Raw genomic sequence first — 121,896 nt, forward strand, 5'->3', positions numbered from 1 at the left:
TGTAAGTTTTGGTTATTGGAAAGGGTTAGGTGTAAGTTTGGATTTAGGGTAAGGGTTAGGGTATGTGTTAGTGTTACGGTAAGGGCAAGGGTTAGGGAAAGGGATAGGGTTAAAGATTTAGTCTTACAGTAAGTGTCAAAGAAGGATTTAGGTAGCTTCAGAGGGTTAGGTGAAGATTGGCTTTAGTAATAGGGTTATGTTTAGATTTTTGATTAGTGTTAGGGTAAAGTTTTGGCTTAGGATTTGGGTAAGGATTAGGGTTGGGGTTAGCTTTAGGGTTAGTGTTAAGGTATAGTTTTAGGGTTAGAGTAAGATTTAGGGTTAGGTTTAATGTTAAGTTTAAATAATTAGTTTTACAGTAAGTGTTAGGGTATGTTTTAGGTTATTGGATAGGGTTAGGTGTATGATTGGATTTAGGTTAAGGGTTAGGGTTTGTGTTAGCTTTAGAATTAGTGTTAGGTTAGAGTAAGGGTTCAGGTTAAAGATTTAGTCTTACAGTAAGTGTTAGGGAAGGATTTAGGTTATTTCATAGGGTTAGGTGAAGATTGGCTTTAGTAATAACATTATGATTAGATTTTGAAATAGTCTTAAGGTAAGGTTTTGGCTAAGGTTTAAGGTTAGGGTTAGTCTTACAGTCAGTTTTAAGGTTTAGTTTACGGTTATGATTAGGTTTAGGTTTAGGGTTACGGAGAGGGTTAGGGTTTAGGTGAGGGGGAGGGCTAATTTTGAGTTCGGTTTGGGTTTGGGATAGGGTTAGGGTTAGGGATTGGGTCACTGTTAGGTTTAGGGTAGGGATAGGGTTGGGGTATGGGTTAGATTTAGGGTTAAATATAGGGTTTGGTTTTGTGTTAGAGTTAAAAAAAGGTTTGTTATGTTTAGGTTTAGGTTTGGTAAAAATGTTTAGGTTTGTTAAGTTAAGACTCTTTGAAAGGTTAAGACTCTCAGGTTTAAGGTTTGGTTTAGGGGTCCAGTTAGGGTAAGGGTTACGGATAGTGTTAAGGTTTATTTTAGGGTTAGTGTAGGGTTAGGATTAGGTACAGGTTTAGGGTCACGGTTAGGGTAAGTGTTAGGCTTAGGCTTAGGTTTAGGTTTAGGTTTAGGTTATGGGTTGGGGTTGGGGTTTAGGTTGGGTTTGGGTTGGGTCTGGGGTTGGGTTTAGGTTTAGGGCTAGGGTTATGGCCTGGGTTAGGGTTAGGCTTTAGGTTTACGGTTCGGGTTAGGATTAGGTTTAGGGTTAGGGTTGGGATTAGGGTTGGGGGTGGGATTTGGGTTGGGGGTGGGGTTAGGGTTAGTATTAGGGTTAGCGTTAGGTTTTAGATGTTACTGTTTGGGTTCGGGTTGTTGGTGGTGTTAGGGATAGGGTTGGGGCTGGTGTTCGGGGTTGGGGTTGGAGTTGGGATAGTTGTTGGGATTAGGTTAGGGTTAGGGCTTAGGGTCAGGGTTAGGGTTTGGGTTAGTGTTAGGTTTAGGGTTAGTGTTAGGTTCAGGGTTAATGTTAGGGTTAGGTTTAGGGTTAGGTGTAGGCTTAGATTTAGGTTTAGGTTTAGGGTTAGTGTTCGTGTTAGGGTAAGGTTAGTTTTAGGGTTAGAGTTAATGTTAGGGTTAGGGTAAAGTTATGGTTAGGGTTCAGGTTAGGATTAGAGTTAAGTTTGGAGTTAGGGTTGGGGTTGGGATTGGGATTAGGGTTGTTCGGATTAGGGTTAGGGTTAGAGTTAGGGTTAGTATAAGGTTAGGGTTATGGCTTGGGTTAGGGTTAGGCTTAGGCTTAGGCTTAGGCTTAGGTTTAGGTTTACGGTTAGGGTTAGGATAAGGGTTGGGGTTGGGTTTGGGTTGGGTCTGGGGTTGGAGTTAGGTTTAGGGCTAGGGTTATGGATTGGGTTAGGGTTAGGCTTTAGGTTTAGGATTCCATTTAGTATTAGGTTTAGGGTTAGGTTTGGGGTTGGGATTTGGGTTGGGGTTTTGTTTGGGGGTGGGGTTAGGCTTAGTATTAGGGATAGCGTTAGGTTTTAGATGTTATTGTTTGGGTTGGGGTTGTTGTTGGTATTAGAGATAGGGTTGGGGCTGGTGTTGGGGGTTGGGGTTGGAGTTGGGATAGTTGTTGGGATTGGGTTAGGGTTAGGGTTTAGGGTTAGGATTAGGGTTATGGCTAGAGTAGGTTAGGGTTAGAGTAGATTAGGGTTGGGGTTAGCCTTAGGGTTAGGGTTTGATTTTGGGTTAGGGTTAGTGTTTGGATTAGGGTTTTATTTAGGTTGAGCATTAGTGTTTGGGTCTGGGTAAGGATCACGGTTAGGGTTAGGGTTAGTGTTTGTGTTAGGTTCAGGGTTAAAGTTAGTGTTAGGTGTATGGTTAGGGTGTTGGGTTTATGGTTGGTTTTATGTTTAAGGTTAGGTGTAGGGTTAGGGTTTGGTATAGGGTTAGGGTAGGAATAGGGGTAGGTTTAGGGTTAGGGGTTAGGTGTGGTTGGTGTTGGGTTTGGGGATGGGGTTGCAGTTGGAGTTGGGTTAGCTTTAGGGTAGTGTTTGGGTTTGGGTTACTTTTTGAATTAGGGTCAGGGTATGGGTTTAGTTAAGGGTTAGGTTTAGGGCTATGGGTTAGCTTTAGGGTTAGGGTTAGGGTAAGTGTAAGGCTTAGGGTTTAGGGTTAGGGTGCAGACTACTGTTGGGGTTAGCGTTAGTGTTAAGGTTAAGGTATAGGGTTAGGGTTAGGCTAAGATTTAGGATTAGAGTAAGGGTGAGGATTAGGTTTTGGTTTAAGTTTATGTTTAAATATTTAGTTTTACAGTAAGTGTTAGGGTATGTTTTAGGTTATTGGATAGATTTAGGTGTATGATTGGATTTAGGGTTTGGTTTAGGGTTTGTGTTAGCTTTAGAATTAGTGTTAGGCTAGAGTAAGGGTTCAGGTTAAAGATTTAGTCTTGCAGTAAGTGTTAGGGAAGGATTTAGTTAATTTCAGTGGGTTTTGTGAAGACTGGATTTGAGTAAGTATTGTAAGTGTTAATGAATGTAATGTAATGTAATGAATGTAATGTAATGTAAGTATTAATGAATGTTTTAGGTTATTGGATAGTGTTAGTTGTATGATTGGATTTATGGTTTGGTTTAGGGTTTGTGTTAGATTTAGGATTAGTGTTAGGGTTAGAGTAAGTGTTAGGTTAAAGTTTTAGTCTTACAGTAAGTGTTAGGGAAGGATTTAGATTACTTCATAGGGTTAGGTGAAGATCGGCTATAGTAATAAGGTTATGTTTAGATTTTGGAATAGTCTTAGGTGAAGGTTTTGGCTTAGGTTTAAGGTTTGGATTAGCGTTACGGTTAGTGTTAAGGTTTATTTTAGGGTTAGGGTAGTGTTAGTTTAGGTTTAGTGTAAGTTTAGGTTTAGAATCACGGTTAGGGTTGGGTTTTATGTTTGGTTTAGTGCTTGAGTTAGGCTTAGTGCTTGAGTTATGGTTAGAATTAGGGTGAAGATTAAGTTTTGGGCTCGGTTTGGTTTTGGGATAGGGTTAGGTTTAGGGTTTTGGTTTACTGTTAGGGTTAGGGTAGTGTTAAGGTTAGGGTTACGTTTAGGGTTAAGGTTAGCGTTAGTGTTATTTTTAGCGTTAAGGTTAGTTTAGGGTTAGGGTTAAGGTTAGGTTTAGAGTTAGGGTAAGGTTTAGTGTTAGGTTTCTAGATTAAGATTTATAGCAATAGTTAGGTTTAGGTTAGGGATTGAGTTATGGTTAGGGTTAGTGTGGGGTAAATAACTCCCAAGGATGGTACTTCACAAAGAAATAGTATAGATGATGGTATATTTTGAGTTGTTCTATATAGATAGCATACAAATAATACGAAAGAGAAGATGGCTCACCATCAGGATGATAAGGCTCGCAGGGGACTCCACGTGGGAGGGATCTCTGAGAAGAGATATTTTGGGTTAGGATAGGGATAGGGTAGGGCTAGGGTTAGGTTAGGGGTTAGGATTAGTGTTAGGATTCTGTTAGGGTTAGTGTTAGTTTTACAGATTTAGTTTTAAAGTAAGTTTTATGTTATTGTATAGGGTTGGGTGTACAATTGGATTTAGTGTTAAGATAGGGTAAGTGTTAGCGTTAGGGTTAGGGTAAGTGTTAGGGTTAAAGAATTAGTCTTAGAGTAAGTGTTAGGGAAGGATTTAGGTAATTTTAGCAGCTTCGGTGAAGATTGGCTTTAGTAATATTTTTATGTTCAGAATTTGGATTTGTGTTGGGGTAACATTTTGGCTTAGGGTTAGGGTTAGGGTAAGGATTAGGGTTGGGGTTAGCGTTAGGGTTAGGGTTAAAGTATAGGGTTAGGGTTAGTGTTGGCTTAGGATTAGGGTTTGGTTTTGGGTTAGGGTTAGTGTTTGGATTATGGTTTGGTTTAGGTTTAGCGTTAGTCTTTGGGTCAGGGTTAGGGTTTGGGTTAGTGTTAGATTTAGGGTTAGTGTTAGGTTCAGGGTTAATGTTAGGCTTAGGTTTAGGGTTCAATGTAGGGGTTAGGGTTAGGGTTAGCATTAGGTTTGCGCTTAGGGTTAGGTTAAGTTACAGATAGGTAAAGAGTTAGTGCTAGGTTTCAAGAATAGAGGTAGTGTTAAATTTCTTGTGTAGTGTAGGGTAATTTTGAGCGTTATTGTGAAAGAAGTGTTAAGTCCTGGATTTGTTTTGTGATTGGTTATGGTTCAAAAATAGGAATAGGAATAGTGTTCTGTACAAGTTTATTGCTTCTATTTGGCATAGGGAGAGACTTTGAGTTTAGTTGGTTTATAGTCCTAGAGTAAGGGATAGGGGTATGATCTGCTATCCATCTCGGTTTAGAGTTTTGGTTTGTTGTAGTGTTTGGGTTAGGGTGTTAGTTTTGTGGTTAAAGCTAAGGTTACGTTTACGGTAAGGGTTAGTGTTTGGGATGGATTTTATATTAGGGTTAAGATTTGATTTTATATTTGCGTAAGGGACAGGGTTTCTTTGCATTTTATGAATAGATTTTGGATTGGGATTAGTTGGAATGTTATTGTTATTGTTAAAAAAAAAATTGGGTGTGGGCAAATACTGAGCTTCAAATCGGCATATTATAGAACATGACATTTTCTTCCACTTGAAATAAAGCTCTGCATAAGTGTTCATTACACACACAAGAAATCTGTGGCTGTACTCATTTCTCTTGTTTTAAAAATCGCACACGATCAGTCAAAAAATGCAGCTATTATGGGATGTAAAAGATCCTGACAATTAATTTTAAACATATTTCAACTTTAGACTACATTACAAAGAAGTATTGAAAAACTTTAAAACGTTCAAAATTAAATAAAAATGCTATTCCAAAAAGTTTATAAATGTTTTTTGAATGGTATAAAAACTTATCTAATTTCTTCTGCTAAGCATGTCAGAATCGGCTACAGTGCACGGCATCCGGCTGAGTCGCGTCTTACTTCTGCGGCTCTAGAAGCAAAAAACGCAATTGATGCGTTTCAAGCGGAATCTGCTGTTACGAGCGATTCGAGTGTGACGTTCGTTGCCCATTCGGCAGAGTTTTGAACGAGCTCCGGGGATGAAGTTTGTTGGAAAATATTCGTTCCGGTGGGAGAGAAACCAGAATCTGCGAGAGGAGCCAGCTTCACTCAAATTTCGCATCTACATTGATCAGTACGTCTACATATGATCAGTAGAGCATACAATTTTGGGAAAGGAATCAGTAACGTCCTTGTGTGCGGAAAGGAAACGGGATTGACGAAGTTTCACGAAGAAAAAGACATCAAAATGTTTCTGAAATAAAGTATGAAAACGTGGACGGAAAGGATCGTCTGATGCAGACATACATTGAACACGGTAGCAGAGAAGAATGGGAACAGAATCTTTCCCCCACACTAACATCGGGGTCCTCCCCATCGCTATCGACAACGCCAGGAACGGATTCCGTCATAACGGTAATCGCTGTAATGTTGGAGTCAGAACGCAGCAGGCTGCGGCTTAAAGCCGCTTTTCAGTGCACGGCAGCAGGCTGATGCGCGTCTTTCTTCAGCCGTTTATGCAGCAGAAACCGCGGGTGATGCATTTCAAGCGGAATCCGCGGTGAAGAGAGTTTCGAGTGTGACGTTCGTTGCCGTTTCGGAAAAGTTTCGTACGGGCTCATCTGAGACACTCCGGTGATGAAGTTTGTTGGAAAATATTAGATCCGGTGGGACATACATCAAATCTGCGAGAGGAGCCAGCTTCAATCAAATTTCGCATCTACATTGCTAAGATCAGAAGAGCATACAATTTTGGGGAAGGAATCAGGAACGTCCTAGTGTGCGGAATTGAAACGGGATTGACGAAGTTTAACGAAGAAAGAGACATCAAAAAATTTCAGAAATGAGGTATGAAAACGTGGACGGAAAGGATCGTCTGATGCAGACATACATTGTCGACGGTAGCAGATCAGAAAGGGAGCAGAATCTTTCCCCCACACTAATATCGGGGTACTCCCCATCTCTACTGACAACGCCAGGAACGGATTCTGTCATCAGGGTAATCGCTGTAATGTTGGAGTCAGAACGCAGCAGGTTGCTGCTTAAAGCCGCTCTTCAGTGCACGGCAGCAGGCTGAGTCGCATCTTACTTCTGCGGCTCAAGCAGCAGAAACCGCGATTGATGCGTTTCAAGCGGAATCCGCGGTTAAGAGAGATTCGAGTGTGACGTTCGTTGCCGATACGGCTCAGTTTCGTACGGGCTCATCTGAGACTCTCAGATGATGAAGTTTGTTGGAAAAGATTCGATCCGGTTCAAACATCAGAATCTGCGAGATGAGACGGTTTCACTCAAATTTCGCATCTACATTGCTAAGATCAGAAGAGCATACAATTTTGGGAAAGGAGTCAGTAATGTTCGAGTGACTGAAAAATATACGGGGAGACACGATGATTCAGTGTTGAAAGAAAAAGACATCAAGAAACTTCAGAAAAAAATGTATAAATACGTGGACGGAAAGGATCTTCTGATGCAGACATACATTGCCGATGGTAGCAGAGCAGAAAGGGAACAGAATCTTTCCCCCACACTAACATCACGGTCCTTCCCATCTCTATTGACAACGCCAGGAACGGATTCCGTCATAACGGTAATCGCTGTAATGTTGGAGTCAGACCGCAGCAGGCTGCTGCTTAAAGCCGCTCTTCAGAGCCTGAAGCCGAATTCTGCGCGTCTTTCTTCAGCGGCTCAAGCAGAAGAAACCGTGATTGATGCGTTTCAAGAGGAATCCGCGGTTAAGAGAGATTCGAGTGTGACGTTCGTTGCCGATATGGCTCAGTTTCGTACGGGCTCATCTGAGACTCTCCGATGATGAAGTTTGTTGGAAAAGATTCGATCCGGTTCGACAGACATCAGAATCTGCGAGAGGAGGAAGTTTCACTCAAATTTCGCATCTACATTGCTAAGATCAGAAGAGCATACAATTTTGGGAAAGGAGTCAGTAATGTTCGAGTGACTGAAAAATATACGGGGAGACACGATGATTCAGTGTTGAAAGAAAAAGACATCAAGAAACTTCAGAAAAAAATCTATAAATACGTGGACGGAAAGGAACGTTTAATGCAGACATACATTGCCGACGGTAGCAGAGCAGAATGGGAACAGAATCTTTCCCCCACACTAATATCGGGGTCCTCCCCATCTCTATCGACCACGCTAGTAACGGATTCTGTCATAAGGGTAATCGCTGTTATGTCAGACCTAATGCCAGAATCTGACCTGGAGTCAGACCGTAGCAGGCTGCTGCTTAAAGCTGATTTTCAGTGCACGGCAGCAGGCTGATGCGCGTCTTTCTTCAGTTTGAGGTTCGTTGCCGACTCGGCTTAGTGCTCATCTTCTATGCTCCTGTATCCTGAAAGTTCGATGCTCCTGTATCCTGTAAGTTTGTTGGGGAAATTTTCGAACCGCTGTCGCAGACTGCAGAATCTGCGAGAGGGGCCAGCTTCACTCACAATTCGCCTTTACTAACCTCAGAGCAGCATACAATTTTGGGGAAGGAATCAGTAATGTCCGTGTGTATGAAAAGGAAAAATTGAGAGAAACTGTGTTTCTGAAGGATCTAGAAGGTCATCATGAAATGTTAAAGAAAAACTGTGAGAATGTGTACTGAAATAAAGTTCTGATGCTATCATTCTTTTCAAATGCTTGCTGAGCCGGCTGAGAACAGAAAATTCCCCCTCACTAACAAAGGGGGGCAGCCCATCTTTTCTAAAAACACCATGAACGGAGTCTGTAAACTGCGTAATGTTGGAATCAGACCTCATTTGGCAGTGGAGATAAGCCACATTACAGCGCAAGGCAGTCGGCTGATTAGCATCCTGCCTTCGGAACTGTAGAAGACGCAAATATTTTCAAGCTTAATCCACGGTTATGAGTGATTACAGGCCTCCGTTCAGACCTGATTATTTGAAAAGATTTGAAAGGTTTTATAACCAGTATAAAAATTTCTAGAAATTTCTAGGTCATGGTTAGGGTTATAGTTCAGGGTAATAGTTTAGGGTTAGGGTGAAGGTTAGTGTTAGGGTTAGTATTAAGTTTAGGGTTAGGGTTCGGTTTAGGCTTACCTTGAGGGTTTAGGGTTAGGGTAGGGTTTAGGGGTATGGTTAGGGTTCGGTTTAGTGTTAGGATTAGGGTTAGGGTTAGGGTTAGGGTTAGTGCTTGTGGTTGCTTTTAGGGTAGGGTTAGGGGTAGGTTAAAATTTAGGGATAGGATTTGTGTTAGTGCTTGTGGCTGGTTTTGGGGTAGGGGTAGGGTTAGCTTTCGGGTTAGGGGTTACATGTATGGGTTTGGGTTGGGGTTTGGGTTGGGATTGGTGTTAGTGTTAACGATAGGGTTAGGTTTAGTGTTAGGGTTAGGATTTGGGTTAGAGTTTGGTTTTGGGTCAGGACTAGGTTTTGGGATAGGATTAGGGTTAACGTAAGGATTAGAAGGATTAGAAGGATTGAGTTAGGGTTAGGATTAGGGTTCATTTAGGGTTAAATTAACATTTTAGGGTTAGATTTAGGGTTAGGGTTAGGCTTAGTTGTAGGGGTTAGGAGATAGGTTTGGGGTTAGGTTTGGGGTTGGGATTAGGTTTGGGTTTGGTGTTGGGGTTAGTTTTAGGGTTACGGTAAGGTTTAGGGTAAGAATGTATGGTTATTGTTAGGTTTATGGTTAGGGCTTTTGGTTAGTGTTGAGGTTGGGGTTAGGGTTAGGATTAGTTTTTGTTTTATGGTTATGGTTATGGTTATGGTTAGGGTTAGGGTTGTGGTTAGGGTTTGTATTAGGATTAGTGTTAGGTTTAAAGATTTAGTTTTACAGTAAGATTTAGTGTAAGTTTTGGTTATTGGAAAGGGTTAGGTGTAAGTTTGGATTTAGGGTAAGGGTTAGGGTATGTGTTAGTGTTACGGTAAGGGCAAGGGTTAGGGAAAGGGATAGGGTTAAAGATTTAGTCTTACAGTAAGTGTCAAAGAAGGATTTAGGTAGCTTCAGAGGGTTAGGTGAAGATTGGCTTTAGTAATAGGGTTATGTTTAGATTTTTGATTAGTGTTAGGGTAAAGTTTTGGCTTAGGATTTGGGTAAGGATTAGGGTTGGGGTTAGCTTTAGGGTTAGTGTTAAGGTATAGTTTTAGGGTTAGAGTAAGATTTAGGGTTAGGTTTAATGTTAAGTTTAAATAATTAGTTTTACAGTAAGTGTTAGGGTATGTTTTAGGTTATTGGATAGGGTTAGGTGTATGATTGGATTTAGGTTAAGGGTTAGGGTTTGTGTTAGCTTTAGAATTAGTGTTAGGTTAGAGTAAGGGTTCAGGTTAAAGATTTAGTCTTACAGTAAGTGTTAGGGAAGGATTTAGGTTATTTCATAGGGTTAGGTGAAGATTGGCTTTAGTAATAACATTATGATTAGATTTTGAAATAGTCTTAAGGTAAGGTTTTGGCTAAGGTTTAAGGTTAGGGTTAGTCTTACAGTCAGTTTTAAGGTTTAGTTTACGGTTATGATTAGGTTTAGGTTTAGGGTTACGGAGAGGGTTAGGGTTTAGGTGAGGGGGAGGGCTAATTTTTAGTTCGGTTTGGGTTTGGGATAGGGTTAGGGTTAGGGATTGGGTCACTGTTAGGTTTAGGGTAGGGATAGGGTTGGGGTATGGGTTAGATTTAGGGTTAAATATAGGGTTTGGTTTTGTGTTAGAGTTAAAAAAAGGTTTGTTATGTTTAGGTTTAGGTTTGGTAAAAATGTTTAGGTTTGTTAAGTTAAGACTCTTTGAAAGGTTAAGACTCTCAGGTTTAAGGTTTGGTTTAGGGGTCCAGTTAGGGTAAGGGTTACGGATAGTGTTAAGGTTTATTTTAGGGTTAGTGTAGGGTTAGGATTAGGTACAGGTTTAGGGTCACGGTTAGGGTAAGTGTTAGGCTTAGGCTTAGGTTTAGGTTTAGGTTTAGGTTATGGGTTGGGGTTGGGGTTTAGGTTGGGTTTGGGTTGGGTCTGGGGTTGGGTTTAGGTTTAGGGCTAGGGTTATGGCCTGGGTTAGGGTTAGGCTTTAGGTTTACGGTTTGGGTTAGGATTAGGTTTAGGGTTAGGGTTAGGGTTGGGATAAGGGTTGGGGTTGGGATTCGGGTTGGGGGGTGGGGTTAGGGTTAGTATTAGGGTTAGTGTTAGGTTTTAGATGTTACTGTTTGGGTTCGGGTTGTTGGTGGTGTTAGGGATAGGGGTTGGAGTTGGGATAGTTGTTGGGATTAGGTTAGGGTTAGGGCTTAGGGTCAGGGTTAGGGTTTGGGTTAGTGTTAGGTTTAGGGTTAGTGTTAGGTTCAGGGTTAATGTTAGGGTTAGGTTTAGGGTTAGGTGTAGGCTTAGATTTAGCGTTGGGTTTGGGGTTTGTGTTGAAGTTTGGTTTAGGATTAGGGTTAGGGCTTGTGGTTGTGTTTTGTTGTGAGTAGGGGGAGTGGTGGGAGTACGGTTACTTTCGGTTTAGGGTTAGGATTAGGGTTCGAGTTAGGGTTAAAGTAACATTTTAGAGTTAGATTTAGGGTTAGGGTTAGGCTTAGTTGTAGGGGTTAGGAGATAGGTTTGGGGTTGGGATTAGGTTTGGGTTTGGTGTTGGGGTTAGTTTTAGGGTTACGGTAAGGTTTAGGGTTAGAATGTTACTGTTTGGTTTATGGTTAGGGCTTTTGGTTAGTGTTAAGGTTGGGGTTAGTGTTAGGATTAGTTTTTGTTTTAAGGTTATGGTTATGGTTATGGTTAGGGTTAGGGTTGTGGTTTGGGTTAGTATTAGGATTAGTGTTTGGACTGATTTGTTGTATTGCCATATCTAGTGGGGGCCGTTGTACCACCAGACTTTTCTTTCTCTTGTATAGTAAAGCTTTTAGCATCTCTTTTTTTTTTTTTTTTTTTCAGGGGCTATCATCTTGTATTTCCTTTAGGATCAATAAGGCCGCTAAATTATTTTTCCTTATTTGATCCAATATGTACTACTGTGATTTTCTCTGGTTCTTTTATTGCCCTTAGTTTGTCTTATTAAGGACTCATGAATTAACCCTTTCCCGTGTGAGTTTACTGATCCTCTTTCCTCCCATATTTTCCAAAGGTATGGACTACCCCATACACACATATGCAATCTGTATAGATGGTTCCAATTTTCCTTTTAACGTCTGTAGGGCTTTTAGGACTGCATATAATTCACAGGCCTGAGCTGACCACAAAATCCTTAGTTCAGTGAAGGCCTTTTATCCCTCATTTCTCAGATGTTTTTTCTTTTTCTCTTTGTGTGACATGTCTGGCCCAAGAGATAAGCCAGCAGCGGATGTCGCCTTCATTGCCATGCAGGAGCATTGTCTTTGTGGTGGTCAGCTTCTTCCAAGCCGTACCCCTACGGAAAAGACTATTTGCACCTATTTCTGCTTATCTTTACAACCATAAGCAGAGACAATGGCACCATTACACTCATCCAGATAACCGGCAGTTATCAGTCAGAGTCTTGTCACCAGAAAAGGCCTTACGAAGCAAACTTTGAGACAAAGGAAAACAGTTTCTGTCTTTTACACTTACTACTATAATTCTCGATCCGCTGTCGACAATATCCTAGCAACCCTAAGATCTGTCTCACCTGCCTCTTACTTCTTGGGGCCTTGAAAAATAAATCCCATTTACTCGCTCTGGATCTAATTTCTTATTTCCCTTGCTTAACCAATGTCCCAGATATCTCACTTCCTCTTCTGTAAATTGTAACTTTGCCTTTGAAACTTTCAACCCTTTTGAACCTAAGAAATTTAATAGTTTAATGCTCTCCTGTCTAACCACCTCCTCATCTGTTCCAGCTAATAGTAAGTCATCTACGTATTGTGCTAAGGTCACCTGTGGGTTTGATCCGTAAGTTTTTAACACCTGCTCAAGGGCTTGCCCAAACAAGTTAGGGGCTTCTCTGAATCCCTGTGGAAGCACTGTCCATCTAAGTTGTTGTTTTCTATGGGTGTTTGGATCTTCCCACTCAAAGGCGAAGTAATCTCTACATTCTACCTTCAGGGGGCAGGTCCAAAAAGCATCTTTTAAATCAATCACACTATACCATTTAAATTCTGGTTTTAATTGACTAAGCAGGGTATAGGGGTTTGCCACTACTGGGAAACGGGTTATTGTTCTCTTGTTAATTTCTCTTAAATCATGGACCAATCTGTATGTGCCATCAGGTTTCTTTACAGGGAGTATAGGAGTATTATAGGAAGACATACAGGGTTCTAATAGCCCTTTAGATATTAATCTCTCAATTTCAGGTTGTAGCCCTAATTTACCTTCCTGTGAAATGGGGTATTGTTTTATCCTATCCGGGATCTCTTGTTCCTTTATAGTCACTTCAGACGGTTCTATGTCTAATTTCCCTACTGATTCTGGAGTATACCAAACTTCTGGGTTAATTCGAGCCTCATCTTCTATCGTTAGAGTACATAGATTAACAATTAATTCTCTATCTTTTACTTCCAAATTTTTTCTTAACTCCACAATTAAATCTCTCCCTAGCAAATTATACGCTGCTTCAGGTACCAATAAAAAGACCCAATTCCATAGGTGCTAGGTAATTCTATTTCTACCTGCTTTATAACAGGTACCATAAAAGGTTCCCTTTTGCTCCGATTACTAGTAGCTTTTCTGAGGATACAGAACATTCTCGAGGTAAATATTGAACAGTCGATCTTTCTGTGCCAGGGTCTGACAAAAATTCCACTTCCTGACTCTGAGGACCCAATTTCAATTTCGTCACGGGCTCTTTTCTTTCCCGGGTCCCCAGCACATAAAACCCCTTACCCCCTCAGTACTTCTTAAACATTCTCTCATCCTGAATTCTCTTTCTACAGTCTTTCTTCACGTGTCCCTTTTTCTGACAGTAGAAGCATTCTACTGTCCTTATATCTCTGGGTCTCATCTGGTTAGGTTTAAGCGCGTTCTCTGCCCAAGGAATATTCCCTCTTTTCCTGTTACCACGGCTATCAGAATTTTTTTGCTTGCTTCTTCTGAGTCTCCTCCTCTCTCCGTACATATACTTTCTGAGCCTCTCTTAGTAATTCATCTAATCCTCTCTCCTGCCAATCTCCCAATTTCTCTAGTTTCCTTTGAATATTCAGGACCTAGCTACAAACAGCGTTTTCAGGAGAGCTTGCCCCAGGGGGGTAGTAGGATCTAATCCTGAATATAACTAACTTTTTGCGTAGTCTCTCTAACCACTCAGTAGGAGTTTCATCTTTTTTTTTACTCGCTAGAAGCCTTATCAACATTCTGCCACCGAAGGACAGATTCTCTATTCTCTTGAATAATAATAACTCGAAAATCTGCCATGTGAGTGATGTTCCTGGTTCTGTCTATCCCAATTGGGCCTCTGTAAAGGCCACTTTATATCTGCTCCTGGACCAGCCTGGTGTCGTTAATCCCAAATTCACATACCTGCCTTCCTGATCATATTCCTCTTCTGCAGTAAATAGTATGCCCAAAATTCCTTTATTTCATCTCAGGTATAAAGAGTGGGACCTAAAAATTGATCTAGCCTCTCGGAGACCCCTAAAGGATCCTTTATCAAATTCCCCATGTCCTTCTACAGGTATTTCTCTTAAAGGGAGAAGGTTTCTTCCTTGACCCCTCTCCTGCCTAGTTTGCCTTCTAGTGATCCTTTTCCTAGGGAGGTCTAGGGGTTTGGGTTCATCTCCCGAGTCAGATTCAGCTTGCTCCGGAGGAGTCGCTGGATTCTCTTCAGGGGGAGCATAAGGGGTGGGGGGTGGGGGGGGGAGATAGTGTATAATTAACGTAAGTATTTAGAGCCTGGTAGATTCGATCCTCAAAGGACCCAAATACTGGTCAGAATAGCTGATCTACCCAAATCTGCTTTCCTCCCCATATCCTTATACAATAATATACCATTTTACCTTACTCTTTCCTCGTCTAGAGGGAGAATCGCCCCAGTGTTTTAACATAAACCTAGGGGACTTTCTAGTGGTATGCCTGGTAGCTTCACCTGCAAGCCACCCATGGGTTCAGAGGGCTTACTCTGCCTCTGTCCCATCTTCCAGAGCACTCACACACACACACTTGCGCCCCTCGGTCGTGACCCACGCCTTCGTGGGCAATGGGAACTGCACTACTAGGGGGTCCACACTCGCTTCGCCCCTACGGGACGTCTCAGTCGGGCATTCTCCGGGATACCCACCCCAACTGAATGGCTTCACGCAAATACTTACTCAATCCTGAGTCTTCGTTCGGGTCTTTGTGCACAAAAATTATGGGGTACTGCAGTTTCTTTTGCACTCTTACCGAATTTAGAGTTCGGAGCTACAGGTATCTGCACAGGAATTACCAAGACCAGGGGCTGTCCGAAGACGTGGCACCCCCCCGGGAGTGGGAATTCCACAGCAGAGTCGCCTTAGTGTTAGGGTTAAAGTTAGGGTTAGGTTTGGAGTTAGTGTTAGGGTTAGTGTTTGGTTTAAAGATTTAATTTTACAGTATGTTTTAGGGTAATTTTTAGGTTGGGTTGGGGTTTTGTTTGGGGATCGGGTTAGGGTTAGTATTAGGGTTAGCGTTAGGTTTTAGATGTTATTGTTTGGGTTCGGGTTGTTGTTGGTATTAGAGATAGGGTTGGGGATGGTGTTGGGGGTTGGGGTTGGAGTTGGGATAGTTGTTGGGATTAGGTTAGGGTTAGGGCTTAGGGTAGTGTTTGGGTTTGGGTTACTTTTTGAATTAGGGTCAGGGTATGGGTTTAGTTAAGGGTTAGGTTTAGGGCTATGGGTTAGCTTTAGGGTTAGGGTTAGGGTAAGTGTAAGGCTTAGGGTTTAGGGTTAGGGTGCAGACTACTGTTGGGGTTAGCGTTAGTGTTAAGGTTAAGGTATAGGGTTAGGGTTAGGCTAAGATTTAGGATTAGAGTAAGGGTGAGGATTAGGTTTTGGTTTAAGTTTATGTTTAAATATTTAGTTTTACAGTAAGTGTTAGGGTATGTTTTAGGTTATTGGATAGATTTAGGTGTATGATTGGATTTAGGGTTTGGTTTAGGGTTGAATACTAGCTTTAGAAATAGTGTTAGGGTTAGAATAAAGGATAGGGTTAGTGTAAGGGTGAGGAATAGGGTTATGGTATAGGTTACTTAGTCTTAGGGTTAGGGTGAGGGTTAGTGTGGGGTAAATAACTCCCCAGGATGGGTCTTCACAAAGAAATAGTATAGATGATGGTATATTTTGAGTTGTTTTATATAGATAGGATACAAATAATACAGAAGATTAGATGGCTCACATTCAGGATGATAAGGTTCGCAGGGGACACCACGTTGGAGGGATCTCTGAGGGGAGATCCTTTCCTGGCGGTGGTCAGCCCTTACATGGGGTTTGGGAGATGTGGAGTCAAGGCTCCACAGGTATATCACCTCCACCTGTGCCACTATGGCTGACTCGGTGCTCAGCTCAGTTGACAAATCAGTGGTTCAGGCCGTGATTCAGCATTTCCCATACAGTTAGGATAGGGTTAGCTTTAGGGTGATTGTTAGGTTTAGGGTTAGTGTTATGTTCAGGGTTAGGTTTGGATTTAGGGTTTATGTTTGGGGTTACTGTTAGGGTTATGTTAGGTTTAAGGTTAGGGTCAGTGTAGGGTTGTTTTTGGGGTTAGGGTTAGTGTTAGGATTAGTGTTAGGGTTAGTGTTAAAGATTTAGGATTTACAGTAAGTTTTAGGGTAAGTTTTAGGTTATTGGATAGGGTTAGGTGTAAGTTTGGATTTAGGGTTAGGGTTAGGCTAAGTGTTAGTGCTAACCTCAGATGAACAATCAGTGGTTCTGGCCGTGATTCAGCATTTCCCATTCAGTTAGGGTATGGTTACGTTTATTGTTAGGGTTATTTTTAAGGTTAGGTTTAGGTTTAGTTTTAGGTTTAGTGGTAGGGTTAGGGTTAGGGTTAGAGTTAGCAATAGGTTTTGGTTTCGGGTTAGGGTTAGAGTTAGGCTTGGGTTCGGATTATGGTTGGGGTTAGGGTTAGTTTTGGGTTAGGATTAGGATTAGGTTTTGGTATAGGGTTAGGGTTAGGATTATGGTAGGTATACAGTTAGGTTTAGGGTTAGGTTTAGAGTTAGGGTTAGGGTTGGGGTTTGGATTAGGTTTTGGGTTATGGTTAGGGTTTAATTTGGGGTTGGGTTATGTTTAGGGTTACGGTTAGGGTTAGCATTTGTTTTAGTTTTCGGGTTGGGGTTTAGGAGTTAGGGATTAGTTTGGGTTTAGGGTTAGAGTTTGGGGTTAGAGATCAGGTAAGTTTTATTGTTAAGTTTAGGGTTAGTGTTAGTCTTAGTATAGCGGTTTGGTGTAGGGTAGGTTTAGGGAAGTTTTAGGTTCAGGGTTAGAGTAAGCGTTAGGGTAAGGGTTAGGCTTAGTGTTTAGAAGTTTGGGTTGGGGTTAGGGTAAGTGTATGAGGTTAGGGTTTAGGGCATTGGTTTAGGGTTAAAATTTGGGTTAGGGTTAGGGTTGGTTTTGGGGTTTGGGTTTGGGTTGGGTTTGCATTTTTTGTGTGGTAAGGTTTAGGGTTAGGGTTAGGGTGTAGTGTTACGTTTTCTGTTAGGGTTAGGTTTTGAGTAAGGGCTAGGGTTTGTTGTTAGGGGTTTGGTTTGGGGTTGGGTTTGGTGTTTAGGTTGTTAGGTTAGTGTTAGTGTTAGGGTTAGGGTCAGGGTTAGGGTTTGGGTTAGTGTTAGTTTTTGGGTTAGGGTTAGGGTTGGGTTTAGTGTTATGGTTGGGGTTAGGGGAAGGGGTAGGAGTCAGATTATTTTTGGTTTAGGGTTAGGGTTAGGTTTAGGTTTAGTGTTGGGGTTAGGGTTAGGGTTAGGAGTTAGGTTATTTTTGGTTTAGGGTTGGAGTTTAGGTTTAGGGTTAAGGTTTGGGATAGGTTTAGTTTTAGGGTTAGGGTTAGGGCTTGGTTGGGTTTGGAGTAGGGGTAGGGGTAGGGTTTGGATTAGGGTTAGGGTTAAGGTTAGTGTTCGGGTTAGGGTTATGGTGTAGGATTACGGTTTAGGGTAATGTTGAAAGTTAGAATTTGGGTTGGGTTAGTGTTAGGTTTATGGGTTTGGATTGGGGTTGGGGATGGTTTGGGGGTTGGGGTTTGTGTTAGTGTTTCAGGATTAGGTCAGGATTAGGGTTAGGGCTAGGCTTTGGTTTAGGTTTAGGGTTCAGGTTTAGGGTTTAGGGATATACTTAGGGTTGACAAGATGGCCTTAGGGTAAGGTTTAAGTTAGTGTTAGGGTTGTGGTTAGGTTTATGGTTAGGGTTAGGGTGAGGGTAAGGTATTGGGTTTGGTTTGAGTTTGGGATTGGGTTAGGTTTAGGGTTTGGTTGCTGTTAGGGTTAGAGTAGGGATAGGGTAGTGGTTAGGGTTAGGTTTAGGGTTATTTTTAGAGTAAGGGTTTGTGTTAGCGTTAAGGTTATGATGGGGTTAGGGTTAAGGTTAGGTTTAGAGTTAGTGTTAGGTTTCGTGTTCGGTCTAGTGCAAGGTTTAGTGTTGAAGATTTAATATAACTATGTGTTAACGAAGTATTTATGTAATTTCAGCAGGTTTGGTGAAGATTGGCTTTAGTAATAGGGTTATGCTTAGATTTTGGTTTAGTGTTAGGGTAAGGTTTTGGCTTACTGTTAGGATTAGGCTTGGGGTTAGCGTTAGAGTTAAGTTTTAGGGTTAGTGTTAGGCTAAGATTTATAATTAGGGTGAGGATTAGGTTTAATGTTAAGTTTAAAGATTACTTTTAGTAATCTTTAAGTGTTAGGGTATGTTTTATGTTATTGGATAGGGTTAGGTATATGATTGGATTTAGGGTTTGGTTTAGGGATTGTGTTAGCTTTAGAATTAGTGTTAAGTTTAGAGTAAGTGTTATGGTTAAAGATTTAGTCTTACAGTAAGTGTTAGGGAAGGATTTAGGTTATTTCATAGGGTTAGGTGAAGATTGGCTTTAGTAATAATGTTATGTTTTGATTTTGGATTAGTCCTAGTGTTAGGTTTTGGCTTAGGTTTAAGGTAAGTGTTAGGGTTGTGGTTAGGCTTAGCGTTAGGGTTGGGGTTAAGGTTAGTTTTAAGGTTAGGAAAACCTATAATCGGACGCAGCCACTGCAAATCTCCAAATAACTTCTGAACATCATTTAAAGTCCTCAGCTGTACCCGCACTGATAGCTTTTGCGGTCTTATTGTCCCTTCAGTAATTTGCCAACCAAGGTATTTCCAAGGAGACTCTTGTTGAATTTTCTCCTTGGCAATTTGTAAACCATGGTTGCTAAGAATGTTCTGCAAAAGCTGTTCCTGCTCCTGAGTAAACTGATCAGGTTGAGCTATCAAAATATCATCCATGTAATTATATATAATCGCATGCGCCCAGCGTCGCCGAATAGGCTCCAAGGCTGCACCGACAAACAGCTGGCAAATTGTAGGACTGTTCTTCATGCCCTGGGGCAACACTGTCCACTGATAACGAGCCGCAGGCATGGATTTATTGATACTAGGAACTATGAATGCAAAGCGTTCTGCATCATCAGGATGTAGTTTAATTGTAAAGAAACAGTCCTTTAAATCAATGATCAGGATATGCTATGCTTCAGGAATCATAGCAGGATTTGGGAGACCGGGCTGAAGTTCTCCCATTGCTTGCATCTGATCGTTTACTGCGCGTAAATCATGCAGCAATCGATATTTCCCTGATTTTTTCTTTATCACAAATATCGGAGTATTCCAGGGACTCACCGAAGGTTGAAGATGACCTGCCTGCAATTGCTCCTGTACCAGTTGCATAGCTTGATCCAGGCTTTCACGTTTCAACGGCCACTGCTCGATCCAGACGGGGGTATCTGTCATCCAGTTCAAACGGATCGGGAAAGCCCATGCAGTAGCCGTTACTAGAAAAGCTTCTGATGAGAGTCGTTAGTAAGAACAAGACCCATTTGGTCCATAACATCGCGACCAATCAATGCTTGTACGCCTGTTGGCAGAGGCATAACTATCACTTTACAGTTTGCAGTTTGATCGTCGATGCCGATTTGCACCATATTTACACTCCGCTGCACCATAACAACGCCACCTACTCCCTCTACGCCCTTGCCAGCCCTTTCAGTTGGCCAATCCTTAGGCCATACAGCTGATGAAATGATAGTAACATCAGCCCCTGTGTCCAGGAGGGCTTTGATATGTTCCCTTTGGTCTCCGTGTATCAGGAGAACTGGCGTGACGGGGGCGACTGGTGAGGGGCATTGTCAACAACGCTAACGCTCCAGTTGATCCAAATCCACCTTGTCCCCTGGGGGTTTCTTGCCGAGCTTTCATAGCCGCAGACAGGTGGGGCAGTGGTATAAGCTGTGCTATTAACGATTGCGCGGGAATGTGAACAGGCGGAAAGTTGGTATAAGCAACAATATATATCACACCAGTATAGTCCTTATCAATGAGCCCAGGTATAATCATAAGACCCCTTAATGCCAGCAGAAGAGCGGCCAATCAGTAACGCACCATGAGGTTGATCGTTAATCATTAACGGTGCTATAGCAGTTGATGGAATTTTCTGTGGCCGTTTATCAATCAATGTTACATCTACTGATGTTGCCAAGTCGAGGCCGAGGCTGCCTGGTGTGGCTGGGGAGAGGGAGAATTGCTCGCTACTGTTATCGTTGCGCGGCGGCTCGCACTCCGCTTGGCGTTTCCCGAACGACATACAACCGTAGCATGAGTATTTGACCGACAGTTATTACACCATACATTGGTTGACTTACAGTCTTTGCGAAAATGGCCATTTCGTCCGCACTTAAAGCAACGTTGAGGACGCGGGGTTGTAGACGCCGCTTTACTCTCAGGTTGCTGCAACAGTGGTCCAAAGGCAGCAAACACCCGATCCTGGACTCCAGCCAGCTTTTCACCTATATCTTGAACAACAGAGCTTAACATTGCTTGAGTGGGGATAGGCACTCGGCTCATACGTTCTAACATTTCCTCGACAGTGGCATTTAAAGGGAGAGTGGCAAGAACTGCTTTTGTTGCTTGATTACTATTTTCTAACAGACACTGGCGTAACAAAGACTGTTTCATCCAGTCAGGTACATCTGCATGTGACAACGCTTCAGTTATCAACAAAGTTAGCAAAAGATTCTTCTCGACCTTGTTTAATTGACAAATAGGATGGAGTAGGTTTCGAAGATCGAACCATATTATATGCATCTCGCGCTAGATTCATACTTTCCATACAGACTTCTGGCCCCATTTGAACCTGCATCTCTGGTCTAGAGAACATATTACTACCCGTCAATTGGTCAGCTGTCACTTGGTACAATGGATCATGCATATCCCGTGGCGCGTTAGCACTCAATTCACATAAGCGGCGCCAATGGGATTGCCACATCATTTGTTCTGACGGCTTCATAATCATTCTCATAATTGTTTTTATATCCTCTGGAACAAGCACACTGCTAGACCATATATAAGTTAATAATTGACGAGCCGGTTCACTATGTAACCCATGTTCTGACACTGTAGAACGCTATTGAAATAGCATTTTCCAACCAAGAGGAACATGAACCCCTTGAGCTCCACCATCTGCTGTGGGCTCGTACCGAATGGGAAAAGCCTGACCAATTATTTCATCCACGTCAGAGTGTCCTTGCTCCACAGCTTGCCGAGCAATTTCCGCCCAGTGAGGTCGCGCAAGGGAACCTGCAGTGGGTCCACTTTTACGCGCTCTGCCGCCCGAAAGCGACGGTGGAGGAGGTAATGGCGGTGGTGGTGGCGGTGGGAGATCCCCGTTTCCCTCCTCTGGGGGAAACAGATCAGGTTCTGCCTCCGGGGCCTCAGCTGTTGGTGCAGTAGGCAGCACCGCTGATACCCGTACAGGGACAGGGATCCCTAGGGACGGCTGAGGGGGATCTTCAGTTCGACCAGTCTCAGCGGCAGCTCCGCCATGCAACTGAGCAACTGCTTGCCCTGCTACCTCCTGCTCAATCTTATGCCGCTTTATACAATTAATAATCTCCCGCCAAGGCTTCATCAGCTTTTTCGCCTCCTTTCTGTCATCAATAACATGATCCCACAGCACGTCACCTAAGGTACGCCACTGATCGATATTAAACAATGTCCTTGCATGCAAGAAAACTCCAACTGTCCGCCCATAATCCAAAATATTTGGCACTGCTTTAAGGGTGCCAGCACTAATTCCCCACTTTTCTAAAAAGCATGATAAAAGATTTTGGGCTACCTCTCGCTCCATCCGTTCTGTTCCGCAGGAACAAAGGCACTCTGAGGAGGAGAAATTGCGCTGCGCAGTCGCTTAGCCCCGGGATCCCGCGCCGGTCTCGCTATGCGGTCAACCAAAGCTACGCTGCTTTTCCGCTTTTCGCAGTTGTGCCGGTACCGCTGTGCGGTCAACCGGTCCTAACGTAGCTTCTCTGCTGCAAAGCAGCAGAGGCTTTGGTCCAAAACCTACGCACTCAGGGTCCCTGTTCGGGCGCCAGATGTTGCAAACTAGGTTTGCAGCAGTTGTCCCAGGGTTAACCCAGAGTGTCGTGGGGAAGCTTATTCACGTATGCTTCCCCACGACACTCTGGGTTAACCCTGGGACAACTGCTGCAAACCTAGTTTGCAACAAGGTGAGGGTGGGATTAGGTTTAAGTATAGTTTAATGTTTAGTTTAGGGTTTGAGTTAGGGTTTAGGTTAGGGTTAGGACTTGAGTTAGTTGAGATAGGGTGAGGGTTAGGGTTAGGGTGAGGGTTACATTTTGCATTCGGTTTGGGTTTGGTTTAGGGTCTGGGTTACTTGTTAGAGTTATATTAGGGATAGGGTTTGGGTTAGGGTTAAGTTTAGGGTTAGGGTTTGTGTTAGCGTTAAGTTTAGGTTATGGTTAGGATTAAGGTTGGGTTTAGAGTTAGGGTTAGTGTTAGGTTTATAGATTTAGATTTACAGTAATAGTTAGGGTTAGGTTTAGGGCTTGAGTTATGTTTAGGGTTAGTGTGGGGTAAATATCTCCCAAGGATTGTTCTTCACTAAGAAATAGTACAGATGATGGTATATTTTGAGTTGTTCTATATAAATAGAATACAAATAATACAAAAGAAAAGATGGCTCACCTTCAGGATGATAAGGCTCGCAGGGGACTCCACGTGGGAGGGATCCCCAAGAAGAGATCCTTTCCTGGCAGTGGTCAGCCCTTGTATGAGGTTTGGGAGGGGTGGAGCCAGGCTCCACCGCTTCCAATCACACAGGTATATCACGTCCACCTTTGCCCCCATGGTTGACTCGATGCTCACCTCAGGTGACCAATCAGTGGTTCAGGCCATGGATTCAGCAGTTCCCATACAGTTATGGTTTAGGGTTAGGTTTAGGGTGATTGTTAGGGCTATGTTTAGGGTTAGGTTTGGATTTAGGGTTAGGGTTGGGGTTACTGTAAGGGTTATGTTAGGGTTAAGTTTTGGGTTTGGGTAGGGTTAGGGTTCGGTCTGCTGTTAGGGTTAGTGTTAGTTTTACAGATTTAGTTTTTAGAGTAAGTTTTATGTTATTGTATAGGGTTGGGTGTATGATTGGATTTAGGTTAAGGGTTAGGGTAAGTGTTAAAGAATTAGACTTACAGTAAATGTTAGGGAAGGATATAGATAATTTCAGCGGGTTACGTGAAGATTTGCTTTAGTAATAGGGTTATGTTTACATTTTGGATTAGTCAGTGTAAGGTTTTGGATTAGGTGTAAGGTTAGGGTTAAGGTTTGCGGTTTGGGTTAGGGTTACTGTTTGTGTTAATTTTTAGGTTAGGATTAGGGTAAGGTTAGGATTAGGATTATGTTTAGTGTTACGGTTTGGGTTAGGGCTTGAGTTGGGGTTATGGTTAGGTTTAGGGGTACATTTTTGGTTCAGTTTGGGTGTGGGATAGTGTTATGGTTAGGGTTTTGGTTACTGTTAGGGTTCAGGAACAGTTAAATTTAGGGTTAGGGAAGGATTAAGTTTAGGGTTAGGGTTTGTGCTAGCGTTAAGGTTAGGTTTTTTTTAGGGTTAAGGTTAGGTTTAGAGTTAGGGTTTGTGTTATTGTTAGGTTTTTAGATTTAGATTTACAATAATTGTTAGGGTTAGGGTTAGGTCTTGAGTTGGGGTTAGTGTTAGTGTGGGGTAAATAACTCCAAAGGATGGTACTTCATAAAGAAAGAGTATAGATGATGGTATATTTTGAGTTGTTCCATATAAATAGTTGTCACCGGTTTGAGAGACAGTTCGACCCAGTACTGTGACATTTGAGGCAGGAGACCCACGGGCCCACACCCTGGGGAAGGGGAAGGGGAAAAGGGAAAAAAAGGAGAAGGGAGATGGGCCTAGGAACAAAACAGCCGCAACGATCTGAGGAGGAAAGCTAATTTAGTAAATAAGATATCAGAAAGAAAAATAACACAATATAATATAATATAATTGGAATTGAGGCAAATGAATCAAATAAAATTAACAAGAGAGAGAATGTCTGATAAATCGAAGGCCTTACGCTAACGCTGAAGGCGGATGGCTGCAACAAACACCCACTGCTGAGCTCGGTCCTGAAGGGAAGAGAGAGTCCCGTGACCACAGACAATTTTTATCTTTCCCTCTGGGCAGAAATATGTAAAAATGCAAAGCATTGCGAAGTCCTCTGGGGAATGTAGTTCTTCTGTTCTGAAACAGGTACACCCAGAACTATCGACGATCCACAGAGCTGGAGCATTAACTCCTTAACTCCCAATACACCACACGATGTCGTGATGTGGAATATCAGTAATACAACAAAAATAATAAAACCATAACATTCCACACCTTATTCAACATCATTACATCATGCTTAATACATATATATATATACATAAAGAAACAATGATTCACAAGCATTAAATACAAACACATACAACATACGTATATACATATATACATGCTAATAGAATTACTGAGGGCACTCTCCCCACATCAAATTCCCTTGTGGTAAAAACACTGAACATCCCCATTCTTCTGTTTCACCCACCAAGTAGACCCAGGTCCCTGAGCAAAAACAGTCCCACGGAGAGGTTTGCCCTCTCCAGAAGCTGGAAGAACCCAAACCGCTTTTCCCGACAAGTTCTTCACATGTACTACAGGGACCTTATCTCCCTCTACAGTAGGTAGAGAGCTGGATTGGGCAGGACCATCGCGACTGATGGATCCTCTGGTGTTGACCAACCAGGTGGCTTCTGACAAATTCTTCTCCCAGTGCTTAAATGTCCCGCCACCCATTGCTTTCAACATTGTTTTTAACAACCCATTGTACCTTTCAATTTTACCAGAAGCTGGTGCATGATAGGGCATATGATAAATCCACTCTATGCGGGACAGTTTGACCAAGTACCGTGACAATTGAGGCAGGGGACCCACGGGCCCACACACCCTGGGAAAGGGGAAGGTAAAAAGGGAAAAAAAGGAGAAGGGAGATGGGCCTAGGAACAAAACAGCGGCACATATCTGAGGAGGAAAGCTAATTTAGTAAATAAGATATCAGAAAGAGAAAAACCACAATATAATATAATTGTTAACTTTTGGGTTAGGTTTAGGGTTAAGGTTACAGTTAGAGTTATGTTTTGGTTTTAGGTGTTGTTGTTGGACTTGGGGTTGGTGTTGGGTTTGGTGCTGGGGTTGGGGTAGTTTTAGTGTTACTGTTAGGATTTGTTATAGATTTACAGTTAGTGTTAGGGCTAGAGTCATGTTTAAGGCTTTGTGTTAGGGTTAGGTTTAGGGTCAGGGCTTGGTTTAGGGTTAGGTTAGGGTTAGGGCAGGAATAGGTGTAGGTTTAGTTAGGGTATAGGTGAGAATTTTAGGGTGTGGGTTAGGGTTATGGTTAGAGGTTAGGTGTTGATGGTATTGGGTTTGGGGATGGGATTTCAGTTGTGGTTAGGTTAGGTTTAGTGTAGTGTTTGGGTTACTTTTTGAATTAGGGTTAAAAAAGATCATCAGGGTCATCAGGGTATGGGTTTGGGTTAAAGTTAGGGTTAGAGTTAAGGTTAGGGTTAGGGTTAGGATTAGGGTTGGGGTTAGGGTTAGGTTATAGATAGGGTTATATTTAGGGTTAGGGTTAAGGTTACAGTTAGCGTTAAGGTTTAGGTGTTCTTGGACTTGGGGTTGGGGTTGGACTTGGGGTTGGGGTTGGGTTAGGATTACTGTTAGGGATAGTGTTAGTGTTAGAATTTGGATTAGATTTAAGGTTAGTGTTAGGGTTAGGGTTATGTTTAAAGGTTAGTGTTAGGGTTAGGTTTAAGGTTGGGTTAGGGTTGGGCTTAGGTTTAGGTTAAGTTATTGGGTAATGTTAGGTATGTGGTTAGTGCTAGGTTTAAAGAAAAGAGGTAGGGTTAAATTTATTGTGTAGTGTAGGGTAAGGATGAGCGTTAGGGTGAAAGAAGCGTTATGCCCTGGATTTGTTTTGTGATTGGGTAAGGTTCAAAAATAGGAATAGGAATAGTGTTTTGAACACGTTTAGTGATTGTATTTGGCATAGGGATAGAATTTGAGTTTAGTTGGTTTATAGTCCTAGAGTAAGGGATAGGGGTATGTGCTATAGTGCAAGGTTTAGAGTTTTGGTTTGTTGTAGTGTTTGGGTTAGGCTAAAGGTTAAAGCTAAGGTTACGTTTAGGGTAAGAGTTAGGGTTTGGGATGGATTTTATGCTAGGGTTCGGATTTGATCTAATAATTGCGTAAGGGACAGGGTTTGTTTGCATTTTATGAATAGATTTAGGATTAGGATTAGTTGGAATGTTATTGTTATTGTTAAAAACAATTTTGGGTGTGGGCAAATACTGAGCTGCAAATCGGCATATGACATTTTGTTTTTACACTTGAGAAAAAGCTTTGCATAAGTGTTGTTCATTACACACACAAGAAATCTGTGGCTGTACTCATTTCTCTTGTTTTAAAAATCACGCACGATCAGTCAAAGAAAAGAGACGTTTTTTGAGTGATATAAATACTTATCTAATTTCTTCAGCTAAGGAGGTCAGAATCGACTACAGTGCACACTGTGGTCCCTTTAAGAGAAAGAAATCAGTAATGTCCATGTGCATGATAAATAAACAGGGAGAGAAGATGTACCAGGGAGAAGAGTAACAGACTTCCAAATCCAGAAATAAAGTATGAAAACATGGTCGGAGGTGAACGTCTGATGCAGACAAACATTGAACATGGTAGCAGAGAAAAAAGCGAACAGAATCTCTCAGACACTAAGTCCGGGAAAGGAATGACTTATGTCCTTGTAGTCGAAAAATAAACGCGGAGAGACGATGTTGCCCGTAGGAAAGAAATAAACATCAGAAACAGTCAGAAAAATGTATGCACACGTGGACGGAAAGGAACGTCTGATGCAGACATACATTGAACACGGTAGCAGAGCAGAAACCGAACAGAATCTTTCGCGCACACAAACATTGCTTTTCTTACGGGTTATCATTGCTATGTTGGTATCAGACCGCAGCAGGCTGCGGCTTAAAGCCGCTCTTCAGTGCACGGCATCCGGCTGATTCGCGTCTTTCTTCAGCGTCTCAAGCAGCAGAAACCGCGATTGAAGCGATTCAAGCGGAATCCGCAGTCAAGAGCGATTCGGGTTTGACGTTCCTTGCGGATTCGGCTCACTTTCGAACGGGCTCATCTTCTATGCCCGGTGATGAAGGTTGTTTGGGTAATATTCGAACCGGTTCTGCACACAGCAGAATCTGAGTGAGGGGCAAGCTTCACTCACAATTCCGTTCTATACTGATATACTCTCAAGACCATTCAATTTCGGAAAAGGAATGAGTAATGTCCGTGAGTACGAGAAATAAACGGGGAGAGACGATGTTCCAGGGAGAAAAATAACAGAAATCCAAATTGGTCCAAAAAAAATATGTAAACGTCGACGGAGGTGAACGCCTCATGCAGACATACGATGCAGACGGTAGCAGAGCAGAAAGGGAGAAGAATCTTTCCCCCACACTAACATCTATGTCCTCCCCATCTCTATCGACAATGGCAGGAAAGGAATCTGCCATAAGAGTATTCACTGCTATGTTGGAATCAGACCGCAGCAGGCTGCGATTTAAAGTCGCTCTTCAGCGCACGGTAGCCGTCTGATTCGCGTCTTTCTTCAGCGTCTCAAGCAGCAGAATCCGCGATTGAAGCGATTCAAGCGGAATGCGCAGTCAAGAGCGATTCGAGTTTGACGTTCGTTGCCGATTCGGCTCAGTTTCGTCCGGACTCATCTTCGATGCTCCGGTGATGAAGTTTATTGGGAAATATTCGAACCAGTGGGATAGACACGTGAATCTGCGAGAGGGGCCAGCTTCACTTACAATTTGCATCTACATTTCTAAGATAAGAAGAGCATTTAATTATGGGAAAGGAATCAATAATGTCCGTGTGAATGAAAAAAACAAGGGGAGAGACTGTGATTCAGTGTTGAAAGAAAAACACATCATAAACGGTCAGAGAGAAAGTATGAAAACATGGATGGAGGGAACGTCTATGCAGACATACAGTGCACACGGTAGCAGAGCAGAATGTGTGCAGAATCTTTCCCCCACGCTAACATCGGAGAAGGAATGAATTATGTCCTTGTAGTCGAAAAATAAACGCGGAGAGACGATGTTGCCCGTAGGAAAGAAATAAACATCAGAAACAGTCAGAAAAATGTATGCACACGTGGACGGAAAGGAACGTCTGATGCAGACATACATTGAACACGGTAGCAGAGCAGAAACCGAACAGAATCTTTCGCGCACACAAACATTGCCTTTCTTACGGGTTATCATTGCTATGTTGGTATCAGACCGCAGCAGGCTGCGGCTTAAAGCGGCTCATTAGTGCACGGCAGCCGGCTGATTCGCGTCTTTCTTCAGCGGCTCGAGCAGCAGAAACCGCGATTGAAGCGATTCAAGCGGAAAAACACCGCTTGAAACGCTTTAGGCGGTATCCGCGATTAAGAGCGATTCGAGTTTGACGTTCGTTGCGGATTCGGCTCACTTTCGAACGGGCTCATCTTCTATGCCCGGTGATGAAGGTTGTTTGGGTAATATTCGAACCGGTTCTGCAGACAGCAGAATCTGAGTGAGGGGCAAGCTTCACTCACAATTCCGTTCTATACTGATATACTCTCAAGAACATTCAATTTCGGAAAAGGAATGAGTAATGTCCGTGAGTACGAAAAATAAACGGGGAGAGACGATGTTCCAGGGAGAAAAACAACAGAAATACAAATTGGTCCAAAAAAAATATGTAAACGTTGACGGAGGTGAACGCCTCATGCAGACATACGATGCAGACGGTAGCAGAGCAGAAAGGGAGAAGAATCTTTCCCCCACACTAACATCTATGTCCTCCCCATCTCTATCGACAATGGCAGGAAAGGAATCTGCCATGAGTATTCACTGCTATGTTGGAATCAGACCGCAGCAGGCTGCGATTTAAAGTCGCTCTTCAGCGCACGGTAGCCGTCTGATTCGCGTCTTTCTTCAGCGTCTCAAGCAGCAGAATCCGCGATTGAAGCGATTCAAGCGGAATCCGCAGTCAAGAGCGATTCGAGTTTGACTTTCGTTGCCGATTCGGCTCAGTTTCGTCCGGACTCATCTTCGATGCTCCGGTGATGAAGTTTATTGGGAAATATTCGAACCAGTGGGATAGACACGTGAATCTGCGAGAGGGGCCAGCTTCACTTACAATTTTCATCTACATTTCTAAGATAAGAAGAGCATTTAATTATGGGAAAGGAATCAGTAATGTCCGTGTGAATGAAAAAAACAAGGGGAGAGACTATGATTCAGTGTTGAAAGAAAAAGACATCATAAACGGTCAGAGAGAAAGTATGAAAACATGGATGGAGGGAACGTCTATGCAGACATACAGTGCACACGGTAGCAGAGCAGAATGTGTGCAGAATCTTTCCCCCACGCTAACATCGGAGAAGGAATGACTTATGTCCTTGTAGTCGAAAAATAAACGCGGAGAGACGATGTTGCCCGTAGGAAAGAAATAAACATCAGAAACAGTCAGAAAAATGTATGCACACGTGGACGGAAAGGAACGTCTGATGCAGACATACATTGAACACGGTAGCAGAGCAGAAACCGAACAGAATCTTTCGCGCACACAAACATTGCCTTTCTTACGGGTTGTCATTGCTATGTTGGTATCAGACCGCAGCAGGCTGCGGCTTAAAGCCGCTCTTCAGTGCACGGCAGCCGGCTGATTCGCGTCTTTCTTCAGCGGCTCGAGCAGCAGAAACCGCGATTGAAGCGATTCAAGCGGAAAAACACCGCTTGAAACGCTTTAGGCGGTATCCGCGATTAAGAGCGATTCGAGTTTGACGTTCGTTGCGGATTCGGCTCACTTTCGAACGGGCTCATCTTCGATGCCCGGTGATGAAGGTTGTTTGGGTAATATTCGAACCGGTTCTGCAGACAGCAGAATCTGAGTGAGGGGCAAGCTTCACTCACAATTCCGTTCTATACTGATATACTCTCAAGAACATTCAATTTCGGAAAAGGAATCAGTAATGTCAGTGAGTACGAGAAATAAACGGGGAGAGACGATGTTCCAGGGAGAAAAGTATGGACATCTAAAACTGTCAGAAAAATAGTATGAAAACGTGGACGGAAAGGAACGTCTGATGCAGACATACATTGCAGACGGTAGCAGAGGTGAAAAGTAGAAGAATCTTTCTCCCACAGTAACATCCCGGTCCTCCTCATCTCTATCGACAATGGCAGGAACGGATTCTGCCATAAGAGTATTCACTGCTATGTTGGAATCAGACCGCAGCAGGCTGCGATTTGAAGCCGCGCTTAAGTGCTCGACAGCCGGCTGATTCGCGTCTTTCTTCAGCGGCTCGAGCAGCAGAAACACCGATTGAAACGCTTTAGGCGGTATCCGCGATTAAGAGCGATTCGAGTTTGACGTTCCTTGCGGATTCGGCTCACTTTCGAACGGGCTCATCTTCGATGCCCGGTGATGAAGGTTGTTTGGGAAATATTCGAACCGGTTCTGCACACAGCAGAATCTGAGTGAGGGGCAAGCTTCACTCACAATTCCGTTCTATACTGATATACTCTCAAGACCATTTAATTATGGGAAAGGAATCAGTAATGTCCGTGAGTACGAGAAATAAACGGGGAGAGACGATGTTCCAGGGAGAAAAATAACAGAAATCCAAATTGGTCCAAAAAAAATATGTAAACGTCGACGGAGGTGAACGCCTCATGCAGACATACGATGCAGACGGTAGCAGAGCAGAAAGGAAGAAGAATCTTTCCCCCGCACTAACATCTATGTCCTCCCCATCTCTATCGACAATGGCAGGAAAGGAATCTGCCATAAGAGTATTCACTGCTATGTTGGTATCAGACCGCAGCAGGCTGCGGCTTAAAGCGGCTCATCAGTGCACGGCAGCCGGCTGATTCGCGTCTTTCTTCAGCGGCTCGAGCAGCAGAAACACCGATTGAAGCGATTCAAGCGGAAAAACACCGCTTGAAACGCTTTAGGCGGTATCCGCGATTAAGAGCGATTCGAGTTTGACGTTCGTTGCGGATTCGGCTCACTTTCGAACGGGCTCATCTTCTATGCCCGGTGATGAAGGTTGTTTGGGTAATATTCGAACCGGTTCTGCACACAGCAGAATCTGAGTGAGGGGCAAGCTTCACTCACAATTCCGTTCTATACTGGTATACTCTCAAGAACATTCAATTTCGGAAAAGGATTGAGTAATGTCCGTGAGTACGAAAAATAAACGGGGAGAGACGATGTTCCAGGGAGAAAAATAACAGAAATCCAAATTGGTCCAAAAAAAATATGTAAACGTTGACGGAGGTGAACGCCTCATGCAGACATACGATGCAGACGGTAGCAGAGCAGAAAGGGAGAAGAATCTTTCCCCCACACTAACATCTATGTCCTCCCCATCTCTATCGACAATGGCAGGAAAGGAATCTGCCATAAGAGTATTCACTGCTATGTTGGAATCAGACCGCAGCAGGCTGCGATTTAAAGTCGCTCTTCAGCGCACGGTAGCCGTCTGATTCGCGTCTTTCTTCAGCGTCTCAAGCAGCAGAATCCGCGATTGAAGCGATTCAAGCGGAATCCGCAGTCAAGAGCGATTCGAGTTTGACTTTCGTTGCCGATTCGGCTCAGTTTCGTCCGGACTCATCTTCGATGCTCCGGTGATGAAGTTTATTGGGAAATATTCGAACCAGTGGGATAGACACGTGAATCTGCGAGAGGGGCCAGCTTCACTTACAATTTGCATCTACATTTCTAAGATAAGAAGAGCATTTAATTATGGGAAAGGAATCAGTAATGTCCGTGTGAATGAAAAAAACAAGGGGAGAGACTATGATTCAGTGTTGAAAGAAAAAGACATCATAAACGGTCAGAGAGAAAGTATGAAAACATGGATGGAGGGAACGTCTATGCAGACATACAGTGCACACGGTAGCAGAGCAGAATGTGTGCAGAATCTTTCCCCCACGCTAACATCGGAGAAGGAATGACTTATGTCCTTGTAGTCGAAAAATAAACGCGGAGAGACGATGTTGCCCGTAGGAAAGAAATAAACATCAGAAACAGTCAGAAAAATGTATGCACACGTGGACGGAAAGGAACGTCTGATGCAGACATACATTGAACACGGTAGCAGAGCAGAAACCGAACAGAATCTTTCGCGCACACAAACATTGCCTTTCTTACGGGTTGTCATTGCTATGTTGGTATCAGACCGCAGCAGGCTGCGGCTTAAAGCCGCTCTTCAGTGCACGGCAGCCGGCTGATTCGCGTCTTTCTTCAGCGGCTCGAGCAGCAGAAACCGCGATTGAAGCGATTCAAGCGGAAAAACACCGCTTGAAACGCTTTAGGCGGTATCCGCGATTAAGAGCGATTCGAGTTTGACGTTCGTTGCGGATTCGGCTCACTTTCGAACGGGCTCATCTTCGATGCCCGGTGATGAAGGTTGTTTGGGTAATATTCGAACCGGTTCTGCAGACAGCAGAATCTGAGTGAGGGGCAAGCTTCACTCACAATTCCGTTCTATACTGATATACTCTCAAGAACATTCAATTTCGGAAAAGGAATCAGTAATGTCAGTGAGTACGAGAAATAAACGGGGAGAGACGATGTTCCAGGGAGAAAAGTATGGACATCTAAAACTGTCAGAAAAATAGTATGAAAACGTGGACGGAAAGGAACGTCTGATGCAGACATACATTGCAGACGGTAGCAGAGGTGAAAAGTAGAAGAATCTTTCTCCCACAGTAACATCCCGGTCCTCCTCATCTCTATCGACAATGGCAGGAACGGATTCTGCCATAAGAGTATTCACTGCTATGTTGGAATCAGACCGCAGCAGGCTGCGATTTGAAGCCGCGCTTAAGTGCTCGACAGCCGGCTGATTCGCGTCTTTCTTCAGCGGCTCGAGCAGCAGAAACACCGATTGAAACGCTTTAGGCGGTATCCGCGATTAAGAGCGATTCGAGTTTGACGTTCGTTGCGGATTCGGCTCACTTTCGAACGGGCTCATCTTCGATGCCCGGTGATGAAGGTTGTTTGGGAAATATTCGAACCGGTTCTGCACACAGCAGAATCTGAGTGAGGGGCAAGCTTCACTCACAATTCCGTTCTATACTGATATACTCTCAAGACCATTTAATAATGGGAAAGGAATCAGTAATGTCCGTGAGTACGAGAAATAAACGGGGAGAGACGATGTTCCAGGGAGAAAAATAACAGAAATCCAAATTGGTCCAAAAAAAATATGTAAACGTAGACGGAGGTGAACGCCTCATGCAGACATACGATGCAGACGGTAGCAGAGCAGAAAGGAAGAAGAATCTTTCCCCCGCACTAACATCTATGTCCTCCCCATCTCTATCGACAATGGCAGGAAAGGAATCTGCCATAAGAGTATTCACTGCTATGTTGGTATCAGACCGCAGCAGGCTGCGGCTTAAAGCGGCTCATCAGTGCACGGCAGCCGGCTGATTCGCGTCTTTCTTCAGCGGCTCGAGCAGCAGAAACACCGATTGAAGCGATTCAAGCGGAAAAACACCGCTTGAAACGCTTTAGGCGGTATCCGCGATTAAGAGCGATTCGAGTTTGACGTTCGTTGCGGATTCGGCTCACTTTCGAACGGGCTCATCTTCTATGCCCGGTGATGAAGGTTGTTTGGGTAATATTCGAACCGGTTCTGCACACAGCAGAATCTGAGTGAGGGGCAAGCTTCACTCACAATTCCGTTCTATACTGATATACTCTCAAGACCATTTAATTATGGGAAAGGAATCAGTAATGTCCGTGAGTACGAGAAATAAACGGGGAGAGACGATGTTCCAGGGAGAAAAATAACAGAAATCCAAATTGGTCCAAAAAAAATATGTAAACGTTGACGGAGGTGAACGCCTCATGCAGACATACGATGCAGACGGTAGCAGAGCAGAAAGGGAGAAGAATCTTTCCCCCACACTAACATCTATGTCCTCCCCATCTCTATCGACAATGGCAGGAAAGGAATCTGCCATAAGAGTATTCACTGCTATGTTGGAATCAGACCGCAGCAGGCTGCGATTTAAAGTCGCTCTTCAGCGCACGGTAGCCGTCTGATTCGCGTCTTTCTTCAGCGTCTCAAGCAGCAGAATCCGCGATTGAAGCGATTCAAGCGGAATCCGCAGTCAAGAGCGATTCGAGTTTGACGTTCGTTGCCGATTCGGCTCAGTTTCGTCCGGACTCATCTTCGATGCTCCGGTGATGAAGTTTATTGGGAAATATTCGAACCAGTGGGATAGACACGTGAATCTGCGAGAGGGGCCAGCTTCACTTACAATTTGCATCTACATTTCTAAGATAAGAAGAGCATTTAATTATGGGAAAGGAATCAGTAATGTCCGTGTGAATGAAAAAAACAAGGGGAGAGACTATGATTCAGTGTTGAAAGAAAAACACATCATAAACGGTCAGAGAGAAAGTATGAAAACATGGATGGAGGGGAACGTCTATGCAGACATACAGTGCACACGGTAGCAGAGCAGAATGTGTGCAGAATCTGTCCCCCACGCTAACATCGGAGAAGGAATGAATTATGTCCTTGTAGTCGAAAAATAAACGCGGAGAGACGATGTTGCCCGTAGGAAAGAAATAAACATCAGAAACAGTCAGAAAAATGTATGCACACGTGGACGGAAAGGAACGTCTGATGCAGACATACATTGAACACGGTAGCAGAGCAGAAACCGAACAGAATCTTTCGCGCACACAAACATTGCTTTTCTTACGGGTTATCTTGCTCTTCTTACGGCTATGTTGGTATCAGACCGCAGCAGGCTGCGGCTTAAAGCCGCTCTTCAGTGCACGGCAGCCGGCTGATTCGCGTCTTTCTTCAGCGGCTCGAGCAGCAGAAACCGCGATTGAAGCGATTCAAGCGGAAAAACACCGATTGAAACGCTTTAGGCGGTATCCGCGATTAAGAGCGATTCGAGTTTGACGTTCGTTGCGGATTCGGCTCACTTTCGAACGGGCTCATCTTCTATGCCCGGTGATGAAGGTTGTTTGGGTAATATTCGAACCGGTTCTGCAGACAGCAGAATCTGAGTGAGGGGCAAGCTTCACTCACAATTCCGTTCTATACTGATATACTCTCAAGAGCATTTAATTATGGGAAAGGAATCAGTAATGTCCGTGAGTACGAGAAATAAACGGGGAGAGACGATGTTCCAGGGAGAAAAGTATGGACATCTAAAACTGTCAGAAAAATAGTATGAAAACGTGGACGGAAAGGAACGTCTGATGCAGACATACATTGCAGACGGTAGCAGAGGTGAAAAGTAGAAGAATCTTTCTCCCACAGTAACATCCCGGTCCTCCTCATCTCTATCGACAATGGCAGGAACGGATTCTGCCATAAGAGTATTCACTGCTATGTTGGAATCAGATCGCAGCAGGCTGCGATTTGAAGCCGCGCTTAAGTGCTCGACAGCCGGCTGATTCGCGTCTTTCTTCAGCGGCTCGAGCAGCAGAAACACCGATTGAAACGCTTTAGGCGGTATCCGCGATTAAGAGCGATTCGAGTTTGACGTTCGTTGCGGATTCGGCTCACTTTCGAACGGGCTCATCTTCGATGCCCGGTGATGAAGGTTGTTTGGGAAATATTCGAACCGGTTCTGCACACAGCAGAATCTGAGTGAGGGGCAAGCTTCACTCACAATTCCGTTCTATACTGATATACTCTCAAGACCATTTAATTATGGGAAAGGAATCAGTAATGTCCGTGAGTACGAGAAATAAACGGGGAGAGACGATGTTCCAGGGAGAAAAATAACAGAAATCCAAATTGGTCCAAAAAAAATATGTAAACGTTGACGGAGGTGAACGCCTCATGCAGACATACGATGCAGACGGTAGCAGAGCAGAAAGGGAGAAGAATCTTTCCCCCACACTAACATCTATGTCCTCCCCATCTCTATCGACAATGGCAGGAAAGGAATCTGCCATGAGTATTCACTGCTATTTTGGAATCAGACCGCAGCAGGCTGCGATTTAAAGTCGCTCTTCAGCGCACGGTAGCCGTCTGATTCGCGTCTTTCTTCAGCGTCTCAAGCAGCAGAATCCGCGATTGAAGCGATTCAAGCGGAATCCGCAGTCAAGAGCGATTCGAGTTTGACGTTCGTTGCCGATTCGGCTCAGTTTCGTCCGGACTCATCTTCGATGCTCCGGTGATGAAGTTTATTGGGAAATATTCGAACCAGTGGGATAGACACGTGAATCTGCGAGAGGGGCCAGCTTCACTTACAATTTGCATCTACATTTCTAAGATAAGAAGAGCATTTAATTATGGGAAAGGAATCAGTAATGTCCGTGTGAATGAAAAAAACAAGGGGAGAGACTATGATTCAGTGTTGAAAGAAAAACACATCATAAACGGTCAGAGAGAAAGTATGAAAACATGGATGGAGGGGAACGTCTATGCAGACATACAGTGCACACGGTAGCAGAGCAGAATGTGTGCAGAATCTGTCCCCCACGCTAACATCGGAGAAGGAATGAATTATGTCCTTGTAGTCGAAAAATAAACGCGGAGAGACGATGTTGCCCGTAGGAAAGAAATAAACATCAGAAACAGTCAGAAAAATGTATGCACACGTGGACGGAAAGGAACGTCTGATGCAGACATACATTGAACACGGTAGCAGAGCAGAAACCGAACAGAATCTTTCGCGCACACAAACATTGCTTTTCTTACGGGTTATCTTGCTCTTCTTACGGCTATGTTGGTATCAGACCGCAGCAGGCTGCGGCTTAAAGCCGCTCTTCAGTGCACGGCAGCCGGTTGATTCGCGTCTTTCTTCAGCGGCTCGAGCAGCAGAAACCGCGATTGAAGCGATTCAAGCGGAAAAACACCGATTGAAACGCTTTAGGCGGTATCCGCGATTAAGAGCGATTCGAGTTTGACGTTCGTTGCGGATTCGGCTCACTTTCGAACGGGCTCATCTTCGATGCCCGGTGATGAAGGTTGTTTGGGTAATATTCGAACCGGTTCTGCAGACAGCAGAATCTGAGTGAGGGGCAAGCTTCACTCACAATTCCGTTCTATACTGATATACTCTCAAGAGCATTTAATTATGGGAAAGGAATCAGTAATGTCCGTGAGTACGAGAAATAAACGGGGAGAGACGATGTTCCAGGGAGAAAAGTATGGACATCTAAAACTGTCAGAAAAATAGTATGAAAACGTGGACGGAAAGGAACGTCTGATGCAGACATACATTGCAGACGGTAGCAGAGGTGAAAAGTAGAAGAATCTTTCTCCCACAGTAACATCCCGGTCCTCCTCATCTCTATCGACAATGGCAGGAACGGATTCTGCCATAAGAGTATTCACTGCTATGTTGGAATCAGATCGCAGCAGGCTGCGATTTGAAGCCGCGCTTAAGTGCTCGACAGCCGGCTGATTCGCGTCTTTCTTCAGCGGCTCGAGCAGCAGAAACACCGATTGAAACGCTTTAGGCGGTATCCGCGATTAAGAGCGATTCGAGTTTGACGTTCGTTGCGGATTCGGCTCACTTTCGAACGGGCTCATCTTCGATGCCCGGTGATGAAGGTTGTTTGGGAAATATTCGAACCGGTTCTGCACACAGCAGAATCTGAGTGAGGGGCAAGCTTCACTCACAATTCCGTTCTATACTGATATACTCTCAAGACCATTTAATTATGGGAAAGGAATCAGTAATGTCCGTGAGTACGAGAAATAAACGGGGAGAGACGATGTTCCAGGGAGAAAAATAACAGAAATCCAAATTGGTCCAAAAAAAATATGTAAACGTTGACGGAGGTGAACGCCTCATGCAGACATACGATGCAGACGGTAGCAGAGCAGAAAGGGAGAAGAATCTTTCCCCCACACTAACATCTATGTCCTCCCCATCTCTATCGACAATGGCAGGAAAGGAATCTGCCATAAGAGTATTCACTGCTATGTTGGAATCAGACCGCAGCAGGCTGCGATTTAAAGTCGCTCTTCAGCGCACGGTAGCCGTCTGATTCGCGTCTTTCTTCAGCGTCTCAAGCAGCAGAATCTGCGATTGAAGCGATTCAAGCGGAATCCGCAGTCAAGAGCGATTCGAGTTTGACGTTCGTTGCCGATTCGGCTCAGTTTCGTCCGGACTCATCTTCGATGCTCCGGTGATGAAGTTTATTGGGAAATATTCGAACCAGTGGGATAGACACGTGAATCTGCGAGAGGGGCCAGCTTCACTTACAATTTGCATCTACATTTCTAAGATAAGAAGAGCATTTAATTATGGGAAAGGAATCAGTAATGTCCGTGTGAATGAAAAAAACAAGGGGAGAGACTATGATTCAGTGTTGAAAGAAAAACACATCATAAACGGTCAGAGAGAAAGTATGAAAACATGGATGGAGGGAACGTCTATGCAGACATACAGTGCACACGGTAGCAGAGCAGAATGTGTGCAGAATCTTTCCCCCACGCTAACATCGGAGAAGGAATGAATTATGTCCTTGTAGTCGAAAAATAAACGCGGAGAGACGATGTTGCCCGTAGGAAAGAAATAAACATCAGAAACAGTCAGAAAAATGTATGCACACGTGGACGGAAAGGAACGTCTGATGCAGACATACATTGAACACGGTAGCAGAGCAGAAACCGAACAGAATCTTTCGCGCACACAAACATTGCTTTTCTTACGGGTTATCTTGCTCTTCTTACGGCTATGTTGGTATCAGACCGCAGCAGGCTGCGGCTTAAAGCCGCTCTTCAGTGCACGGCAGCCGGCTGATTCGCGTCTTTCTTCAGCGGCTCGAGCAGCAGAAACCGCGATTGAAGCGATTCAAGCGGAAAAACACCGCTTGAAACGCTTTAGGCGGTATCCGCGATTAAGAGCGATTCGAGTTTGACGTTCGTTGCGGATTCGGCTCACTTTCGAACGGGCTCATCTTCTATGCCCGGTGATGAAGGTTGTTTGGGTAATATTCGAACCGGTTCTGCAGACAGCAGAATCTGAGTGAGGGGCAAGCTTCACTCACAATTCCGTTCTATACTGATATACTCTCAAGAACATTCAATTTCGGAAAAGGAATGAGTAATGTCCGTGAGTACGAAAAATAAACGGGGAGAGACTATGTTCCAGGGAGAAAAATAACAGAAATCCAAATTGGTCCAAAAAAAATATGTAAACGTTGACGGAGGTGAACGCCTCATGCAGACATACGATGCAGACGGTAGCAGAGCAGAAAGGGAGAAGAATCTTTCCCCCACACTAACATCTATGTCCTCCCCATCTCTATCGACAATGGCAGGAAAGGAATCTGCCATAAGAGTATTCACTGCTATGTTGGAATCAGACCGCAGCAGGCTGCGATTTAAAGTCGCTCTTCAGCGCACGGTAGCCGTCTGATTCGCGTCTTTCTTCAGCGTCTCAAGCAGCAGAATCCGCGATTGAAGCGATTCAAGCGGAATCCGCAGTCAAGAGCGATTCGAGTTTGACGTTCGTTGCCGATTCGGCTCAGTTTCGTCCGGACTCATCTTCGATGCTCCGGTGATGAAGTTTATTGGGAAATATTCGAACCAGTGGGATAGACACGTGAATCTGCGAGAGGGGCCAGCTTCACTTACAATTTGCATCTACATTTCTAAGATAAGAAGAGCATTTAATTATGGGAAAGGAATCAGTAATGTCCGTGTGAATGAAAAAAACAAGGGGAGAGACTATGATTCAGTGTTGAAAGAAAAAGACATCATAAACGGTCAGAGAGAAAGTATGAAAACATGGATGGAGGGGAACGTCTATGCAGACATACAGTGCACACGGTAGCAGAGCAGAATGTGTGCAGAATCTTTCCCCCACGCTAACATCGGAGAAGGAATGAATTATGTCCTTGTAGTCGAAAAATAAACGCGGAGAGACGATGTTGCCCGTAGGAAAGAAATAAACATCAGAAACAGTCAGAAAAATGTATGCACACGTGGACGGAAAGGAACGTCTGATGCAGACATACATTGAACACGGTAGCAGAGCAGAAACCGAACAGAATCTTTCGCGCACACAAACATTGCTTTTCTTACGGGTTATCATTGCTATGTTGGTATCAGACCGCAGCAGGCTGCGGCTTAAAGCCGCTCTTCAGTGCACGGCAGCCGGCTGATTCGCGTCTTTCTTCAGCGGCTCGAGCAGCAGAAACCGCGATTGAAGCGATTCAAGCGGAATCCGCAGTCAAGAGCGATTCGGGTTTGACGTTCCTTGCGGATTCGGCTCACTTTCGAACGGGCTCATCTTCGATGCCCGGTGATGAAGGTTGTTTGGGTAATATTCGAACCGGTTCTGCACACAGCAGAATCTGAGTGAGGGGCAAGCTTCACTCACAATTCCGTTCTATACTGATATACTCTCAAGAACATTCAATTTCGGAAAAGGAATGAGTAATGTCCGTGAGTACGAGAAATAAACGGGGAGAGACGATGTTCCAGGGAGAAAAACAACAGAAATCCAAATTGGTCCAAAAAAAATATGTAAACGTTGACGGAGGTGAACGCCTCATGCAGACATACGATGCAGACGGTAGCAGAGCAGAAAGGGAGAAGAATCTTTCCCCCACACTAACATCTATGTCCTCCCCATCTCTATCGACAATGGCAGGAAAGGAATCTGCCATAAGAGTATTCACTGCTATGTTGGAATCAGACCGCAGCAGGCTGCGATTTGAAGTCGCTCTTCAGCGCACGGTAGCCGTCTGATTCGCGTCTTTCTTCAGCGTCTCAAGCAGCAGAATCCGCGATTGAAGCGATTCAAGCGGAATCCGCAGTCAAGAGCGATTCGAGTTTGACGTTCGTTGCCGATTCGGCTCAGTTTCGTCCGGACTCATCTTCGATGCTCCGGTGATGAAGTTTATTGGGAAATATTCGAACCAGTGGGATAGACACGTGAATCTGCGAGAGGGGCCAGCTTCACTTACAATTTGCATCTACATTTCTAAGATAAGAAGAGCATTTAATTATGGGAAAGGAATCAGTAATGTCCGTGTGAATGAAAAAAACAAGGGGAGAGACTATGATTCAGTGTTGAAAGAAAAAGACATCATAAACGGTCAGAGAGAAAGTATGAAAACATGGATGGAGGGGAACGTCTATGCAGACATACAGTGCACACGGTAGCAGAGCAGAATGTGTGCAGAATCTTTCCCCCACGATAACATCGGAGAAGGAATGACTTATGTCCTTGTAGTCGAAAAATAAACGCGGAGAGACGATGTTGCCCGTAGGAAAGAAATAAACATCAGAAACAGTCAGAAAAATGTATGCACACGTGGACGGAAAGGAACGTCTGATGCAGACATACATTGAACACGGTAGCAGAGCAGAAACCGAACAGAATCTTTCGCGCACACAAACATTGCTTTTCTTACGGGTTGTCATTGCTATGTTGGTATCAGACCGCAGCAGGCTGCGGCTTAAAGCCGCTCTTCAGTGCACGGCAGCCGGTTGATTCGCGTCTTTCTTCAGCGGCTCGAGCAGCAGAATCCGCGATTGAAACGCTTTAGGCGGTATCCGCGATAAGAGCGATTCGAGTTTGACGTTCGTTGCGGATTCGGCTCACTTTCAAACGGGCTCATCTTCGATGCCCGGTGATGAAGGTTGTTTGGGAAATATTCGAACTGGTTCTGCACACAGCAGAATCTGAGTGAGGGGCAAGCTTCACTCACAATTCCGTTCTATACTGATATACTCTTAAGAGCATTTAATTATGGGAAAGGAATGAGTAATGTCCCGGTGTATGAAAAATAAAGGGGGGAGACGATGTTCCAGGGAGAAAAGTATGGACATCTAAAACTGTCAGAAAAATAGTATGAAAACGTGGACGGAAAGGAACGTCTGATGCAGACATACATTGCAGACGGTAGCAGAGGTGAAAAGTAGAAGAATCTTTCTCCCACAGTAACATCCCGGTCCTCCCCATCTCTATCGAGAACGCCAGGAACGGAATCTGTCATACGGGTAATCACTTTTAGGTTGGAATCAGACCGCAGCAGGCTGTAGCTTAAAGTCGCTCTTCAGTGCACGGCAGCCGTCTGATTCGCGTCTTTCTTCAGCGTCTCAAGCAGCAGAATCGGCGATTGAAGCGATTCAAGCGGAATCCGCAGTTAAGAGCGATTCGAGTTTGACGTTCGTTGCCGATTCGGCTCAGTTTCGTCCGGACTCATCTTCGATTCTCCGGCGATGAGGTTTTGGGGAAATATTTGATCTGATGCGGTAGACACCAGAATCTGTGAGTGGAGCCAGCTTCACTCACATTTTGCCTTTACTAACCTCAGAGGACAATATACTTTAGGGGAAGGTATCAGTAATGTCCATGTGTATGGGTAAGAAAAATTGACTGAAGTTGTGTTTCTGAGAAATCAAAAATTAAATCATGATATATTATACAGAAACCGTGAAAATGTGTACTGAAATGAAGGTCTGATGCTATCAGTCTTTGCAAATGCTACCATAGCCGACAGAGAACAGAAAATTCCCCCTCACTTATATTGATGAGCAGCCCATTTTTTCATAAAACACCATTACCGGAGACTGTTCAATGAGTAAACTGAGTAAACTGTTCAAAGTGTGAATCAGACCATGTGGAGATAAGACGTATTTCAGTGCAAGTCAGCCGTCTGATTATCGTTCTGCTTTCGGAACTGTAGAAGATACAAATTCTTTTCAAGCTTAGTCCATGCTTATGAGCAATTATAGCCAGCCCTTAGCCCTCCATTCGGACCTGCTTTCTTGAAAGGATTTGAAAGATTTCAGTATAAAAATTTCTAGAAAGTTCTAGGATTAGGGTAGGGTCAGGGTTTGGGTTATAGTTCAGTGTTATAGATTAGAGTTAGGATGAAGGTTAGTGTTAGAGTTAGTATTAAGTTTAGGGATAGGGTTAGGTTAAGGTTTAGTTTTAAATTTAGAGTTAAGTTAGAGGTAGTTTAGAGGTAGGAATAGAGTTAGAGTTAAGGTTTGGTTTAAGTTTAGAATTTGGGGTTAGGGTTTGGGTTAGGGTTAAGATTTCTGTTTAGGGTTAGGGTTAGGGTTAGGGTTAGGTATAGAATGTAGTATTAGGGTTTTGGAGTTAGTGTTGGGGTTGGAGTTCGGGTTAGGATTAGGGTATAGTTTTAGGGTTTAGGGTAAAGGTTTATGTTTAAGGTTAGCTTTTAGGGTAAGGGTTTAGGTTTAGAATTAGGTATATGGTTAGGTTTATGATAGGGGATTGTGTTCCTTTGGGGTTGGGGTTGGGTTACGATTATTGTTAGAGTAAGGGTTAGTTTAGGTTTAGGGCTTGTTTTAGGATTAGGATTAGTGTTAGGGTTAGGGTTATGTTTAGGGTTTGGTTTAGGTTTAGGTTTAGGGTTAGGTTTTGGTTAGGTTATTTTTAGAATGTAGTGTTAGTGTCAGGATTTAGGTTTTGGGGTTAGGGTTGGGTTTGGTTTAGGGTTAGGGTTTGGTTTATGTTTAGGGTTAGGTAATAGGGGTTAGTTTGGGGTTGTGGTTGGTGTTAGGGTTAGGGTAAGGGTTTAGGTTAGTTTTATGTTAGGGTTAGGGCTAGTGTTAGGGTTTGTGTTAGGTTTCGGTTTAGTGTTTAGGGGTTCGTTTGGGATTGAGATTTGTGGGAATACAAAATCTAATTCAGAACTAGCTACTTTTCTTAAATGGATAAGCAAAAATGTCCCTGAATTTCCGAAAACTGGGTTCTCTCTTGATGGAGAACTCTGGGACAAAATTGGCACAAAACTCTGGGAGGCTTCTATTACTAAAGACAGAACGGCTGCCAAACTTCTACCTGCTTGGCACCAAATAATGGAAAGACTTAAACAAATTCGACAAGGAAGAAGTCCTTCTGGCCTCTATCGCCCTCCTTCCCACCTCGCCTCGGATTCAGGAAGTAGCCGCTGCCCGGACCCGATCCGCGGCTCCGACCACCCCTTCGACCGGGGAGAAGAAAAATCGCTGCGACCCCCCCCGGCGCTTCCGCCCTCCGTTCCGCCCCCGATGGTCGCCGCTCCTCTGCCGCCTTCCGCTCCGGTTACGTCGCTTACTGCTGCTGCTCCGCAGCCTGCCTGTAACTTGGTAAAAAATGAGGACGAACCGGAACCAGAGGATCTTTCAGATCCTGGTTCAGTAGATCCGGTCGAACATTTTCCCTCCTGATGATAACTTGAAGGGAGCAGGAAATAAATTTTTTTCTACAGCATACTTTAGAGCAGTGCAGAAAAGAAGCAATATTACGGGGTGATGCTGATACGTTGCAAGCCTTCCCTGTGTTGTATCATGCAAATCAGCGCCCCCGGTGGGAATCCCTGCCTTACGAGGCAGTGAAGGAACTAAGGAAGTCAGTGAGAGATTATGGAATTCAGTCTCCCTTTACATATCATCTTTTGGCTGCAATTGGTGACAGTTATATTATGACCCCTCACGATTGGAAAATGTTGTTACGAACAATTCTGTCTCCCATGCAATTCACCGTGTTTATGACAGAGTATCGGGAACTGGCTACCATCCAGGCTATGAATAATCTGAATAACCTCAATCACATTGGCATAGTGGAACTCATGGGGGAGGGGGTCCGGGCAATACCTCAGGTTCAGGCACAGATGGAACAAGTTAAGACTTTAGTGTTGTGTGCTATCTGTCAGATAGCACGACACTAATTTATCTAACACGTCATTTACATCGATTAGGCAGGAGGCTGCCAAGTCCTACATTAAATTTCTTGACCATTTACAAAATACGCTAGAGAGACAGGTAGAAAATCAAGCTGCCTGGGAGGCTTTGCTTAAGCAATTAGCAATAGAAAATGCAAATGCAGACTGTAGAATGGTCCTACAATCCTTAAAAAATGCAGATCCATCCATTACTGACATGATTAAAGCCTGTCAAGATGTAGGGACAGAAAGCCATAAAATGGCCTCGCTAGCAGACACCCTGGCAGTCCGACTTGGTGCAGGGACAGCTCAAAAAATAAAGTGCTACAACTGTGGGGAACCTGATCATGTACAAAGGGACTGTAAAGAGCCTAAAAAAGCAGATAAAAATGCTTCTGCTCTTCCTACTCGACCCTGTCCCCGGTGCGGGAAGGGGTTACACTGGGCGAGAGACTACCGATCTAAACTCCCTGTTCCTGCACGGCCCTACGATCTGCCGGGAAATGGGAAGAAGAGCGTGAGACAGCGCGCTATGACAGTCCCGAATCGGCCGGCTGCTGCCTGGCCAGCGCACTCAGACCAGCCACTGTGCAGGAGTGGATTTGGCCACCGCCCAGTCAGTGACACTGTCTGATACTGACATAACTCTTATTCCAACAGGAGTAATGGGCCCCCTTGGGGACGGGCGCAGTGCCCTCCTTATAGGACTTTCTTCTGTTACACGGATGGGACTTTTTGTTTTACCAGGAGTTATATATGCTGACCACACTGGGGAAATTAAGATAATGGCATGGACACCCTCACCCCCAAAGGCCAAAAAATAGCAAAATTGCTTTATCCCCAAAGGCCAAAAAATAGCACAATTAATCTTTTCATTCTATGACTAAACCTGGTATTGGGGATCGAATTGGGGGATTTGGAAGCACGGACAAGCCTGCCGTGCTATGGACTACACAAGTATCAGAAGACAAACCATTATTATAATGTCTAGTAAATGGCAGGCAGTTATTAGGCCTAGAGGACATCGGAGCTAATATTACCATCATTAAGTCAAGTGACTGGCCCTCTGAATGGCCACTAAAATACCCTAGTTCTGCTATTGTAGGAGTTGGGGGCTTACAGCAGCCCAAACAAAGTGCCCAAATTTTATCTTTAGAAGGGCCTGATGGTCACATTGCTCACACTGCTCCTTACATCTTGCCAGTTCCCTATACTCTGTGGGGTCATGATCTTTTAAGTCAGTGGGGTATGATTTTGCGAACAAATTTTCAATAAGGGCCATTGATTGGCAGCAACCTATGCCCCTAGTTTGGAAAACAGAACAACCAATCTGGGTAGATCAATGGCCCTTAACAAAGGAAAAGTTGCTGCATTTACATGAGCTAGCTAGTTCAAGAACAACTGGCTGCTGGTCACATAGTGCCTACCACCAGCCTTTGGAATACTCCAGTGTTTGTTATTCTCAAGAAGAGTGGAAAATGGAGGCTTCCACAGGACCTGCGTGCTATCAATGACTGCAATTCAAAAATCAGTTATTGCAGCCTGGTCTCCTTTCGCCTTCAATGTTACCATCGAATTGGCCTATAGCAGTCATTGATTTAAAAGACTGGTTTTTTTTTACCATTTCTCTTCATCCAAAAGAAGCACCACGATTTGCTTTCTCAGTGCCCTCCATCAACCAACAAAGCCCTGCTCAGCGTTATCACTGGACTGTGTTACCACAAGGAATGCTTAATAGTCCAATGATATGTCAACTGACTGTACCAAATGCATTACAACCAGTACGAAAAGCTAGACCCCATGTCCTTATTTATCATTACATGGAAGATATATTAATAGCAGCAGAAGGAGAAGAGAGTCTAAAGGACACTTTAATGCTTGTAAGGCAGGAAGTTCAATCTGTTGGTTTACAAATAGCAGAAGAAAAGGTGCACCTTAGTTCTCCATGGAAATATTTAGGATGGAAAATTACATCTCACACTATTCAGCCTCAAATCCTCAAAATAATACCTCACGTACAGACATTGAATGATCTGCAAAAATTGTTAGGAACCATCAACCGGTTATGACCGCTTTTGGGTATTACTACTCAAGAGTTGCATCCTCTGTTCCAGCTACTCAGAGACCCAGATTTAACCTCTAAAAGATAGTTAACACCGCAAGAGTTACAATGCTTAGACTCTGTAATAGCATCACTGCAACATCAATATTGCCATTGTGTTTATTTATCACTACCAGTATCTCTTGTAATAATATCAAATACCTATCAGCCATATAGCTTGTTATGTCAGTGGGATACCTCAAGAAAAGATCCTCTCATTATCCTGGAATGGATATTCTTACCACACACCTTTTCAAAAACCATTACATCACGAGCGGAGATGTTTGCAATACTAATACAGTGAGGTCATCATCATTTACAAATTTTACGAGCTCTTGACCCTGATTGCATCTACATACCTGCTACTAAAAAAGATTTAGATTGGTTGCTTGCACAGACACTCACTTTACAAACTGCTATGGCAGGCTATACAGGACAGATCTCCACCCACCCCCCCCCAAACATCAGTTACTGCATAATTTGAGTGATCTGTCCCTTTCACTTAACATTTTACTTTCACATGTTCCAGTACCTAATGTTGTTACTGTATTTACAGATGGCTCCGGCAAGACACATCGAGCAGTGGGTCTCTGGCGCGCGACTGCTACACAATGGCAGTCAGATGTACATGTTGCGGATGGATCACCTCAAGTTGTAGAACTCGCTGCTCGTAGCCCGAGCTTTTCAATTTTTTTCAAATCGAAAGCTTAATATAATAACTGATTCTTTGTATGTTACAGGTATCATTCAGCGGATTGAAGGATCTTTTCTTAAGGAAGTTAACAACCCTGCTTTGTTTGCGCAGCTCAAGCGAGTTTTACATTATGTCTCTCACCGTACGCTCCCTTATTTTATTATGCATATTCAATCACACACTACATTGCCTGGTCCTTTAGCTGAGGGCAACCGTTAGGCTGATCAAGCCACTGTCGCCTTTGCTACACCTCAATTGTTCCAGCAAGCTCAACTCTCCCATCATTTTTTAAATCAGAATAAGAGAGCTTTACAAAAACAATTTCAACTGACAGCGGATCAGGCCCGTAACATTATTCTAACATGCCCAGACTGCCAGGCAATTGCCCCTTTGCCTCAAATTGGGACAAATCCCCGTGGCACAGCGCCTCTTCAACTGTGGCAAACAGATGTCACTCATGTTCCTGAATTTGGTCGTCTAAAATTTGTCCATGTAACAATAGATACTCATTCTTCATGCATATTTGCCACAGCACATACAGGTGAACGCAGTCGCAACGCCCGTAAACACTGGTTATCTGCTTATGCTGCTATGGGGATCCCACATACTATAAAAACAGATAATGGGCCTGCGTACAACTTCTAAGGCCACTTGAACTTTCCTCCAAGAATGGGGAGTTAAACATATTACAGGCATTCCTCATTCTCCCACTGGACAAGCTATCATTGAGCGTGCTCATCAAACACTGAAATCCATTCTTAATAAACAAAAAAGGGGGAATACGAGAGATACACCACAAGAAAGATTATGTAAAGCTTTGCTTGTGCTGAATTTTTTGAATCGTGATCATACAGATACAACTCGTGTGGCCTGTCATTTTGGGGCCCCCCCAATGCTCAAGGAATGGCCAATGGTTAACGTTCGGAATATGGCCACAGGGCATTGTGAAGGTCCCTTACCACTGATAACTTGGGGTCATGGATATGCTTGTGTTTCCACAGGGACTGGTCCTACATGGGTTCCAGCACGATATGTTCAGCCTCATCTCAAGGCAGAAAATAGCATCCAGCCTTTATGATTACTGGGATTGTGTGCTTCTTCTGTTTTAGTGGTAGATTGAGTATGAAGAATTATTAGGCATTATCTAGGTTGTTGTGAGCTTCTTCTGTTTCAATAATAGATCAAGTGTGAATTAGACAGGATTTGATGTTACCAACGGTGGAGTTTATGGAAATAGTACTTTTAATGTCTTAGGAACGTGAGGTTATGATATTAGCCCATCAATTAGCCTTTTTTCTAATTTGCAAAGACAAAAACCTGGAAAAGAATCCAATGCAAAGGGATGATTTTGTGTTTTAGAATGATCAACTCTCTTTCAATTCGCTAATCAAAATAGTTTTTTATAACCATGCATTATTTGAGACAAAGGCATATGCTAAGAGAGCTAACCTTGATAGTTTATTCTGTTTTGCAAGCAGGTGTTCCACTTGGGCTCCGCATCATGCACTGGCCACGCGGATTCGGTGTACAAATGGAAAAAACTCTGCAGACCCTGAGAAGAGTAGGAGCAGGAGGGAGTCTGTGGTGGATGGGAGAGGAAAAGTGCACCTTGAAGCAGGGGACGCCCTTCTGGCACTGCCTATCGCGTCCACCACTGGCATGTTCCTTTTCTCTCTTCTTTCTGGTGGTTTGCCATTTCTCAAGGGTCAATAGCTAATAATGTGTTTGCTTAGGGAGTTTCTGCTTCTCGCTTACACTTATCTAAAATGGATGTCTGCATGTGTGTGTGTGTATGTTGGCTAAAACCCTAACCCTCTGTGTTGCTCTGAATGCACAATTTGCTTGCTTCTGCTCTTGAGATGTCTTGTCTCTCAGATCCAGGATACCCTGAAACAGCACCGCTCAAGCTTCGGCCACAATCACCAAGTTAGGATGTTAGCTGGCAAAGGAAAGCAATACCCCTAGTGATACTCTAGCAGGCCTAGCCACTGATGTTGATTCCATTTGACATGCAACTTTATATCTTCTAATCAGTTACTGGTACACAAAGAATGGGACCCTCAGGGATTCTTTTCCAGGTTGCAGGAACCTAAAGCCATGGGTGAAAGGTATGTTTGTTCACTTCTTATTAAGTTTAAGAATATTTCTTGCCCTTACTATATGATTACCTTACATTCAGTGTCTTATCAATTGAAGCCTTGATTAAATTGTGATAGCCTAAATGCATTCAGAAATACTGTTACAGAGAGTTATTAATTTATAGTATGTTAATAGTTTGCTAATAAATAAAAAAGGGGGAATTGTGGGAATACAAAAAGTACATTTAGAGCTGCAGCTGTGGAACAGGATAGACAGCATGAGAAAGGAAGGCTGAGAACCAAGGACACTTCCAGAAGAAGAGGAAAAGAAGTTCAAGTAAGCTGTGTGATGGCAGGCCCTAATTGGAGGAAGAGTGCATGGCTTGGGAAGATTCACAGCCCTGATTGGATAATTGCCTGTGTGCACAGTTAAGAACTGTTTTGGGAAGTTATATTGTTGATATGTAAAGGTGGGTGGGAAAGTTACAAGAGAGAAATTGTGAAAGTATATAAGGGATGTTAAAACCTGTAATAAACGATTTGGATTGTTCACATCTGAGTCCGTGCCCAAGACACTGCACTTAGGGTTAGGTTTAGGCTTCAGATTTAGGGTTTAGGGTTAAAGTTTAGTGTTAGGGTGATAGTTAGTGTTAGAATTAGGGTTAGGGTTAGGGTTAGTGGTTTGGGGTTTGTGTTGCTGTTGGGGTTGGGGTTAGGGTTAGGGTTAGGTTTAGGGTAAGGGTTAGGTTAGGGTTTTGTTTAGGCTTATGTTTAGGTTTAGGGTTCAGGGTTAGGGTTATATTTAGGTTTAGGTCTTAAGCTTAGTGTTAGGGATAGGTTTTGATTTAGGGGTATGTGTAAGGGTTGTGGTTGGGGTTGGTGTTGGGGTTCTGGTTGGGTTTGGGTTTGGGGTTGGGTTAGGTTTAGGGTTAGGGTTAGGGTTAGGTTTAGAATGTAGGATTAGGGATAGAGTTAGGTTTAGGGGTTAGGGTTAGGGTAAAGAAAAGGGTTAGGGTTAGGTTCTGGTTAAGGGTTAGGTTTAGGTTAGGGTTAGGGTCAGGGTTACATTTAAATTTAGGGTTAGATTTAAGGTTAAGTTTTGGGGTTAGTGTTAGGTTTACGTTTTGGGTTTGGTTTAGCATTCGTTTTAGTGTTAGGGTAGGGTTTGGGTAGGGTTTTGGTTGGGGTTTGGGTTAGGGTTAAGGATTAGAATTAGAGTTAGGGTTAAGATTAGGTTTAGAGTTACGGTTAGGGTTTAGGTGTTGTCTCAGGTTTGGATTTTGTGTTGGAATTGGGGTTGGGGTTGGAGTTGGGGTAGGGTTAGTGTTAGGTTTAGGGTTAAGGGTTAGGTTTAGGATTTGGGTTAGATTTAAGGTTAGTGTAAGGGTTAGGGTTTGGTTTAAAGTTAGGGTTAGTGTTAGGGTTAGTTTTAGCGTCAGGGTTAAGTTAAGGGTTTAGTTTAGGGTTAGGGTAAGGGGTTGGGTTTGGTATTTTGTTTGGGGTTTGGCTTGGGGTTGGGGTTGGGGTTAGTGTTAGGGTTAGAGTTAGGTTTAGTGTTAGGATTTGGTTTAGTGTTAGGATTTGGTTTAGGTTTAGGGTTAGTTTTAGGTTTAGGGTTACGGTAGGGTTAGGGTTAAGGGTTAGGTTTTGGGGTTGGTGTTGGGGTATGGGTAAGGGTTAGGGTTAGGTTATGGTTAGCGTTAGGGTTAGTGTTTAGGGTTAGGGTTAGCATTTGATTTAGGGTTAGAGTTAGGGTTAGGTTTAGGCTTCAGGTTTAGGATTTAGGTTTATAGATTAGTGTTAGGGTGATGGTTAGCGTTAAAATTAGGGTTAGGGTTAGGGTTAGGGTTTAGGGTTAGGGTTAGCTTTATGTTTAGGGTTAGGGTTAAGATTAGGTTTAGGGTCATGTTTAAAGCTAGGGTTAGGGGTTAGGTGTTAGGGTTAGGTTGGGGTTGTGGTTAGGGTTAGTGTTAGGGTTAGGGTTATGTTTAGGGATAGGGGTAAGAGATTACTTCAGTGTTGGGGATGGGTTTTGGTTTAGGGTTAGGGGTTAGAGGTTAGGGTTGGTGTTTGGGTTGGGGATGGGTTTGGGTTATGATAAGTGTCAGGGTTAGGGTTAAGGTTAGGGGTAATGTTAGGGTTAGTGGTTTGTGGTTAGTGTTGGGTTGGGGTTAGAGTTAGGGTTAGGTTTAGGGTTTGTTTTAGTGTTAGATTTAGGGTTAGGGTTAGGGTTAGGTTTGGGTTTAGGGGTTTGGGTTGGGGTTTGGGTTGGTGTTAGGTTTAGGGTTTGGTTTAGTGTTTGGTTTAGGGTTAGGGTTAGGTTAGAGTGTTGGTTAGGGTTAGGGTAAGGGTAAGGGTTAGGGTTAGTGTTAGGGTTAGGTTTGGGTTTAGGGTTTTGGGTTGTCGTTTGGGTTGGTGTCAGGTTTAGGGTTTGGTTTACTGTTTGGTTTAGGGTTAGGGTTAGGTTAGAGTGTTGGTTAGTGTTAGGGTAAGGGTAAGGGTTAGGGTTAGGGTTAGGTTTGGGTTTAGGGTTTAGGGTTTTGGGTTGTCGTTTGGGTTGGTTTTAGGTTTAGGGTTTGGGTTATGGTTAGGATTAGTGTTAATTTTAGGCTTCTGGTTTAGAGTTTCGGGTTATAGTTTATTGTTGGGGTTAGGGTTTGGGTTAGTTTTGGGTTTAGGCGTTTGGATTGTGTTTGTGTTGGTGTTAGGTTTAGGGTTTGGTTAGTTATAGGGTTAGTGTTAGGGTTAGGGTTGGGTTAGAGTTTTGGTTAGGGTTAGTGTTAGGGTTGGGGTTAGGGTTCGGGTTAGTGGCTTGGGATTTGTATTGAGGTTCGCATTGGGGTTAGTGTTAGGGTTAGGTTTAGGGTAAGGGTTAGGGTTAGGCTTAGAGTTACGTTTAACGTTTAGGGTTAGGGTTAGGATTAAGTTAAAAGTTCGGGTTAGGTTTAGGTTTAGGTTTAGGGTTATTTGATATTGGGTTAGTGTTGGAGTTAGGGCTAGGGTTAGGTTTTGGTTTAGGGTTAGAAGTAGGCTTAGGGTTATGGTTAAGTTTAGGCTTAGGTTTAGGTTTAGGCTTAGGGTTAGGTTTAGGGTTAGTGTTCAGGTTAGGGTTAGGTTTAGAGTTTCGGGTTATAGTTTATTTTTAGGGTTAGGGTTAGGGTTAGTTTTAGGTTTAGGGGTTTGGGTTGTGTTTTTGTTGGTGTTAGGTTTAGGGTTTGGTTTAGTGTTCGGTTTAGGGTTAGGGTTAGGGTAATGGTTAGGGTTCAGGTTAGGGTTAGGGTTAGGGTAGGGTGTTGGTTAGGGTTAGTGTTAGGGTAAGGGTAAGGGTTAGAGTCAGGTTTAGGCTTCAGGTTTAGGGTTTTGGTTTATAGTTTAGTGTTATGGTGATGTTTAGTGTTAGAATTAGGGTTAGGGTTAGGGTTAGGGTTCGGGTTAGTGGTTTGGGATTTGTATTGCGGTTCGGGTTGGGGCTAGGGTTAGGGTTAGGCTTAGGGTTATGTTTAGGGTTTAGGGTTAGGTTTAGGGTTAGGGTTAGGGTTATGGTTAGGCTTAGGGATAGTGTTATTTTTAGTTTTAGGGTTAGGGTTACGGTAGGGTGAGGGTTAGTTTTAGGGTTAGTGTAATGGTTAGGCTTAGGGTTATGTTTAGGCTTCTGGTTTAGGGTTTAGGGTTATAGTTTTGAGTTGGGGTTCGGGTTAGTGTTAGGTTTAGGTTTAGTGTTATGTTTGGGGTTAGGGGTTTGGGTTGGGGTTTGGTTTGGTGTTAGGATTAGATTTAGGGTTAGGGTTAGGGTTAGCATTAGGGTTAGGGTTAGGTTTGGGTTAGGGTTAGGGTTAGGGTTAGGTTTAGTGTTAGGGTTAGGGTAAGGGTTAGGGTTAGGTTTAGTGTTAGGTATAGGGTTAGGGCTAGGTTTAGTGTTAGGGTTAGGTTTAGGCTTCAGGTTTAGGGTTTATGTTTACAGTTTAGTGTTAGGGTGACGGTTTAATGTTAGCATTAGTGTTAGGGTTAGGGTTCGGATTAGTGGTTTGGGATTTTTATTGCGGTTGGGGTTGGGTTAGGATTATGTTTAGTGTAAGAGTTAGGGTTAGGGTTAGGTTTAGTTTTAGGCTTAGGGTTATGTTTAGGGTTAGGGTTAGTTTTAATTTTAGGCTTAGTGTTAGCATTAGGTTTAGGGTTAGGTTTTGGGTTAGGGTTAGCGTTAAGATTAGGTTTTGGTTTAGTGTCTTGTTAAGGTTTAGGGTTAGGAGTTAGGTTGGGGTTGTGGTTAGTGTTAGGTTTAGGGTTAGGATTATGTTTAGGGATAGGGGTAAGGGATTAGTTCGGGGTTGGAGTTGGGTTTAGGTTAATGTTAGGCTTAGCAATATGGTTATTGTTAGGGTTAGGTTTTAAGGTTACGGTTTAGGTTTTGATTTAGGGTTAGTGTTAGTGTTAGTTGTAGGTGTAAGGGGTTAAGGTGGGGGTTGTGGATTGTGTTTGGGTTGGAGTTGGGTTTGGGTTTGGTTTAGGGTTAAGATTAGGCTTAGGGTTCGGGTTAGCTTTAGTCTTACGGTTAGGTTTAGGGTTTAGGGTTAGGGTTGAGAATAGGGTTAGGGTTAGGGTCTGGTTTAGGTTTAGGGTTAGGTTTAGTGTTAGTGGTTTGGGTTTAGAGTTGCGTTTGGTGTTGGGGTTAGGTTTAGAGTTAGGTTTAGGGTTTGGGTTAGTGTTATGTTTTAGATTAGGGTTAGTTTTAGTATCATTTTTAGGGTTAGGATTAGGGGTTATGTGTTAGTGTTGGGGTTGTGGTTGTGGATAGTGTTAGGGTTAGGGTTAGGGCTATGTTTAGGGATAGGGGTAAGGTATTCTGTGTTGCAGTTGGGTTTAGGTTAAGGGTTAGGGTTAGTTTTAGGGTTAGGGTTTAAGGTAACGGTTTAGGGTTGGATTTAGGGTTAGTGTCAGTGTTAGTGGTCTTGGCTACGGCTTAGGGTTGGGGTTGGGGTTAAGGGTTAGTGTTAAGATTAGGGTTAGGTTTTGGCTTCAGGTTTAGGGTTTAGAGTTATAGTTTATTGTTTGGGTGAGGGTTAGTGTTAGAATTAGGGTAATGAATTTGGGTTTGGTTTTGGGTTTGGTGTTTGGTTAGGTTTAGGGTTAGTGTTAGGGTATGGTTAGGTTTAGGTTTAAGGTTAGGGTAAGGGTTAGGGTTAGGGTTAGTGTTAGGGTTAGAGTTAGAGTTAGGGTAGGTTGAATGTAAGGGTTAGGGCTAGGTTTAGGCTTCAGGTTTATGGTTTAGGGTTAGGGTTAGGGTTAGGTCTAAGGTTAGGGTTAGGGTTTAGGGTTAAGGTTAGGGTTAGGGTTAAGATTAGGGATAAGGTTAGGGTCTGGTTTAGGATTAGGGTTAGGGTTAGTGGTTTGGAGTTAGTTTTGCGGTTGGGGTTGGGGTTAGGTTTAGTGTTAGGTTTAGGTTTAGGGTTAGGGTTATTGTTAGGTTAAGTCTTAGGGTTAGGTTTAGTGCTTAGGGTTAGTGTTCGGATAAGTTTAGGGTTAGGATTAGGGTTAGGGTTAGGGTTAGGGTTAAGATTAGGGTTAGGTTTAGTGTCTAGTTTAGTGTTAGGGTGAGGGGTTAGGTGTTAGGGTTTGGGTTGGGATAGTGGTTAGGGTTACGGTTAGTGTTAGTGTTAGGGTTAGGTTTAGGTTTAGGGTTAGGGTTATAGTACAGTTAGGATTAGGTTTAGGTTTAGGTTTAGGTTTAGGGTTAGGTTTAGGGCTAGGGTTAGGGTTAGGGTTAGGGTAAAGTTTAGGGTTAGGGTTAGGGTTAGGTTTAGGGCTAGGGTTAGGGTTATGGTACAGTTAGGGTTAGGATTAGGTTTAGGTTTAGGGTTAGGGTTAGGTTTAGGGTTAGGGTTAGGGTATAGGTGTAGGTTTTAATGTTAGTGTTTAGGGTTTGATTTATGTTAGGGTATGGTTAGGGTTAGGTTTTGCGTTAGGGTTAGTGTTAGGATATAGTGTTACAGTCTAGGGTAAGTGTTTAAGTTTAGGGTTTGGTTTAAGATTAGGCTTAGGGTTAGGGTTAGGGGTTATCATTTTGGGTTTGTGTTGTTTTAAGTTTAGGGTTAGGTTTTGGGTTAGGGTTAGGTTTAGGGTTAGGGTTAAGATTAGGTTTAGTTTTAGTGTCTTGTTTAGTGTTAGGGTTAGTGGTTAGGTGTTAGGGTTTGGGTTGGGATAGTGGCTAGGGTTAGGGTTAAGTTTAGGGCTAGGGTTAGGGTTAGCGTTAGGCTTAGGGTTAAGGTTAGTGTTAGGTTTAGGGTTAGGGTTAGGTTTAGGTTTAGGTTTAGGGTTAGGGTTAGTGTTTTTGTTAAGGTTAGATTTAGGGTTAGAGTAAGGATTAGGATTAGGGTTAGGGTTAGGTCTAGTGTTAGGGCTTGTGTTTGGTTTTTGGGTATGTGTAGGTGTAGTGTTAGGTTTAAGGTTAGGGTTAGGTTAAGGGTTAGTGTTAAGTTTAGGATTAGAGTTAGGGTTCGGGTTAGGCTTAGGTTTAGGGTTAGGGTTAGATTTAGGTTTAGGGTTAGAGTTAGTGTTCGGATATAGGGTTATTGTTTAGCGTAAATGTTTAAGGTTAGGTTTATTTTTGGGGATAGTGTTAGGGTTAGCGATTTTGGGTTTAGATTTGGTTTGGGGTTGGGTTTGGGGTTGAGGATAGTGTTATTGTTAGGGTTAGGGTTATCGTTAGTGTTTGTTTTATGGTTAAGTTTAGGTTTAGGGTTAGGTTTAGGGTCCAGTTAGGGTTAGGGTTATTGTTAGGGTTATGGTTAGGTTTAGGTTTATGGTTAGTGTTAGTGTTAGTGTTAGGGTTAGGGTTAGGGTTAGGGTTAGTGTTAGGGTTAGGTTTAGGGTTAGGGTTAGGGTTAGGTGTAGGGGTAGTGTTTGGATTAGGGTTAGGGTTAAGTTTAGCGTTAGGGTTAGGTTTAGGATTAGGGTTAGAATTAGGGTATGGGTTTTGTGTTTAGATTTAGTGTTAATGTTAGGTTTAGGTTAGTGTTAGGGGTGCTGTTAGGGTTAGGATTAGGTCTAAGTTTAGGTTTAGGGATAGGGGTTGATATAGGTGTAGTGGTTAGGTTTGCGGTTGGGGTTGGTTTTGGGGTTCTGGTTGTGTTTGTGTTTGGTGTTGCGATTGCGTAAGGTTTAGGGTTAGGGTTAGGTTTAAGGATCTGGGTTTAGTTTTGCGTTTGGGGTTGGAAGTATGGTTAGGGTTACGTTTGGGTGACGCTGGTGACGCAGAGTGATGCTGTTTGATAGTTGTCATTGTTATGCTGTGGGATGGTTGCTATGGTGACAAGTTGTGATGGTTGCTCTGGTAACGCTGTGTGATATTTTCGATGGTGTCGCTGTGGGATTGTTGCCATGTTGATGCTGTGTGATATTTGCCATGGTGACACAGTGTGATTGTTGCCATGGTGATGCTGTATGATGGTTGCCATGATGATACTGTGTGGTGCTTTCCATGGTAACACTGTGTGATGGTTGCCATGGTGATGCTGTGTTATGTTTGCCATGGTGATGGTGTTCCTGGTTGCCATGGTGATGCTGTGTGATGGTTGTCATGGTGATGCTGAGTGATGGTTGTCGTGGTGACACGGTTTGATGGTGTTGTGGTTTTGTGGTTCTGATGCTCGTATTCCACATCAGAACATCATGCAGGCAGTTAAGGAGTTAATGTTGTTGGGGAGCAGCAGAGGGGCACCGGAAGCCAGGCCTGTTCTCTCTCTGGGCGTGCTCTCTCTGCTGCCATGGAGTTTCAGCGCATGTGCTTCCCCTGCATTTCCTCCCTAACATAAGCTCCCAGCTTTTGGCTTGGAAACTGTCTCTCCATCAATTGTTCAATTTTATTCGATTTAGTACAGTTTCTGTTCTTTCTCAAATCGTGCCATTGTTTTTTTGTAGACCTATCTATTCCCTCTTTTTCCCCCTCCCTCCCCGGAGCCCACTCCTCTGCTTGGGCGGCCTCATGGCCACTGACTGTGCAGGGTTTTTTTTTCTTTCCTTTTTCTCTCCCTTTTCAGTATCCATTGGGTCACTGTCACGGATAACACCGTGACAAATTATTGGTGGAGAATGTGGGCAATGTTGTATTTGTACTCCATTGTAAAACTGGTGCTAAGTGGACTAAGGGTTTTCATGTATCTTAGAGCATGCTGGCGTCTTTTTAAGCGCCTCATGTTCGGTACCAGAGTCATATCTGCATACAGCTACTTTAGTGCGCTGATGGGGTTACATGCCTCCTGTCTAAACACCCTGGCTAATGTGACAGATTATATGGCATTTGGATTGGTTTCCAGGTACTCTTTTTAGGTCTTTACCTATGTTCAGGATACAAGCCTTGCAACTGTGTTATTCGTTTTCCTGTATGTATTCCTTACAATAGGATTTTATATCATGTGGAGGAAGCCTTCCTCAAAACCAGGGAGTGTTGAATGGCAGGGAAGGTGGGAAAAATTAGAAAATAAATTAGAAGCATGGGGACCCCCCCTGTTATGCGATTTTGATCTTGAGCACCTGTGGGATCTTGAGAAATTCTGTGAGTGTTGTAAGGAGTCATGTGACTCAGGAAGATCTGAGAAGGAACGGATTGCTTGGGGTTTGGCTTGTGTTTATCGAGCTATAATTGATATTCTGGAGAGAAATGGTTTCGAAACCAAGGTCCAAAGCAAAAATGGAAACCTTGAAGCTAGACCTGACCAATCACAGGAAGCACCGGTATCAGTGTCGGTTGCCCCTGTGGAAAGCCAGAAATGGACACGGGTGTCCTCATGCCTAGAACGGAAAGAAGAAGAAGCAGAGAAAGAAGAGGAAGATCCAGGTGAGGGGACCTCCTCAGCACCACCACAACCTAGAAAGGCCACTAAGAAAAGTGAGAGACATGGAGAGGACAGTGATGATGATGAAGTCACTGTTACCACTATTCTTCAACCCCTAAAGATGACTGAAATACAAGGTTCCAGAAAGGAGTTTGTACAGTGCTCGGATGAACCTGTTGTCACCTGGTTGCTGCGGTGCTGGGACAATGGTGCCAGCAGCATGTCCCTAGATGGCAACGAAGCCCACCAACTGGGAAGCATTGCTCGACACCCAGCTATTGACAGAAGGATTAGTAGATATCTGAGTGAAGTTGCTACCCTCTGGGAATGAGTACTAGTGGCTGTAAAGGAGAGACATCCTTACAAAGACAATCTGGAGCCTAAGGTGGAAAGATGGAATACTGTGGAGAAAGGCATCCAATTTTTGAGAGAAACGGCTGTAGTAGAGATGCTGTATGATCCCAATTTCGTCCCTAACAATTCACACCAGGACTGTGATCCTGAGAAAGTAAGGTGTATATTGGAAACTCTCAAAAGCAGCATCAGAAAGGTACACAAGTGCACTGGTAGCAACGTTCCATAGATATGAGGACTGAGACAGAAGACTCCCTGTTTATGAATTGATTATTACACTTCAAAACTTTGAACAACAGCTTCCGTCATCACATGTTTCCATTGCAGCTGTGTCAGCGGTAGCAGAAGAAGTAGGTGAAATGAAGAAGACACAGAAAATTATACTGGTGGAATTGTCCTTACTGATTAATAGGGATGAACATGTGTCAGCATCAGAAACACCTGATGAAGATGAGTATGACCCAAATAATCTGATCAAGCAATTGATAAAACTGATGAAAGTCTCAGCCATCAAAGGCAACCGCCTCTCTACTTAAGCAAATGACAGCAGTAGCACCATGTCACGTGTGGCCATGTGAAGCTTCTTATGAAAAAACAGAGAGGACATGAAGAAGTGGCATAAAAAACCCTTAGAGAGAAAAAACCTGAGAGAATTACAGCAGAGATCATCCACCAATGAAATTGCTCCGGTCACTGCAGGTAACCAATAGAGTACCAATAGAGTTGCCATGGTGACGCTGCAGGATGGTTTCCATGGTGATGCCGTGTGATGGTTGCCATGGTGACACTCTTACTAGTTGCCATGAGGCTGTGTGATCGTTGGAATGGTGATGCTGTGTGATGTTTGCCATGCTGATGCTGTCCGGGATGCCATGGTGGCGTTGTTTGAGAGTTGCCATGGTGACCTTGTGGGATGGATGCCATGCTGAAAGGGTGTGATGGCTGCCATGGTGATGCTGCGTGATGGTTGCCATGTTTACGCTGTGCGATGGTTGCCATGGTGACACAGTAGGATGGTAGCCATGGTGATCCTTTGTGATGGTTGCCATGGTGACATTTTGTGATGTTTGCCTTGGTGATGCCCTGTGATGGTAACACTGCATGATGCATGTCACGGTGATGCTGTGCGATGGTTGTTATGGTGACATGGTGTGATGGTTGCCACAGTGATGCTTTTGGTGTTTGCTATGGTGATGCTGTGTGATGGTTACCATGTGTGATGGTATCCCTAAACTTAACCCTAAACCTAACCTGTACCCTAAACCTAACCCTAAAGGTAACCCTCACATTTACAGTAAACCCATCACAAATCCTAAACCTAACCTGAGCACTAACGCTAATGCTAACCCAAACCCAAACCTGAACCTTACCCTAAACCAAACCCTAACCATAAGCCTAACCCTAATTCTAACCCAAATCCTCATACTAACCCATTCCCCGACCCTAAACCTAACCCTAAACTTAACACTAACCTTAACCCTAAACTTAAACCTAAACCAAACCATAACCCTAACACTAACCCTAAACCTAAACCTAATCATAACACTAACTCTAGCGCAAATCATAAACCATAACCTTAACCTTAACCTAACCTTAACCCTTACCCTACCCTTTACGTAACCCTAACACTTCCCCAACTGTATCCCTAACACTAAAACTAACCCTACTCTAAACCTAACACTAACCCTGTCATGGTTTTGTGTTTTTTGTTGTGTTGTTGATATTCAACATCAGGGCATCGTGTGCTGTATTGGGAATTGAAGAGTTAATGCTCTTGGTCTAGTGGTTAGGAGCCAGCGCTCTCACCGCCACAGCCCGGGTTCTATTCCTGATCAGGTATACCCAGCACACCCAGCATGCAGCTGGAGCATTAACTCTTCAACTCCCAGTACACCACCAAACATAAACCTAACCCTAAACTTAACCTTAACCCTAACCCTAAACTTAAACCTAGCCAAAAACCCTAAGCCTAACACTAAACCTAACCCTAACCCAAATGCTAATACTAAACCTAACCCTAACCCTCACACTACCCAAATCCTAACCCTAACCCTAAATATAACCCTAACCCTAACCCGAAACCTAACCCTTAACCTAACCTTAACCCTACCCCTAACCCAAACAATAACACTAGATTTAACCCTAACCCTACCCAAACTCTAAGCATAACCCTAACCCTTACCCTAAACCTATCCCTAACCTTAACCCTAACCTTAACTCTAACCTTAAACCTAACATTAACCTTAACTCAAACTCTAACCCAAAACCTAACCCTAAGCGAAACCGTAACCCTAACTCTAACCCTAACCCAAGACCTAAACCTAAACTTAACCCTACCCCTACCTCTAACATTAACCCTAACCCTAATACTAACCCTAACCTCAACCCTAACCCCAATCCTAACGCTAACCCTAACCTTAACCGAAAACCTAACCCTAACCCTAACCCTAACCCAAACCCTAACCTTAATCCAAACCCTAACCCTAACCCAAACCCTAACTCTAACCCTACCCAAACCCTAACCATAACCCTAAGCATAACCCTAAACCTTAACCTAACCCTAACCCTAAGATTAAACTTAACCTTAACCCTAACACTAACCCTAACTCAAACCCTAACCCAAAACCTAACCCTAACCAAAACCCTAACCCTAACCCTAACACTAACCCAAGCCCTAACCCTAAACTTAACCCTACCCCTACCCCTACCCCTACCCCTACCCCTACCCCTACCCCTACCCCTACCCCTACCCCTACCCCTACCCCTACCCCTACCCCTACCCCTACCCCTACCCCTACCCCTACCCCTAACCCTAACCCTAACCCTAACCCTAAGCCCAACCCTAACCATAACCCTAACCTTAACCCAAACCATAACCCTAACCTTTTTCTAATTACTCTATCCTTTAGGGTGAACAAAAAGGTCCAAGTATCAGATTCTACCCATAATTTGGCATACTCGCCCTCGTCTAGATTAAAAGGCTGTTTTTCATTCACATAAGCATTTAAAGCCTGGCAGATCCAATTCACAAAGGACCTGAATATTGGCCAGAACAGCTGATCTGCCCTTATCTGCTTTCCTCCCCACACCTCCATACAATAATGCACCATTTTCACCTTACTCTTTCCTCATCTAGAGGGAAAATCGCCCCAGTGTTTTAACATTAAACCTAGGGGGCTATCTGGTGGTATGTCTGGTAACTTTATCTGCAAGCCTCCCATGGGGTCAGGGGGCTTACTCTGCCTCTGTCCCATCTTCTGGAGCACTCACACACACACACACTCGCACCCCTCGGTCGTGACCCACACCCTCGCGTTCAATGGGAACTGCACTACTAGGGGGTCCGCACTCACTTCACCCCTACCAGACGTCTCAGTCAGGCGTGCTCCAGGATACCCACCCCGACTGAACAGTTTCACTCAAATACTCAATCCTGAGTCTCCGTTCGATCTTTGTGCACAAAAATTATGAGGTACTGAGGTTTCTTTTGCTCATTTACCGAATTTAGAGTTCGGAGCTACAGGTCTCTGCACAGGAATTACCCAGCCCATCTGAAGATAGGGCACCCCCCTGGGGTGGGAATTCCACAGCAGAGTCATCTGGATCCGAGTCACAGCACCAAATTGTGAAGAGATGCACCAAAAGTGTGAAGAGAACGATACACACCGATTGTTGCCAATAGATAGGAATTTATTGAGCAAGTAATAAACGAGTGAAACAGCACCGGGTGGCCGGGAGTCTCCGCTCCACCAAAGGTGTGCAACGGGGTCCTCCCATGCCCTCTTTTTATTGTCTCCTCCTTCTGCATTCATGTCTTATCTTTTTTTCTTTCTGCAGCTGAGCCAGCTGTTACTAAGGGGTCGTTCTCTGCCTCCTGGTGGTCGAGGTGATGAAGGCCATAGTTTTCCTCAGCTCTGATCATGCGCACTTAAGAGGAGATTTTCACTTATTTTTTACAGTTTCTTAGAAGGTCACTGTTATCTGTTGCCCATTGTCCAGGATGTTAGAACTAAGTGCTGTGGCCCCAACTTGCACAAACTACGAAGTTTTTAGACAAACATCTATCTATTTTGAGTCTTCTACAAACTGCATAGTTCTCAGGAAAGAACACTGACACATCTATCTCCAGTTGGTTTGATTAACAAGTACAGAACTTATTTTTACCACAGTAAGATAGTGTGTGCTTTTGTCTCAAGTGATGCATAGTCATATTTTAAAATTCTAAGTAGTGGATGAAAGAGAGTGAATCATTGTATAGTACAGGGTCATCCCTTTGCCTGGGACTCCTTTCCAGGTTTTGTCTTGACAAACCAAATAAAGGCTAATTGATAGGCTAACAACATCATAGTGAGAAGACAAAGTTACACTAAAAGAGCTATTTCCATGGATTCCAGCAGTGGAAACATCAAATCCTGTTCATTTTATATTTAATCTACCACTAAAAATAGAAAAAAACAGTCCACAACAACCTAAATAGTACCTAATAATTCTAATTCTTAAGGCAACATTGGTAACACAGAAAAACTGCCCATTTTTGTCATACCATGCCCAGTGTTGTTACTGAGATACCATCCAGTGGGTAATCCAGCTGTTTCTCATCACTCATTTGGCATGCATAAATGATTTAAAATACAACGCTTTATGAAACAGTAAGTAAGAAACACACAATCCCAGTTACTATGAGGGCTGGATGCTATTTTCTGCCTTGAGATGAGGCTGAATGTATCACGCTCGAATCCCTATAGGGCTAGTGTCTGAGGAAACACATGGATATTCACGACCCTGAATTATCAGTGATAAGAGACATTCCCAATGCCCTGTGGCCATATTCTGAATGTTAACCATTGGCTGTTCCTTGAGCATTGGGGAGGCCCCAGAATGACAGTCTACTTGAGGTGTATCTGTATGAACAGGATTCAAAAAATTCAGCACAAGCAAAGTCTTACATAACCTTCCTTGTGGTGTGTCTCCTGTATTCCCTCTCCCCCCACCACCCCCTTTTTTTTTTTTTTGTTAGTTATATGCAGGTCCATTATCATGCACATATTTGAGACAGCCAAATTCATGAACATGAATGACATCTGTTTGCCAGAGTTGAAGAGGTGCTGTGCCACGGGAGTTTGCTCCTATCTGAGGCAATGGGGCAACTGCCTGGCAGTCTGGGCAAGTTAGGATAATATTACAGGCTTGGTCCACTGTCGGCTGGAATTGTTCTGTAAGGCTTTCCTATTCTGATGGACAAACGGATGGGAGAGTTGTGCCTGTTGAAATAATTGAGGGGTAGCAAAGGTGACAGTGGCTTGATCAGCCTTATGGTTGCCCTCAGTTAATGGACCAGGCAATGTAGCATGTGATCGAATATGCATAATAAAATAAGGAAGAGTGCGGTGAGAGACATAATGCAAAACTTGTTGAGTGGTGCAAACGAAACAGAGTGTCAACTTCCTTGAGAGAAGATCCTTCAATTCGCAATACAACATACATAGAGTTAGTTATTACATTAATCATCTGATCTGCAAAAATTTGGAAGGCTCAAGCCATTGCAGCAAGCTCTACAACTTGAGGTGACCCATCATATGCACGTCTGACTGCCATTGTGTAGCAGTTGTACATCAGAGAACTTGATGCTTGGTGCATCATACTAGGGCCATCTGTAAATACAGTAATGTTAGGTATTGGAACATGTGAAAGTAAAACATTTCTAGTAAGGGACAGGTCACTCAAATTATGCAGTAACTGATGTTTGGGGGGATGAATGGAGGTTTGTCCGGTATAATCAGTCATAGCCGTTTGCAAAGCAAGTGAATTAGCAAGCATCCAAGCTAGATCTGTTTTAGTAGTGGATATGTAGATGAAATCTGGATCAGAAGATCAACCTGCCACACCTCCCCATATTTATACTTTTGCCATCGCCCTTCCTCCCAAAGAGGTTTCATCCTCTTGGCTTGTTTAATTACAGCATGTGTCACAGTCATCAATAACCTGTGCAATAGCATCCATAGTTTAAGTCCATCCCTCAGTCTCTAGCCCATTTATATGTAGCATCCCTTCCTTGATGGCTCGAGGTCTCATGGGCAGACAGGGGCTCAGGGGCCCGAGGTCTCATGGGCAGACAGGGGCTCAGGGGCCCGAGGTCTCATGGGCCTTTGTTCTGCTTTTGTTCTGCTTCTTTCTCCAAGTCTATTTGAGCCACCTCAATTTTGGCACCTTGATCTATTTGATGGTTATTTTTCTGTTCTTCAGTAGCTTGACTCTTGGGCACATGAGCATCTATGTGACGCACACTTTACAACCATTTTTTTTGTTTGGGTAGCAATGTCTTTCCACAGTTCAGCAGCCCAAATAGGTTTTACCCTTCCATTGCCAGCCATTTTGTTCCCACTGCTGTAACCACCCCCAAAAAGCATTTGCCACCATCCATGAGTCAGTATAAAGGTCTTGAAAGTCTCCAGAGGAGACTCTACCACCAATGTGTGCAGCCTGTGCCAGTGCTCCGTCACTGCACTGTGAAGAAGTTCCCATGCACATTTGTGCATAACTTCCCATGCTTCAGTTTGTGGCCATTTCCCCTCGTCCTATTGCCACACACTGCTGAGAAGAGTTCCGCCTCATCCATGTCAATGGTGGCATACCATTTGGCTGCTTTCAACTCCAGTTCATACTGCAATTCTAACATATCCAGCACAGCAGCACTCAGTGGGGGTGTGACTTCATTCAGGCCACGGTAATCCACCGTCAGCCTCCATTCTCCTCTGGCTTTACGCACCGGCCATATGGGGCTGTTAAACAGAGTATGGGTTTTGCTGATCACTCCCTGGCTCTCTAGCTGACGAATCAGCTTATGAATGGGGAGCAAGGAATCCGTTAGCACGGTACTGCCATCGGTGTACCATCTTTGTAGCAATAGGTACCTGCTGCTCTTTTACTTTTAGTACCCCCACAGCAGACGAATCTTCTGACAGGCCAGGTAAAAGAAACAGCTGCTGAATATTGTCTGCATCTACAGCAGCTATTCCAGTCGGTATCCCTTGGGATCCTTGAAATGTATCCCTACTGAGATAATCTATTCTGAGTATGCATGGAGCCCCCTGTCCAGTCACTATGGGATGCTTCTGCCAGGTTTTACCGGTGAGGCTTATTCCTGCCTCCAACACAGACAATTCCTGAGAGCCCCCAGTCACTCCAGAGATATAAATCAATTCTGTCCCTTTATAACTCAAGAGCATTAGAGTGCACGTTGTAGCAATGTCCACCAGTGCCTTATATTTTTGTGGCTCTGATGTGCCAGGCCATCTAATCCACACAGTCCAGTACACTCTATTATCCCTTTCCCCCACCTGGCTGGGGACAGGACCTCTCTATTTGTTACCTGCAGTGACTGGAGCAATTACATTGGTGGCGATCTGAGTTGTAGTTCTCTCACCCGTGCTTGCAGTGCAGGAGTGGGTTTTTTATGCCATTTCTTCATATCCTCTCCATTTGCACTTAAGCTCCAGAGGGCCGCATGCGACATGAAGTTACTGCTGTCATTTGCTCGAGCAGGGAGGCAGTTGCCTTTGGTAGCTGAATATAGAATTTGATAGAATTTCAACAGTTTTATCAGCTCCTTCATCAGATTCTCGTCATCAGATCCTTCATCAGATTCTGATTCATCAGATCATCCTGGTCTTTGTGAGAAAGTAATCTTTTTGTTCGCGGTAAGAGGGAATGAACCTGTAAATAAGTAACTGTAGTTTGTGATTTAGCATGTAACGTAGATGAACATTCCGCTTAAGCAATCAAAAAGGCCACAAAGGATAGACACTACTATAAGGAAGCTTAGCTTGCGAAAACACTTGCCACAAAGGATAGACACTACTATAAGTAAGCTTAGCTTGCGAAAACACAATACTTGCGCAAAACCGGGAGCTAGCCTAAACACACTCAAGGACTAGCGATTATGCAATTAACCAATGAGATTTGTTCATATGAATAACATACCATAAAAGGAAAAACCACCAGAAAGGGTCAAGAGGAAGATATGGAGGAAGACTACTTACTTCAACCCATACGACCACTGGGAGGCAGAAGAAGACCCCCTAGCAACAACTGGATCATGCGCAGAGTACACCACAATGAGGAGGTAAAAAGGACACGTATACGAAAGATGGACTGTATAAAAGGATCGAGTATCGGTTCAACTGTTGCGACAGTTGGTGGAACGCAGAGTCCCCTGTCGCCCAGCGCTGCATTGCCTCTTTGCTCTTTGCTCAATTTGATTAATAAAATTCAATAGTTGAATTTTTGATTCCTAGTCCATTGAATCTATTTATAACAGTCTTCATCAGGTGTTTCTGATACCGCCACAAGTTCATCCCTATTAATCACTAGGGACAATTCCTCCAGTATGCCTTCCTGTATCTTCTCCACTTTACCTATTCTTTCTACTACCTTTTATATGACTGAAATGGAAGCATGCTGTTGTACAGCACGATGCACATCAAGAATCATCTCCTGACTCACAGGTTCAGAATTGCTTCTTAAGACCTAATCAGTGAAGCAACTCAAGGCTTTTGGTATTTTAAATTGGTTTTCTATCACTAAGAATGTGCTTTCTCATTCAGTCTTTCCTCCTGCATCCAGATCATAGTCTGATTTCAACTACTCCCACCTATTAAAAGGAACAATAGATGTAATACCCTTGCTTCTTACCTGCTTTTGTCATTTTTAGCTTATTCCTAATGTGTTTCTCCAACTTTCATATAAAAGCCGTGTTTAATGCAGCTCTCCCCTTAGCTACTTCTACTTCTCTGTCGTCGAAGAAAACGGCCAGAGTCATGACATACACCAGTATGGTTAAACCATGCCCTGTTTATTACCTGGACAGCTTTATTCTTATAGTGTTTAAGACAGGGGCGTACAGAGAATAGCACACAATCATTGGCTGAGAGCCTCAGAGAAAGACAACTTTAAGCAGTTCCCAACAATTAACAGCAGTGAGAAACCCTTCTGAGGGAGGTAACTCTTGATATCATCCTAATCCTAAAAAAACCCAAGCAGGAATGCATCGGCGGTGGATGTGAAAGCAGTGCTGGCAGGGCATCCCCTGTGCAAAGTGCACTTTTCCTCTCCCACTCGCCAAAGACCATCTCCTGCTTCTACTTTTCTCAAGGTTCACACAGTGTACTTTCCCTTGAGCACCATATCAGCATGGCCAGTGCATAACACAGAGCCCAAAGGGAAGAACACCTGCTAGCTAAAGACTAGACTACCAAGGACAGCTTATTCTAAAAATACCTAAAGTTACAATTATCAGCAGTCCTGTGAAGCCTTCTTTGCTGAAGGCAGGCTGAACAACATAATCACAGAAGTTTCCCATAGACATTGTGGCAGCTAGGATTGCTCAGCTGAAGCAGCTGATGTCCGCCTTGTTGTTGCAGGAATTCTCCAACACTTCTCCATGATTTTCACAGTTAACAAGACCTTCAAGCAAGTGGATGTTAGTTAGCAGAAGGTGTTCCTGCAGACCTATGCCAACAGTCTGCAGAAATAATCACAGCATGACAGAAGAACAGCAAGAAAGATGTTGGCAGAAGTATGTAAGTCACAAAGGAGATGGCTTGTTGCTTGCTCCATGCAAAGACTGGGAGCTGTCATGGAGAATCATATTCAAGACACAAACAACATTTTTTGAAGCTGTAGGTCTGGAAGATGTTAATTAATGCCAGTAAAATGGGAGCAAATAATTTAAGACAAAAATAGAAATAAAATGTGTCAACTATCCACACTCTAAAGTGCTTTAGGGTCTTCATCTTTTTTCTATTTTTTCTTAAAAGGCAATTGTTTCTGAGAAGATTTAATGTCTTTTTTTCCTCCATTTTTTTTTCCTTTTACAAAAAGGACAAAATGTTTTCCAGAACAGTTTCCCTGATGCATACATGATCTTCCTCACCCTCCAGGTGTTTCCAGCTCTCCTGACTGTGGTTAGGGGTATCATTTCAGCAGACAATCTCAATGTGTGCCCTTCCCACTGCCCTCCACATTTTCCTTTCCCTTTGCTCTTTGTTCATTCATATACTTCCCAACTATTTGGCTGCTGTATGAGAGTTAGAAACTTGTCCCATTTCTCATGTCTAATTAATTGCATTTATATCTACCTCTTCCCATCTCCATCTAAGACTTTCTTCTACAAATATTCCCTGTGGAAGGTAGACCTCCTTAGATGCAGCTGGGATGCAGCATGCAGTTGAGGAGAGTGTTTTGCTGTTCATTCAGTTGTGTCATCTACTTCTGTTTACTGACAATAAGGAAAATCTTCTGTGCCCATGTTCTCTGAGGAAAGAAAGTGGGAGTTGGTGCAAAGAAGCTGTAACATCAAGCAGCAGACTTCAGAGGAAAAGATTGATGAGCAATAGTGACAGAAGACCCACAGAGCCGATGCAAGTGATAATGGGACTGGGGAGGTGAGGAGGAAGTTAGTCCACACGATGACAGAGCAAAGCTCATTAGAGGACACCCTGGATCGCAAAAGACTGATCGCAAAGGTCTCCTCAGATACTTGTTAAAATTGGAGAATAAATAAACAGAATTAATAAATGACCATTGGATTCTTCCTCTCTAGGCTCACTCCCAGTACCTCTCCAGTTAGCTACAAAAGCCCTGAAGACTTCAAGAAAATGTGTCAGTGGTTTATGGGCCGGTTCAGCCTGGTTCTGCAATTAATGGGGTGGGGGAACCTACAGACCCATGCCTCAGAGAAAGGGGAAGGGGGAAAAAAGGAGAGGGTAGGGAGATGGGCATACAAAAGCAAAACAGCAGCAATGATCTGAGGAAGAAAGCTATTTACTAAATAAGTTACCAGAATACAAAATAATATAATACAATATAATTGGAATTGAAGATAATAAATCAAACAAAATGAGAGAGTGTCCAAAACCAAAGGGCTTACTCTAAAGCTGAAGGCAAGATGGCTAGCAAGCTCCCACTGCAGATGAGCAGCAAAAAAAGGGGCAGACCTGGGACTTTGTGCAGTTTTATCTTTCCCTCTGGGTAGAAAACAGGAACACAAAGTCCACTGGGGTATGGAGTTCTTATTCTCTTCTGAGATCCAGGTACCTGGAAATTCAGCAGTCCATGGAACTGGAGTATTAACTCTTTAACTCCCAGTGCCTTATGACATGGAATAGCAACAACAAAAATCATTAACACCATGACAAAATGACAGGAAGTTGATAACTGTAATAAAGGGGAAATATACAGCTTCTGCAGCATTTGCGTTATGTAGCCACATGTGCAAATTTTATTCCTTCAGTAATGAACAGTCACCCAGATTTGTCCCCAGGGTATAGGAACTAGGTAGTCAAGGATGTAGGCACACCCTGTAAGTCACAAATGAGGGAACTGATCCATGACAAGTTTTTAGGTAACAAAAGATAGAGACTGATTATTTGCAGAAGGTTCCTCCCTACATCACCACGACACCGCTCAAAAGATGGGAACCAGAGTTTGGTTCTGTTTTCAGCAAAGCATCTCACAACAGAAACTTTAAAAAGACAACATGATTCAACTGAAAGAAACACCAAAGGCTCCCGAGGGTCCCAGGACCACCACCACATAAAGGTCCAGTACATGCAAGGAAAAGGAACTCTACGTCAGTGATTTCGGGGAAAGTACACATACGACACAACACGTATCAGCTGACACTCTTTTGTGCACAATTGGGTGGAATGATTCCCCATCCATCAGCGCCAAAATAAAAAAAGAATGCCCGCTTCTAAAAGCCACATTGGTTCCAAGGGTTTCATTCGGACAGGAGCTTGTGCAGTATCAATACTAGGTACATGTACCTCACTACCACCGTAAGCCACATCTGTTCCTTCAACCAGTGCGATGAAAGCCAACACAGTGCTCAGAAGCGGAACGCATAGTGTTTTAAATCCCAGATTTGACATCTTTTATTTAACACCTAAAACTCTTTCTTGCTCGCACTCCCAGCCCGGAGAACCCCGCCAAGGGAAGGTGCAGGTACCGGTAGTAACGCTCCGCGTCCCGCAGCCCCTCCAGCGCGCGGGCCAACGACAGGCAGCGCGACCCGTACCCCAACACCTCGGCTAGGCCCGGCTCCACCGCTCGCCCTTTGTACGGCCGCAATGCAGCAACCCCTCCCCGTCCGCCATCATTGCCACGACTCCCGCCGGCAGGAAGCAACCGCTGCGCAGTGCGTCATCACACCGCGCCGGGTTCCGACCGGCGGCGCTCGGCTGTGATTGGCTGCACCGCCGCTCGCTGTGCTCTGATTGGGCAGTAGGCGCGCGTCGGGCGGTGTTTGAACGCGGCGCGGGCGGGCGGCGCTGTCGCGCTGTGAGGGAGCGGGGCTCGGCGAGCTTGCGTTGTCTTGTGGCCCTCATGGCGCCTGCCCGCAAGAACGCGGGTGCGCGCAGCAGGAAGCTGAGCGCCTTCCTGAAGGACTTCGACCGGGAGGGTAGGGCCGCGGGTGGCTGGGCCGCGGGCCGGCCTGGCCTGGCCTGGCCTGTGCGCTCGGGCCCGGGCCGCGTCCGACACCGTGTCTGTCCCCGCAGTAAGGAGCCGGGTCGAGCAGCTGCGGACGAATGGGGAGCGCCTGGTCAAGGAGATGGAGAACCTGTACGACGTGGAGCTCCTCCGGCTGCCGGTGGCGCTCCGCGAGATGAACTGGCTGGAGTTCTTCGGTAACGGCGGAGGGCGCGGGCGGAGCGGGCTTCCCCGGAAGCTGCGGTTGGAGGCCGTCTCTGTGGAGCGGTGGGACGGGGGGCGCGGGGCTCGCGCGAATAGAACGTGGATGGGTGCGAGTGGGTGCGCCTTTCCCTCTGCCCGGGGCCGCTTGCTCGCGCCGGAGCGCCTGCTGTGCGCTGCCCGCTCCTGCGGTGGCGTTAAAGCGCGTCTGCTGCGGGAGCTGTCCCGGCTGCGTACCGCAGTGACGCTTCCAAGTGAAATATCTTCTTTCTGGCTACAGGGGGAAGCCAAAAAGTCCTGGAAGAGGTGGTGACGGTAGGTATCCAGTGCAAATACTGAACCTTCCTGAGCATGTTGCGTGTTCCTTTAGGAAATTAAGGCTTTGTGTGTCTGCAGGTGTGTTGCACAGCTTACGCACACAAATGCTGTGTCAAGATTTAATAGGAAGAGATCCTGTGATGTCCCATGCAGGGTTTGTGTGCTCGTGCTGCTCCTTGCCTGGCTTTCCAGGTTTCATGGGATCATTAAGGTTGCAAAAGGCTGCCCAGATCCCTAAGTCCAACCCATCCCACCATGCCCAGTAACCGTGTCCCCAAGCGCCACATCTCTGTGGTTTCTGAAGATCTCCAGGGATGGGCCACGCTCTGGGCAACTTTGGCTCTCCCAGTCCTCTTTGTATTTTAATGTTCTTCGAGGATGGCCATAAAAAAATACAACTGACCACAATGTAATCACCCTCTGTTGGCTGCTCCATCATCGTGCCCGGTGATTACTGTTGCCTGACGCACCAGCACTTCTCTCCTAGCATCTGCAACGTTGCTGTGCTCCCATGAAGTCATTTTTCAGAGCTCTGCACTGTGAGGATGTGCTTCTAGGTCTCTGTAAGAGTACGTGCCTTTTGGTGATCTAAAGTTGGGCAGCACGGAGTAGGTGAAGCGTGCTTGCAGCTGCCCAGCAAAGCACGCTGATGCTTAATGGCACTGAGTTCTATTATGTCCAAATAATGCGGGAAGGAACTTGTTTGAGCACAACAGAAAAATGTAAACATATTTCTGCTGTGAAACAAAGATTTTGCCTGCAACTTTGACTTATCATAAATGTGCTGTCAATCATACTGACACTACTGTGACTTCTTAATCCTAGGCAGACTTGGGAATAACAGAAATAAACAAGCTAACAGCAGAGTTTATCCAGACTCCTTCAAAAAACATCAGGAAAGGTCAGTAGTTAACATTCTGCAAATGGTAATTTGGTTCTTAGCTACAGCTTTCACTACGTTTTAATACAGGGATGTAATTCTACCTTTATTCCTGGTACCTGAAGTAATTTTACTTGCTTTAATTCAAAGCATTCTGAAAAATTCACAACAGTGTTGCCATTTGAATTCAGATTTTAGAAGCAAACTGTTGCCAAAAGAAGCTTGTACATTTTCTTACCTTAGCTAATGGTCTGTTATGTCACGAGTTTTTTTTTTTTCCTTCAACTTGGATAATGCTTTCTCCTTTTGGCAGAAAAATCTAAACAGGGTATTGAAGCTACTGAAGAAGCAGCGGAGTTTGCTTTGCTTCCTCCAGCAAAGAAAGCAAAACACAATAGCCAGCTTGTTCCAGAGCAAGCAGCTGCATGTACTAATCCAAGAAACGGAAAGGTAAGTAGCTGCTCTTTGTGATAACTTCTATTCCCAGGATATGAACTGTACTGAAGTGATTCTGATGTCTATGGTAAGACAGTTGTGCAGGATGCTGTAAGGGTGACTTTGAAAAAGTGTTGCTTCCTGATCCGTTCCAGTAAAAGCAGAAGCTGGTTTCATTGGCAGGTAGTCATTTTACTTGTGGTGAGCAAAGTGCCTGTGCTGCAAGTTACCTCTGCTTTTATTCCTTGTTCTACTTCTGCACGTGGAAGTCTCATCCTTCTCCTCTGCGCTGGTGCATTCAGTGTTGTTGTATGGTGGGAGCAATATTCCCTAGGGCAGAACAGTCTGGGCCACAATGAAAATATTTACCAGTTATGCTTCTCAGTTTTTTAGATCATGAATTTTGCTATGGGCAGTAGTAAGTACGTGAACCATCCCAAGTCAGATTAGAAATTAACATGGTTCGTTATCCACTTGAAGTTCTACAGCTGAACTTTGAGGAAATTATGTGAGAATAATATTAAAATGTCTCAGAATATGTCTCAGAGAATAATATTAAAAGGTCTCAGAAGATTGTCCAGTGGTTTGTTTCAGACTCATGCTGCAGGAGCCTGCATTTCATATGGGGGCATTTGCTCGGTGCTAGTCACAGGAGAAGAAAATGACTGATGTGGCAGCTAATGTGTTTCAGGTGAGGACATCCACTAGAAAAGCACCAGCGTCCAAGAGCAGAAGAGCTCCTTCAGCAAGAGTGAAGCGCATGAGCAAAAGGTAACAGGGATGAGTTTTGCAGCAGTATTTCAGAAATAGAGAGGAAGGCTGCAGTGCTAATGTAGCTGCTTGATGGGATGGTGCATGGCTTAGTAGGCCGGATAATGTAAGCGTGTCATGCTGTAGGTCAATTTGTGAGAACCTCAGGTCATCTCACTTAAGTCTTTGATAAGACAGTGCTTCTGTATCTGTTAAAATTATTTTTTCTGAGAGCAGGGCTTTACTTACGTGCTTCCTTTTAAGCAGATCAAGCAAAAGCAGCTTTATCACTCCAGCTACTGGTAGAAATCTTGATCTCTGTGTTCGAGGAGGTGCCTCCATTGTCACACCCAGGTTTGATTCCAGGTTTGTATTCTGTTACATTTTTCTGTTAATTTCTTATACAGAAAAGTGCCTTGCTGTTTGCTTCTTACACCATAGTTGCCTATATGCAAAATATTTTCCATCAGTGCTTTCAACCTGGAATGGAAGGCGTTTGGTCCAAATACTTTAAGCCATTGCTATAAAGTTCCTCACCTGTTGTTTTTTCCAGAATTTTCAAGATGCCACATTTGCGCACACCTGCAGTAAATGAACGTGTTTACACCATCTCTGCTAATGGCAGTCCCCTTGCTGATGGCAATGATGTCTTCATTACTATCCCTGCTGGGGGAGGGGAGGTAAAATCAAAGTTTTTTTCATTCTGTAAAACCCATGCAGCAAGGAGAGCTTGTACCTTCTGGGGGGCCTTATCAGTTTCAAGGGACTCTTCATTCCCTTCTGCTTACTGGTGCTACCACAGTTTATAAATGTGACTTTAAAAAAACCTTAAGAAATTATTAGTCAGAGGCTGGAGGAGTTTGATCTGGTCTAAGCAGAATGCAGACTGTTGCTTTACTGTGCGTTTAAGTAATGCTTAAAGTAGCTTCTGCTCTTGATAGTGCATTGGTACACCAAGGGCAGGTATGAGATGAGCTGGTCAAGCTGGATGTGGTAGTTGAGGCGTATGTGGTCTCCTAGCGTGCATTGTGTTTCATTTTTGCTGCTTACAGCTGCTGCAGCTAAACAACCTGGAAAGCTGAGATTTGGTGGTGTTTTATTTTTATTTTATTTTTTTAGAGCATTCGTTTAACAGCAAGTGATCTGACCAAGAAGAATCTTCTTCATCTCAATCCAGAGGCACAAGGCATAATGAAGAAGCTATCTGTAAGTGTGTGTGTGTGTATTCTTTTTTTCCCTATTCAAGACCTGAGGCTGTAAAGCAGCATTGTATCTTAGCTCCTACCACTGGTTGAGAAGAAGCATGAACTGGGAAGGGAAGGAGGATAAAACCTCACACCTGTTTGGGGGGGAAAAAACCTGTTGTCAGCATTTTGAAAACCTGAATCAAAACTAAAGGTGTCTTCCACTTCAGGTGGTAATTGGAAGTGGCTGTGGGATGTAATCTCTTCAGCTATTGATGGATTTCTCTTTCTGCCTAGGTTCGTCTTGCACAAGCATGTAGCAGTGCAAAAACCCATAGGTGAAGGTCAATTAATGTCAACACCTTTTGTAAATGTGGAACTACTATGAGCTACAAGTACATTTTATTTGCTGTCTTATAATTCTGTGAGCATTCATTTAAACAAAACAAAATAAAAACAAACAAGAAAGCAGTTAAAACCAGTGCTGTATAATTGACAATGCTGTTAATATTCAAATGTCCTTCTTCAGCTGTCAGAGTGATTCGTGCCAGCTACAACTGAATCACAGCTGCCAGGCACCTAATAGCTAGCCATTTTCATCGCCCAAATCCATTTTCTGTTCTGCCTGAGCCCTGTGTGCCTCTAGGGTAAGCAGTAATTCATTTTTCTGCAGTATACTGCTTGCGTAAACTACTAGAATAACTTCTGCCCCTTCTGCGGCCTACGTGGCAGTAGTATTTGGTTTAACCAAACTGGAACTTCCCTCTGCTATTCAGTTCAAGGATTTCAGGCAATGCAGGGAGGCTGATTCGCTTCTTTGCAACAGAATCTCTCAGTGTATTGTAAAAGCTCCAGTGCTTCTTCATCAAGGTTTTCTGATCTTGAAGCAAGTGCACAGGCAAATCATGATGTACCTGATCAAAGCACTGGCATTACTGGGGGCAGCTGGCCTGTAGATTCTCTGCCATGGGTTCTCCCCCAGCACGTACTGGAGGCAGGCTGGTAAGGCGACTGTGCAACCTCTTGGAACTGTGGCCACATTTATATCAGCGGGACTCAATAAAACATCAGGGTAAGCAAGGTCATTTGCACAAGGCAAGGTCATTTGCACAAGACAAGGGTACGGCAGCAGAGCAGTTTCTCACGGATGAGTTTCTTTTTAGCTACGTGCAGAAGTGGAGGCTGAGGCAGTTTACTTGTGTTCCCAAGCAAACAGGAGACTTTTCTCACAGGTCAGCCACCTGTTCAGGCTGTGATCTGTGTTTGCTCACATGTTCCACCACTTCACAGCATGAACTGGGACATAGCTCCTCAGAGGACAGCTGAAGAACACTGCATCCAAATCCCACATAAGCAATAGAGCATGCAGCAATGAAGGCGGCACACGTGTCAGAGTCCAATCATACTGTACAACTATTTCCTGCACCATGGAGTTATGGGGGCTAACCAAGTACAGATAGGATCATTCACTAGTTGTTCCATTTTAATTATTTGGGTCTTCATCTGTGTCATTGTACGAGTTCCATTTTGGAACCATCAGGGTTGCATACACAGCAGTCACTGTTAATGATTGCACTGGTACCCCCCTGGACAGTGGTCAGTATGTCTAACGCCATGTGGTTCTGTAGTACAATTCTTTGTTTGTTGTAATTCCTGGCTAATTGGCCCAGTAGCTTGTTGTGTTAAATTCAGTGGTGCTGCAGTATGATTAGCTGATGCTGATCCTTGTCTTTCAGTAGTGATAGCTGCTGCTTGTGGTGGGAAGATAAGATGGCTGTGGCACAGAAGTACTAAGTGGTCTGTTTATGTCTGGCCGGAAAAGTTTGCTGACCAGTTGGTGTTTGTGGCGATTTGGAATGCATGGTACTGGGTATGTAAGGTCATGCCCAAATAGTCTTCTGGTCCAGGTGAAGGGTAGGTATGGCCAGCCGTGCTGACCACATACTCATGAAGAGCCCCACAGTATCACATGTATGGAAGGAAGACTCACTAGGGTCTTTATTCAAGGATTTGGGTAAGAGGACGCTCTTAGGACAGCTTTTGGGTAAAGCTCCTAGAAGAAGCAGGGATGGTAGGCATCCAACACAAAATTAAACTTCCTGGATAGAACTGTACATTCTAGTAGCACTCCACTCTATTTTACTGTGTTCCCTTTCACTCCATTCCGTTTCACTCCACTATACTCCATCTCTTTTCATTGCATCCCACTCCCATCCACTTCATTTCATTGCATTCCCTGTGACTTCACACCACTCCACATCATTCTGCTCCGCTATATCCAATTCCATTTCATTTCTTTTCAGTACACTCACTCCCCCCCAGCTTCCCCTTCCCATGCTTGTCCTTCTCCCTCACTTTGACCAAGTGCTCCTTGCTAAACCGTGCTGGTTTCCTGCCTTCCCGCGGGGATGGAGAGTTCTTGCACTCTGTCAAAGGTGTCCTTGGACTTGTCAGTTCTGTTTGATTCCTGCTTCCATAAGGACAGTTTACCAGGCGACCTTTCCTCCTGATTTTTTGAAGAGCTGGCAGTTCACTTTTCTGAAGTTCAGGGGTCTGACCCTGCTCTCTGCCATGCCCCCAGGTTCACAAACAGCCAGGATGCAGTCACTGTGGCGTGTTCTGCCTTTAATCTTAACTTGAGGTAATGAGCTCCCCCACACTGGTGGGGCACCTGATGGGTTTCAAGGACACCCTATGGATTTCGGTTTCACCAACTTAGTTTAAAGCTGTTACCCCTTGTACTAACACGATCCTCCCTGACAAACAGTCCCTCCCAAGCTTTCATGCAGGCCCTGTTAGGTGCTGGAAGGCTGAAGTGTGGTGCAGAACACCCCCAGCTCCCTCAGCCTGTCTCCACAGCAGAGGTGCTCCAGCCCTCTGAGCACCCTCGTGCCTTCCTCCTCTCCAGCAGCCCCACATCTTTCCTGTGCTGGGGGCCCCAGGCCTGGACGCAGTGCTCCAGGTGGGGCCTCACGAGGGCAGAGCAGAGGGGGACGGTCCCCTCCCTGCCTGCTGCCAGCCCTCTGCTGATGCAGCCCAGGTGCTGGCGGCTTTCTGGGTGCACACTGCTGCTCAGGTCAGCTTTCCCTCCGCCAGAGCCCCAAGTCCTTCTCCACAGGGCTGCTCAAGGAGTTCTTCGCCTCAGTATGAACACATACCCAGCATTGCCCCTACCCAAGGGCAGCACTGTGCACTCGGCCTTGTTGAACCTCAGGTGGTACATGTGGGCCTGCTGTCCATGTCCCCTCTGGATGCTGCCCCTTCCTTCTCTTGTGTCAGCTGCACCGCTCAGCTTGGTAACATCAGCAAACTTACTGAGGATACGCTCAGTCCCATCACCTATGTCACTGATAAAGATGTTGAAGAGTACAGGTCCCATGACGGGCCCCTGTGGGACACCGTTTGTCACCACCTCCACCTGACACAGACATTGACCACAGCCCTCTGGACATGACCTTCCAACCAATTCCTTATCCAACAAATAATCCACCCTTTGAACCTGTATTTCTCCAACTCAGGGACAAGGATGTGGTGGTGGACCATGTCAAAGGTTTATCAGAATTCCAGGTAGAAACATCAGCTACTCTTCTGTTTCCCACCAGCACATCACAGAAGGCCACCAGGTGGGTCAGCCTGCTCTCCCCTTGCTGCAGCCATGCTGGCTGTCTGGGATCACCTCGTCTCCCCTGTTCCATAATCTTCCCAAGATAGTCACACCCAAACTCTGAGTGTGACCCCATTCACACTGTGGTTTCTGTCTGAGGGATGGTATGTGCACAGTCGATACAAGACATAATCTTAGCAAAGATGACACAGCTTAACAAGCCGTTAGTCACTTACTGAGGATCCGTTTTGGCAGAGTCTCTTAACATCAAGGCATAAGAAATCACTGCAGCAAGTGTAAGGAATCACTGCACAGACTGCTGTCCACTGCTACTCTTTCCTGTGGGCACAAATGGAAGGCAGAACATGGGCGGAACCAAAGACTATAAAGCCCTGTGAAGCACAAGTGGAAAACGTTAGAGCCCACGTTACCTTTTCAGGTTTGCTAGCTGAAGGAAGGAGTGAAGCCTGAAATAGATGTGTAATGCATATCATCTCCTGGCTACGTGGCTGTCGTCGCCGAGAGGGTTTTTGTTTTGCTGGAATGGGACTTCTTGTAGATTATAACCTGTCTGGCAGGGATAGGATCCACCTGTCCAGAGGAGGCCAGGCAATCCTTGGCAGCAGGCTGGCTGTCCCAGTGTGGCAGGCTTGAAACTGAAAGACTTGGGGGGCAGAGTCCGTAAAGGCAATGCCATTATGAACTGAGGCGGTGGAGTTGCTCTTTACCTGAGAGAGCAACAGGAGTGTACTGCAGGGAACTGCTCTGGTGCGGTTGGAATGGGGGAGCTCCGGAGGCCCCTTCTAGCCCCTGTGATCCTGGGATTGCGTGATGAAGAATTCCTGCAACAGGTGTAACCTTGAGAGGCACCCCAACTCAAGGGGAGATCCAGCTGTACGTTCCACTATGGTACAGGAGAGATCAAGGGCTCCGGGCTGATTACTGTTTGTGGGGGTAAGATGATTGGCTCATAGTCGTATTGGATACTGATTGTAGTTTTGAGCTTGATGTTAGGTCCCCCTGAATCTCGTTTAAATCAGACAGTGTTCAGCACTGTGGTTAGGCTGGTGCTGGTGCAGCTGTTCCTCAGCTGCTGAGCACAGTGCTGGTTTCTTCATCAGCTCCAGCTGAGCTAAAAACAACCGTGACTGTGGTCACCCCCTGCCTGAAAGAGGCCGATGGTGCCACAGCCAGGCTGAAAGGAGAAGAGGGAGCTGGGGAAGCACACCATCACATTCTCACCTCTCGCTTTAGGCTGTATGGTACTGCATTCCCCTTCTGAAAGATCCCTGCTTTGAAACCCGACTCCCTTCTTTAAGTGCAAGTTTTGCCTTTAATTCCCCGCTTGAGTTTTGTCAAAATTTTCCCCTCTGATTTCTTAGTGGAACAGGAGCCTCAGGCCTGCTCCTGGATAAAAGGACATTTTCACATGTCTGTGCTGGTTCGGAAAGCAGTGTTATTCTTCAGGATGAACATAGGCTGCAGCAGCTGTACGGTCTGCCTGGGCAGAGCGGAGCAGCGTAGGTTGGGTTAGCCAGCAGTGAATGAGATTTTAAATCAGAGCAGGAAGAGAATGGGCCCTCGCTGTGTCGGGAAAACCAAAATGTTTGAAGAACCCACCACAGGTGTCAGGCTGTGAACAAAGCAGTGAATGTTGCTATTTACAGGAAAAAAGTAAAGGAAAACTGCTCTTGGTATAAAGGAACACCTCACTCATGCCCAGAACACCAGCCAGCAATGAGCAGCGCAGCAGAGCACTGTTCTGGTTGCGTCCAGTGAGACAGAGCTAGCTGGACAGAGCTGGTTTGATGAGGATGAGGGAGGATTTGCAGTCCCCTTTGCACAGGCTGCCTCACGTCATGCCACCCTTGAAATTCAGCCGTACAGAATAACACACTGAGTACCACCACCCGCCCCCAGAGCGGGATGCACAGTTCCTTCTTGAAGTGTCCTGATTCCAATCTTTTGTGGAGAACTTCAGGTTGTTGTGCACATTACTGGGATTGTCTGAGCCCATGGCATCCCCCGCTGCCCCTGCGTAAGTTCCCAGCCGCAGCCGGTAGCCCTGGGACTCATTGTCCAGACTGAAGAGGTTGTACTCTGCGAACTTGGTGTTGTTGGAGGCATCGTGGATGATGAACCTGACCTGGTAGACCTTCTGCTTGGTGATCTGGTGGACGTACTCGGTGCCCAGCCAGTAGTCGCCGTGCACGTTCCCAAAGCCGTACTTGTAGGTGCTCCAGGACTCGGCCCAGGTGATGTCTGTGTTGTAGCGGTTCCTCTGGATGACCGTCCAGCCCCCGTCTGTCACGTTCATCTCACAGTGCACCACGATGGGGTGGAGCCCTGAGGGCTGGATGACATAGACACCGCTGGGGCTGCCAGGAGGGATCTCACTGCCCTCCTTGGGCCAACCTGGGGCAGGAAACAGGTGGGTGTTACATCTTACCTGATGCAAGGAGACGCTGAGAGCACGCAGTAGGCCCAGACCAAGGAATGGCAGTGGGGTTGGTGCAAGCACTGCGATACCCATAGAGTGCTTCTTACTGTTTTTCTTTGGAGTGTTTGTCAAAGTGTTGGAGAACGTTTTCTTGAATCTGTTTAGGGCTTGTGCAGGCATGGAGAGGCCTGCAGCGGCCAAGATCAGCACACAAGCAAGGATTAGAAGGTACTGGGTTGCTAGAAAAGGGAAAAGATGCAAAAACGTTGAAAGAGAGGTGGGAAATCCTGTGGCTCCAGCACTCACACGTGAGATGCAGGAACACACGACGTACGCTACACTGTGCCAGCTGGGGAGCCGAAGGCCTCAGCTCCTCAGCCAAAGGGGTGAGCAGCTTGCCCTTTCCTCATCCCCGAAGCCATGCACGGGGCAGGGTCAGGTGGAGCACAGTGCCAAGAGATGACCCTGCCGAGTTCTCACAGGAAAGTGTTCCTGGCCCCAAAGCAGGACCTGGCTGGGGTCACCATCAGGGCAGGCACGGAGGGGTGCAGGGGAGCGTGGCCATCTGCGCGTGCTGATACCCCCGATCCCCATGAAGGCAGTGCTCAGAACCTCTCCCAGTGCCCCAAAAAGGAGCCCTCCCCAGCCCCACACTCACCCATGGCTGCGGCACGGGGCTCCTTCTGACACGCACAGTCATGGGGCTGTAGTGGGAGAGGCACTTGTGGGGCCCTCTGCAGTGGATGGGCTGAGTGCGTCTGACCCATACAGCCTCCTTTCTCCTGGAGGTGGAAATCAAAGAGGGTTCTTTTCCAGCCCTCAGAAAACACAACCTGGGAAGAAAGTGGCTGTGACTCACGGTACACAGCTGCAAAGAAAATAACGCCTGTGCCAGCAAGAGTGTTCGGACAGCTCTCTGCTGTGAGTGCTCAGCTCCTTGGATGGAATTCCTGCTGGGAACAGCATAGCCGGGAGCTCTGAAGAGCACTGCTTTTGAACAAACACTTGCATGCCAGTCCTCATCCAGCAAGGAGAGCAAACACTGGGGACTGGAGAGGCCTGAGTGGTCACAGTGTGAATGGAGGGCATCCGAGGTGCCAGGAACTGGATGAACCCATGGGCGGATAGGGTGGGACGTGGGGGATCTAAGAGCACTCGGAAGGCAGCAAGAGGGGATTGGAGGATATGTAGAGGGGGTGTGGTTTGGGTGTAAGGAATGGCAGGGGCTGGGGTGTACACAGAGGATGGCATCAGAGATCCGAGCTCGCATGGATGGGAACTGTGGTGTCCCAAAGCATGGGCGGGAGGCAGAGAGGGCATTCCCAAAGGGAATGGGGGGCAATAGCACCAGAAGGGAGGAGCAGAGGGCCTCTGAGCACCCACGGAGCATAATGGGGAACCACGGTGTGTGTGTGGGGAGCAGAGCATGCTGAGGAAGAGGAGGGAGAGGAACTGCTTGTATTTTCATATTACAGGAAGGTTTCAGTGCCTGCCTGTGCGTGCAGGAGCTGTTCCTGATGGCTGTCCTTTGTGTGCTTGAAAGTGGCTTCCAGGTTGACTTGCTCTATCCCCTCCCAGGGACTGAGGGGAGGGACCGGCTGTAGTTCCCCTCCTCCTTTTCCCCTTCTTTTTGTTTTCCTCCAGGTTTTTGGACGATCCTCCCATTTGCCACGCACAACCAAAGCTGATGTGGAGTGACACCTGCCAGCCCCCCAGCAGCTGTGGGTGCATCCCTCAACACCCAGGAACTCGTCCACATCCAGCTTGCTCAAGTGTTCCCTGACCTGATCCTTTCCACCAAGGATGAATCTTCCCTCACCCAAGTCTTTGCCAGCAAGCCCATGTTTTCCCTGCTCTTCGTGCTGCAGGAATCCTTCTTGCCATGGATTCCACGTTGAACTGAGCTCCTTGTGAAGCAGCACATCCTCGGAGTGCCTATCTGGGAGGGTGCGTGGTGGGGACAGGTTATCACAAAGGAGTCCATGCACATATCAAATGAATTTAGGATTCCAGCCCCTGTACTTCAAGAATATCTACATGACTCTGCACAAGTGCTTCTCAGTGCGGAGAGATTTCAGTGTGGAGGACGAGACGTGACTCGCTCCATGTGGGAGCAGCCCCAGTGTATTAAGCTCCCTGGCAGTAGCAGTGAGGATGTGGTGGTGCAGCCCTGTCCCGGGTTGCTCCGTGCTCTCAGGGCATGTCACTGTTGCACTGCTGCCTTTGTACCAGAGCACTGAGTTGGGATGACAGGCGCTCCCTGGCTGCTTTGGACCCTCTGGCACATGGCTCTCCCAAGGCCACGCACACAGCAGCTCCTGCCTCTGTGGGGTTGAGTCATCTCCGCCTATAGCATAACCTCTCTCCCAGAAATAGGTAAGACACTATGATTATAATTTGTAACAAAAGCAAAGGCAAATTCTCCCCCACTCCATACAGGCAGAGAGTTAGGGGAAGGACCCAGGAGTCCCCATTACACCCCATGGTCAGTGGAAGATGAGCAACTGCAGATGTTTTGGCACTTGGGGAAAGACTCTGGTGTAAGTCCATGTGAATCCGCATAGGGAGCTCTGGGGCCCTGGTGTCCAGGTCCATGGGGTGCCTGGGAGTCACTGGGCTCTGGGAGGCTCCGGAGATTTTCAGCAGCATCGCCAGAAGACCCTAGGAGGAGGTGAGAAGAATGGAGAGGGAGGAGTAGTGGGAAGGAGACCTCGTATCCCCATCTGCTGGGGGGAGAGGGAAGAGGGCTGTGGGGCAGCTGTGGGTCCTGGGAGCAACCGAAGGGTCTAAGGGCGAAAGTACAGGGCCTTGGGGTCGTGGGGGCAACTGAGCCAACTGCATGTAAACAGAGCCCTGACGGGACTAAAGGGGTTCTGGGGAAAATGAGGGAAAGTGACGGGGTCTCAGGGACAGTTAGGGAGTCTGGGGGAGGCAGGGTGCTCCAGAGGGGTCCTGGGTGTGAGTGAGGAGCCCCAGTATGCGTCAGAGGACAAAGGGAGTCCCAGGGGAAAATGAGAGCTCTGTCAGGTGGGGAGTCGGGAGTCACATCAGCCTGTATCCCTCCCTGAATGTCTGCTCCGCTCACGTCTGTCGGGATTCCTGAGGTGCTGGGACTTCAGGGGGATTTGGGAAGCCGACACAGGTTTGTGGGGGACCCCAGCTGCAAGAACGGTGAGTGCAGCAGGGCAGGAGCACTCACAGCAGCAGTAGCAGCAGCAGCAGCAGCATGAGCCCCACGAAGCCAAGGGCCAGCACCAGCAGCCGGGATCCGGTGAGGTGCAAGGGGGCCCTGCCCTGGGGCCAGCCCAGCACAGCTGCAAACCGGGCCTGAAGACCCTGCTCAGCCTCCACGCTTCCCACTGACACTGCAGAGACCCAGCCAGGCACGTGGGGAACTCCCACCAGGAGCCACGTGCCCCTGCAGCCCCCGCAGCACCTGCTCCTGCACAGACCTGGTGTCCCCCACACACCCCACACACCCCATTGCCCTGTGAGGAGCTGGGGACAGGGAACACCCCGCTCCGCTTTCCCCTCTCACCAGGGGCCTGCAGGCACCCTGCTCTCACTCAGCCCACCTCCTCCCACCCTGTACACCCAGGGATCCTGGGGACCCGCTGCACCCAACGCTGCTCTGGAGGGTTCTGGTCCATGCACACCATTGAGGTAGAAGTACTTGCGGGCCAGGATCTCAGAGGCAGCCGCCAGGCAACAGGCAACGGTTCCCAGAGTAGGGTCATGCACGGTCAGGCGTTGGGGTTCTCCAGTGCTCCTCTGCAGCTCCTCAAACAGTGCCAGGTCCTGTGTGCGTATCTGGGGCACGGGGAACAGGTCAGCGCTGCTTGGCACATCGGTACGTGCATTCAAAGCACCCGTGTTGCATGCGTGCATGTCACGTCCCTGCGTGCTTGTGTCCTATGCATATGCATGTGCATCACAGCACATGTCCCACGCACCCTCCTCATGTGCCACACGAGGATGCACAACACGTGCATGGGTCACTTCCTTCACAGAAGTGCACGAGGAGCTGCACACATGGTGCCCCACCTCCTGCTCACTCACCCTTCATGTGGGTGCTCACTTATTCCTGCCCTGTGCGCTCTGACACATGCTGCTTACAGCATGTACATTTATGTCATGTACAGCAATGCCCCCTCAGCTGGCAGCACTGATGCCAAGCACATGAGCAATGCTCCCATGCCCAGGCCGCTCTCGATGTCCGTACGCGTTGCACGTGCATACTGCTTACATCCTTGGCAAACATCCATGTAACCTGCAGCTCGGGAGGGACAGCGAAGGGTACATCGCAGTGCAGCGTGATGGCTTCGTCCTCCTGGACCCATACGTCCTGAACTGGGAGTACTGTCAGCTGAGCTCAGCTGTGCTCACACACCTGTGGGAGCAGCTGCACCCGTGCGACTGCCAGTGCTCGCAGCAGGCACGGGCAGACACACGGTCTGGGTAGCGACATTCTGGTCCCCGTGCCCCCCTACCTGGGCAGTCTACAGGGAACTGGCAGTCCACGAGGCGGCAGGTTGCGCACTGGAAGACGCGGGCGGCTGGCTGGTGCCCTGGGAGGGAGGTGCTTGGCAGCCTCAGGGGGTAGGAAGGCAATTTGGAGACAGGGGGGATGGCAAAACAGGAGAGGCACTCACCGCAGGGGGGAATGCAGGCAGGAGCTGTTTGGGGGAAGCATCATTAAACGGGATCGTGAGGGGTCCTCATCCCTGTGATGAGCTGTAAGGGCTCAGCCCTTGCCCAGCCCTGGTATGGAGTCTCTGGGAGTGCCTCCAGGAAGGGGACGGCCAGGGTGGGGATCTCTGGGGCGTAGATGTCTGGAATGGGTGCCCCAGGTGGGGTAGCCGGGGGGGGGGAGGGGGGTAGTCCCAGGGGTCCCTGTTGGCCCCATACCTTCCTCCAGCTGGCTCAGCTTCACCCAAATGATTTGGATGACTTCCCGCAGAGACTCCTCGAAAGGCTCTGGGGGCTCACAGATGTCCATGTCAGACAATGGCTCCCACCCCCAGATCAACCAGCGTCGAGACCCCTGTCCCCACTAATCCCGCAGATTCCCTGTACAACTCACCCGGATCCCATATACCCATCCTGGAATTTCATATGCTCCTAAATACCCCTCCGAAGCACCAGACTCTCTATACCCTGAAACCCATATAACCTCAGGATTCCCCAGATATCCCCTTACACCACCCCAGAACTCCATACATCCTATATTCCCACAGATCCCCATTCAAGTCCTCTGTGTCCCACCCCATGCCCCTAAACCTCCCATATGTCTCATCCCCGCACACGTCTCTGCTCACTCTTGTCCTTCTGTTTCTCCAGGAAGTGCAAGGCATCCATGACAATCTTCCGCAGCGCCTCACTCTGCCCTGACCCTGGGACCACAACAAGGGCACTGGGACCACCACAGGGTCAGGCTTGGAGGCTCATGGCTAGAGGGTTCCAGGAAAAGCTGGGGGAGGGGGAGGTGCTGATTCCTGGAGTCCTGGTCAGGGTGTAGGGGTTCCGGGAAGGGTCAGGTATCCCTGAAGATCCCCAAGGTCTTGGGTAGCCCTGGGAGGTACTGGAAGTCCCCAGTGTGTCCCTGGCCAGGGCTGGGTGATCCCCAGCGTCCCACACAAGTCTGGGGTTCCCAGAGATCCCTGGGGATACAGATCAGAGTTGAGAGTGCCAGACAGGGCTGAGGGGTGCCTGGGGGTGTCCACCTCAGGGCTGGGCATTCTTGAGGGCCCCCACAATGCTTGTCTGAGTGTCCCATTGAGATGGCGGTCCCTAGGGTGCCTGTCGGGATGGGTGTCCTTGGACAGAAGGCCCCATTGGGGTGGGTGTCCCTAGGGTCCCACCACTCACCCACAGTGATGGGGGCAAGTGGCACAGTAGCCTCTGCGAGGGCCTCCAGGCAGTGCTGGTGCTGGGAGTCCTTCTGAGAGCTCCTGGCAATCTCACGGCACAGCCGGGCCCACTGAATGGGGGGGGCAAAGCAGAGCAGGCAGGAGTGCAGGCCTGGAAGCCAGGACACCAGGAGCAGTAGGAGGGGCACGCACCGCTGCTCCATGGTCTCGGACCATAGAACTGGCATGTCTGGGTGCCCGGGCAACGGGGGTTCCGAGGTGGGGCCCAGGTGCCCCGGTTACCTCCCGTGGGGATGGAGGTACTCTTGACACATGGGTCTTGCGGGGTTTTGGAGATGGAGAAGGGGCTCTCGGTCTCCTCATTTTCATCTCCTCAAATTCTTTGCCTTCAGTCCCCACTGATGTTACCTGATTCACAAATAACCTCTATCTTAACCTTCATTTTCTGCTGCCCAACCCGCCCCCCCCCCACCCCGGTTTCCTATAATCCTATATAGGGTAGTGTCAGATTCTTTGGCCAGGTATCTTTGTTCTCAACTGACTGGCAATGTCAAGCGCAAAATAAAGTCATAAATAAGTTCTTTTATTTCTTCGTAAGCACAGAGAATTTTTATCGTAAACAGAAACGAGTCTTTAACCCTTCCCGCTCAGTGCAGAAGCTTTTGTTGTCTTGAAGGTGGGCGTTTGTCAGCCTCCAGCTGTGCTGCCAGGTGGTGATCCTGCAAAGGTGCAGTGGCTGTGTGCACACCAAGCAACTCAACAATGGGCTCGCCTTGACCACATACTCTAAGTGCACCTTTGTACATCAGTACGCCAGGGAAGGAATGGAGGAAGAATTTTCTGAAGCCTGGAAGATCTGGCTGCCCTTGAGGAAGACTGTGAAGAAGTCGGGCAAGACTGGGTGGAAGCAGAGGCCGAAGAAGAGGACGAATACTGAAAACACTCATCTGAAAGCTGAAGTCTGGAAAAGCGCATCCGGCAACAAAAGAACTGCAGAACTCAGTTCACTTCAGTTGTTTTCAAATAAGCTTTTACATGCTCTACTGTTCATTCTTTTTCCTTCTTGTTTACGTGTAGAGCTCACATAGAGCCCGTGGCCCCATGCTCACTGTGTAACGGAAGGGGCTCTTTCCGTCCTTCCTCAGTGTGGGGCTTTTGTGGGCATCACACTGCTCCTCACGTAACTCAGAAGGGTCTGAGAGGAGGGGCACCCCACTGTTCCCCATCTTGTGGAAGGGGGAGGGTTCAGTGCCCCCATCTCCCATAAATGCAAAGGGGCTCTTGCTGCGCCCACAACTCTGGGAGGCCTGGGGGGACAGTCCTGTCCTCGTTCCCACCCCGAAAGCGTTAAGAAGGTGCTTGGAGGCAGGGGGAGCTTTGCCAGAGCCTTCCCCAGATTTCAACCGAAAACTGTCCCTGGGGGGCATTTTGGGGATTTTTATACAGTACACAACCATTTTTGACTCTTTTTTTTTTTTTTTTACCCTATACATGAAGTGTTGTGGGGGGTGGGAGGTGTTTTATTTTGAGGGGAGGGCGGCTCGGGGCTTCCTGACCCCTGGTGCTGGTCCCTGGGCTGTACCTGCTGGCAGGCTGTGTCTCAGTGTCACTGTGACCTGGGGGGACGGCCCCCTCAGCAGCCCCCTCCCACCCCTTCCCACCCCTTCCCACCATGGAGCTGAACCCTGTGGCTGTCCCAGATCCCTTGTGGACCCTCCCCACCCCCTCTTGTACCCACTCCTCTCTGACCCCCTGTGGCCCCAGTGTTTTATCACAGTTAGGAGGGACCAGGACTGCCACGTGTTCCCTTTGCCTCTTTCACCCACTGAAACATTTTGTACCTGAGATTAAATTAACCTGCACAACTCTGTTTCGGGGAGAAAACTGAGTGTTTGGGTGAGGCATCTGCATCCTGTTTTGTGGGGACCTGGAATTACGGCATCACATGGTGACAGCGTGACCACCGCAGGCGCTTTATTGGGGCTGAGGGGATAGCAATTCCTGTGGTCATTTTGGATGGCTGGGGTCTGCCACCAGTTAGGGTACACGAGAGGTGCACAACACACGGGGGTCTGTCCCATGGGAGGAACCGTCAGGAGCACAGGGCGGCGGCGGCAGCGCGCTCCACCTCAATGGACACGATGTGGTGCCCAGGAACCATGGCTAGTCCCAGCACACGCGGCTCACTGCCTGGGAATGCATCTGGAGAGGACAGCAGCCCTGCGTCACCCTCACCACCATGTCCCCACCCAACAATCCCGTGTTCCCATTCCCACCACCCCAATAGCCCCACCGCCTGCCCCACGTCCCCATCACTGCCCCCATTTCATCACTCCCCACCTGTCCCCGTCAGCCCCCGAGTCCCCAGTGCTTCTGTGACCCCATTTCCCGATGTGGCCCCATACCTGAGGCCTTGAGGAACTCCTGTGCAGAGCCAAGGATGATGTTGGCGTCACGGTCGGTGCAGAGGAAGGCTCCCACCAGCGTGCGCCCATCTGACATGCGTACCCGCAGGCTGCGGTTCAGCAGTGCTGCCAGGCGCCGAGCGCGGGGCTGCGGCCCCCCGGGGGGCTGTAAAGAGAGGGTGGGGTTGGATGCGTTCCTATAGGCCCCACTATAGCCCCCCAGATATCCCATGAGCACCCGCAGCACCCCACAGCACCCCTGAAGCTCCCAGGACCCCCTGCTGAACCCCATACTCTCTCCATGCCTCTCTGGTCCCCTGGAGCACAGCCACAGCCACGCCTACGGCTCCCAGCAACGCTACAGCTCTGCCACAGCACTCCTGTATCTCTGTACCTCCCACGCACGGCTTCTGTTCCCACTCGGTCGCTCCCAGGACCTCAAAGCACATCTATGGTTCCCAGAACGCTACAGCACAACCTATAGGATCGCCTAGAGGATTGTTTACAGCAGTCCTAGAGCACCCGTCGAGCACCCCTGAAGCTCTCGGGACTGCCTAGAGGACCTCCATGGTTTCTGGGATTACCTACAGAAACCCGCAGCCCCCCTACAGCTCCCAGGACCCCGGCAATATCCCCATACCACTACCGCCTCTACAGGTCCCGCAACCCCCACATACTAACCCGTGCCCACCCAGACCTCCCTACAGCCCCCCTTAAGAGCTTTTGTAGCCCCCCCTACAGCCACCCCACAGGCCTCCATGGATCCCAAGACTCCCAGAACACCCCCAGAGCACCCCCAGCTCCCACGAGCACCCCTGGCACCCGCCCCCGCAACACCCCCAAACGCCCACCCCGCTCACAGCCGGCTCCGCCATACAAACTCCCCGGCAGGCTCCGCGCGCCCAGAACAGCGCTCCCCGGCATGCCCCGCGGCGCCGCCGCCGCGACACTTGGCTCAGCCAGCCAGGAAGGGCGTGCGCTGCTTTGCGGCGGCGGCGCCGCTTTGCTTTGCGGCGGAGGGCGGGTGGAGCGGAGCGGAGCCTCCGGCAGCTCTTCACCTCACGACGCGGGTGGACCGGAGCCCGCTGCGCTCCACGGCGCGCGAGGGAGTGCCCGTATATGAAGTGGGGGGGAGCGGGGGGTCTCGATTCATCTTCTGGAGGTCCCGGTGCAGCGGGGGAGGGTCCCGGGGCAGTTCAGGGACTCTCGGGGGGGTCCCGGTGCGGCTCCGGGATCTCCGTGCGCGGTGGGGGCGCTCCTTGTGCTTTCAGGGGGCTCCGAGCCTCCCGTCCCTTGTGGAACCCCTGCGTCGTTCGGGGGTCTGCGGGGCACTCCTGGAGCTGACCCTTTCTGGTCAGCGACGCCTTTCTGGCGTTCCCGAGTGTGCGGGGAGGGGGTGGGGGCAGTGGGGGCCGGTGCGGGGCAGGAACGCGCTCCTGGAGCGGTACGGGGCGTGCTGGAGTGGGGCCCTGCTGTGCCCCCACGTCGCCCTGCAGTAGGACACAGGCTCTGGCGACGCCGCTGAGCTGCGCCTGGCCCCGCAGCCCTGTCTCTGTCGTGACAGCGTTGAGGCCTCTGGTGGTGCTGGGGAAGGGAGGTACCTCAGGACCCTCTTCAAGATCCCACTGGCCCGTGGGCAGCCCCAAAACCTCCAGACTCCTCAACCCCCATCCCGGAGGGGCAAAACAAAGGGGGTTTGTTTATAGAGCTTTAAACTAGCTATGAAGAGGTGTGGGGGTGAAACTGGGGTCTCTAGAATGGAGCCTGTATGTTACGTGCCAGAGCTCGTGGGAGGGGGATGTGCTAGTAATACCCTGCAGTCTTGTGTCTTGGTGAAGGAGGTGGACAATGCACCTTTTTGCGGGATCCACACAAGAGGTTGAAGTTGGTTACAGTGGAAACACTTGAGTAAGGTCAGGGAGGTTTTAGGGCTTCTCCCATCCAAAAGGTGGCCCAGCTCAGGTGCGTTGACACTAATGCACGCAACATGGGTAACAAACAGGAGGAGCTGGAGACCATTGTGTGGTTGGAAGTCTATGATATAATTGCTGTCATGCAAACATGGCGGGATGACTCACAGAAATGGAGTGCTGTGATTGATGTCTACCAACTTTTCAAAAGGGAAAGGAAAGGCAGTGGTGTGTCCCTCTTGTGTTAAGAAAAGATGTAAATGTCTGGAAACTAATGATGGTGATGACAGCCCGAACCACTGATTGAGCAACTGAAGGAAAGACCCGGTCAACCCTAGGAACAGGAATAGGTGAAGGCAGTTCACCTATGTGACTGGAAGGTGTGGAGCCAGGCTGCACCCCTCTTAGACCTCATTTAAGGGCTGAGTGGCCCTGAGGAAGGGTCTCTTGTTAGAGATTCCTCCTCTGTGGAGTTTTTTTGGCAAGTCTTGAATCCCTGGAGATGGGTGAGCATTCTTCTTCTTTTTGTAACATCATCTCACTGCGCCAGTCCCTCTGCTGTTACACCCGGGCTCAGGCAGCGATGGTGGATTAGCTGTTTGCCCAAACTCACATCCATTCAGTCAGATATCAGAAGCCACTTCACATCCAGGGGGGTCCAAGAGTAAGCACAGAATGAAGGGATCCAATAGGTGATCCAGTAGGTTTTCCATCCTCTATGCTATCCTCGGGCAGATGCTATTGTTGGATGTACTAACGGGCACTGAGACCCTGTAAGCCACGGTGGGCACAACGGGTGACCATCACAGTTAGTTCTGCCCTAAGGCCCCATCCCTGCTTCCTGGGGAAAAAAGGAACTGAAGATCCTGTGCAGCTGCCTTACTCCCCAGGACAGCCCATCCTGGTGGACCTGCCGCTGCCGGGACAAGTGATTCTGACCCTAAGAATTCCCCGTAACCTTTATGCTTGGGCGGCCACTGATGCAAATGAGAAGGACCATCAGATTCATGCCCGATGGCCTGCTGTGTCTTTTGGATCATTTTCTTATCCGCGCACACATCTTTCAGGGTGTTAGAAACCTGTCATAGTGCGTTGGGTCTCTGTCACTGAGCGAGTCATTGTATTTTGGCTTGATTTTATTTGGAGCATTTTTGTACTTCACAATGGAACAATGGGTTAGAAAATGTGTTTTTTCCACAACTGACATCAGAATAATGGGATTGCCAGGGGCATCTCCCAGCCTAGCTTGGGAACTGAGACAAGCATTTATGCACATCTGGAATTATACAAACTAAGGGATATGTATCGCTCTCCTCAGTTCGGTGCCTGACGGTTTTAGATATGCTGTGACCTTAGTAAAAGTTCTGGGGATATCGGCAAATTGGATAATCTTTACCAAACAGAGGGGAGACCCTGCCTGGGGAGTGGTTGAATCCCCCTTCCTCAATCGGAAGGAAGGGCGGTCATGGGTCAGAAGTGGGACCTGGGTTAAACGTGCCTTTTACCAACTCCCAGCCACTGTCCCTGGGGATCATTTTGGGCATCGAACATTGCTTGCTGATTGTTCGCTCCACTGGGATGCAGGAGAATACCACCTCTGTCCCTTACGCCATTGTGCCACGGTGGGATTCCCCTCGTCAGGGTGGATATTTTGAGTGTAAATATGATGTATGCTGGGACACAAATGGGTGTATACAAATCGCCAGTGGGCTGGACACCCCACATCTTATCAATTGTATCAGGTACAAATGGGTTGCACCCCTGAAACAAATACTTGAGCCCATGGCCCTCTAGCTTCAACCTCCTTTCCCCTCAGTGGGGAAGCCCCTCACCAGGAGGTTGGAAAGGATAGCTGTATGGACAGTGCTGACTTCTTCCCACTGGGGAGAATCTGTGCTGCAAACTGGATCATAAGTGACGGATAGTCTCCTGGAATAATGAAAAGCCAGAGGTGACCCTACTAAAATTGTTCCCATCTGTAGAGTTGTCTGACAGCAGTGGGTGCCCTCCTAGAAACCTGGTAATCCCAGAAGTTAGAAGCTTTCTGTGAGATGTATGCATCTGTTGGGGATATGCTAATTATGGTCACTGGAACAAAGATAACCGATGCAACAGCTCTTCTATAGACTCTAAACAAGCACTACTCTGTCTCCCCTTTCTTCCCCCCCCCCTCCCCTTATGTTTCCCCTGTCTCAGCCTTCCCCCACTTCTGCACTCCTTTCTTTGCTCCCCGGTTCCTCTGCCCTTCTGCTGCCTTCTGTGGCCCCCATCTCCTCCCATTGTACCTGCCAGTAACGCATCTTGGGGAAAGTGGAGTGCTGCAGGGAAATGATATGTTCTTGGGAATAAATGAACGTTTTGGTGAAAAAACACTTGTTTTGGGGGGAAATATATGTGTTTTGGAAAAAAAAAATCATTTTGTGGGGAAATAATGCATTATCATGGAAATAAGAGGTTTGGGGGACAAATAACAGATTTGGGGGAAAGTAGTCATTTGTGGCCTGGGGCATCTCCAGGGATGGGGGACCCACCGCTTTGGGCAGCAGTGCCAGTGCTGCACCGCCCTCGGGGGAATAATTTCTTCTGTATATCTCATCTCCACTTCCCCTCGACCTGTCGCCATTAGACCAAGTCAACAGTTGCTCCCCTGCTACTTATAATTCCCCTTTAGCTACTGTGAGGCCGCACTGAGGTCTTCTGGAGTCCTCTCAGCACTGGGGGAACTGCTTGGTACCCGCCCTGGGACCTCTGCCCCTGATTGGCACAGAGGCAGCACCTCTGTGACCCACAGTGTGCATCAGTCAGCACCATCCATTTGCCTCCCGTCACCCCGGGGGTGGTCGGTGGGTAGAAGGCGTGTGGCTGTGCGTGTCACCTGGCGGTGGTGGCTGTTGGTGTTGCGGGGCTGTCTGCAGGTGGGGGCTTTGATGGTTTTCCAGAGACCAGATCTGTTGAGAAATGGTTTTAATTCGCAATGGCAATGGCGGGCATCCCGCAAGCCAGAGCACAGAACCAAAGGCACATTGCAGCTGTATATCCCCTATCCCCTGACACTGAGAATCCCTGCCTTGCTGCCTCGCTGATGGAGCTCTCCAGGCTCACAGTCAGTCCCTTGCTTGCTGTCTCCTGGGGAGCTGATGATGTCCACCTCTCTGTGTTTCTCCAGGGAAGAAGAATCCATAAAACATTTGCCAAGCCACAATCTCTCACCAAGTGCCTGCAGATGGGTTTGTTTCCTCTCATGCAGCTCTGGGTGCAGGTGTGTGTCTCACAGCCTTTCCCTTTGGTTGCCCACCATCCCCCAGCAATCTCCCCAAGGAGGAGAGCACACAAATGAACGCACTGGCCAGAGCCTCCTCTTATCTGTCCACAATGCACGCGCTCTATTCCTTAACCACAGACAAAAGCTTATTTTGTATCAAGGGTCCCTTTGGTACAACATTCTCTGCCTTATCGAAAGCCAATACATCATCTCCCACGGGTCCAATCCTGCCTGCTGCGGTGCAGTCCAGCCAAGGCTTCTGGGCTGACCTGGAACCATAGTTGGAGTGGAACCTCACCTCCAGGAGAGGGAGGGGATCTGGGAGCTGGAGTTTCATGGCTGTGTGGCTGGAGGAGAGCCTCTGTGTGCGGACCTGTGGCAGACTGTGAGGATGAAGTGTGGGCAGACAATGATGGTGCCAGGCAAGGGGGGGACAGCTTTCCACTGAAAGAGGGAAGGTGTAGGTTAGATGCGAGGGGAAAACTCTTCACTCGGGGTGGTGAGGCCGACCCCAACTCTCACCACCACCAGCTCCTTTCAGCCAGCTGTAGGGTGTAGTGAGGTCTCCCCTGAGCCCCCTCTGCTCCACAGTGACCCATCCCAGCTCGCTCAGCCGCTCCCCATCAAACGTGTGCTCCAGAGCCCTCACAGCTCCGTTCCCTTCCCTGGACACGCTCCAGAGCCTCCACGTCTTCCTTGCAGTGAGGGCACAGCACTGAGGTGCGGCCTCACCAGGGCCCGTACAGAGGGACAGTCAGCTCCTGCTGCTGCTGGCTGCACTGCTGCTGACACAAGCCAGGATGCCGTTGGCCTTCTTGGCCGCCTGGGCACGCTGCTGGCACATGGTCAGCCAGATGTCAGCTCACACCCCCACGTCCTTTTTCTCCACGCATCTTTCCAGCCACCCTGCCCCAAGCCCGTAGTGCTGCGTGGGGCTGTTGTGACCGAAGCGCAGGACCCGGCACTTGGTCTTGTTGAAGCTCATCCCATTGGCCTCAGCCCATCGAGCAGCCTGAGCAGATCCCTCGGTGGGGCCTCCCTACCCTCAGGCAGATCGACACTTCCTCCCAGCTCAGTGTCATCTGCAAATGTACTGAGAGTGCACTCAATCTCTTTGTCCTGATCATCAATTAAGATATTAAACAGGTTTGGTTGCCCTGCACATGCTGTGTCATTACACTCAACCTGCTCCACGACCTTCCCTATACCATGGTCAGGCTGACAGGCCCGTAGTTCCCCAGATCCTCCTGACCCTTCTTGTTGATGAGCATCACATGAGCAGTCTCCAGTCACCTGGGACCTCCCCACCTGACCAGGACTGTTGATAAATGGTGGAGAGCATCTTAGCAGTCACCTCTGCATGTTCCCATCTGGCCCCATGGACGTGTGACCAGGTGGAGCAGCAGGTGACTCACTCTTTTCTCCTGAACTGTGTAGAGTTACTCTGTTCCCACCCCTGCGTTCCAGCTCAGAGACTGAGCACCCTGGGGACAACTGGTCTGACTGTTAAAGACAGAAGTAAAGAGGGCTTTGAGAATGGCCACTGCATGGAAAAGGAACTGCTGCATGGTGGCTGTGCCACGGTGCAGACCCATGACTATGTCAGCCCAGGCCCAGTGCCCAGCCATGTCCTGCAGTGCAGGGCTATGGTGCGTGTGGGGAGAGGTTCAGGGACAATGGGCCGGTGGGTGGGACACCCTCATCCCCTCAGGGAGCAGCAGGAGCCCTACAGGGCAGCTGTGCTGCATCCTGTGCTGTGCCATGCAGGAGGTGGAGCAGCATGCAACTCTGTGCTGTGCTGCCAGAAACAACCCTGGGATGGCCAGAGATCTGTGTTCTGTCATCACCAAAGCAGACAGCTTTTGGGAGCTGACTCAGACAGGTCAGTTTTCTGCAGCCCTTTGGCACAGGCGTAAAGAAATGTAATTGTAAGAGTTGTCAGAATTTGTTTTTTGGAAGCACGTTTGTGTTGGGGAATGCTGAATGGCACAGTGAGGCTGTGCTCAGCATTTTGGTGACAGACTCACATCCATTGCTCCCACTGTCTATTGGTTTTCCTTTGTATTCCTCCTGAGGGTCTGTGGTCAGCTGAACAGGAAAAAGATATGCAAAGTCTTTATCTGCACTTTATATTCGTGCATTTGGAGCTTCATTGTGCATTGAAACTCCATTGCATTTGTTTCACAGAGAGTGTTGTTGTTATCTGCTGAATGATTGCAAAAGAGAAGTACACACTTGTACAATTGAGAACTAATTGGTATAAATGTTGCTCTGGTTTGCTGTTTAATTGGAGCCAAATGCAGTTTGGGGCAGTAGCCAGCATCATGGGAAGGGATCTGATGTTGTTCTTGTTTAAATGTGATCTGAAACCTTGAAATGTGTGGGAGCCTGATGGCAGGGCTGCCTGGCTTTGGCATCTGCCATTTGCCTCCTGCTGCTGGCAGCGCTGCTGCACTGCAGGAATTCCCATCTGGGCTCTTGGCAGAGGCACCAACAGCCACATGTCATGGCAGGCAGAACTTAGCTAGGTCCTGATGGTTGTTCAGATTGGTTGTTTTTCTCTTGCTTGTTTGTTTGTTTGTTTTAAGTTGATGAAGTAGCACGTGTGAATGGGAAGTTCTGTGCAGTCAGTACTGGTCAAATACAGAAATGTCACATGCCCAGAAGCTGTATGAAAACATTTGTCCAGGCAGTGAGAGGTCCTGGTGGGGCAGTAGGTGCAGAAGAGATGAAAGTTTCATTTAGTGAGATTGGAAAGGAGGAAAAGATAAAAAAAACATAAAAGATATTTTTTCAAATATTGGGAGCTGCTCGACAACCATATCAGCCATCTCTCTCAGAGCCCTGGGATGCATATCACTTGGCCCCATGGACTTACATGCATTCACTTTCATGAAGAGGTCTTGGACTTGTTCTACTGTTACAGTGGGACAGAATCCAATCCTCTCGCCCCCACCTAGAGGATGAGGGTCCTGGCAGACATAGGGAGCCTGGCCACCAGTGAAGATCGAAGCAAAGCACTTATTGAGCACCTCAGCTTTTTCCACATCTATGGAAGCCAGTTCCCCAGCCTCGTTAGTCAAAGGGGGAACGCTCTTCTTGGTCTGTCTCTTCCTGCCTATGTACCTGTAGAACCCCTTCTTGTTATTTTTTACATACCCCACCAAGTTCAGCTCCATCTGTGCCTTGGCTTTCCTGATCTTATCACTGCACATGAGTGCAACATCCCTATATTCTTCCTAGGCTAAACGACCCTGCTTCCACTTCCTATACAACTTTCTTTTCCCTCAGTTTAATCTGTAGATCCTTGCTCAGCCATGCTGGTCACCCACCTCCTCTGCTCGATTTCTTCTGCTGGGGGATGGAGAGCTCTTGTGCTTGCAGAAGGGTGTCCTTAAAGAGCTGCCAGCACTGTTCTGTACCTATGCCCTTCAGGGCAGTTTCCCAGGAGATCCCATCCAGCAGTTCCTTGAGCAGCTGGAAGGTTGCTCTCCTGAAGTTCAGGGTCCTGACTCTACTTTTTGCCAGGTCTGCATTTCTCCAGATCAAAACTCCACCAGGGCATGATCACTACAACCCAGGCTGCCCCAAATCTTAACATCTATAATGCTCTTCCCAGGCACAGAGGTGAGATGTTAAGATTTACTGATTCTTTGTCACTTCTTTTCCTGTTAGATTTGGCTTTGTGAGGTCTCCTCTGAAACTGGTTTTGTATTATGCAGTCTTTACTTTTATTAGAACCTTATATCTCTGTCAAAGGATTAATTGCTGAGTTAGCAAAACTGTGGTTTTATTTTTTGTCCTTTTTAGAATTTTTCCAATTCTATCATTTTTCATAATAAATAATTTACAATATTCTTGGTTTGACTCATTGTACACCATTTTTTATCATTAAAATGATGAGAATAATGATATATAATGATATAATTTGTTTTGGTTTTTTTTTTTTTTCCTTCCAGTATTCTTCTCATGTGTGCTCTGGTTTGTGTCATTTGGGGGGTTTTGAACTCCAAATTATTTCAAAGTAAATAAACTGTAATGATTTTAAGTTATTTCTCCACAACACAGGCCCAGGACTGAAAAGTTGTGGAATTGAGGGGAAAGTTGCAGAAATTTGGGGGGAAGATATGGAAACTTAGGGGGAAGTTAGGGGAAATAAGGGAAAAGTAGAAGAAATTTAGAGGAAAGATACGGAAGATTTGACATAATAGGGGAAACAGGGGTAAAATGAGGTGATAGTTATATAGCTAGTACATGTACAACAGGAGGCCTTGCTTGAATTTCACAGTATTAGCCAAGGGAGGAACACTCACTCCAGAGGTGGAGATTGACGAGTGGTGTACTAGGAATAGGCAAGACTTGGGAGGAGTCTGCTAGAAACGGGGCAAGGCTTTTGCTTATCAATGGCACATTGCAAGGTGGTAGATTCCTTGGATTTCAGGTCTGAAGCTTTCAGATAATAAACTGGACTGACCACTACAGGGGATGCAATATTCAAAAAGACTTATCAATACACAGCACATGTCCAAGAAGGACAGCTAGAAGACATTCACGGAATTAGCTTAGGATGACCCATTGTGTAGAATGAGTTAGCACTTCTCCCTTCGTAGAATTGTGATTGTGTGTCTTGTGTGGTATAAATATATCTGCTTAAGAGCCACTGGTTGTGCAATTAGGGCGGTGTTGGACCCAGGCGCCGGAGTGCACCTTAAACTAATAAAATACCTTCATTCTGACTCTGCGAGTCTGAATGGTGTCCTGCAGGTCATAGCAATTGGTGAAATCTGAGATATTTGGGGGAAAAATGGGAGAAAATAAGGGAAAATATTGAAATTTGAGATTAAATGAGTAAAATTGGGGAAAATTGGTGGGAATAAGATAATGGGGAAATTTGGGAGAATATAGTTTTTTTCTTTGTAAGTTAGGAGATTGGGGAAAAACTGGAAAATTAAGACATGAAATTTGGAGGGGAAATGGGGAAAGCAAGAAAATAAAAGCAAAAGCAGATGAAATTAGGAAAAGTGGGGGATATAAGGGGAATGTTGGGAGAGCTTTGGGGAAGATAAAGTGGGTAAATTGGTTGAAAAGAAAAAAAATAGAAATTAAGGAGAAATTATGGAAAACATGGGGAAAAGGGGAAAAATGAGTGAAACTGGAAGGAAATCTGGGGAAGAACAGGGGGAATAAGTGAAAATGAAGTAAATTAATGGGAAATGAAGGAAAACTGGGGGAAATGTGGGGGAAGATGTGAAAACTTAGGGGGAAAACAAGCAGAGATTCAGGGCACGCCAGGGTGGTCCTGTATGGCCGTATAAGGGCAGCAGCCGCTTGGTTTCGGAGGAGGAGTCCTAAAAATAGCCCCGGGGGGTGGAGGATAGGGACAAGGACAAAGCCCCAGCCCTTCCCCACATCCACCTGTCCTTTGTCCATCTGCAATCCTTTTGTCTGTCCTCATCCATCCCATAATAACCAGGTGGGGGGGGGGGGGGGGGGGGGCAGGGAATCAGGTGGTGTATGGGCTTTGTCCTTGTCCCTGTGGGGTCCAATGGCTCTTGGGGGGGCTATGGGGGGGCTAGAGATCCCACGAAGTTCTGTTGCATCCCATAGCATCTTATAGGGTCCTAAAGTCCTGGAGGGATCCTAAGGGTCCTATAGGATCCCATGGTTCCTACAGGGTGCTATGGGACTTGAGGATCCCCAGTGGGATCCTGTGAGATCTGCAAGGTCCTATAGGGTGCTGTGGGGCTGGGTAGGGGGGTGTGGTGGTGCTGGGGTGGTCCTGTTGGATCCTATGGAGCTATGTGGTCAGGGGGAATTAAGGGATTGTATAATGATAGGGGCTCCTATAAGGTCCAGGGGGGTTCTATAGAGTTTCTATGGGGCAGAGGGGTCCCTGTGTGGTCCTATAGGGCTGGGAGTCTCCCTATGGATACCTATGGGGCAGAGGGGTCTGAGGAAGGAGGTGTATGGTGGCTCCTGTATAGCCACACCCCCTTGATGACGTATTACTTTTCTGGGAAGGGAGGAACATAAAAGAAGTCCCCAGCATCAGAAGCAACAGAGCCTGGGCAGGTGGGAGTGAAGAACTGGGAGTCCTGGTTGGGGACTGACCTTGTCTATAGGGGAAATGGAAAAGGATGGGACAAACTGGGAGGGTCGAAAGGAGGAAAAGATAGATTTAACTCCTAGAAAATTCAGTACTCTGTGTATGAACTGTACAGCACAGTATCTGCACGTTCCCCTAGAACGTACAACAATCTGTTTCTTCTTGCTGTTTGGAGCTGTCCTACGGCTTGATCAAGTTGGTCTTGATGCCAGCCATGGGTGCAACTTAAACCATTCTCAGCAGAATGTCAATAGAGGTTGTTCAATGGGGGAGAGGAAAGAAGGAATTAAACTGAAGTCAGCACTTCAGCTTCCCAGTGCCTGTGTTCTCCACAAGGGCCTGTGACAATCACCAATTTAACTGCAGGGGACTGCAGAAGGAGGCTGTTGCTGGGCACTGAGCCCACATGGGCTGCTCTGCCCCCTTCTCTGCTGTCTGACAAGGAAGTGTGGATGGAGCAAAGGGTGTAATTGAATTCCTCTGTGAGGAAAAAATCACATTCATCGATGTTTGTTGAATGTTGATGGAGACCAACCAATGGATGTAAGCACAGTGAGGGGTGGATGGTGCATTTCAGCAGTGGGACTGTGACATGACAGACAAGACATGTTCCAGCCATGCACAGCTGTCACACCGCAAAACAAAGAGCATCTAGATCAGTTCGTCTGTGCAAACTGTCTAATGGCGGTGACTATATTGAAAAATATTGTTCAAGACACTTGTTGCAAGGGTCCCTTGGGACTCGCTCCTGAGGGGTAAAGGGGTCCAGGAAGCCTGGATGCTCCTCAAGATGGAAATCTTAAAGGCACAGGAGCTGGCTGTCCCTGAGTCCCGTAAGTTGAGCTGGAGGGGGAAAAGACCAGTGTGGATGAACCGGGAACTTTTGTTGAGACTCCGGGAGAAAAAGAGAGTCTATGTCCTCTGGAAGATGGGACAGGCTACTTGGGGAGAGTACAGAGAACCTGCCAAGATTTGCAGGCAGGAAGTGAGAAATGCAAAAGCCCAGCTCGAACTTAGACTGGCTACTGCAGTAAAGGAGAACAGAAAATCCTTTTACAAGTATATTAACAGCAAGAGAAAAACTAAGGAGAATTTCTCTCCTTTACTTGATGTGGCAGGGAATGTAACCATGGAGGATAAGGAAAAGGCTGAGGTTCTCAATGCCTTCTTCACATCTGTCTTTAATAGACAGAGCAGTTGTCCTCAGGGTACTTTTCGCCCTGACCTGGAAGTCTGGGACGGAGCGCATAATGCACCCCCTGTGATCCAAGCAGAGACGGTCAGAGACCTACTCCTCCATCTGAACTGCCACAAGTCCATGGGGCCAGATGGGATCCACCCAAGGGTGCTGAGGGAGCTGGCAGAGGTGATTGCCAAGCCGCTTTCTACCATCTATCAGCATTCCTGGTTATCTGGAGAGGTCCCACAAGATTGTAGGCTTGCTGATCTGACTCCCATCTACAAGAAAGGCCATAAGGAAGACCCGGGGAACTACAGGCCTGTCAGCCTGACCTCGGTATCAGGGAAAGTTATGGAGCAGATGATCTTGAGGGAGATCACACGACACGTGCATGGCAACCAGAGGATCAGACCCAGCCAGCACGGGTTCACAAAGGGCAGGTCGTGCTTGTCCAACCTCATCTCTTTCTATGACTGGGTGACCAGACTGGTAGATGAGGGAAAGGCTGTTGACGTAGTCTACCTGAACTTCAGCAAGGCCTTCGACACCGTCTCCCACAGTATTCTCCTGGGGAAACTGGAACCCCTTGGTATGGACAGGTTCACTCTTCTCTGAGTGGGGAACTGGCTAGAGAGCCGTGCCCAGAGGGTAGTGGTTAATGGAGTTAAGTCCAGCTGGCGTCCTGTTACGAGTGGTGTCCCCCAAGGGTCGGTATTGGGGCCCATCTTGTTTAATATCTTTATTAATGACCCTGACGAGGGGATTGAGTGTACCCTCAGTAAGTTTGCAGATGACACCAAGTTGGGAGGATGTGTCGATCTGCCGGAGGGTAGGGAGGCCCTTCAGAGGGATCTGGATAGGCTGAATAGCTGGGCTGAGGTCAAGGGGATGAGGTTCAATAAGGCCAAGTGCCGGGTCCTGCACTTTGACCACAATAACCCCATGCAATGCTATAGGCTTGGGGCAGAATGGCTTGAAGAATGTAGAGAGGAAAAGGACCTGGGGGTGTTGGTTGATGCTCGGCTTAACATGAGTCGGCAGTGTGCCCAGGTGGCCAAGAAGGCCAACGGCATCCTGGCCTGTATTAGAAATAGTGTAGCCAGCAGGAGCAGGGAGGTGATCATCCCCCTGTACTCAGCTCTGGTACGGCCGCACCTCGAGTACTGTGTTCAGTTTTGGGCCCCTCTCTACAAGAAGGACATTGAGGTCCTGGAGCGTGTTCAGAGAAGGGCAACAAAACTGGTGAGGGGTCTGGAGCACAAGTCTTATGAGGAGCGGCTGAGGGAGCTGGGATTGTTTAGCCTGGAGAAAAGGAGGCTCAGAGGAGACCTTATTGCACTCTACCACTTCCTGAGGGGGGTTGTGGTGAGGAGGGGGTGGGCCTCTTCTCCCTGATAAATAAGGACAGGACAAGAGGGAATGGCCACAAGTTGCGCCGGGGAAGATTTAGATTAGACCTGAGGAAACATTTTTTCCCTGAAAGAGTGGTCAGGCACTGGAATGGCCTGCCTAGGGAGGTGGGTGAGGCACCATCCCTAGCGCTGTTCAAGAAGCGTTTAGATGAGGTGCTAAGGGATTTGATTTAGAAGTTTAGTGGGTAGGGATGGTGATAGGAGGATGGTTGGACTAGATGATCTCAGGTCCTTTCCAACCTAATGTATCTATGAATCTATGAATCTATGACTATATTGATAAATAGTATTTTGTAGCTGACAAATAACAAATAGTGTTAATGTGCTGTTTGTATCTGGTGTGTTTCCATGGAAGAACACAGGAGGCATTACTTTTGGAGAAACCTACATTAAACTGCATCACGAAGATGCCACAAGGACTCTGCCCTAGTTTTCCTAGATTTCCCCACAGCTCCCATTGTGTCCAATAGAATCACCTCTGCCCTGTAAGCTCTGCCTCACAGAGCTCCCACAGCTGTGCCCCATAAGATTCTGCTTTGCCTATAAGCTATGGGCTCTGTTGTTCCCTGTAGGGCTCTGCGGGTCCCTATGGATCTCTACAGGACACATCATGGCCACCACCTGCCTCTGCAGACAGGGTGGCAGGGATGGGGCTATTTCTGGCCTCCTTATCTCCCAGCCCCGCCTCTGCCTCTTTGTCCCCTCTTGTCACCTTGGCAAATGACAAATTCCTGGGATGGGGCCACAGGAGTGGTCCATCGGGGCAGGAACCTGCAGGACCCATAGAGAACCGCAGGAACCTCATAGAGAGCCATAGAGCCCAATAGAGCCACATAAGAACCACAGAGAGCCATAGAGACCCATGGAGACCCAAAGGGAACAAATAGAGACCCATCCAGGAGCAATAATGACACACAGACACATAGAGACCTGCAGGGACCCATAAAGGTGCAGAGAGAAACATTCTGCCCTGTTACACCCCATAGTGCCCCATAGCGAGTTCTGTTGTGTTACACTCACCATGTGGCAAAATGCAGAGCATTGTGGGATAGCCTGGGTAACCATCTTGCACTCTTGGCCCCTCACATCTCCCATGGCTCCCACACCAACCCCACTGCACTGCTCACACCAAGCCCTGCCCCACATCAATCTCTGCCTAACACATGCAGCTGCTGCTGCTTGATGATTTTTATTGGCTGAAAGAGGAGTTTGGAAGTCCAAAGGGGATTGGTCAGAGGTTGGGGCTGGAAGGCAGAACATCTGAAGCTTTCATTCCTCATTGAGTCCTTTCTATTGAGAGGGAAGATAAAGGGAGGTGATGAGGGGCATGAGGGACAGCTGTGGGGTGAAGTTGGGGCAGGGATGTGGGGCAGGATCCCACCTTGCCACCGATGTCACGGCTCCGTGCCCGCAGCTTGTTAACCTGGGACTCAGCCATGTCAGCACGTTCCTCTGCTTCATCCAGCTCGTGCTGTGCCTTGCGGAACTTGGCTAAGTTGGAGTTGGCCTGCTCCTCCTGTGGGGTGGGGCAGTGTTCATCTTGGCAGCTGTCTTGTCATCTATCCATCCACTGTTCCAACCATTCACCCAGGCTTTTTCTATCTACCCAGCAATCCTTCATCTACTCCTTCCCACTTCTCCATCTTCTTTCTCTCTCAGTCACATCATTCTTGCAGCCATCCCAGCATCATTCTGTCCATCCGTGCTTCCCCATCCTCAACCCACCATCCATCCCTACTCTTCCATTCCCCCATCTTCTCAACCATCCACCCATTTCTCCAATTCCTCCATCGGAGTCTTCATCCCAATATCTCCATCCATCAGTTTCTCTGTTTCTATGTTTTCTCCATTTTATCCATCTTCTCCAGTTTCTCCATTCATCAATCAATTTCTCAAATTTCTGACTTCTACAATTTCTCTGTCCCATTCTTCACCCATCCATCTGCCCATTCATCCATTTCTCCAACCTTTTCTCCATCCAGTTCTACATTCATCAATCAATTTTCCTAGATCTTCCAATTTCTCCATCTATTTCTCCGTTTTTCCCTATTTCTCCCTCCCCATTTTCTTCTTCCTCCCTGCCAAACTTACCGCCTCCTCTGCCTGCCTCTTATAGGCCTTCACCTTCAGCTGCAGCTTGTCCACAAGGTCCTGCAGCCTTACCATGTTCTTCTGGTCCTCCTGCGTCTGGAGGAAGGGGGAAGGTGGGAGATGTGTGGGTCCAGGCCCCACAGTACCTCATAGATCTCCATGCTTTAGGTAACCATGGTGGAAATTATTTAGAGGTGTTCTTGGGAGGGATGCATCCTCTCTACTCATCGGACATGAAGGCAGCAGATGGCCATGGTCATCAGTGTCCACTGGCTGCCATGTTCTAGATCACCCATGTCCCCGTGGCCACAAGGTCTATGCTTATGCTTTCATCCCAGTCCCTACAACCTACAGGTCAGCCATGTGCTAGGTCACCCATGTCCCCATTGCCACCAAGTCAACCATGCTGTAGGACACCCATTTCCCTAAAGCCAGCAGTCCAGCATTCCAGGTCATGAATCATCTATGTGAACATAGAGTGGGTGATGTTCCAGATCATCCATGCCCTTATGGCCACCAGCTCTGCTGTGATATCCCACCTGGTAAGTGAGCTCCTTGACATGCCGCTCTGACTTGCGAAGTCCCTTGATGCTCTCAGCATTGCGCTTCTGCTCAGCCTCCAGCTCATTCTCCAGCTCCCGCACCCTAACCTCCAGCTTCTGCAGCTGCTTCTTGCCTCCCTTGAGGGCCAGCTGCTCAGCCTCATCCAGCTTCAGCTGGAGGTCCTTGATAGTCTGCTCCATGTTCTTCTTCATCCTCTCCAGGTGAGTACTTGTGTCCTGCTCCTTCTTCAGCTCCTCTGCCATCATGGCTGCCTAGACAAGAGAGACAAGACACCAAAGAAGGCATGGAGAGATGAAGGAATGCGGCAAGTCCCATTGGTCCACTGATCCCATTGGTAGAAGAATGATTGAGGGTGTCCTTGGTCACTCAACCAAGTTCACCATGACACTCACATCAGTGATGGCCTTCTTCGCTTTCTCCTCAGCATTCTGGCACTCCTGGATGGCTTCTTCCACCTCTGTCTGCAGCTGGGAGATGTCAGCCTCCATCTTCTTCTTCTGATTGATGAGGCTGGTGTTCTGGAAGAGGGGAGCATGGAGGTCACCTGCTGTCCTCCAATGGAACTTTCTAGGTCTTTCTGCCCTCCAGTGGAATGTTCTATGTCTAAATGCTCTCTCTCTTGCCTCTCTCCAATGGGATATTTTAGTAGATGCAAGGCTGTCTTCACCAAAGTGTCCTCACCTGGGAATGGAGAAGCTGGACCCGCTCGCTAGCCTCAATCAGTTCTTGCTCAGCCAATTTGCGAGCCCGCTCAGCCTGCTCCACCATAGCCCGCAGCTCCTCCAGCTCTGACTGGAGGAGATTGTTCCTCCGCTCCACAATGGCAGTGTTCTCTTTCAGGTCCTCATTAGCTCGCACAGCATCATCCAGCTGCAATTGGGTGTCCTGCAAGACAACGTGGTGGGAGGAGTGTGAGCAGGGAGGTGGGAATTGGGTGAGCACACACCCAGCAGCCATTTTGTGCCACCCAATAAGCACCTAAGGGTCTCCCAATAGCCACCCAATTGCCATGCAGTGATCGCCCACTGGCCACACAACAGATGCCCTGTTGGCACTTAATGGCCACTGAACAAGCACACAGTGGCCTCCCAAGGCTACCTAAGGGTCACTGGATAGCCACTCAATGACCACTCAACAGCTACCCAATAGGCAATCAATGGCCACCCAACAGGCACTCAAAAAGCATCCAACAGGCACAGTGGGCTTCCCAATGTCCACCCAAAAGTACTGCCAAATTCCACCCCATGGCTGTCCATCAGCTAGCAAATACTCACCCATTAGCAACCCAATGACCAGACAACAACCTCTCAAAGGCCACTTAGTAGTCACCCAATGGCATCTTAGCTTCCACGCAATGGACAGCCAAGAGGTACGCAATGGTCATTCATCAGCCAGTAAATTATCATCCAACAGGCACCCAATGGCCACTCAATGGGCATCTCATAATGGCTTCCCTATGGCCACCCATCAGCCAGCTAATGGTCGGTCACCCAATGACAACCCAAAACCCATCATACTGCCACTCAATAGCAAACTTGGGCCACCTAATGTCCAAATGACCATCTTAGCCCATTAATTCCTGAGGGGTGAGCATCCTATGGGTACCTTCAGGTAGCCCTGCAGTGCCTTGACTTGCTTCTGTGCCTCAGCTGCTGTACGGTTGGCGTGGCTCAGCTGGATTTCCATCTCATTGAGGTCACCCTCCATCTTCTTCTTCAGCCTCAGGGCCTCATTTCGGCTTCTTGTCTCAGCATCCAGTGAGGTCTGCAGTGAGTCCACCACCCGCAAGTAGTTGCGCTTGGCTTGCTCCATCTCCTCACCCTTCTCAGCAAGCTTGCGCTCATAATCAGCCTTCACTTGATTAAACTCTAGCTGGGCCCTCAGGATCTTCCCTTCCTCATGCTCGAGAGATGCCTAGAAAGAACAGGAAAACACTGCTGAGCATAGAAGACACTAGGAGGACATGAGGGGATAGAGTTCGGCTCACCTCTGCCTCTTCCAGTGCTGCTTGCAGCTCCAGCTTCTCGACATCCAGTTGCTTACGGACCTTCTCCAGCTCATGGATGGATTTTTGGCTGGCTCCCAGCTGCTCTGTGAGGTCTGAGATCTCCTCTGCATGGATGAGAAATGAGAATCCATCAGATCATGTAGAAATAGATGGATGACATTGAAATGGCCGGGTGGAGGCCATGGCCTCACCTTGGAGGTTCTTATTCTCCCTCTTGAAAGTTTCCAGGTGCTCTAGCGATTCCTCGTAGGCATTCTTCAGCTTGAAAAGCTCAGTGCTGAGGGATCTAGCTTCCTTCTGTGATGCCTCCAGCTCTGTCTGTGACTCCTCAAACTTCTGCTTCCATTCTGACAAGATCTGTGGGGACATCACCAGGACCTCGCTTATAATCTCCTCCTCCATGGAGAACCTTCTCCTACTCCTCTTAATCCTCATATTTTGGTGCCCTGACCTTGTCAAAGTTCCTCTGCTTCTTGTCCAAAGCAGCAGCTGCTGCATTTGACCTCTCTACATTTGCCATCAAGTCCTCAATCTCATTCTGCAGCCGGTGCTTGGTCTTCTCCAAGGAGGAGCACTTGGCATTGACCGACTCCACACCCTCCTCAGCTTCCTGAAGTCGTTGTGCCAGCTTCTTCCTACCAGATGGATGGACAGAACTCACATGTCACCTTTCTGGACTCCTTGAAGATCCTCTGTGTCTGTGGAAGATGACTCACTTGGCCTCTTCCAGCTCCTCAGTGCGTTGGATGGCATCTGTCTCATATTTGGTCCTCCACTGGGCCACCTCAGAGTTGGCCTTGGAGAGAGTGCGCTGGAGCTCGGCCTTGGCCTCCATCTCCTCCTCATACTGCTCCCGCAGCAGGTCACAGTCATGCTGGGCTGATTGAAGGGCATGGGCCAATGCATTCTTGGCCTGGTGCAAGGAGAAGATGGAGCTGTGTTAACTGGGGACAGCTTGAGATCTTCCATCTCAGTAAGTGTTGCTGTTCATCAGCTCAAAGTGACCAGATATTCCTTAGACCAATTGAACCCAAACTAACTAACTCAACCTAACTTAACCCAGATGCATTCAACTCAACCCAATCTAACTCAGCCTCCTTGACTCCAGCCAATTCAATCAAGCTCCTCCATCCCATTCCCACCTCACTCCTAACATGGTGTCTCACACCCTAAACCCTAAGCCCTAAGCCCTACCAACCTCTCCAACCAAATGGGAGAGGTTATACCCAATGGTTATACCTTGACCTCCTCCTCCAGCTGCCTCTTGAGGTCCTCCAGCTGCTGAGTGTAGGTGAGTTTCCCTCGTGTCATCTGGTTGATGAAAGCTTCCTTCTCCTCCAGCTGCTTTGAGAGCTCACCTAAAGGGTTCAAAGATCATTGCTGAAGAGACCCACAGAGCCCCCAAGGCCAGCAGCTGGGTGAGGCACTCACTGTTCTCTGTCTGGAGCTTGGCTCGCTGTGTGCTGAGGTCAGTGACAGTGCGCTGAGCCTCCTCCAACTTGCTGCGATGCTCATTCATCTGGTCCTCCATGGTGCGGCACATCTTCTCCAGGTTGGCCTAGGGGAAGGAAGGGAAGGGAGATGCAAGGGAACATGGAAAGTGTGGAGGAAGAGCTGTGTCATCTAGCCTCATCTTAATCTTTGCAGTCGAGGTCCCAGTCTCCCACCTTGGCCTTGATGAGCTGCTCTGTGCTGGAGCTGATATCATCCAGCTCAAGCTTGAGCTCACTCTTCTCCTTCTCCAGCTTCTGCTTGACACGCTGCAGGTTGTCGAGCTGCTCACTCAGCTCAGCCACACTGTCAGCATGCTTCTTGCGCAGTGTGGCAGCTGTGGCCTCGTGCTGCAGTGTGGCCTCCTCCAGGTCCCTCCTCAGCTTCTGGAATTCAGCTTCCCGCTTCTTGTTGAGCTCGAGCTGCACTAAAGTGGCACCACCAGCCTCCTCCAGTCGCTCACTGGTCTCCTCCAGTTCCTGCAACAGCTCTGAGCGCAGCTTCTCCACCTTAGCCCGGCCTGTCCGCTCTGCCTCTAGTTCCTCCTCCAGCTCCTCAACCCGTGCCTGTAGACCACGGACAGGTAGAAAACATCACAGATCTTCCCTCAGCCCAACTCTTACACTCAGCTGGTTGGAGACTCTTCAACCCAACTCAACCAGTTCCATATTCTTCAAATCCAATCCGACACTCTGTCAGTCCTGAACCCAAACCAACTCCATTCAACTAAACTCAAACCAACTCAATGGAGATTCTTCAACCCAACCAACCCAAGTGTAGACACTTCTACCCAAACCAATTCAACCCAACCCAACAGAGCTCAATACAATCAAGTGGATACTCTTCAAATCCACCTCAGCCTGACCTGAAGCTCTTTCAGCTTCTTCTGGAGCTGGGCAGCAGTTGCTTGTTCATCCTCAATTCGAGCATTGAGTGTGTTGAGTTCAAAGTCTTTCCTGGAAGAGAAGAAACACCAGACATAGTCATAGAATCATAGAATGGCCTGGGTTGAAAAGGACCTCAAGGATCATCTAGTTTCAACCCCCCTGCCATGGACAGAGTCACCAACCACTAGACCAGGCTGCCCAGAAACACATCCAGCCTTTAACTCCTAGAAAATTCAGTTCCCTCAACTTTTCCTCATAGGAGAGTTGCTCCAGCCCTCTGATCAACTTTGTGGCCCTCCTCTGGACCCGTTCCAAGAGCTCTGCATCTTTCCTGTTCTGGAAGCCTCAGGTCTGGACACACTACTCCAGATGGGGCTTCACAAGAGCTGAATAGAGAGGGACAATCCCCTCCTTCTTCCTGCTGGCCACCGCTCTTTTACTGCAGCCCAGAATATCATTGTCCACCCGGGCTGCAAGTGTGCACTGCTGACTCATGTCCAGCTTCTCGTTCACCAGGACCTCCAAGTTCTTCTCCACAGGGCTGCTCTCCAGGAGTTCTTCCCCCAGTCCCAGGTATTATATAAATACCTGGGATTTCCCCGGCCCAAGTGCAGCACTGGGTACTTGGCCGTGTTTAACCTCATTAGGTTCAAATGGGTCCACTTCTCCAATCCATCCAGGACCCTCTGGATGTCTTCCCTTCACTCCACTGTATTAGTTGACTGCATCGCTCAGCTTGGTATCATCTGCAAACTGCTGAGGGTGCACTCAATTCCATCATCTATGTCACTAAAAAAGATGCTGAAGAGCACCAGTCCCAAGAACGACCCTTGGGGGATGTGATGGCTTCCACCCAGACACAGAAGCATTGATCACAATCACAAATAGGATCATAGGTTCATAGGTACATTAGGTTGGAAAGGACCTGAGATCATCTAGTTCAACCATCCTCCTATCACCATCCCTACCCACTGAACTACTAAATCAAATCTCTTAGCACCTCATCTAAACGCTTCTTGAACAGCGCTAGGGATGGTGCCTCACCCACCTCCCTAGGCAGGCCATTCCAGTGCCTGACCACTCTTTCAGGGAAAAAATGTTTCCTCAGGTCTAATCTAAATCTTCCCCGGCGCAACTTGTGGCCATTCCCTCTTGTCCTGTCCTTATTTATCAGGGAGAAGAGGCTCACCCCCTCCTCACCACAACCCCCCTCAGGAAGTGGTAGAGTGCAATAAGGTCTCCTCTGAGCCTCCTCTTCTCCAGACTAAACAATCCCAGCTCCCTCAGCCGCTCCTCATGCTTTGGCTGTGATCAGCCCATCACTTCTTAATACATCAAACAGTCCATCCTTCAAATCCATACCTCTCCAATATAGAGAGAAGGATGTGGTGAGGGACCATGTCGAAGGCTTTGCAGAAGTCCAGGTAGATTACATCCATCACCCTTCCTCTGTCCACCAGTGCTGTCACTCCATCATAGAAGGCCACCAGATGGGTCAGACAAGATCCACCCTTGGTGAAGCCATGCTAGCTGTCTCAGATCACCTTTTTGTCTTGTATGTTCCTTAACATGGTAACCAGGGGGATCTGCTCTGTGATCTTTCCAGGCACAGAGTTGAGGCTCACCGGACTGTAGATTCTCAGATCAACTTTTCTCCCTTTCTTAAAAATGGGAGTCATGTTTTCCTTTTTACAGTCACAGGGGATTTCACCTGACAGCCGTGATTTTTTCAAATATTGGGAGCTGCTTGACAACCATATCAGCCATCTCTCTCAGAGCCCTGGGATGCATATCACTTGGCCCCATGGACTTACATGCATTCACTTTCATGAAGAGGTCTTGGACTTGTTCTACTGTTACAGTGGGACAGAATCCAATCCTCTCGCCCCCACCTAGAGGATGAGGGTCCTGGCAGACACAGGGAGCCTGGCCACCAGTGAAGATCGAAGCAAAGCACTTATTGAGCACCTCAGCTTTTTCCACATCTATGGAAGCCAGTTCCCCAGCCTCGTTAGTCAAAGGGGGAACGCTCTTCTTGGTCTGTCTCTTCCTGCCTATGTACCTGTAGAACCCCTTCTTGTTATTTTTTACATACCCCACCAAGTTCAGCTCCATCTGTGCCTTGGCTTTCCTGATCTTATCACTGCACATGAGTGCAACATCCCTATATTCTTCCTAGGCTAAACGACCCTGCTTCCACTTCCTATACAACTTTCTTTTCCCTCAGTTTAATCTGTAGATCCTTGCTCAGCCATGCTGGTCACCCACCTCCTCTGCTCGATTTCTTCTGCTGGGGGATGGAGAGCTCTTGTGCTTGCAGAAGGGTGTCCTTAAAGAGCTGCCAGCACTGTTCTGTACCTATGCCCTTCAGGGCAGTTTCCCAGGAGATCCCATCCAGCAGTTCCTTGAGCAGCTGGAAGGTTGCTCTCCTGAAGTTCAGGGTCCTGACTCTACTTTTTGCCAGGTCTGCATTTCTCCAGATCAAAACTCCACCAGGGCATGATCACTACAACCCAGGCTGCCCCAAATCTTAACATCTATAATGCTCTCCTCTGCACTGGTGAGCACCTGGTCCAGTAAGGCTTCACCTTGGCTTGGTTCATCTAGTACCTGGACCAGAAAGTTATCTTTGACTCCAGTAATCTCCTGGACTGTCTGCCATGCACCATGCCATTATCCCAGCAGATATCCAGGTGATTGAAATCCCCAAAGCCCCAGGTTCTCAGAGAAGAGCAGGATGAAGGGTAAGAGACAAGTGAATGGAAGAAGTGATGGGCAGTTCCCTACTTTTTCAGCCTTTCTTCCAGCTGCTGCTTGTCATTCTCCAGGTCCATGACACTCTCCTGAGCTAGCTTCAAGTCACCTTCCAGCTTCCTCTTGGCTCGTTCCAGGTCCATCCTTATCTTTTTCTCCTGCTCCAGTGAGCTCTCCAGCTGCAAACAATGCAGAGACCTCTATCAGCTGATGAAAAAATACCACCATAGAATGATGTCTTCCCACAAGAGTGACAGAACTCACATCGTCCACTTGCTGTTCCAGTTTCACTTTGGCCTTTGCCAAAATGTTGACCTTGTCTTCTTCAGCCTGCAGGTCATCCAGGGCTTGCTGGTGAGACTCCTGCAGGATCTTCTTCTCTTTGGTCAGCTTGGCAATGTTCTCATCCAGTCCAGCCATCTCCTCTGTGAGGTTCTTGACCTGCATGGTGATAAACATCAGCCATCCATCTTGACACCAAAGGTAGAGCAGAGACAGGAGGAGGCTGTTCTTGTCAAGCTGAATCTAACTCAGGTGACACAGAAGAACTAAGCCAACCACCCTTGGTTCTTCTCAACTCAAACCTACCAACTTACATTCATCCCAATGCAACTAAATCATCTCTTGGTCAAATCAACCCAACAGCCATCCTTCAGTCTTCTCAATCCACTCAAAACACTATTTTCTGAACCCAACTCAACAACCTTTAGGTGTTCTCAACCCAACCCAGCAATCCTTCAGTCTTCTCAACCCAATGAAACAATATTTAGGTCATCTCAATCCAACACAACTCTCCTTGCATGTTCTCAACCCAATCCAACATCTCAATCCAACCTAACTGAAATATCCTGGGACTTGCCAACCCAACCCAATCATTCTTGGGTCTTCTCACCCCAACCACTTCACCTTGTTCTCTGTGGCGTGTTTCTCCTTCTCCACTTTGGCCAAAGACAGCTCCAGGTCATCAATGTCCTTCTTAAGCTCTGAACATTCATCCTCCAGCTTCCTCTTCTTGGCTGTCAGCTCAGCATTCGTCTCCTCTTCTTCCTCTAGCCTCTCTGTCATCTCCTTCACTTTGGCCTCCAGCTGGATCTTGTTCTTGATAAGCTGATCACAACGCTCCTCAGCATCAGCAAGATTGTCTTGCTCCTATGAAAAGGACAAATTGATGGGAGTAGGAGGGAAGAGAGAAGGGAGTTTGTGGGGTTGGGGCATCTCCATCACACACAGCCTGGACTTGCAGTTGGAGATCATTTTTCTCTTGAAGCATGGAGACCATCTTCTCCTCCAGCTCCTTACGACGTGCCTCTGACTTCTCTAGGGCTTCCTTCAGATGCCCAAATTCCTCCTTCATTGTCTGCATCAGAGCACAGTAGACCAATAGCAATATCAAATGGTTCCACCACTCATTAGCCCCACCCAAGCCATTTCCTTGGTGACCCACACCATGATGGTTTTGTGATGTCCTCCCACCTGCATCTCCTTCTCAGTCTCAGCACTCTTTAGCAGGGGCTTGATCTTGAAGTAGAGCTTCATCCAGGGCCAGTTCTTCACCCCCATGAAGGCCCGGATGTTCCATTGGATCACCAAGAGTGCATCCCTATGATGGGGACACCCAGATGATGCCACCATCCAAGCCCTATGTAGTGGAGCTGAGTCACATGGGGGTTCCAACCCTGGTAGGAGAAGCTATTCCCATCTCACCGGCGCTCCAGGATCTTCTTGAACTCAATGCGCATGAGCTGGCCCCGGGCTTGAGCTTGGATGCGGGTGATGATGAGGGAGAGGCGTTCATCTCGCATCTCCTCCAACAGCCCCAGCAGCCCGGCCTTGAAGAAGACCTCAGAGGAGGAAGGAGGTGATTGAGAAAAGAATTGAGCAGGTAATATGGGTGGGGTTGGGTTGGATAGAAGGGTTGGAGGTTGAATTGGATGGGAGAGCTGTCTGGAAGTGTTGGTGGATAGGTTGGATGGAAGGAATGTCAGCTGAGTTGGATGGAATTGTCAATGTTTGTGCTGGGTTAGATGGAAAAGTTGGAGATTGGATTGAATCGAAGGGATGTACATTGGATTGGATGGAAGGTTTGGATGGGTTGGATGGAAGAGCTGGATATTGGGTTGGATTGGACAGAAAGGTTAGATGGGTTGATGGGAAGGGCTGATGGAAGGGCTGGATGGATAGAAGAGTTGGTGGTCAGATGGACAGATTGATGATTTGGTGTATGGATGGACCTCACCTTGGTGTGCCCAAATTTGTACTGGTTGTGGTCAATGTCAAGAGACCCCAGGAGCTTCTCAGCACTCTTGCGGCTGTCAATGAACTGCCCCTCGGGGATGGCTGTGGGGTTTAGTATGCGGTACCTAGTTAGGGCAGGAAGAGATGACCCAAAATGAGCTCAAAGCCCATCCCCACATTCCCAACACCCCTGCCATGCTTTCCCTACCTTTGGCGGAAGTCCCCATAGAGGATGCGGTTGGGGAAACCCTTGCGGCAGATGCGGATGCCCTCCAGCACTCCGTTGCAGCGGAGCTGGTGCATCACCAGGGGGTTGTCCATCACACCTGTCAGGAAGGGGGTAAAAATGAGTGGAGTCAGCCTTCAGCTAAACCCACTGCCAGAAGCACTCTAGTCTCCACCCCCTCACCCGGCTCCTTTCTCTCATTAGGGATGAGGCAACGGACAAAGTGGGGATGGGTTGTCTTTAGGTTGGCCATCAGCTTGTTGAGGTTCTCCTGGGGGAGTAGAGAAGAGGCTGAAACCAATGGGGCGCAAGTGGAAAAGCAAGAAGGTCATGAGGTGAAGTAGTTCTTCCTCTGCCCCACAGCAGGTCCCTTCCATGGGGCACTCACCCGGTGCAGGGCTGAGACAGTCTGGAAGGATGAACCTTTCTTCTTGGCTCCTTTTCCCTTTCCACCATCACCACCTGAGAAAAGGAGAAGGAGTAAGGAAAGCAAGGAGGGAACTACTGGATTTAGATCTTTCCCATCCATCATCCAGCCATGTCCATCCCTCCACCTACCAGCATCTACCCCAGCATAGTTGGAGAAGAGACTGGCCAATAGCTTGAGGGCTGACTTCTGGTAGAGTCCCACCACTGTCTCATTGAGTGGATCCTTGTTCTTCTCCAACCAACCAATGATGTTGTAGTCTACTGTGCCCGCGTAGTGGATGAGTGAGAAGTGGGCTTCTGACTTCCCTTTTGTATTCCGGGGTTTCCCAAAATTGGCTGATTTGCCCAGGTGGTTGTCAAAAAGTTTGGCCTTGAAGGTCATGTCTGAAGCTTTGGGGAACATGCACTCCTCCTCCAGGATGGACATGATTCCCATGGGCTGCCAAGAGGAGGACCTCATTGACCATGGAGGACACCAAGCACCACCCAACTGACCACTTTTGGGGACACTGGAAAACTCCAAGTGGAAGAGCACCCCAAAATGCCCCGGGGGCAGTGGTACCTTCTCAATGAGATCAATGCAGGCCTGGAGGTCCATGCCAAAATCGATGAACTCCCACTCAATGCCCTCCTTCTTGTACTCTTCCTGCTCCAGCACGAACATATGGTGGTTGAAGAACTGCTGCAGCTTCTCGTTGGTGAAGTTGATGCAGAGCTGCTCAAAGCTGTTGAACTGGGGAGAGAAAAGACTGTCAATGTGGTCAATGTAACACCCAATTGGTGAAAATAAGGCCAAATGAGGTCAACAGAGTCAACTGAAGACACAATGGGGTCATCAGAAGACTCAAGGGAGTCAGTGAAATGCCCAGTAGGATCAATGGAGTTAACTACAGACCCAGTGTGGTTAACATAACAACACCCCACAGGATCAAGACAATGAATTGGAGACCTGACAATGTCAACAGGAAACCCAGCAGAGTCAATTTAATACCCAGTGGGGAGGTCAAGTCACCACTTGGGGGTAAACGCAACACCCAGAAGCACCACTTTCCCACCAAAGTTCAACATGACTCTTAAGGATGTAAATTCAATGCCCAGCTGTATCAACCCAACACCCAAGTGCAAATATGTCGCTCTCCCAAGGCCTCACGTCGAAGATCTCAAAGCCAGCAATATCCAGAACACCAATGAAGTATTGACGAGGCTGTTTGGTCTCCAGTGAGTTGTTGATCCTGACCACCATCCAGTTGAACATCTTCTCGTAGATGGCCTTGGCCAGAGCCCCAGTGGAGTAGTAGACCTGCTGGACACTCTGTCCTTTGGTGACATACTCATTGCCCACCTTCACCCGTGGGTGGCACAGCCCCTTGAGGAGGTCAGCTGAGTTCAGCCCCATCAGGTAAGCTGACTTGTCGGCATCTTTCCACCAAGGAGAAGAGAACACAAGTCAGATCCCACCTCCTCTGTGTCTTGGAAGGAGCTGGGGGACCCCAAACTATGTCATCCCGTGAACCTTCAGTGCCGTCTGGCTCTGCCTGCTCCTCCCGTTGCTTCTGCTTGAATTTCATATTGCCAAAATGCATGATGGCGCCCGTCAGCTTGTAGACACTAGCCTTCTCCTCAGCAGTGAAGCCCAGGACATCAAAAGCACTCTGTAGGGTGAGGGGGGTCAGAGAGGGCCTGATTTTCCACCAGTACTGTGCTGAGGGCACAGACATTGTTTGTCCAACAACTGTGTGTCTGTCCGTCCTGTTCTTCCTATTTGTCAGACAATCTCATCTATCCATGACCTATTTAACCATCTAAAACCTCATCTGTCCATCTGGAGACTCATCCATCCACTCATTCATCTATGCACTCATCCATCTAGAGATCCAACCATCCATCTAAAGAATCATTCATCCATTTCTGGTCCCAACAACAGATGGTTTCCTCCATCTAATGATCCCATCACTCATCCATGGATTCATCCACCCATGGTCTCCTCCATCTGAGGACTCTTCCATCTGCTTACATCAGTTGCCAATAACTCTTCTGAGTCATCGATGGAGGCCACAGTCACCTCTCCTTGGGAAACATAACTGTAGTCATAGGGGTTGTTGGTGATGAGCAGCATCTCTGCTTCGTGGTGGGGCAGAAAAGAGGGAAAAAGATACAAAATAACCCAAATGGTTATCAATTGTCTCAAAAAATGAGTGGAGAAAGATAGGATGGAAGAAGAAGACCAACTCACCCAGAAGCTCAGGCTTCTTGTTGGAGAGGATCTGGTAGAAGATGTGGTAGTTCCGCTCAGCCTTCAGCTGGAATATAACTCGGGACTTCTCTAGGAGGTCTGGGGAGGATGGAGAGAAAGCTTTGAGGTGGATGGAATGAGAAGATGGACAAGATAGATGGAAGGTTGGAATGATGGCTCAAAGATGCATCCCCAAAGTCACTCACAGGTCTCAATATCGGCTGATGCCAGCTTCCCAGTAGCCCCAAAGTGGATCCGGATGAACTTCCCCTATGAAGGGGGAAGCAGCAGTGTGAGACTTCTCTGCTCCACAGATAGCCAACCCTGTGCCATAGATCTCATCCAACATCCCCCACCACTCACAAATCGCGAAGAGTTGTCATTGCGGACAGTCTTGGCATTGCCGAAGGCCTCCAAGGCAGGGTTGGCCTGGATTATTTGATCCTCCAGGGTCCCCTGGTGGTCAGTGGAGATCAGTGGAAGGGGACAAGCAGCCCAAGTGTGGGGTGCTAAGAGGGTATGGGCAGAGGACCCACCTTACTGCTATTTGCCAACTCCTTTTTGCGGTCACCAATAGCAGCAATGCTGGCAAAGTATTGGATGACCCTCTTGGTGTTGACAGTCTTCCCCGCTCCGGATTCTCCGCTGAAGCCATGAGGCAGTGGTGAGGTATGTGTGGCAGTGTAGGGCAGTGCCACACTCCCACCCCTCCAGCACCATGGGGCTGGGACTTACGTGATGAGGATGGACTGGTTCTCACGATCTGGAAGGAGAAAACACAAGGGATGGCAGTCTCACTAACATGAAGACCCAACTTTAGCTCTGGGTCCATTTTTTGGTGCCAAAATTTGCCAGTTTGAGGTCTGTACCTGTCAGCATGTTCTGGTATGCATTATCCGAGATGGAAAAGATATGGGGTGGGACCTCAGTCCGCTTCTTGCCCCGATAGGCAGCCACCACCTCAGCATTGTAGACTGGAAGCCACTTGTATGGGTTGACAGTGACACAAAAGAGCCCTGAGTAGGTCTGGAAAGGGGACATGGGACAGGATCTTGAAGTGTCATCCCACTAGGAGGGGTTCTTTGTGACTCAGTGCATTTGGAGATGGGGCATCATGGTTCTAGGTGACTCAAAGGATCTGTAAATGTGTTGTCCCAGTATTAGGTGGTCCAAGGGATCTTGAGATCTTGCTTCTAGGTATATCAAAGGGTCTCAAGATAAGACATCCCACTTCTATGATGCCCAAGTGAACTTAAGATGAGAAGTCCCATTTCTAGGTGGCCCAAAAGGTCTGGAAATCTCAGTTCTAGGTGTTCCAAGGGGAGAGAGGATGTGACATCCCTGTTCTGAGTGACAGAACAGGACTGTAAACTTTGTCTGTAGGCATCCCAAAGGGTCCAGACATGGGACATATCAATTCTAGGTGACCCTATGGTTCTTGACATCTTAATTCTAGGTAATTCAAGGACTTTGAAAACGGAATGTTCCAGTTATAGATGACCCAAAGGGTCTTGAAATTTCCATTCTAGTTGCCACAAGGGAAATAAAGATGGGACATCCTAATTCTAGGTGTCCCAATGGGACTGGAAATGGGACATTCCAGTTCTAGGTGACCCAAGAACTCTGGAGGAAAACCACCACATTCTAGGTGCCTCAGAAGATATGGGCACAAGGTGACCGCCCAGATCTTCATGGAGAAGTCACAAAGACACAATGCTCCTGCATCCTTACAGGCTGTGGCGTTACTTTATAGATTTGAGGCTGCTCCATAGGCTATGAGTCACCCCCCTTGGCTGTGGAGCTGCCCCAGGGGCTGCTGGAAGGCTCACATAGATCATCCAGGAAGCATAGCGCTCCTTGAGATTGTAGAGGACAGCAGGCTCATGGAGGAACGTCAGCATGGCCATGTCCTCGATGCGGTCAAATTTCGGGGGGTTCTGGGGGTGTACATCGGCCTCAGGCACTGTCAGAGTCTGCAGAGAGATCCCAAAGAATCCCACAAATGCAACATTTTCAATTCAAAATCCTAAGTTTAACTTTTCCACAGCAAATTCCCTCAAATTCAGCTTTGTCACACCAAGGTATCCTTCGAATTACATTTTCATTCACTCCACTACCTCATATTTGCCATTTTTACACCTAAGTGTCCCCTATGTTACCTTTTTTTCACCCCAAACCCCACCAAATCCAACATTTTTGCCCTAAATCCCAACATTAACCCTTTCTTTCTTCCCCCAAACTGAGCTTTTACTCAAGTCTCCCCTTTCCATCCCAAATCCCCACAGTAACCCTTTCCCATCTGTCACCCACCATTGATCCCACCCCACTGACCCCCACTGACCTCACTCCATTTATCCCCATCGTCTACCACTGATCCTCACTGTCCCCATCCCATTTGACTCCACCACACTGAATACCAGTGACCCTAATTGACTCACCATCATTGATCCCACCCCATTGACTCTACCCCCATTAACCCTGTTGACCCCACCTCACTGAATCCCTTTGACTCTTATTTGACTCCACTCACACTGATCCCATTGACCCCACCTCATGAACTCCCCCACAAACCCACCCCTCACCTCCCCCATCTCTGTGGTGACAGTGACCACATTCCCCATCCGGGCGGTGACACGGGCACGGATGAACTCGAGCTGGGGGTGGGGCACGAAGCAGAGCCCTCGAGTGTCACCTGGTGGGGTTGGACGGGACTCGGGGGCACGCAGGAAGGGAGCAGCCGCACCCAGCACTGCCTCCATCTGTTGGTATGGTGACAGTGATGTCATCACAGTGACAACATGATGGTAACATCATCATGGCGACACAGCGACACATAGGGATCCCATATGCACTGTCTCCATAGAAATGCATGGGCCCCACAGAGATAAGGGCTGCCCCCCAGTCATGCACGAACCCCCTGCACACAGACTATGTCCCATAAACATCCATGATATCCATAGAAATGAGCTGTGTCCCATAGACATGCATGAGCCCAATAGAAATGCAAAGACCCCACAGCAATACACAGTGCCCCACAGAAATGTGTGGGCCCCATAGATATCCACAAGATCCATAGTAATGGGCAGGGCCTCGTATATACACATGGGCTCCACTGAAAGAGCAGTGCCCCATAGCAATGTGTGGACTCCATATTGATACCCCATAGCAAAGTGATGTCCCCCCCCAGCCACTCTCCTCTGCCCCATAGCATTCATCCCACCTCACAGAGCCTCATCCCACCCCAATGTGCTCCCCTTCCTCATAACATTCCTGTGCCCCATAGCAGCCCCATAGCAGCCCCTGCCCCACTGTGTCCCCTAGCCCCATAGCAGCCCCTTACCTTCAGTCTCTGACTCTGGCACAGGAAACAGGAACAGATCTGCAGTGCTGAGGGTAAAGGGCTGTTACCCACAGCTCTACCCTGCACCCCACAGAACCCTATATCCCTCTGCCCCATAGATTTCCACATCCTCCCACATCTCCCTATCCCATAGATCCCCCTATCTCCCTGCCCCATAGATTTCCTCATTCTCCCACATCCTCCCACATCTCCCTGTCCCATGGATCCCTTTATACCCTTGTCCTGTAGATTCCCACATCCTCCCATATTCCCCTACACATAGTTCCCATACATCCCATAGCCCATCACTCCATACCCATCATATCCACAACCCATAGAGCTCCACATCAGTATGGAGCACCTCATAGCCCCCTGTGTGAGCCACAGCTCCACATATTCCCACATCCCACATATCTCCCTACTGCACCCTAGATCCTAGTGTGCCCCCCCATCTTCCTCTGTCTCCCCACCTCCACCAGCCCCACACCAATCCTGCTGCTGCCCCACAGCCTTT

General features: G+C 47.0%; 5 protein-coding genes across 6 annotated transcripts; 1 reads left to right on the top strand and 4 right to left on the bottom strand.

Moving 5' to 3' along the window:
• Positions 1-70,986: 70,986 nt before the first annotated feature.
• CDCA8 (cell division cycle associated 8) lies at positions 70,987-75,431 on the top strand. The gene is made up of 10 exons (XM_065731637.1): positions 70,987-71,138; positions 71,236-71,364; positions 71,649-71,683; positions 72,512-72,587; positions 72,880-73,016; positions 73,693-73,772; positions 74,019-74,117; positions 74,305-74,431; positions 74,871-74,957; positions 75,233-75,431. The coding sequence occupies exons 1-10, from the start codon at positions 71,063-71,065 to the stop codon at positions 75,275-75,277; spliced, it is 891 nt and encodes a 296-aa protein (XP_065587709.1). The 5' UTR covers positions 70,987-71,062; the 3' UTR covers positions 75,278-75,431.
• A 4,295-nt stretch (positions 75,432-79,726) lies between these two features.
• On the bottom strand, positions 79,727-84,205 carry LOC136045626 (fibrinogen-like protein 1-like protein). Its single transcript, XM_065731636.1, has 2 exons — positions 81,638-84,205; positions 79,727-81,218 (listed from the first exon to the last, which is right to left on the bottom strand). Exons 1-2 carry the CDS (start codon positions 81,744-81,746, stop codon positions 80,392-80,394), a joined length of 936 nt encoding a protein of 311 aa, XP_065587708.1. The 5' UTR covers positions 81,747-84,205; the 3' UTR covers positions 79,727-80,391.
• LOC136045631 (sperm acrosome membrane-associated protein 6-like) lies at positions 83,619-87,292 on the bottom strand. Its single transcript, XM_065731642.1, has 9 exons — positions 86,848-87,292; positions 86,298-86,372; positions 85,888-85,956; positions 85,632-85,655; positions 85,470-85,547; positions 85,226-85,329; positions 84,636-84,789; positions 84,185-84,344; positions 83,619-83,640 (listed from the first exon to the last, which is right to left on the bottom strand). Exons 1-9 carry the CDS (start codon positions 87,074-87,076, stop codon positions 83,619-83,621), a joined length of 915 nt encoding a protein of 304 aa, XP_065587714.1. The 5' UTR covers positions 87,077-87,292.
• A 1,510-nt stretch (positions 87,293-88,802) lies between these two features.
• On the bottom strand, positions 88,803-90,138 carry LOC136045633 (N-alpha-acetyltransferase 38, NatC auxiliary subunit-like). 2 transcript variants are annotated; one of them, XM_065731646.1, is made up of 3 exons: positions 90,115-90,138; positions 89,255-89,420; positions 88,803-89,051 (listed from the first exon to the last, which is right to left on the bottom strand). In XM_065731646.1, the coding sequence occupies exons 1-3, from the start codon at positions 90,127-90,129 to the stop codon at positions 88,942-88,944; spliced, it is 291 nt and encodes a 96-aa protein (XP_065587718.1). In that variant the 5' UTR covers positions 90,130-90,138; the 3' UTR covers positions 88,803-88,941. The 2 variants fall into 2 exon arrangements, with proteins under 2 accessions (XP_065587718.1, XP_065587717.1); XM_065731645.1 differs by having other exon boundaries at positions 90,106-90,138.
• Positions 90,139-103,398: 13,260 nt separating this feature from the next.
• Positions 103,399-121,491, bottom strand: LOC136045619 (myosin-7). The gene is made up of 39 exons (XM_065731628.1): positions 121,383-121,491; positions 120,625-120,801; positions 119,872-120,015; positions 118,912-119,068; positions 118,778-118,805; positions 118,579-118,687; positions 118,406-118,498; positions 118,249-118,312; positions 118,043-118,141; positions 117,824-117,927; positions 117,323-117,461; positions 116,960-117,228; positions 116,372-116,542; positions 115,939-116,248; positions 115,769-115,842; positions 115,564-115,651; positions 115,363-115,480; positions 115,156-115,279; positions 114,624-114,760; positions 114,393-114,519; positions 114,148-114,276; positions 113,826-114,068; positions 113,184-113,360; positions 112,953-113,098; positions 110,144-110,234; positions 109,455-109,844; positions 109,219-109,345; positions 109,027-109,145; positions 108,504-108,700; positions 108,239-108,422; positions 107,979-108,144; positions 107,767-107,891; positions 107,385-107,693; positions 106,461-106,664; positions 106,172-106,297; positions 105,755-106,030; positions 105,216-105,311; positions 104,506-104,640; positions 103,399-104,414 (listed from the first exon to the last, which is right to left on the bottom strand). Exons 2-39 carry the CDS (start codon positions 120,799-120,801, stop codon positions 104,394-104,396), a joined length of 5,793 nt encoding a protein of 1,930 aa, XP_065587700.1. The 5' UTR covers positions 121,383-121,491; the 3' UTR covers positions 103,399-104,393.
• Between the last annotated feature and the right edge of the window lie 405 nt (positions 121,492-121,896).

Source organism: Cyrtonyx montezumae, unplaced genomic scaffold (assembly GCF_038088225.1).
Source record: "Cyrtonyx montezumae isolate F1298 unplaced genomic scaffold, pur_monq_1.0 scaffold_15, whole genome shotgun sequence".
Taxonomy (NCBI): Eukaryota; Metazoa; Chordata; class Aves; order Galliformes; family Odontophoridae; genus Cyrtonyx; species Cyrtonyx montezumae.

Bases quoted from the DNA above. Each gene is read 5' to 3' on its own strand.
- CDCA8 (XM_065731637.1), top strand. From the start codon at position 71,063: ATGGCGCCTGCCCGCAAGAACGCGGGTGCGCGCAGCAGGAAGCTGAGC. The intron at 72,588-72,879 runs GTCAGTAGTTAA...TCCTTTTGGCAG, and splicing joins TTCAAAAAACATCAGGAAAG to AAAAATCTAAACAGGGTATT. The intron at 74,958-75,232 runs GTAAGTGTGTGT...CTTTCTGCCTAG, and splicing joins GCATAATGAAGAAGCTATCT to GTTCGTCTTGCACAAGCATG.
- LOC136045626 (XM_065731636.1), bottom strand. From the start codon at position 81,746: ATGGGTCAGACGCACTCAGCCCATCCACTGCAGAGGGCCCCACAAGTG. The intron at 81,219-81,637 runs GTGAGTGTGGGG...TCCCTTTTCTAG, and splicing joins GCCCCGTGCCGCAGCCATGG to CAACCCAGTACCTTCTAATC.
- LOC136045631 (XM_065731642.1), bottom strand. From the start codon at position 87,076: ATGCCAGTTCTATGGTCCGAGACCATGGAGCAGCGGTGCGTGCCCCTC. The intron at 85,957-86,297 runs GTGAGCAGAGAC...GTGAGCCCCCAG, and splicing joins GGAGAAACAGAAGGACAAGA to AGCCTTTCGAGGAGTCTCTG. The intron at 83,641-84,184 runs GCTGCTGTGAGT...ACCTCCTCCTAG, and splicing joins CTGCTGCTGCTGCTGCTACT to GGTCTTCTGGCGATGCTGCT.
- LOC136045633 (XM_065731645.1), bottom strand. From the start codon at position 90,129: ATGGCGGAGCCGGCTGTGAGCGGG. The intron at 89,421-90,105 runs GTGGGCGTTTGG...CTCTCTTTACAG, and splicing joins CGGAGCCGGCTGTGAGCGGG to CCCCCCGGGGGGCCGCAGCC. The intron at 89,052-89,254 runs GTATGGGGCCAC...TGTCCTCTCCAG, and splicing joins GGAGTTCCTCAAGGCCTCAG to ATGCATTCCCAGGCAGTGAG.
- LOC136045619 (XM_065731628.1), bottom strand. From the start codon at position 120,801: ATGGAGGCAGTGCTGGGTGCGGCTGCTCCCTTCCTGCGTGCCCCCGAG. The intron at 118,806-118,911 runs GTACAGACCTCA...TTCTCCTTCCAG, and splicing joins ATACCAGAACATGCTGACAG to ATCGTGAGAACCAGTCCATC. The intron at 106,031-106,171 runs GTGAGTGTCATG...TCTCTTGTCTAG, and splicing joins CGAAGAAGGCCATCACTGAT to GCAGCCATGATGGCAGAGGA.